The sequence below is a fragment of the Amblyomma mixtum genome, chromosome 1 (genome assembly GCF_055824585.1).
Source record: "Amblyomma mixtum isolate Tamu chromosome 1, ASM5582458v1, whole genome shotgun sequence".
NCBI lineage: Eukaryota > Metazoa > Arthropoda > Arachnida > Ixodida > Ixodidae > Amblyomma > Amblyomma mixtum.
In genome coordinates, this window is record NC_143012.1 from 164,188,953 (window position 1) to 164,310,848 (window position 121,896).

The following is a 121,896-nucleotide window of genomic DNA, read 5'->3' on the forward strand; positions in this document are numbered from 1 at the left end:
TTGAAAACGCCAATGAACACAATGAACGCCGACGGCCTATGGGTTCAGCGCCGCGTTTCTGGCACAACCTTCTCAATGCCTGCAGCCCACATCTCTCTCTTATCGCCCCGTGTAGCTATAAGCCCGATTAAGGCGCCCACTGACCCAGGGAACCATTATGCGCGCTTCCTGTCCTTAAAATGATCGGAGTGTAAAACGTTGTCAACGCCAACGCCAATTAACACAAAGAACGCCGACGGCCTATAGCTTCAGCGCCGCGTTTCTGGCACAACGTTGTCAATGCCCACGCATGCAGCGCACTCCTCTCACTACCACCACTTAGCTTAAAGCACGGTTGAGGTGTCCATTGTTCCAAAGGGACAGTTATGCGCCTTCTCTTTGGTTCAGGTGTCCACCGAAATGTGGACACCTCGCCCTCACCTCAGGCTATGTATATCCTGGCATAGCAGAGCTAAGCCATTGGCAATTTTTTGGCTCACAGTATAGCTCGAGGTTATGTCAGCCGAGCAGTGAGCCGGGTTGAGTCCCCAAATTTCACGAGAGATGCATTCATATCATTTCACGAATACACCAATCAGTTTAAACTGGAAAGGAGGATCTATCCGCCACCAGACAAAAAGCTCGACAAAAGCCAGGAGGTAACGTGGCGTCGGCTCCAGACGCGAGCCTTCTTTAGCCCGTCGAGACTAGCACACATGTATCCAACACAATACAACGCTACTTGCAAACAATGCGGCGAGATAGCCGGATATGACCACGTTTTATGGAGCTGCAAAAAGGCGCCGCCACCGGCGGACCTACTACCAGTCCCTTCTCTAGAGCGGTGGGAGGCTATACTGGCCAGCTCAGACCCGTTGACGCAAGTCCGGGCCACTGAATGGGCTCACAAGGTCGCCAAGAGCCATGGGCTCGAAGCCACCTAGTATAATGCCCACTAGGGCTCAGTGCTGACAATAAACGTTTTCCAATCCAAATTGTCAAACACTGATAATTAAAGCGGCACCGGGATTCTATCCGTGTAATTTCTGTGCAACGGGAGGCTACTGTAACTCTACAGTAAGGACGCCACTTCACAAATACCCTCCAGTAATTTTTTTTAAATGCCTCTTCTAGAAGCTGTTATCTGTATTCGAAATTTTAATATCACCGTCTTCGAGCCTTTCTCTCCTCTAGCCCCTTTTTTCACGCCGAAAGGTCGACGCTCCTCCACCGGCCTCACCGCCGACGCGCGCAGGAATTCCCCAGTGGGCATAACTTTATCACCCGCAGTAGCGACGCGGCTGACTGGCCGGAAGTCATTGGCAGCTACGTCCGAAAGAATCTAACCAATACTCATCGCTTAACAGCCATAGGCAGGAGGCTGAAACAGGGGACAGCAAGAGTACGGAAAAGTAATCGGTGTGCGCATTCAAACACACGTGCTTCAGCACAACATTCCGTGCTTATCATTGCAAAAACCGCTGCCTAAATTTTTTCTCTAGGGCCTTGAATATCAAGCACACCAGTCCAAAACTGTTCCTCAGAGGCTGCATCCACTTTAGCATTCGTCCCCTGAAAACAACGCACAGAGCAATTAAGTTCACAGGAGGCGAAAAGCACAAGACAAGGAGCTGATGGTGGATCACTCCAAGAGATGAGATCGGATACAGTCTGCAATTATCTCTTTGCACATGTGATAGTGTAGGCTCCTCGAAGCCATGTGCGATATGTCCTGATGCGTCTTCTGATTAGCGACATTGCGATAAGCGAACAGCCTTGCTTTTTACGCTTTTTAGACGTCACTCACTTGTGTGTGGACGGTAGGGCCGAAGAGGGCGTTGAGGCGACCTGTCCCTAGTCGTCGACAGGGCGCTGAAGTCTCGACGTCGCTAAAGGAGGGACCAGAATTGCCGAGACGTCCGTCCGCACCAAGACAGCTTCTTCTTCTGCCGCTTCTTCTTCTCCAAAAGCACGTGCTCAAAATTTCAGTTTTCGTCGTCGTCTCACATATGTTCACACATCAGTGTTTGCAAGGGAGAAACCAAGTTTTGTTTAATGAGATGAAAGGTGTAGAGGAAGGTACACAAGTTTTTCTTTAGAAGAGACAAGAGGTCGGCCGGAAAGATATCTGCCCTGCTACTCCACATTGGGGAAGGGAAACATGATAAGAAAGAAGGTCATGATGGGCGACGACGCGGTGAGAAGAATGATGAAAGTATATACGTCACATTTGTTGGCATCACTCTCGAGTCGAGGCCCGTCGTTTTATTTTAAAATGATTCACATGTGCAATAAGGCTTTGGTGAGAGTCAAAAATAACTCCTAATAATTTACTGCTCGGTTCACACTTGGGACTGTAAGTGTCTAGACGAACAGTTGGCTTACGTTTCGGGAACGCCGGGACTCCATTAAAAAAAAAAACATAAGAACACTGCTGAGTTTAACTCAGCGCGATACGTGGTACACCAGTTTTTGATTAGTTAAAACATGTGAATCCAGTGTTGACAACTCGCGCTACTCTTACCAGGGACAAGTATAATGGTGTCATCTGCATATGCCTGAGTGTAGATAGGTGAGGGGACAGGAAGATTTAAGAGACCATAAAGGAAAATGTTGCTTAGTAATAGAAAACATGATGAGGGGCACCTCATCTCCTAAAGTGCGGAAATGCGAAAGCTATGCGCGGTCCGCCATCTGAATTAACGTCTCGGACCATAGCTGTGGGCATGGCTAAGTGACCGAGCTAGCGTCCGCTGTAGTAGTACTACGCGCGCGCCACCTGCTGGACCAGCGTCGTATATTTCGGGGGGGGAGAATATCAGTGGGTGCCGTATGATGGCGCTACAACACGCCAAGCAAGAAGCAAATTTACCGGAACCGTACGTTTGTACTCAGTTAACTGTGGCATCTGTAATTTATCTGCACATACTTACTCATGAGCTCCTCAGTACATATCTCGGAGATACGTTTCGAAGACAACTTCGAATTCACTAGACCCGCCTTTATCCAGATGCAAACGTCGAACCGTCGTGGCGTTTCACTATGCTCTCTGCTGGAAAGAGCGCATCGGCCCTTGGCCAAAGACTTGCAGCCTCTGAAAGCATCATGGACATCTACAGGATTGTGCTACCTCGTCTGCCGTCCGGTCATTTAGTACACAACACCATATTTGTTTGCATGGTGACTTAAATGGCCGTCCGCACCGAGATCCTAACTTCAGGAATTCCTCTCTCATCCCCCCCCCCTTTTATGAACCTTCGTGATATTGTTTGAATCTGACAATACCAAATGACCCATATTTGGATGGCGACTTGTGAGAATAGCGTTTCAAAGCAGAAGCTCATGGACTAGGTGGAGCTGCGCGTGAAAGCGCTGGAATGCATTATATTTGATCCGGAAACAAGAAACATTAAGTTGAAGCTGGTTTAGGCTCCGCGCCACATGGAACATCGCCGGATTGAGGAAGCTTTCGAACCGTATGGCATGATTCACTCAGCGGAGCGTGAAAAGTGACACTGCCCTTAAATGGAGCACATGGAAGCAGCAAACCGTGAGGTGTCTATCACGCTGAAAGATGCGGTTTCATCTTCCAGCATTCCCCACACCCTTAGTGTATTTGGTATTCAGTTCTTGATAGTCATACCAGGCAGGCCTCCACTGTGTGTTCGGTCCAGGAGAGTTGTACGCGTCCGGCGGCAGTGTCCTACGCCGCTATACACCCACTGTCGTTTTGGTCACATAGCGGATACCTGTGTCATGACGTATGGCGATAGGTACGTCGGGGCTCCTGGTCCAAAGAAGACAAGCACATCATGGAAATTTCGGATGGTGTGGACACTTCCGGAGAGCTCAGCACTGAGGTTCCACGTGAATATTGTCTATTATTACCTCCTAAGGCACGAAGCCGCCACCTACTGAACCTCCTGACCCCAAGCCTCCGGTCTCTGGGATGTTCCAGCATGGCGCACTTCATCTTGAGCTGGCTAAAGAGCAACGTTCTGCCGCAGAAGTATTTCAAGACCTTCCACTGGAGGCGGCCGAGGAGCCTGAGGATGCGCGTCCAGGCTGCTCCCTCGGTGGTGCGTCTGTGGGGTGTAGTGCGGCGCGTGTGGAGTAAACCACCGGCGGCTGCAAAGAGCTGCCGGATGGGCCTTTGAGCTGCGAGGGATGTGATACTTCACATCTCATGGGCGGAAGTCTCAGACACATCAGAGGTCTCAATGAAAAGCAGCGAGCCTCTGAAGCGTCCCGCGGATGAGGAGCTCGTTGCCAACGGAGATCTGAGTAAGATATTACTCATCATCATCATGATCCGCCTTAATACGCCTACTGCAGGGAAAAGACCTCTCCCAGGTCTCTCCCATTAACCGCCTCCTTTGCCAGAAGCGGTCACCGTATCACCACAAACTTCTTAATCTCATCCGGCCATCTGCACCCCCGCCACCTGCATCACCTTCGGCCTGCACCATCCGCAACTTGTACCTCTTAATAAGCCTTATAATGAAAGCTGCCACCCTCTCGTTATTATTATCGAACTCCTCTATGTTGCCACCTATATCCTGCTTGATGAGGAATCCCACACCTAGTTATCGTCTGTCCGCTAATCAACGATTGCACATTAAGTGCCCGCCCTTCAGCACTGTATCGGCCTCCTCTGTCCTCCTAACCTCACTAAGCCCTATGACATCCCATTTGACACCCACTATTTCCTCGAACAGCACTGCTAGGCTAGCCTCACTGGATAAGGTTCTAGCGTTAAACGTTGCCAGGTTCAGTTTCCAATGGCGGCATGTCCAGAGGCAGAGATTCTTAGCACCCTCCGCTGCGTCACAGGCCTGACCGCCTTCTTGGTAGCCGCTCCGCACCTGCTGAGGACTGAGGACCGAGGGTTAATTTGTTTTAATTTGCCGAGGGTTTGTTCATAGAAGTTTGTGGCCAAGTACTACTCCACGGTGGCCAAATCCTGCTGTAGTGAGGGAGTGCATCATCGGTTCTGGTCACCGTGCTCAGGCCACACCCCAGGCCTGGTATGCATTCCATCGACGCGCAGATTTTTTCTTTCTGAATCCGGTGGAGGACTGCACGACACAGCGACTCTATCCCTGGTCCTTTTGCACGCAACGCGGATGCCCCACCTCTACACCAACCTGCTACCGCTATCACTTGCGGAGCCCAAAGGAAGGTGGGCTTGTAAAAAGGGCAATGACAGCCCAAAAGGCCGCCAATTCGCCGCCGGCACTCCCTGCCTCGGCTGACGCAGTTCAGTAATGTGCATACAAAAAATTTCGGGAGTCACAGCTATTGAGGCCGCTCCCTTAGCATTAGAGGCTTGCTAAATCGACGGTGGTAGTGCCAGTTAAAGTATGCATTTGAAAACTGTAGCGTGAATGAAGTCGCAATTCAAGAACTTCAGCTGGCTACGGATGAGGATACAGAAACTGGTCTTTTAGGGATTTGTACCGCGATATATTATTGCCACATTCCTGGGCATTCTCGTGGCGCCGTCTCCCGGCCGAACTGCCTTAAAGCGAAGCTGAAGAGTTTTTCGAATTCGTTAAAATGCTCTCGTGTGGATGTGGGAACTTTATAAATCATGCGGGTGAAATTTTTGTGCAGATTCATAACTTAGGAGCGACGTAGTCGCCGTTTAAAATTACGCGGTAGCTCCGCCCCCCGCGGTCCGCCGAGCGCTGCTGATGACGCTGACGATGCGAGCCAAAACCGGAAACCGCGGAGTGGTGACGTAAACACCGATGATCCGTCGCTTCAGAGCCTCCGCGGCCGTGCTTGTTTCTGCGTGCGTGCCATCATAAGCTGCTTCGAGCTGCCGTGTGTTTCTTTATTTGTGCGTTTTTGTTTGTGGTGAAGTACAGAAAGGTGTGCAGCATCGAATGAAGCGGTGGACCCATCATGCCGGCGTTCTGCGCAGCCCTCGGCTGCACGAACATCTGTGATGTGGTCTTTCATTATTCCCTCAAAAAAAAGAAGCTCTCCGCGAAGTGAGTCGCTGCAGTGAAGCGAAGGGATTTCAAGCCGTCAAAGGCAACAGTGCTATGCTCTGGCAATTTTCGTGATTAGGACTATCACCACAGCCTGTCGACAATGCATTCACGGGGCCTGTCAACAGTCAGCTCGACTGAAACCCGGTGCAATACCGTCGGTTTTCTGGTAATTTCATTAATTTCTTGGCAGCACTAGCAGTCTTCTTCATTCTACACTGGAATGCAGCGGACGGAGGAACACCTGTTTTGGAAGTAGAGTGTTTACAATGACATCACCCAACTGCCAGGAATACATTTCTAATAACGCATGTAGTCGTAAAGAATTGCGGAATGCCGCATGGCTTCGTACATTAATAATCGGTGATCGAAGATCGTCGTCTTCCTCGCTCGAGCTGCCTGCTGGCTGGCACGCCCACCTCGTCTAATTAGAACTTGGGCTATTTCTTCACCCGTTTGTCGGTGACATATTTGGTGGAGCCGCTGGGTAACGTCCCATGTACTCGGATTGCGAGGACACTCTCGACACCTGTTCTCCACGCGTGGACACAACACCCGTCCACAAAGCAAGCCGCCGTCTGCGAGGCCTACAACCGGAGTTCAGCCAACTGACCGCGCCGGTAAGGGCGGTAAGAGCAATGACCTCATGCGTGGCTAGCCAGACGACTCAGCATTCCGGGAATGCCCCGCCATTCGTCCATCACGCACCTCGGACGCCGCCGCCGTTCCACGGGGACAGGTTCGAGGACGTAGAAGACTGGTTGGCCAGCTTTGACCGAGTGGCGGGCTTCAACGAATGGGACGGCGAGCGCAAATTGCGCAATGTCTACTTTGCGCTGCAGGACTCAGCCAAAACATGCTATGAAAATCACGAAGCCTCCTTTACCACCTGGGAAGTGTTTCGTCGAGAACTCCTAGCGACGTTTACCACCAGCGAACGAAAAGAAAAGGCTGAACGCGCTCTGCACTCGAGGTCCCAGCAGTCCAACGAGAGCGTCGCGATGTTCGTCGAGGACATGACGCGTCTATTCAATCGGGCCGACCCTGCTATGCCAGAGGCGAAGAAGGTGCGCCACTTAATGCGCGGCGTAAAAGAACAGCTATTTGCCGGACTTGTCCGTGGCCCGCCAACAACAGTGGCCGACTTCACAAGGGAGGCAACGAGTATTGAGCGCTCTCTGCAGGAACGGGGCGCGCACTACGGACGTGAGGCTACTATAGCAGCCGCTTCCCAGTACACGCCTACGTCGCTGCCCGCCGAGGAGCTTCGGGAGCTTGTAAGAAGCGTTGTGCGCGAGGAATTGGCGAACCTTCGCTTGGAAGCTCCACAGGCCAGTGTCGCTGCCGTAACGGACGTAGTCCGTGACGAAATCCGACGAGCTGTGCAGCCGCCCCCAGCTCCACACCCGGCGCCCTCTGTTATGACGTACAGCGAGGCACTACGAAGTCCTGGGCCAGCGATGCAAGCCTTTTCCCCCGTCGTTCCCATGCCAGTGCCATCACTGCAGTACCCGAGCGCAGCAGTACCATATGTGCCGCAGGAGTACAGGCCCCGCATGAGCAAAGCGCACGTGTGGCGTACGCCAAACAATCGGCCGCTCTGTTACCACTGCGGGGAGCCCGGGCACATCCTCCGCCACTGCCCCTACCGCAGAATGGGTTTAAGAGGGTTTTCATCTGACGCACCTCGACCGCGCTACGGTGAAAGGCCACGGGATATCGAGCTGTACCTGGCTGATAACGTGCAGTCCTCGACCCCGCAGCGGCGCCAGTCCAGATCGCCATCCCCAAGGCGGTTCTCTTCGCCCGGCCGCCCATCGACCTCTGGCCAGTTCAGAGGTGCGTCCCCTCGTCGGGAAAACTGAAGACGGCGTCCTCCGGGGGTAGGGCCGCCGCTACTGGACCGTGTCAAGAGCCTCCATTCGAAGATTCGCCGCGACGCTCCGACCGACGACGACCTGACCCGACGACCTCAACGACGCGCTGCGACCGACTGGTTTCTGCCGAAATTCCGGTATCCGCTGACAACCACGACGTTACTGCACTGGTGGATACCGGCGCCGATTTTTCTGTAATGAGCAGTCGGTTAGCCACGGCCCTGAGGAAGGTACTTACCCCTTGGACTGGGCCGCAGATCCGGACAGCTGGTGGCCACGTCGTAACTCCGATCGGTGTCTGCACTTCGCGCATCCAGATCCGCGGAGTTACTTTCCCTGGTTGCTTTGCTGTGTTACCCGATTGCTCCAAGGACCTCATACTCGGTTTGGATTTTCTTCAAGAGTACGGTGCCGTTATTAATCTACAGGAGCTCATCGTGTCGTTTTCCACCCAAGGCCCTGTCGACGACGATACCGAGCCACGCAGGGCTAAGCTATGCGTCTGTGCCAACCAGGTAGTAATCCCGTCAAGAGCCAGCATGTTTGTTACCGTAGAGTCTCGGGTCTCTTCGAAGGAACGTGACGCTATTCGCCGACAAGTTCAAGAAATGCTCCAGGACGACGTGATACAGCCGTCGACGAGCCCGTGGGCATCGCCTGTTGTTCTTGTGGCGAAAAAGGATGGCACCCTACGGTTCTGTGTTGATTGTTGTTGTGACTGAGAGAAGGATGAAAAGGAAATTGCACGGGCCTGCTACTGGCTCTAGCCAAGCCACCACCGCTGCCAGCGTGCAGATAGAGGAGAGGTAAGAGATCAGAGGAAAGAGAAAAAAGCAAGAAAAGACGCGCGTCGCAGCAACAACTGCGTCCGCCGGAGCGGACGCTGCTCAAAAAACAGATAAGCGGACGAAGCCGCGCTCGCCGAAGCGAGAACTGTGTTGATTACAGGCGTCTCAACAAAGTTACCAAAAAGGACGTTTATCCTCTGCCGCGGATTGATGACTCCCTGGACAGGCTACGCCACGCCACGTATTTCTCGTCACTAGATTTACGCAGTGGCTATTGGCAGATCGAGGTGGACGAGCGCGACCGGGAAAAGACCGCCTTTATTACACCGGATGGTCTGTACGAATTCCGGGTGCTCCCTTTCGGACTGTGCTCGGCTCCTGCCACCTTTCAGACAATGATGGACACCGTGCTTGCCGACCTAAAATGGCAGTCCTGCCTCGTCTACCTGGATGACGTTGTCATCTTCTCCGCTACGTTCGAAGAGCACCTGAGGCGCCTGCGCACCGTGTTCGCCGCCATTCGTTCAGCCGGTCTTTCCCTCAAGACCGAAAAGTGTCACTTCGCTTTCCAGGAGTTGAAGTTTCTGGGCCACATCGTGAGCGCTAAGGGGGTAAGCCCTGATCCCGATAAGACAGCCGCCGTCGCTGCTTTTCCCATGCCAACCGGTAAGCGAAGTGTGCGCCGCTTTCTGGGCCTCTGCGCCTATTATCGGCGTTTTGTGCGGAACTTCTCCCAGATTGCTGAGCCCCTCATCCGCCTCACAAAAGATGCCGAACCGTTCTTCTGGGGCCGGGAGCAACAACAGGCCTTCGAAGACCTCCGCAGTCGTCTGCAAAGTACGCCCATCCTTGGCCACTTCGACGCGTCAGCCGACACTAAACTGCACACAGACGCCAGCAACATCGGCCTCGGTGCGATCCTTGTGCAGTGGCAGGATGGTCTCGAACGCGTAATCGGATACGCAAGCCGCACCTTGTCACGCTCGGAGGCTAACTATTCCACTACTGAAAAAGAATGCCTGGCAATTGTGTGGGCAGTGACCAAATTTCGTCCATATTTATACGGCCGCCCGTTTCGAGTTGTCAGTGATCACCATTCGCTGTGTTGGCTAGCGAATCTGAAAGATCCCTCGGGGCGGCTTGCACGCTGGAGCCTTCGTCTTCAAGAGTTCGATGTCACCATCGTTTATAAGTCCGGTAGGAAGCACAGTGATGCCGACTGTCTGTCTCGTGCCCCTGTCGAGGACAACCGAGCTGATCCCGACGACGATTCTGTATTTCTTGGCGCCATCTCCACGTCCGTCCTCACTCAACACCAAAGAGACGACAGTGAACTCCGGCCTCTCACTGAGTATCTTGAAGGAAGCGCAGAGTCGCCCCCGCGACTCTTCTCACGTGGTCTGTCGTCATTCTGTTTGCGCGATGGCGTTCTGTATAAGAAAAACTACCGCCCGACGGAAGCTGTCTATCTTCTCGTCGTACCTGCGGCTTTGCTCGAAGAAGTCCTGCAGGCGTACCATGATGACCCATCTTCTGGTCACCTGGGTTTTTCTCGCACTTTGGCGCGGATACGCCAAAAGTACTACTGGCCCAGGGTTGCGGCAGTTGTACAGCGTTACGTCCGAACTTGCCGCGAGTGCCAACGTCGCAAGACGCCACCGACTAAGCCTGCCGGACTACTACAGCCCATTGATCCGCCACAAGCCCCCTTCCACCAAGTCGGCATGGACTTACTCGGCCCCTTTCCGCAGTCCTCGCTGGGTAACCGCTACATTGTGGTGGCCACCGACTACCTCAGCCGGTACTGTGAAACTAAAGCTCTTCCCCGTGGTACCGCTGACGAAATTGCGAACTTTTTCGTTCAAAACATTGTGCTTCGTCATGGTGCCCCCCTCTTCGTTATAACTGACAGGGGAACGGCGTTCACCTCGGCCCTCACACAGGAGGTTATGCGCCTTAGCGGCACGAGTCACCGAAAAACAACCGCTTACCACCCGCAAACGAACGGACTCACCGAACGGCTCAACAAGACGATCGCCGACATGATCTCCATGTATGTTGACGCAGACCACCGGAACTAGTACTACCTCAACTGTTGTGGGTGCTGACCACTTCGTTCGTCACGCCGAGGCCGCCCGCCAACTCGCTCGACAGCGCATCCGGCACCAGCAAGCCCACGACGCTCGCCGCTATAACCTCCGCCACAGAGCTGTTAGTTACCAGCCCGGCGAACAAGTCTGGGTTTGGAGCCCAATCCGCATGCGTGGACGCTCCGAAAAGCTTCTGCGCCGATATTTCGGCCCCTACGAAGTACTCCGCCAAGTAAGTGAGGTGAACTATGAGGTTCTTCCCCAAGGAACAGTTCGCTCCTCCAGACGGCCGACCTCCGAAGTTGTCCATGTCGCACGGATGAAGCCATACCACGCCCGCTAGCGCTACAGGCATGTCTACACCTGCCGCCGGACACATGCAGCGTCCCTTCTCTTGGTGCTGTCCATTGCTGCGGCACCGAGTCGGTGCCCTTCAGAGAGGGGGAGCAATGCCACCGTCCGACCAATCAGTGGCGCCGTACCGCGGCCGAACTGTTTAAGCAGGGACTTGCCAAGCCTTGGGCATTCGAGGTGATCGAAGATCGTCGTCTTCCTCGCTCGAGCTGCCTGCTGGCTGGCACGCCCACCTCGTCTAATTAGAACCTGGGCTATTTCTTCACCCGTTTGTCGGTGACAATATTATATAATTGTTCGCCAAGTGTGCTACAGCCAGCCTTGCAATTCGTCCTGCTCGGTTGCAGCACGAGTCCATCTAGTTAGTGAAGAAATCCCTTGCCGCTAGATCTGAGGACAAGCACGATAAAGGCGGCACAAACGGATGAAAGTATTCTCACAAGGACTTGTAGCATGAACCAACTCGACTGAACGAGAATTTTAATTTACTGCTAGCTCCCATCTTGGTACGCATAATGGAAGGCGCACGTTTGTCACCTAGACGAGTTTTGTCGCAAAGCGCTGCGAACTTGTATGTTATGAATCGAGCCGGCATGCAGCTACTATGAAGTGGTGCAAGCGTAAAATTTGCGTGCAAAAAGAGCCTGATAACTTCTTGCGTATGCCAATAATCTTTGTGGATTACAAGCAGATTTGCGGCAGCACTGACAAGCGGCAAGACAAAAATGCCGACGATCGCATCCCGCTTACATTGTATTAGGAAAATTACGTCGGGCAGTGCTATACTGCATTTGCTCGCCTCAAAATTCATCCATTGCATCTCTGAATGTAGTTTGGCAAGAAAAGTACACTTACCAAAGTCATTTCCAACACGTGGATATGCTGACACTTCGCTTTTGTTCGAGTCAAAATCGCGGCTTGCGCCAGCATCGTTTCTTTCTTGGAGAGGTTTGCTATTTGCAATCGGTTCTAACATGTAAGGAGAGGACGCCAAGATACTCCGGGTAATGTTCGATGTGTTCCATCGTCAAATAAGCAAAATAACAACCTCGAACCGCCGAGCGCCGCGGTTCATGTTTAGCGGCGGCGGCCGAGCCGACCGAGCCAGCGCAATTGTTGACGTCACGAGGCGCCCAACCAATCACAGGCGGCAAAGAGGCGCGCGAGCACGCCCGTGGCTGCTTCTGCACTTCTCGCCAAAATAAAATAGGTTTGCGCTTTCCTTTCCCTAATTTCGACGAGAAATTCGAATTCTGAGGGTGGGAAACTGTAAAGTGCATCTCTCCACTCAATTTTTCTCGGAAACCTTTCAGCATCCCTTTAACCGCTATCCTGGCTAGCCTTAGCCATGGTGGCGGGCAGTGCTTCTTCGTCGTCTCTTCTTCGGGTTCCGCTCGGGAGTTCGCTGCTGCCTGGCGCTGCCCCAGTAAAACGTGTCCTTGGCTGTCCGGACTGTCTAGCCGTGACAATACTATCGTCAGCCATTCGAAAGGCTTGTCTGGAGGGCACATGCTTTTTTTTTAGCAATACATTTGATCTGACTTACCTGTCGTATTGCGTTGATGATAAGGGGCGGCGCATATGTTGTGAGCTCACAATTTCGGGTCAGCAGTGGCGAATATGTGTATGCGCCTCTAAAGCAGCAAGACAGAAATGTGTTTTTCTTATCATTGGCAAACCTCCTGCGAACGGATTGTGAAATTTTACTGGTTTGAGGTTTGAGTTGTGTATGTGACCATGAGGATCGATCAGTATATCACGGACGTTGTTGCGTAGCAAGACACTGCTGGTCTGTGGGCCAGCGAGCTCCGGAAACTTTGTGCCGCGAGCGTTCCGGCCTACCCTCAACGCCGCAGGGTGCGTGCCTCGTCGCGGACGCGGGGCTCATGTTCAGCCGAAGACGCACCCTTCTCGAACCTGGCATGTTTATGAGGGTCGCGAAGAGCGGCTGTCCCTTCTCCTCTCGCATCGGAACTAAAGGTGGTCTGGATTCGGCCCCCAAGGGCGCTTCCTTCCGAGAAAGCCGCAGCTTGGTCACGTGGCGTTCGAAAACGTAACCGTCAACGGAAAGGGAGTCTTCCTCCAGCAGCGGAAGAGAGCGGCTGCTCGGGGAGCCAGTGTGTACTTTCTAATTACCTGGGCACTAATTTCTTTTTTGGGTCGAATTCTCTGAATAAAAACCCAATTCCTAACCTTCACCGAGTCCGCGGCCCGTACTTCGCAACAACGTGATGACCCATGTTCTGCTGTTCTCACCAATTTAGTTTGTTAGCAGAACCTTGTTGACATTGGCCGACTAAAAAGCAATAGTATACACTTCACGCATTTCCAATCCTCTTCGAATGCTCGACTTTACAGAACCGATGCAAGGCGTGGTATGCAAAAACCCTGCTTCGAGTGCTTTGCGTCCAGAGCGGCGTTTACATGACGGGGTTGAGTTTAGGAGTTGGGTTGAAAACCGGTTACTGGGTTCATGTAAACACCGCAGAGTCGGTTCCGGGAGTCGACGGAGCGAGTCCAGTCAACTCCGGTGCAGGGGGTGGGTTGACTCGCTCGACCCCAACGGCAGGTTGCACGTAAACCTGATCGAGCCGAAGAGTGCGGTTAGTAAAGCATAATTCAGTAAAGCAGAAAGTTGGGCTAGTTAGTATCGATCCATCTAAAAACGGCGCATAGAAAAACACGCAAAACACAGGGAGAACGGACAGGACAAGAGCGCAAGACAAGAGTCCGGTTAGCGGGAGGGGAGAGAATAAATGCGAACCTGTTTTTAGCTTGCACCGTCGCGCCTGCGAGACAGCGGTGCCGTGCCGCAATCTTGGAGGCTGCCACTGCCCTCACCCGCTGCGCTGCTCGACGCTTGGTGTCGCTGCACTTCAACCGGTCTCGACTCACAAAAATCTTGTTCATGTAAACACGCAGACGTCGAGTCGGGCTGACCTTACAAAAACTCGACCCACTGACTCGATCCACCGCAGTCGCGTTCATGTAAATGAGGTTTAGGCTGGGGACACCAACAATATGACGGAAAGGTTGAAGCAGCACAAAGCGTATGTCAAGCAAATCAACAGGAGCGCAGTGGCCGTACTTCACACGCATGTCACCGCAGGGGTGACTTCGACGGAACCATTTTGCTGGAAACAGAACCAAACTGCGCAGAAGTCTTCTACTTGAGTCATGACGCAGGAGAATGTTAATTGGTCTCTGAGAACCACTCCCTTTTCCTATATCCACGGTTTAAGCTCCGTGACCCTGCGGTCGACCTTAAGTGGGCTTAAAAAAGCCTCTGGAACGCACCCGCGGTCACACCTTGAAGAAGTAGTAGTAATGGTTTACTGACAAAAATACAAAAAGGAAGCACGAGAGCTGCAGCCGGAGGAATTACTCACAGGGAGAGGTAAGCGACCGACAGAAAAGACGGGGTAGCTTTGTACATAATTTACAAAATACAAAAAGCAAGCCTAGGCATTGTTGTACACATTTACAACACGAGTAAATTCACTGCATATTCAAGGCCGCGTGCACGTAGCGTCCTGTCGCTAATGTACAGTGCCAGCGGCGCATTACAAGTGGCTAGGATGGAGCGCCGAACTGCCGCCTTAAAGCAGAAACACAGCCAGTTTTGCAACGTCATGCTATCCTACAAGAAATTATTTGGCTCACGTTTACTTCTCACTTAAATGGCAATCATAATCAATAACATTTAACTAGGATTTGCCTCTGGGTTGCAGCTTTGGGAAAAGGCGTAGCTTCCTGCTGAGCAGGTGGCAAAACTGTCAGAATAGTCCACAGCATGACGTTCTTTATCGCTTCATAGTTTACATGCACCTTTGACATGAATGCGGAAATTAGCAGCGATTACGGCAAGGGCAAAGCGCTTAGCGACGGCGAACGATCGAATAATTGGAGGCACTTTAGGAACCTAGAAGAAATGCTGTGAATTATCCAACTACGTATTGTTACACTGAACAAATCACGTAATGCGCGCAATGAGTTAGTGGAAAAGGCACGAAACGCAGCACTAGGTTCGCCGCATAGAATCCTGCAGTACTTGCAACATTCAATTCAAGTTTACTAACATCTATATATGTACAGATGACAGGATTACAGCAAGAAGCCAAAGGAATTCGGCTTCATTGGGCTTGTAGCCCTACAGAAATGGCATTATATTCAATAAAGAGACTACAGAGGTGCACTGACTTCAACGCATCCATGCTGCATTTTGACCACATCGCCGAAACTTTGGAAGAGCTGACTGCAATTGAACGTTAAAATGTAGCGATTAATGCGCGATTTGAATATCTGCAATGCACGGCGCAAGTAACAAAAAGTAGTAAGTATATACAATTATTACAAGTATCTTTGAGTGAGCTCTAAGTATGAGCGTCCTCGAATTACGCGTTGCACTACTTGAACAGAAATGCCTGAGTTTCGTGGCTTTGTATTGTTCCTGCGCACGCGATTCCACTGTCACTCATCCTCAAGTATGCGTATGCGCTTGCAATAGTAAATGTTCCTGTCAAGCCACAGAGTTTCCTTATAATCCTCTCTAATACCCATACATGGCGAGCGCTTTCTTGTAGCGGCCCATGTTGGTGTGCCTACTTCCGATGGGGGCACTTATGATAAAAGCGCGCATTCATACGGCATGATTTAATCTCCCTAAAGCAACCAACCAAAGCCTAGACGTGCGCCTAGCCAGGCACACCGAGGGAGGGCGCCACGCATTTCTTGCCAATGCTGAGGATGCATGATGAATAGAAAAATAGCCAGGGAAAAAATCTGCCTCTTTCAAATATAAAATACTTTATATATATGAAAAGATGTTACACTTCGCTACCTAAAACTCTGAGACCTAGCCGATGTATTGTAAATCAGGGCAGCGGTGAGTGAAGTGAGGACAAATGCGGTTTTTTTTTTCGTTAATACAGGCTTCATCGTGTGTCATCGCTCAGGGTAGACGCAATATTTCAGCCACACTGATGAAACTTCATTAAAAGAAACGTTAAGCGGCATTTAACACCTCAGCGTGAATGCTCGCTTGTAACTGTCATGCCTGGCGAAATATTGACTTTTATTCTTCACCGCCATTCAGTTACGCACCGCCGCGCCGCCGGCTGTCGCGAGATGGCGCGACCGGTTTTCCGAGGCGCATGGCCTGGAATCCTGGAAAGACTTGCTTTGTATGATGCGCTTTATCTTTCTAGGAAAACGTTGCTATTGTAGGCTATTTTGTTCTTTCTCTTGTTAATTATCGTTAATGAACACGTGCCCGAACGCGTACAGACGTGGAAAAGGGCACCAAGTCTTCATAACGTGGCATCGTGTTTCTTTCACTACTCATGGCTCCGCTTACTGGGGCTGTCCAGCCCCTTTCGGTGAGGTCTCCTTGGTTTTGGGGGCATGCTTGATCAAGGGCTTGCGCTCCGAGTGCGACCCCCTGATGAAGCTTTGCACGGCAAGCGGGCTGACGGATTCCTTGTGGCCTGCCTTCGCGGGGGACAAAGATGCGTGGGCCTTGGAAGAGGCGCCAGTGGCGGCTGGCTCGTGGGTCGTCGACTTCCGGTTGTGGTGAGCCTCTTTCTTCGCCGGCGGCGACGCTTTTGAAGCCTCGTCATAGACGCTCCTCGTAATCATGTTCAGTGCCTGCAAAGCAAGAAAAAAGAGAAACATCCTGGTCTCTGGCACTTTGGCGCAAACGAAGAGTGGCGGCACTCGAGGTATTGCAGGCTCTGTTGCACAGACCACAAAATTGCATCACCAGAAGACATCCGCCCAGCACTATTTGAAATAACTTATTGCCGCGTAACACGCTCATGATAACGGAAGCCACTAAATTCAGACGATGGACGATACAAAGGGCTGTCCCAGATTACATGTCCAACACTGTGCGATTACTTGGGACTGGTTTTGTGTCACCGCTACGCTGCATAGAGATGTGAAGGCGTGAAAAAAATACTGCTATTTTGGAAAAAAAAAAGGGTTTTTTTTCGTTTTTTTTTCAGACGATAAAAAATGGAAAGAAACATCGAAACTTTCACAGTGCAATTTAAAGGTTTTATGAAAGGTTGCTTTTAGTTTAGGTTTTTGTTTTTGCTTTGAAAACCATTACAGCGTGCATCGTTGAACGATTGGAGAGCAGTCGTCATCGCCGGTGCCAAGTAAAGCTTTTAAAACGTTTGTGCTGGCCTTCAACGCGGGTTGAAGGCCAGGTCACATATAAGACCCAGGCTTGACTTAAAAACACACTAATACTTCAACTCACGCCTGAAGTAGAACAAAATGGCTGCAAATTCTACAGCCCGACACACACGTTATAAATCACATAGGCTGCTGTACACGTAAGCGTAAGCATGTGAACCCATCTACCTGGTGGCAAGGCCTTTGCACCAACCAGTCGCTAACTTCTCTGGCTTGCCGAGTGCTGCACATATCACCATCATCCGCCAGCTGCGAAAGAAACTGGTCACGTTTCGGAAGCGTCCATACAAGGATTCGCAACAAGCTTTCAGGGGAACGCGTTCGGAAGCTTGTGTACGTGCAGTCGAACCTAGCTGTGGGCACAGCTTCAATCCAAGCTGCTGCGCGTAGTGCCGCATCCAGCGACAGTGACTCTGACTCCGATATGGAGTGACTTATAGATCAGTTTTCATGCTTCCTTTCTCGGTGCAATAAAAAAAGAAGTTTGTTCCACAAAGGAAGTTAAAAGCAGCGCAAATAAACGGGGAAAGAAGAGAGACACAACCAACAGGACTGTCCCCGTTTATTTGCGCTGCTTTTACCTTCCTTAAGATGAACCACCGACTAGCCCATACAAAAATTTTGATCGTTCCACAAATATCATATTTATATCTCCATATTCGCCTGAAGTGCAAATCATTATTTGTATTCTCGGAGCAATAGAACAAGAAGTTTATTTCACAATATGGCATCTATAACAGCATATTCGACTGAACTTGGGAGCATTATTATTGACCGTTGTGCTGTTGCAAATAAATCTGTTTTTGTCACGTTTTGCAAAATTTCCAATTTTTCATGAAAAAAATTCTGAAAAAACGGTTTTTTTCATGCCATTCAAAATTCCTTGAAATTTTACATCTCTAGCTACGCATGTGCAGACTCGCTACCACCGATGCGGCGTCCTCTAGATCCAAGAAGAACAGCGCAAAATAGACAAGGACTAAAGGAAGGTACACACAGACAGGCGCTGACTTGCAACTAAATTTTTATTGCTCGAAACATGGAAATAAATAGACCAGGTTCCAAACAACAAAAAAGAAAACATAGGCGTGATACAAACTTGTCCATGCATACAAAAAAACCAAAATGAACAGCAGCATTAATTCCCTGGAGATAGAAATTCTAATTCTTTTGTTGACAACGCTTAGGAGGGGCTACTGACACATGCGTCCTTTAGCCAGGCGATTTCAGCGGCTTCAATCATTTCTCGGGTGAGCGTGTTGGGGTGTCTACTCAGCACTTTTCTTTGTTGGAAGTATAGGGAATCCACGCTGAAGTTTGCCGTGTCGATTGCAGCACCGTAACACACAGCATAGCGAGAGGAGCAAGCAGTTTTGGGGGCGCTCTTGGTGCTATTCCACGCCACCTTCCTGAGCTTGGTGCTATTCCACGCCACCTTCCTGAGCTTATTGGCATGAGCTTCTGCGCGCTGTCGAAGCCACACGTGGTGCATGTAAATTATCTATAGGTTATGTCGACAGAAGCGAGGCAGATAGTGCTATCAATCAAACGCGGGTTTTTAATCGTTCAGAATGTGCCCTCGCGTTTGTAGCGGCCCAAGCGACAGACGGCAGCAGTTTTAGTCGCCGAGTGGAATAACTGCAGTGCCACCTGGGCAGCGCAGGTTCTATATGGCTGGCAAGTTTTGCTTGCACAACCTCGGCAGTGGATGCCCAGATGCCCTTTAACTGTATTAAGAACATTGTTTATTGCGTTCTTTCAGGCGCTCGTTCAGGCATCTGGCCGTCTGGCCAACGTACTGTTTTCCGCACGAATGTGGAATGGAGCAGATGACACCTTCTTGGCATGCAACAAAATGACTTTCATGCTTTATGGAGCACTTTTGTGGTGCGAATTCGTCATTTACTTGTTTGCACAGTTTTCCAAGCTTTTCGGTAGCCGGAAAAACCACTCTTACGTGAGCTCGGTTGCCTACCTTCTTCAGTTTATGAGAAAATTTATGAATGTAAGGAACAACTGTTGTCTTCTCTTTTGCCTTGGCGGACTCTGTCAGTTCGTTCTTTTGTTTTTGCTTTAACTTGTGAGCACCGATTCAGATAAGAACACGAGCAGTTGTTTGTGATATCCCGCCTCCACAAGGCGATAAGTTTGACGGTTGAAACTATCTTGTTGAAAGTGAATGCATGATTTATTTAGAGCGCTTTTATAGCATGACTTAGCCACGGCGCGTTTAACCAGCTTGGAATGCGACAATGCGAATGGAAGTAGAGGCCTTTTGCCTCGGTTCAAACCACCAGCAGGTATGATTTGGCGTAAAGCTGAGTCTAAGGCCTAGAAATCTAAGGTCTAAATTTCTGTACCTTAGACTCAGCTTAGACCCTGACTACGCCCACTGCAGAACAAAGGTCTCTCACATATCCCTTTAATTAACCCTCTCTTTTGCCAGCTGTGACCACCTATCCTCGCAAGCCTCACAATCTCAGCCGTCCACTTAACTTCCTGTCGCCCCTTTCTACGCTTTCCTTCCCTAGGAATACAGTCTGTTACTTATAAAGGCCATCGGTTATCTTGAGTTCGCAATACCTGCCATGTCCAAGCCCATTTCTACCTCTTGATTTTGACTAAGGTGTCATTAAGCTATTATGTTTGATCCCTGGACCGATCTGCCCTTTTCCTGTCTCTTAATGTTACTATCATTTTCCTTTCCATACGTAGCTGTATTGTCCTTAAGTTGAACCCTTTTCGTTAGATACTTTTCTTTACATACTTACTTTTCTTAGATACTTTTCGACAGATACTCTTCTCTTCAGGGATATTGGTTTACTGCCTTTCATGATGCGAGAGAACCTGCCAAATGCACTCCGTCTCATTCTTCTCGTTATTTTGCTTTACTGATAAGGGTCCGCGCTCACTAACTTTCCTAAGCAGACGTATTTCTTTGCCACTTCCAGCACCTCGCTACCAATTGTAAACTGCGCTTCCCTTCTGAGACTGTTCAACGTTACTATGGTTTTCTACATATTATTTTAGACCAACAGCACTGCTCTGCCTGTCTAACTCATTGATCATGTATTGCAGGTCATTTCCTAAGTGGACTTAGCAATAAAATATGATCAGCGAATCATAGATTACTAAGGTATTCTCCATTGACTCCTACCCCGAACTCTCATAAATCCAGACCTTTGAATATCTCCTGAACACAGGCAGCGAATAGCATTGGCGAGATCGTGTCTCCCTGCCTGGCACGATTCCTAACAGTATTTTATTGCTGACTTCATGGATGACTGTGGTAGCTGTACACCAGCTATATATATATATATATATATATATATATATATATATATATATATATATATATATATATATATATATATATATATATATATGTTGTGTGCGCACGAAACCAAGCACGCGTGTTATCGCGTACTGCCTGCGCATGCTCACTGCCGGGCTATCTCTTATCGGGTAGCCCGTGCTGGCTTTAAAAGACCGCTCGCACGGGCCCACCGCGCTCAGTATGTAACGTGTTGGCTTCCTGCCAAGTAGCAGAAATAAACGCCCCTTCGATGCTACGTCTACGCTGCCCAGTTCTTTTATGCCAGACATGACTTTTTGGCGACGAGGATGGGATGACCGCCGTACGGAATTCGCAGTGTGAAGAACCTGGCCTCTTGTAAAAGCTTCCCGCCACGAAGATTTCTCTGCGGTGAAATTCCTGAAACTGGCATCACGGCAGCCGAAACTTCCAAGTGAGTCATGAGTCACATCGGCCACATTGAACCTTTCGACGAGACCACGAGTGACTGGCGCTCGTACGAGGAAAGGTTGAAAGCCTATCTTTTGGTCAACGATGTTCCAGTAGCAAAGAAGGTTCCTGCTTTCCTAAGTCTCATCGGCGCGAAGACCTACGCGCTGCTCAAGTCGCTGACGGCACCGGACGCACCGTCGTCACGAGAGTTTGACAGTCTTCTGAAACTCCTGAGCGATCACCTGGCGCCGCAGTCGTCCGTCATCGCAGAGCGTGCTAAATTTTACAAGCGGTCACAGCGAAGCGGTGAGTCCATTACCGAATTTGTCGCGGAACTTCCAAGGCTGGTGCAGAGTTGCGAATCTGGAAGTTTCTTGGATGATCATGGAAGACAGTTGGGCTAGTTGGTGTGAATTCGTTAATGACTGCGACATTGCAACTAGCGTGGAAACACAAGGACAGCGACACAGGAAACCGACAGGACAGCACGCTAGACTTCAACTGACGTTTTAATGCACACATAACAGATTTTTACACTTCTATTCGGCGCATGCTCAGGACACTGTACCCCCGCCCCCTTCACTTTATCACGAAGCAGGTTGTCAAGCAAACAGTTAAGATTTAAACCAAATTGACGCGCAAGTTTTTCGACAGATAGATTAACTCTTTTCTCGTGAGGGCTACTGAGGGTGTGCTCACGCACTTGTCCCCTGCCTTATCAATGCAAAATGCTTCAAATATCTCCCTATCACCCTGCCTATGAAGCCGCCTCAGCACTCTCGTGTGGCTAAAGAGTGGAACGCATTTTTCTTCATTTCCGCCTGTTGTTTTGACTTTGCATTTGCGGCAGTGTGCGGCCAAATGGCCACCCGCCATCAGAGCTGCGACTGTAGTCCGGTGTTTTCGTAGCCTTTCGTTCAGGCACTGGCCTGTTTGGCCAATATAACATTTACCGCAGGTCAGTGGGATGAGATACACCACACCGATGGCGCAGTTCACAAACCGCCTGGCGTGTTTTGTTGCGCAGGTTTTTGCCTGGTAAGCATTGTTGACCATTCGGCACATCCTGGACAGCTTTTGTGGGGCAGTCAAAACGACACGGATGCCGCACTTTCCCGCGGCCTTTTTGAGGCGATGGGACAAGTTGTGCATGTAGGGCACAGGCACCGGACGTCCCCCCGGGCCGTCATTGCAGCAGCCTGCTGTCTTGCGTCCCTGTCGGAGCTCTTTAATAAGGCTCTCAGCGACAGACGCCAGTATGCTGTCAGGGAAGCCAGCGCTACGCAGACGGAGCACTTGCTGCTCAACACTCACGTTCACTTTGTGCTCACAAGACTTCTGAAGAGCGGCTCTTAGGCAGTTCAGTGCTATCCCTCTCTTTACGGTTCTCGAATGGGCCGAAATATAGCTAAGAACAGGCTTTTTTGAACGAGGGAAGTATGTCCAGCATATTGAGCTACTACTAAAGCTAATGCTGAGGTCAAGGTAACGTAAGCAACCCTCATCAGGAACCTCACGAGTAAAACTCAGACCCTTACCACATTTTTGGAAAACACTAAAAACACTCTGCACAATGTCATCTCTTCCATCAGGCGTCACACTTTTTAAAACAACAAGATAATCATCAACATATCTAAAAATTTTTGCAACAAAAGTCTTGTCCAGACGCGAAAAAATTTCTTTGTCAATAGACGCTAAAAACAAGTCGCTTAAAACCGGTGCAATACGCGAACCAATACATATGCCTTGCTTCTGCAAGTAAGAAGCATTGTCAAACTCAACAAGTGTAGAAGAAAGGTAAAAGCTAAGCAATTCTAAAAAGTTATCTACTGAGATTCCAGATGAATTTTGGAAGACAGTCACACCCAGCGCTTCAATTCGCTCTCTGACAGCTGTGCAGAGTTGTGTCTGTGGTATAGAGTAAAAAAGATCTACTACGTCAACGGAAAAGGCATAAAACGCATCACAGGTTTTTTCCTGTCTCGAAAGGAAGTCTATTACCTGATTGGAGTTCCGAATTAAAAACGGGTCCTCCGGAGTCAACAAGTTAAGGTGTTTTTGTAGAAACTTGGAAAGCTCTCCCTGCCAGCAGTGTTTTTCAGTAACTATTGCCCTAAGAGGAATCCCTTCCTTATGGGTCTTAGCCGAAAAAAACAAGCTCAACCTATCCCTTTCCGAGCCCCCAATACTTTTTCCGAGTTTTTCAAGGTTCATATCTTGGCATAGGGCTGACGCTCTTTTCTTCACTTTAGAAGGATGGCTCATAACGCGGACGAAATTCTTGCTTATAGCTGCGGCTGCTTTCTCACCAAACACTGACCTAGGCATAACAACAAAACCGCCCTCTTTATCAGAAACAAGCAAAGTGAGTGAATTACTCTTTAAGAACTCTACCGTATTTTTGACCGCTAATTTTTTTGAAGATTTTAAGGGACCTGAGGGAAGACAGTCGACGGCATCTGACACACACCTACACTTTTCTTCACTGCTAGCACGGTTCGCTATGTTCCTTACAATACCTATAAGAGAGGCAGGGTTCTCTTCGGGCTCAATGCAAAATTTTGGACCAAGTTTTAACACTTCTTCGACCTTATTAGGTAGCTTCTCCAAACCAATACATGTTACCGGTGCAGCCCTAGCAGGCAATTTTTTGCTACAGTTCCTCCAAGTAGTTAAGCTCGGCAAGCACTGCTTCCACAAAAATTCGCAAACATTTGAAGCCTCACGAGTTCTCGTCCTAAGCACAGCCTCACAGTCTCGATGTACACTCACTTGAGACGAGGTGACGACACGTAGGCACACATGCAAGTGCCTCACTTGTCGCCATAGTTCTGACCGCATAATTTTGACGATGCGTCTTGCATGTTGAACGGAAGGGGCGCATGGAGCAAACAGGGCTTGGACCTCCAAGGGAACCAGACGGTTGTTGAGCGCAAAATCTGCAAAAAAATTAGCGGTCAAAAATACGGTAGAGTTCTTAAAGAGTAATTCACTCACTTTGATAGTTTCTGATAAAGAGGGCGGTTTTGTTGTTATGCCTAGGTCAGTGTTTGGTGAGAAAGCAGCCGCAGCTATAAGCAAGAATTTCGTCCGCGTTATGAGCCATCCTTCTAAAGTGAAGAAAAGAGCGTCAGCCCTATGCCAAGATATGAACCTTGAAAAACTCGGAAAAAGTATTGGGGGCTCGGAAAGGGATAGGTTGAGCTTGTTTTTTTCGGCTAAGACCCATAAGGAAGGGATTCCTCTTAGGGCAATAGTTACTGAAAAACACTGCTGGCAGGGAGAGCTTTCCAAGTTTCTACAAAAACACCTTAACTTGTTGACTCCGGAGGACCCGTTTTTAATTCGGAACTCCAATCAGGTAATAGACTTCCTTTCGAGACAGGAAAAAACCTGTGATGCGTTTTATGCCTTTTCCGTTGACGTAGTAGATCTTTTTTACTCTATACCACAGACACAACTCTGCACAGCTGTCAGAGAGCGAATTGAAGCGCTGGGTGTGACTGTCTTCCAAAATTCATCTGGAATCTCAGTAGATAACTTTTTAGAATTGCTTAGCTTTTACCTTTCTTCTACACTTGTTGAGTTTGACAATGCTTCTTACTTGCAGAAGCAAGGCATATGTATTGGTTCGCGTATTGCACCGGTTTTAAGCGACTTGTTTTTAGCGTCTATTGACAAAGAAATTTTTTCGCGTCTGGACAAGACTTTTGTTGCAAAAATTTTTAGATATGTTGATGATTATCTTGTTGTTTTAAAAAGTGTGACGCCTGATGGAAGAGATGACATTGTGCAGAGTGTTTTTAGTGTTTTCCAAAAATGTGGTAAGGGTCTGAGTTTTACTCGTGAGGTTCCTGATGAGGGTTGCTTACGTTACCTTGACCTCAGCATTAGCTTTAGTAGTAGCTCAATATGCTGGACATACTTCCCTCGTTCAAAAAAGCCTGTTCTTAGCTATAATTCGGCCCATTCGAGAACCGTAAAGAGAGGGATAGCACTGAACTGCCTAAGAGCCGCTCTTCAGAAGTCTTGTGAGCACAAAGTGAACGTGAGTGTTGAGCAGCAAGTGCTCCGTCTGCGTAGCGCTGGCTTCCCTGACAGCATACTGGCGTCTGTCGCTGAGAGCCTTATTAAAGAGCTCCGACAGGGACGCAAGACAGCAGGCTGCTGCAATGACGGCCCGGGGGGACGTCCGGTGCCTGTGCCCTACATGCACAACTTGTCCCATCGCCTCAAAAAGGCCGCGGGAAAGTGCGGCATCCGTGTCGTTTTGACTGCCCCACAAAAGCTGTCCAGGATGTGCCGAATGGTCAACAATGCTTACCAGGCAAAAACCTGCGCAACAAAACACGCCAGGCGGTTTGTGAACTGCGCCATCGGTGTGGTGTATCTCATCCCACTGACCTGTGGTAAATGTTATATTGGCCAAACAGGCCAGTGCCTGAACGAAAGGCTACGAAAACACCGGACTACAGTCGCAGCTCTGATGGCGGGTGGCCATTTGGCCGCACATTGCCGCAAATGCAAAGTCAAAACAACAGGCGGAAATGAAGAAAAATGCGTTCCACTCTTTAGCCACACGAGAGTGCTGAGGCGGCTTCATAGGCAGGGTGATAGGGAGATATTTGAAGCATTTTGCATTGATAAGGCAGGGGACAAGTGCGTGAGCACACCCTCAGTAGCCCTCACGAGAAAAGAGTTAATCTATCTGTCGAAAAACTTGCGCGTCAATTTGGTTTAAATCTTTACTGTTTGCTTGACAACCTGCTTCGTGATAAAGTGAAGGGGGCGGGGGTACAGTGTCCTGAGCATGCGCCGAATAGAAGTGTAAAAATCTGTTATGTGTGCATTAAAACGTCAGTTGAAGTCTAGCGTGCTGTCCTGTCGGTTTCCTGTGTCGTTGTCCTTGTGTTTCCACGCTAGTTGCAATGTCGCAGTCATTAACGAATTCACACCAACTAGCCCAACTGTCTTCCATGATCATACTCCTTTCTAGTACATTGGGCCCTGTCCTTCCCAACTTCCTTCTTCGTGACCCGTCAACGACCTATGTGAACCTGATCGCCATCGCAACGTGCCGTGCCAGGATTCTTACCTTTGCGCTCAACAACCGTCTGGTTCCCTTGGAGGTCCAAGCCCTGTTTGCTCCATGCGCCCCTTCCGTTCAACATGCAAGACGAATCGTCAAAATTATGCGGTCAGAACTATGGCGACAAGTGAGGCACTTGCATGTGTGCCTACGTGTCGTCACCTCGTCTCAAGTGAGTGTACATCGAGACTGTGAGGCTGTGCTTAGGACGAGAACTCGTGAGGCTTCAAATGTTTGCGAATTTTTGTGGAAGCAGTGCTTGCCGAGCTTAACTACTTGGAGGAACTGTAGCAAAAAATTGCCTGCTAGGGCTGCACCGGTAACATGTATTGGTTTGGAGAAGCTACCTAATAAGGTCGAAGAAGTGTTAAAACTTGGTCCAAAATTTTGCATTGAGCCCGAAGAGAACCCTGCCTCTCTTATAGGTATTGTAAGGAACATAGCGAACCGTGCTAGCAGTGAAGAAAAGTGTAGGTGTGTGTCAGATGCCGTCGACTGTCTTCCCTCAGGTCCCTTAAAATCTGCAAAAAAATTAGCGGTCAAAAATACGGTAGAGTTCTTAAAGAGTAATTCACTCACTTTGCTTGTTTCTGATAAAGAGGGCGGTTTTGTTGTTATGCCTAGGTCAGTGTTTGGTGAGAAAGCAGCCGCAGCTATAAGCAAGAATTTCGTCCGCGTTATGAGCCATCCTTCTAAAGTGAAGAAAAGAGCGTCAGCCCTATGCCAAGATATGAACCTTGAAAAACTCGGAAAAAGTATTGGGGGCTCGGAAAGGGATAGGTTGAGCTTGTTTTTTTCGGCTAAGACCCATAAGGAAGGGATTCCTCTTAGGGCAATAGTTACTGAAAAACACTGCTGGCAGGGAGAGCTTTCCAAGTTTCTACAAAAACACCTTAACTTGTTGACTCCGGAGGACCCGTTTTTAATTCGGAACTCCAATCAGGTAATAGACTTCCTTTCGAGACAGGAAAAAACCTGTGATGCGTTTTATGCCTTTTCCGTTGACGTAGTAGATCTTTTTTACTCTATACCACAGACACAACTCTGCACAGCTGTCAGAGAGCGAATTGAAGCGCTGGGTGTGACTGTCTTCCAAAATTCATCTGGAATCTCAGTAGATAACTTTTTAGAATTGCTTAGCTTTTACCTTTCTTCTACACTTGTTGAGTTTGACAATGCTTCTTACTTGCAGAAGCAAGGCATATGTATTGGTTCGCGTATTGCACCGGTTTTAAGCGACTTGTTTTTAGCGTCTATTGACAAAGAAATTTTTTCGCGTCTGGACAAGACTTTTGTTGCAAAAATTTTTAGATATGTTGATGATTATCTTGTTGTTTTAAAAAGTGTGACGCCTGATGGAAGAGATGACATTGTGCAGAGTGTTTTTAGTGTTTTCCAAAAATGTGGTAAGGGTCTGAGTTTTACTCGTGAGGTTCCTGATGAGGGTTGCTTACGTTACCTTGACCTCAGCATTAGCTTTAGTAGTAGCTCAATATGCTGGACATACTTCCCTCGTTCAAAAAAGCCTGTTCTTAGCTATAATTCGGCCCATTCGAGAACCGTAAAGAGAGGGATAGCACTGAACTGCCTAAGAGCCGCTCTTCAGAAGTCTTGTGAGCACAAAGTGAACGTGAGTGTTGAGCAGCAAGTGCTCCGTCTGCGTAGCGCTGGCTTCCCTGACAGCATACTGGCGTCTGTCGCTGAGAGCCTTATTAAAGAGCTCCGACAGGGACGCAAGACAGCAGGCTGCTGCAATGACGGCCCGGGGGGACGTCCGGTGCCTGTGCCCTACATGCACAACTTGTCCCATCGCCTCAAAAAGGCCGCGGGAAAGTGCGGCATCCGTGTCGTTTTGACTGCCCCACAAAAGCTGTCCAGGATGTGCCGAATGGTCAACAATGCTTACCAGGCAAAAACCTGCGCAACAAAACACGCCAGGCGGTTTGTGAACTGCGCCATCGGTGTGGTGTATCTCATCCCACTGACCTGTGGTAAATGTTATATTGGCCAAACAGGCCAGTGCCTGAACGAAAGGCTACGAAAACACCGGACTACAGTCGCAGCTCTGATGGCGGGTGGCCATTTGGCCGCACATTGCCGCAAATGCAAAGTCAAAACAACAGGCGGAAATGAAGAAAAATGCGTTCCACTCTTTAGCCACACGAGAGTGCTGAGGCGGCTTCATAGGCAGGGTGATAGGGAGATATTTGAAGCATTTTGCATTGATAAGGCAGGGGACAAGTGCGTGAGCACACCCTCAGTAGCCCTCACGAGAAAAGAGTTAATCTATCTGTCGAAAAACTTGCGCGTCAATTTGGTTTAAATCTTTACTGTTTGCTTGACAACCTGCTTCGTGATAAAGTGAAGGGGGCGGGGGTACAGTGTCCTGAGCATGCGCCGAATAGAAGTGTAAAAATCTGTTATGTGTGCATTAAAACGTCAGTTGAAGTCTAGCGTGCTGTCCTGTCGGTTTCCTGTGTCGCTGTCCTTGTGTTTCCACGCTAGTTGCAATGTCGCAGTCATTAACGAATTTCTTGGATGAAGCGCTCCGGGACTGTTTCGTTTGCGGCCTGCTCCGCGAGGACATTCAGCGTGTATTATTCACAGAAGACAAGAAGCTAACCTTCCATAAAGCCGTAGATAGAGCTCTTGCCATGGAAACTGCAACTAAAAGCGCGGCGTTCACGCATAACAGCGCATCCCCGGCGTACGAAGTGAATAAGGTTCGAGGCGAAAAGCAGTCTGTGATGTCGCCAAGCTGCTTCCGTTGCGGGTCATCCAATCATTCTAGCGAAGCATGCCCTCACATCGGCGATACATGTTATAATTGTAACCGAAAAGGGCATATTCAACGCGCCTGCAGGAAAGGAAAGAAAGCTAGGGAGGCAAAGCCCCGGAAACGTGTGAAGATGTTCACGTCCGTCCGAAACGAGTCGTCTGTCCCACTTAAATCAGTCAACGCAGACCCATTTACTGTACCCGTGAACGTTGACGGTGTCCTACTGACGATGGAGCTTGACACCGGCGCAGCCGTATCCGTCATATCATGGCGCGAATTCCAGAGGCTGTTTGCACGTAAGCGACTTCAGCCAGCATCGTTAAAGCTGCGCACGTATACTGGGGCTATGGTAAAACCGAAGGGTCTGGCGAAAGTCGTCGTGCGCCACAACGACCAGAGCGTGGAGCTTCCCCTGTACGTCGTGGACACTACAGGACCGGCACTCCTCGGCAGAGAATGGTTGCAAGATATTCGTTTGGATTGGAAGAACCTAGTTATTTTAATCACCGTGGTCTCTCTCGAGAAATGTCAAAGCACTGGCAAGAAAAGCTGGAAGCCATGCTAGACAGCCATTCCGAACTTTTCAAGGATGAGCTAGGTACCATCACGGAAGAGCAGGCCGAGCTTGTCCTTCGCGAAGGGTCACAGCCGAAGTTTGTAAAGGCAAGAAGCGTTCCCTTTGCTCTGCAAGGTGCAGAAGAAGCTGAACTTGTGAAAATGGAGAAGCTTGGCATCATAACGCCTGTTGCTACAAGCGAATACGCAACGCCCTTGGTACCGGTAGTGAAGAGGGATGGAAGCCTCCGACTGTGTGGCGATTATAAAACCACCGTCAAACCCTGTCTGGAAGTAGACCGCTACCCGCTACCTCGGATAGATGACCTTCTAGCAGCGCTTGCAGGAGAGGAATTTTCGAAGATCGACCTGAGTAGGGCCTCCCAGCAGGTAGTTATGGCGGAAAGCTCCCGGAAACTACTGACGATAAACACGCATAAGAGCTTGTATACTATGAACCGTCTGGCTTTCGGCATTTCGTCCGCCCCAAGCATATTTCAAAGAATTATGGACAACATGCTGAAAGGGTTGGAAGGAGTCAGTTGTTACCTTGACGACATCCTGGCCACACGCAAGACCAAGCAAGAGCATTTCCATAACTTGGAAGCCGTCTTGTCAAGGTTGCAGGAACGCGGTGTGCGCATCCGGCGCGATAAGTGCTCGTTCTTTCAACGAGAGCTCCGTTATCTGGGCCACGTCATCAACGCCGAGGGTGTTTGCGCATCGCCTGAAAAGGTATTGGCACTGCTAAATGCGCCTGCTCCAAAAGACAAGCAGCAACTGCAGTCATTCCTTGGGATGGTCAATTATTACGGCAAGTTTGTTCACCGTCTGTCGACTTTGGCACAGCCGTTCTACAGGCTGCTAAAGCAAACAAGAGTGGACGTGGGATGCGTCATGCCAGCTTGCTTTCACGGAGATAAAAGCAGCTATGGCTTCCCCTCCAGTTCTTGCCCATTATGATCCGAAGCGACCGCTTCAACTTGCCTGCGACGCATCTCAGTACGGCATAGGCGCAGTTCTTTCGCAGAAAATGATAAATGGATCAGTTCGATCGGTTGCCTACGCATCCCGCACATTGTCAAGTGCCGAAAAGAACTACAGTCAGATCGAGAAAGAAGCCCTTGCCCTCGTATTCGGCGTAAAGAAGTTTCACTTCTACGTCTACGGAAGGTTCTTCACGGTTGTGACTGACCATAAACCACTACAAACAATTTTCGGCCCGAAAACAGGCATTCCCGCGATGGCAGCTGCCCGCATGCAGCGTTGGGCGCTGACGCTGTCAGCCTACAACTATGCTCTTGAATTCAAGAAATCTACCGATAATGCGGATAATGTTTATCGCGCTTGCCGCTCGACAGCAGCGAAAAGCAATCGGCAGAAGAAAGCGAAACTTTTTATTCGCTTCGTTTGGAAACGCTGCCTGTCACAGGCCAAGACATCGCTCGTGACACGAGGCGTGATCCTTTACTAAGCAAGGTACTGAACTTCACAAGTGCTGGCTGGCCGTCGCATGTCGCTGATAAGGAGTTGAAACTTTTCTTCGACAAGCGTTTGCAGCTCACAGTTCATCAAGGGTGTTTAATGTACGGCATGAGAGTAGTTGTGCCTCCAAAACACCGAGCCTTCTTGCTTGAGGAACTTCATCAGGGTCATCCCGGTATCGTAAGATGCAAAGAACTCGCGAGGAGCTACGTCTGGTGGCCTGGTATCAACGCGGACCTAGAGCAACACGTGAAGAAATGTGAAGAGTGTCAACAGCAACGGAACGAACCAGCACCGGCTCCGCTTCATCCATGGTCATGGCCGACTTCGCCGTGGCAAAGAGTTCACTTGGACTTTGCTGGACCCATGACAGACAAAATGTTCCTTGTTGCTGTGGACGCACACTCAAAATGGCCGGAAGTTTATGTCATGCAGAAGACTACGGCGTACCACACAATTCAGTGTCTCCAAGACCTGTTCTCGCGTTTTGGCGTACCCGAAACCATCGTGACCGACAACGGACCACAGTTCGTTTCCGAAGAATTCAAGAGCTTCGTCAAAGGCTTCGGTGGTCGTCATATCGTGAGTGCAGCGTACCATCCAAGCACGAATGGCCTTGCGGAGAGATTTGTACAGACAATGAAATCTGCGTTGCGGAAAGGGCGACCCCAAGACTCCTTGCAGGCAACCTTACAGACGTTCCTGATGACGTACCGCAACACGCCGCATGCGACTACAAGAGAAACTCCAGCAAACCTTTTCATAGGTAGACGACTGCGCACGAGACTCGACGCAGTCAAGCCTTCTGTCGGGGGAAGAGTGGCTCAGCAACAGCTCTCCGATATGGTGCGACGCAAGGCACGTGAGCGACTTTTCAACATCAACGATGAGGTCCTCGTGAGGAATTACAGAGGTCCTGAGAAATGGGTCCCTGGCACTATCATTCAGCAGTCTGGCCCCGTTTCATTCAAGGTTCGAGTTAAGACGAATCGTGGGGTGCTCATTTGGCGTCGTCATCAAGACCAGCTACTGCTCAGCATCGACAGCTCAAAGCAGAGCATCATGAAAGATTTTATTCCAGATTTCGGGGATCCTGAGAGCGCCAACGAGCCACTTCCAGCTGCGGCCCCTGCGGCAACAAACGACCCTCCAGGGGAGCGACGCTATCCACAGAGGGACCGGCGACCTCCTGATAGATATCAGCCATAGCATTAGTTGCATTGTATAATGTAGCAAAAGGACTTTGCGCTCGTTAGGAGGAAGGAGATGTTGTGTGCGCGCGAAACCAAGCACGCGTGTTATCGCGGACTGCCTGCGCATGCTCACTGCCCGGCTATCTCTTATCGGGTAGCCCGTGCTGGCTTTAAAAGACCGCTCGCACGGGCCCACCGCGCTCAGTATGTAACGTGTTGGCTTCCTGCCAAGTAGCAGGAATAAACGTCCCTTCGATGCTACGTCTACGCTGCCCAGTTCTTGGATGCCAGACATGACAATATATATACACAGGATATATACACAGGGGATTTTTAATTTATTTATTTTGTGGTGTTGATCAATTTAGAATATTACTGAATATGTTATCGCTTACAGCTAATTGAATAGAAAAGCAGAAGAAAAAACAACCACATGCCGCCGGTGGAATCCGAACCCACGACCTCCGAATTACGCGTCCGGTGCTCTACCTCTGAGCTACGGCGACGGCTGTCAAACGTTCTGCTTTTGGGGGTATTTATGTATACAAGCAACCTAGCCTTGAGAGTGTTCATCACCGCCACCCACGTTCACAAGCGACGGACGTAATACAGTCTTTGTAAAAAGTTTAGAGCCCAGGGGGTTCACTTCGAAGCTTTATATTGGGAGTCCAGGAGCATTCATGGAAGTCCTACCAACTGCAGAAGGCAGTACCAGAAATCTTCTTATGTCCAGAAAATTTGGAGCACTAGAGATCCATTAAGAACGGCACAGTGCGGCTCAAAAGAAAACCCCCTGGGCTCCAAACTTTTGACAAAGGCTGTACGTCCTGAGTTACCGCAGGTGTGACGTGTAACGTCATCGAACGGAGAGGGTGGAAGCTGTGTGAGAACCCTCTTATGCTTCCTATGGCGTGAAGGCTGCCAGAACCGAGGCCCTCGCTAAGCAATTAAGCAAACAAGGGAAGGGGAAGCCCCTCATTCTCCTTCCCTCGATGCCTGCATAAATGCTGAACTGTTGACTGAGTGCTGAGTGAGATGCTTTCTCATTATATACGAGGGTTGGTTATACTTTGTGCATTTTGCATTTCTCTATCACCTGATTAATAGCGTGAACATGGTCTATTATCGAGTACCGTTGAAAGAAGTCTGCCTGGTAATTTGGTTGGTTGAAGTCTAAGGTTGCCTGCCTCTATTAGCGATTCCCTTAGTCAACGTACACTAAGCTGATCGGTTTGCAATTTTTCAAGTGCTTGATGTCTCCTTTACTGCGTATTAAGATGATCTAAGAGCTCCTGCAAGCTTCTGGTACGCTCGAAAGCCATAAGGCATTGCGTATGTAGGGTGGCTGGTTTTTCTAGCACAATCTTCTCTCCGTCCTTCAACAAATCTGTTAGCAGATCCTCACCAGCTGATTTCCCCCATTGCATTATTCCTACGGCTTTCTTTACTTCCTCTGTAGTTAGTGTCGGGCCATCCCATTGCTGAGCGCTACTGCTTCTCTTATTAAAGTTCTGATTACATTGGCTACTGCACAGATTTGCGTAGAAGGCTTCGGATACTTTGACCATCTTTTCCATGTTGTTATTGACATCGCCGTTCGGATAGGCGGAGGAGAAATCCGCGCCACCTACCTCGAAGAGCTTGTCCCAGGCACTTACGGTGGCCGGCGTCATGACGGATTTGTTGGCGGCTACCATCTCCTGCATGGTCGCCGAGAAGAAGCTCTCGAAGTTGTGGGGTTGCACGCCGGGAAACCTCAGGTGATTGACGGCGTTCTTGCGCACCAAGTCGATGAGCACGGCGGTGTCGTCGAGAGCGTCAATGAAAGCCGTCATGTGACGGCCTACCTCGCCGCCGAGCGCCCGGAACTTGGCATTGTTGACCAGGCCGTGCACGGGCACGTTATGGAAGCTGGGGAAGAGCACCAGGTACTCGGGGTGGCTAGAGAACATGGCCATAAGAAGGGCCAGGCCGTAATCCGGGTCCTGTTCACAGAATCGTCGCCAGCTGTCGCGCACCAGTTTGTTCTCATGCTTCGACATGCCGGTCCGGTTGTCGACGGGGTCGTTGCTGCCCGCGTTGCCCATAGCTGAGTGGCCTCTGCTTTTCGTCTTCCTCTTCTTCTAATAGGTTGCGTGTGCTCCACCGGCTACGAGGTGGCACGTTATGCTTCCGGCGCCAGAGAGCAGCAGGGACGAGTCGGTTTGATTTGGTTTATAAAGATTTAGCTTCCCAAAGCGACTCAGGCTATGAGGGGCGCCGTAGTGAAGGGCTCCGGAAATTTCGACCACTTGGGGTTCTTTAACGTGCACTGACATCGCACAGTACATGGGCCTGTAGAATTTCGCCTCCGTCGAAATTCAACCGCCGCGGCCGGGATCGAACCCGCGTCTTTCGGGTCAGAAGCCGAGCGTCATAACTACTGAGCCACCGCTCCGGCCAGTCATCAAACTGGTTGCTTTAGCCAGCAGCGGTGCCGGCTCAGCATCGGGTGTTTGGTCCTGGACCACCGCACGCGGTGAGACCGAAAGACCGGTGAGATCGAAAGACCGAAAAGCTAGTCTCTAGAAATGGACACAGCACAGCGCTGAACTAACAAATGGCATTTATTTGGCGCGATGCGCATATGATACACGTAATGCAACCAAAAATATGAATGACAACCACCGTAATGAGCATACTCATGATGTACCAGGAACACCGCAAGACAACTGCTAAGTATTCCGTTTAAGAAAAGAAATTCTTTTCCTAATGATATCGACGCAGCACTTACAGAGCAATCGCCCTCCTTCTTAATCTCTGTGGACTGAATTATTAATGCGAAAGCATTTCTAGGCTATCTCGGCGGGGTCGTGTCACCAAAACATGTCCGCAAAAAGTGTCCGCAGCATTTGTGACGTTCAGAGAAGAGGTAGCATCAAATGAATGACTGTGATCGATTAAGGACGGTGTGAGGATGATGCCCAAAAAATATTGTTACGTGACGGCAAGCGATGAGGAAAGGACTGCATGACCGATGGCGATGATATGATTTAATGTCTGCGAGCCTAGCACGAGCGCTCCTGCCCATGCCACTGCCCGCTTCGTCGTCTTCTAGTCCGTCACATGACTCGGGGCCACGAAGCGATCGTCCCGATCGCGCGAACTAGAAGAATGCCACAGACGATGACAAGCAGGACGTGACGATGGGCGTGGCAGAACATATGAACAGAGAAGAGAAGATGTAGGGCTTGCCGTCACGATGAAAGATGAGCGGGTGAAGCCAGGTCCACGAAGACTGAGGAGCCACCGGTTTCTGGAAGTCAACGTCGAGGCCCGTGGACACACCCAACGGCAGGGGCTGGGGTACTTGTTTCTCGTGTGAGTGTCGGTGGTCAATGGGTTCTCTGGTCAGTGGCGGCGGTCTCGGTTCAGTGGGGTCGTAGGTCGTTGGGTCTTCTAGGTTCTCAGGTGGGCGGTGAGTGGGGTCACAGGTCAGTTGCGGCGGTCGTTGTGTGGTCGTTGTGTCGTCGTGTCTTCTGGTCGGGGCATGGGGCGGGGCGGTGAAGAGCGGCGGCGTCGGGGCCTACCTGGCAGGCTGGGGAAGCGCCGGGAGGCGCGAAGCCGTGAGCTCTCCACAGAAGACCTCGGTGTACACCAGGCTCCTAAGCTCCGGGACCGGGATGAAGAAGGTACCCAGCACCTTGCACCAAATGTTACGTGACGGCAAGCGATGAAGAAAGGACTGCATGACCGATGGCGATGATATGATTTATAGTCTGCAAGCCTAGCACGAGCGCTCCTGCCCATGCCACTGCCCGCTTCGTCGTCTTCTAGTCCGTCACAATATTATGTAGATAAGGTGATTATTTAATTAATCAGATCCAAAATGTCGAGAAAGAACGTCGAAATAACGCTCCCGTCGATATAGTGAGTGGACCGGAAAACATCTGTGGACGGCAAAATAGTGCAAAAATAGGCAAAGAAGTAAAAATAAAGTTTGAAATGAATGGACATGTATTTGCTAAGTGATAATTAATCGAACAAGAAGTTTCATTGACATAATTTAATTAGTTAATTAATTATCGGCAAAAACATTAGACGGTTGAGTAGGTTGGACGGGGATATAGTAAGTGGACGAGAAAGCAACCACGGCGCCATATTTGAAAACGAAAATGGTTTATTGAAATAAAAAAAAGTAAAACCAGAGTAAATAAATAATTCTTTAATTAAAGCATACAATAATTACGCTAATTCAGCAGTTAAATTAGTCAACAAACAAAAAGAAAATGATAAATAGAGGCAACGAGTGCCGATGAGGCTAAAATGCTTTCGCATTCTCCTAATGTGGGTCGCCGCAGTGATCTCTAATTTTTTCTCGACACAGCTCATCTTTGTTTAGTGCAACAACTCGGCACTTTCCGAACTGCAGGATGCTCTTGCAGCCGCGATAATGGATACTTAAAGTTACAAGAATCTGTATGGGTGCTGCCTGAGCTTGCTGTGCTGCCTGAGTCCGTGTAAGAGTTTTTATATTGGCCAGAGGAAGCAGTGCTTAAATGATAGGCTCATGCAGGACCGCAACAATGTCGCTAATACAGATTCTGGCAACTTTAGTATCCATTGTCGTGATTGAAATTGCACGCCGCAGTTCGAAAAGGACCGAGTTGTTGCACGAAACAAAGATCAGCTGCGTCGAGAAATAATTGACGCCACAGACATCAAGAAGCAGGATGATTGCTGTGAATGTGCTCCGTCGATATCTTTATCGGGAAAGAGTTCTGTTTCTTGAACTGTTTGACTTAGCCGTTGTTGTCTTGCGGGGTTCCTGGTGCATGATTGTGCTCATTGCGGTGGTTGTCATTAATTTTTAATTTCCTTGTTTGCATTTATATGCGCATCACGCCAAATAAATGTGATTTGTTCTGCGCTGTGCTGTGTTCTTTTCTGCTTTTCTATCTGTTCTCTGCGTAGGCCTTGTGCCGTTGTGCTGCTTAAAGAGCAACTCCGGCGATTTTTCGATGTTCATCGATCGAAATGAAATTTTAAGTCTGTATTCTTTATGCTAGTCTGGTGTCTCATGTAAAATTTCGCACCTGTAAGCGGCGTAGTTTTTCCGCAAACGAATTTTGAAGACAAGCGCTCCGACGCGAGCTGACGCGAGCGGCACCCATTGATCGAGCAACTTCTGCAGGCCACCCTGTACTGTGACGTCACTGCCCTGTCGGCGTGTCAAGCTGGTCGGGCGCGCGCTGGCGTTGGCAATGCAGGGGAAAACAGAAAATTGGTTTTGAGGAAAGTAAATGACGCAGTAACGGACACCCAAACCGCGACGTAAGGGAGGAGTGAAAGAAGAAAGGAAGAAGTAGGTGCCGTAGTGGAGGTCTCCGGTATTATTTCGACCACCTGTGCAATTTCGCGCCATCTCAACGTGCCTGATGTGATGTGTACGCAAGAGTGATGGGTCACGGCAACTTCTGTTGTGCTGTGCGGTGCACAAATTCATCTGTGACAATGGGCGTGATCTACCATAGGTTTCCTATCGATAAGAACCTTCGCAGCGAGTGGGTGAGATCTGTCCACCGTGTCAACTGGTCGCCGAGAAAGCATTCACTCCCCCTTGGGCTCGGAACATTCCACGCCAGATTGCTACGAAGACAGCGTGCACCTCAGAGACAGCTTTGGACTCGCTAAGGCTTCGTTCAACCGGCTCTTGAAGGCGAATTCTGTGCCAACGTTATTCGAGTACAACTGCCCATCGCAGCGGCCAGCTGAATGAAGCGCGGCCGTCAAGAGGAAGCGGACCACGGTAAGCGTGCTCAAAGTATATTGGATTGTAGAACTGTAGCTGGCGTGAATTCACTTCTAAAAGCTCGCAGTCCAGACAAAGCTTCGCAAAGAGAGGACTGTTCGTGATGCATTCCCCTGCAAGGACGTTTTGCACCACGGCAACGTTCCGGCAGCAGATTCTTTCTTCAGGCTGGGTCGGCCGGCACTCGCCACCCGAACAGCTGTCGGCGGGAGCATCTCATTAACTTCTGTTCAGACGACTCTGTCATAAATGCATGCACGATAAATGACTCAAGTACATAATTCTACGAGTTCAGACCGTCTCCATGCTGCAGGTGACGCGGCCTGTGGTGCGACTCGGCTAGCTCGCGCGGCGATGGATCACACCTGAAAGGCGACTCGTCCAGTCCAAAACCGTCGAATGAGTCGTCTTCTAAAGACTTGCTGGTCTAGGAAAAGCCGCTCTCCGCGCTTCAGTCATGTCGACAGCGCGGCTCCGAACTTCGCAGCGCTACGAACACGCCTGTGACGTCACAGTCAATACCGCACGAAGGCACCTCCTCGGTTTCGGTTTTGCTGTTTCGGTTTCGAGTTTTGCGTTTTTTGCTGTTTAAAAATTATTTTAGGGCTGCTTTTGAAAACTTTGTATCGTACACATTACAGGAGGTTCTTAGGAACACAAAACAGCCATTCACTTAAAGTGGCTGAAAAATCGCCGGAGTTGCCCTTTAACGTTCATCGACCTTCGTCTGTTTACTCAGAACAGGAAATTAGTGTCTACATCGGCGCCGGCCCCTTGTACAGCCATGCAAGATGCTACGTACTACACCCTCCAGAGCCGACGAGTATATCCACGGCACTCAGAGGATGTGGAGACCGGCTCGTTAAGTTTGAACGCGTCGCTTCGTTTAGTCAGTGGGATGACTCCGCGAGGCTAAGAAACGTCTTCTTCAGTCTGGAAGACGGCGCTCCTACATGGTACGAGAACCATGAGGACTTTTTGACATCATGGCGTGAGTTCCGCCGTTTCCTGCTCGAGGCTTACACCAACGCCGCCGGGAAACACGCATGCAGATGCTACCCGATTCTAACGCGCACCCAATTTCATTGACCAAAAAAAAAATAAACCTCCAAGCCTCGCTTCAAACGCCCATGCAATTTCAGTGCAAGAAAAAAAGTGAAACGCTTTTATATTTTCAGGTGGAAATTGTCGTTCACCTAAACTTCATTCACGGTCGCTCCCAGACAGCTCCTTATCACTCTCCGACCACAACATCCTTCAGTGTAGTCCTTAGCATTAGAAATTCCGCATCACTTCAATTCCTTCCGAACCATACCACAAAAAATCCCAAGCGAAGCTTCGGCCACAGACTTCGTCATTTCCTCGATTGAGGTACACTTTAGCCTACTGCTGACTGTGAACGTTTAGCAGCCATTCGTTGGACACTCATTGTACAGTCCCCGCTCCTTCGTGGATTTGTTGATGCACGCATCCTGTGGCTGTAGCTGCGAGGTCATTCCACTGGGTATCACCACAAGGTCCGCGTTGCGAGCGGCAAACTTGTCTTTGACACGCTGGTCTAGGTGGCACTGGAGAGCATGGAGAGGAACCCCAAGCTAGCGTTTGGTCTCTTGCGCAATACACAGTCTATCCAGACAATAAAGAGGTCCGTGTCCACCAAACCCTTCTCGTTGGCGCGCACTATAACGACTCGCGATAAGTCCACAGACTTGGAGAGCATCTACCGCTTTAATACAAGAAAAAGAGCCAAGTTGCCACAGTCTGCTGTACATGCCAGCAGAGCGGTTACCAGGTCTTCTCGTTGCCCGACGTAAGCACGCGAACTTGTTCCGTCCCTGTCAACTCTTCAGTGGTAATGGCGGGCATATCGAAATAGACAGGAGTTTAGTCGGCGTTGCCAGCCTGCCCAAGTTGGTATATACGTTGCTGTGTCGCATCGATAGAACGTATGGCTGAAACGAAATCAGCTTCTGCTTGAAAGCCTCTAGTAGCTCATAGCATACACCAGTCCGCCTACGAAGCGAAAATGCTTTGCGCTTCAAGAATCTTGTGATCCAATTCCTGCTTGCTTTGCATCGGCTTCCTCAGAGGCCTCGATTGCTCAAAGGCCCAAGAGCCTTCACCTTGAGCACCTCGGTGGTCACGGGCACGTGATCCACCCGCAGCTGCCTCTTGAAGTCAGCCAGCTTGACCATCTTCAAGGTCTAGAAACCTCCCCGTTCAAGGACCGTGGCTGCCTGTGCTTGATGTTTTGCACTCGAAGATTGACTTTTTTCAGTTTTCGCCAGTCGCGGACACATGTCTATGGCACTCCAAAATGAGCTGCATCCTCATCGCCACTCTATTTCGCACGCAGAATAACTTTACGCTTAAAGCTGTTCTCCTGGCCACTGCATTCATTCTCGGACAAGATAGCCCACGAATGGAACAACGAGAGCACCGCACCGATTGCAAATGGCTCCTGCGACGCAGAGAATGACGATGCTGATGGTGATGATGCCACACCGCATAATGGCGATGACGATGGGCAGCTACGGGGCAGTGTCAGTCTGTACCTGATTCTAATGCGCATGCAATTTTAAGCCTGAAAAAAAGGTGTGCGTTGGAATTGGGTATATGCGGTACCCTTCCCTGAAATCTCACGTATTTGCTGTAATAAACTGCATCGCCTCGGAAACCATCGGAAGAAGTCGGCATTGATCTTCTGGGCCTGTATCCTGCATCATCGGCCGGCAAGAGGCGGATTATAGTCGCGACTGAGAGTCTTGCACGCTATAAGCAAATCAAGGCTGCGCCAAATGGGGCTAAGTCTACAACCACGCAGTTCTGAAGGCACTACATTCTTTCACAACACGGCACCCCGTCCAACGTAACCGCTGTTCGAGGCACGGCGTTCACAGAGCAGCTCATGCATGAGGGGCTTCAACTGGGGGGAAGCCCTGATAGCACTGCAGGGCGGCGCAGTGCTGTCACGAAATAATTGCAGCCCAAGCTCGCTTCGCAGCCACTGGGCATGGCAGCATCGACAGTACGCGGAACACTGGTTCATTTGTCTACCTCGTGCAGGTTAGCAAAAAATATGGAAAACACTTCCAGTCTAATGACTTGTTCCTGGTGATGCCGCCGTGCCCGCGGCTTTGTTGCCCCGACACGACTCGAGTTTTAAAAACTGAAGAATTTCGCAGTTGATATAGAAGGTATAAAAGATAGGACATTATACAACATTTCTATCTTACCGGTGCTCACTTAATGGTCAGAAACGTGAGGGCTAACGAAGAGCGTCCCGCTTAATTTAAGGACTACGCAGCGAGCCATGGAAACAAAATTGATAGATGTAACGTTAAGAGACCGGAAGCGGGTGGGGTGGGTGAGGGAACAAACGCGGATTAATTGCATCCTAGTCAAAATCCAGAGGAAGAAATGGGCTTGGGCAGGGCATGTAATGCGAAGGCACGATAACCGCTGGTTTTTAGGGGTAACTGAGTGGATTCCAAGAGAAGGCAAGCGTAGCAGGGGACGGCAGGAAGTTAGGTGGTCGGATGAGATTAAGAAGCTTGCGGGAATACGGTGGCCGCAGCTGGCAAAAGACAGGATTAATTGGATAGCCATGGGAGAGGCCTTTGCCCTGCAATGAGTGTTGGCAGGCTGATGATGATGACGGTAAAAGATATAGGAGAGGACCGACTGCTGAATACAGACGACAATGAAATGCTTTGTCGAAACTTGAAACCCAAGTAACGTCCTGCCAAGAACCAATTGATTGTAAGTATAGTGACTGAAATGCTTGAAGAAAGAATAGACCACCTTGAAAATTATAGCACGAAATCAAATCTGATTGTTTGTGGCGTACCAGAAACGGCGGAGGAAACAAATAAATCGCTTATAAAAATCGTGAACACAGATATTTTTCACAATATTTTAGAACTCAACCCTATACCAATTGAGCGAATACATAGATTAGGTAATCCGGCAGATGACAAAACGCGTCCTGTAGTCATAAACCGCACGCCGGAAGCGTGACCGATCCATTTGGTTCATCTTCTTTGAACACTCATAGAGTTAGCCTGTTATGCCACTGTAACGGGATGAAATTTAGTAAAAAAAATTTTCAGAATAGTTAATATCAATGCACTAAGCGTTGCAAACAAGAAAGAAAGAGTCACTTGAAATTAAACTGCTTGAGTATGACCCACTCATAACAGTTCTCAAGGAAACATCTGCACCAATACTATTTCCATCTCATTACAGGGTTATTCGTAAGGGCAAGACCTCAGAGGGTGGCGTAGCCGTTCCTTTAAAAAAACTCAGCAGAATGCGTCCTCGTACATGACGTTCCTCACCTGGAATGTTTTCGCAGGAAAATTTCTTTCTGGACTCATTGCATTGTCCTGTATGCGTGCTACAGACCACCCGATGAAACACCCGACTATCAAATTAAACTACAGGACCATATATCTCATTTGAAAGGAAAAAGGAATACCGTTAGTAGGCGACTTCAATCAGCGAGGTGTACGCTGGGGTCGCTTCCAAGGATGCGGTAAATCTGGGAGTAGCACGGGCATTATACTTGACATTATGCTCCCTCATGACCTGGATCAAATTGTAAATGAACCTACTCGTGTACAAGGTTCATCTTCTATACTGGACAAAGTTTTTGTTAACCGGCACTATTCCATGCACACTGTGTTCGTTGAAACAGGCCTTTCAGATCATCACCTGGTAAGCGTCATATTATATACAGTGATGAATTCGATTGCCATTGCGTGGAATTTCATTGCTTCTTTTCACAGCATGTTCTCCAAAATAGATTTAAAATGCTTGCATAACGCGTTATACTTTCCAGTGTCAGAAGTATATTTAATAGCCTCCCAATTGGTCCGGACAAATTGCAGCTGGACAAATTGGTCTGGCTGCATTGTTCCCAGTCCGCAGCCCACACAAAAACGGAAAAGATCCGGTTCAGTCTCTGTACGTTCATCTTTGCCCAATGGAACACTCGCATCACGTTCTACTGCATAGACATAAAAAATTCGCTGTGGCTTAGCTTGGTTAAGCCCGGTAATTGCGAAAGCAATATCCGTACCTACGCCATGGTTCAGCTGGTAGTGTAGCTGGTGGTGGTGCTTGTGGTTAGACTTGTGGTGATGCACCGGTTATACAATCCAATACAATACAATGTAATGTAATCTAATCTAATCTAATGTAATCTAATCTCATCTAATCTAATATAATCTAATGTAATCTAATATAATCTAATGCAATCTAATGTAACCTAATCTAATCTAATCCAATCTAGCCCAATTTAATCCAATATAATCTAATGTAATCTAATCTAATGCAATCTAATCCAAACTAATCTAAGGCCGCCGGTGGTGGCACCGCCACTACTCGCAGACGGCGCGAGATGGTCGCCCAGCTCTTCGGCGTGGCGTCACACAGAGGTCATGCGAAAGGTCATTTCATGTGCACCGCCATCGCACGGCAAAGGCTTGAAAGAGCAAGTAGTAAAGTTTTCGCTTTAAAAACAGAATACACACTGTGGCCCTGGCGAAAAGTGACTGATCTCTCCCTTCCCACCTCTCCGCTTTCACGCGTGGCTTGCATCGGCGCTATCCAGCACGATTCGCTATCGCGATAGCCGTCTAGTGGGACGTCCAAGCACTTCACTGGGGTTCTCATCCAGGACACGTTTGCGAAATTGTCGGGTTTCGTTGGCCATTCTACGTGTCAAAGCCCCAGGGACTTTGACCAATTCACTTCACTGCCGGTGACTTTGGTGAATTCTTTAACGCATGTCACGGCCTCGGTTACACCTTTCCGATTCACTGTGAATACCGGGACATCATCCGCATAGGACAGTAGCTTAACTTCTCCCACTTGCAAATGAAAGCCACGATTTTTTTCATTTTCCATGATATTCAAACACAACGATTCGAAGTAAATGCAGAATAGAAGAGGATTGAGGGGACAACCCTGGCACACCGAACGCTGCTGGCTAATGGGGCCCCCCCAAACTCACGTACAATTTTGCTCGTTCCGGAGTGTGTTTCACAAAAGTAAACACCGCGCACAAGTCCTCCTCACCCTGTAATTCCGTCCAAAGAAGTGGTTTGGTTTAACTGAGCCAGGCATGCGCGCTCAAGAAGTCCGGCTCGTTGGTCTAGGAGTATGATTCTCGCTTCGGGTGCGAGAGGTCCCGGGTTCAAATCCCGGACGAGCCCACTCAATTTTTTGCTGCCACAAATGAAACTCGCAAAATTTTGCATAACAGTGCCCATTTTTTGGCCTTCCTTCGACGAAGGAGGCGTGGCTGACACGTGCAATTTTACTCGTCCGGGAGTGTGTTTCACAAAAGTAAACACCATGCACAAGTCCTCCTCACCCTGTAATTCCGTCCAAAGAAGTGGTTTGGTTTAACTGAGCCAGGCATGCGCGCTCAAGAAGTCCGGCTCGTTGGTCTAGGAGTATGATTCTCGCTTCGGGTGCGAGAGGTCCCGGGTTCAAATCCCGGACGAGCCCACTCAATTTTTTGCTGCCACAAATGAAACTCGCAAAATTTTGCATAACAGTGCCCATTTTTTGGCCTTCCTTCGACGAAGGAGGCGTGGCTGACACGTGCAATTTTACTCGTCCGGGAGTGTGTTTCACAAAAGTAAACACCATGCACAAGTCCTCCTCACCCTGTAATTCCGTCCAAGGAAGTGGTTTGTTTTAACTGAGCCAGGCATGCGCGCTCAAGAAGTCCGGCTCGTTGGTCTAGGGGTATGATTCTCGCTTCGGGTGCGAGAGGTCCCGGGTTCAAATCCCGGACGAGCCCACTCAATTTTTTGCTGCCACAAATGAAACTCGCAAAATTTTGCATAACAGTGCCCATTTTTTGGCCTTCCTTCGACGAAGGAGGCGTGGCTGACACGTGCAATTTTACTCGTCCTGGAGTGTGTTTCACAAAAGTAAACACCACGCACAAGTCCTCCTCACCCTGTAATTCCGTCGAAGGAAGTGGTTTGTTTTACTTGAGCCAGGCATACGCGCTCTAGAAGCCCGGCTCGTTGGTCTAGGGGTATTGTAGAGACAAAGAAAGCGTTCAAGAAACTGTTAGAGTGGCGGCTGATTTCTGCGCTAAAACGGGCTGCCGTGTTAACTGGGAGAAATCATTGGATTCTGGCACGGGGAGTGGAATCAAAAGCCTGAAGTGTTTGCCAATGTGCGATGGACAGCGTTGCCCTCAAAGTACTTGGGTGTACCACTTGATCAATACAATGACACTGAGGAATACTGGAATAGGGAAATAGAGAATCTCAGAAGGAAAACGCAAGCATGGAACGGCCGGAACCTATCTATGTTCACACGAGCAACTGTCTGCAACCTTTTCTTGGTAGCAAAAGTGTGGAATGTCTTGCAGGTATTGTTCATGTCGCCCGTAAACATACAAAAAATACATCGAATCTTTGCTGTTTTCATGTGGGAAAGCACATGGGAACGTACGAGTCGGACAAATCTGTTTCTTTCGGTTCGAAAAGGGGGAGTGGGGCTTGTGCATTTGTTTATCAGACAGATTGCGTCGCGTTTTATTTTTCTGCGAGACCAGAATGATCCCTTTTTGTGTACTTTTGTGCAAGTGCGCCTGCGCAGTGCTTTGCCTGAGTTTTTGGCATCCTGTTCTGATAAAAGAACGACAGCCGTAAGAGGATTTTGGCGCGAAGTTGTCACGGCTTTTAAAATGCTGAAAGTGCGCTTTTCTTTAGAATATTTAAGTTATGTGTCGAGAAAGAAACTGTGTAAAGATTTGTTGGATGTCATGCTGCCTGCACCAGTGTATCGACAGCTTGGTTGCGGAGGCCCAGGGCAAGATGTTCTGAAAAGGGTGAAACGTATGCCAGTAAATCCTAACGTGAAAAGTTTTTTCTTCAAACTCCATACTAACACTCTGCCAGTTAAAACCTGGCTAGAACAAAAGGGCAGTTTTGTGCATGGACGGTTGACTGTATGCTCTGCAAAAAGCCTGAGACAGTCGAGCATGTGTTTATAGAATGTTGGGATCCGGTATTCCATTGGGACATTCTACAAAGAACAATAAAGAAAGACCTGTCAATCACACCGTATGGAATCCGGTTCTTAGCGGTAGAAGATGACCGAGATGTTCCTTATGATCTCATCATGCTACTGGGCCTCCACAGCATATGGAAAACCAGGATGTCAGTGAGAAATGCCGATGTGAACATTCTACCTGTGAGAGAAAATTTCATTGAAAGTGTTGTGCGTGTGCGGGAATGTTACCGAGCACAATCGGAGCTACACGAATGGCTTGGCGTTCTGGATGAACTTTCAGCCCTCAAGAAGTTTTAAACAACCACGTTGACCGTAGGCCGGTTCACGTGTTTTAGCGGTTTGTTTGTGTGTTTGTTATCGTTGTCAAAACAGGCAATAAGTGAAAAAAAAAGCTCGTTGGTCTAGGGGTATGATTCTCGCTTAGGGTGCGAGAGGTCCCGGGTTCAAATCCCGGACGAGCCCTCTTCCTTTTTGCTTCGCCCAGTACATTCAATACTCAAGCCTCCGTACTTCGTTTGAGCACATTGACTCGCAGTAATTCTTATTTGCTCACGCAGCATGACATGCAGCGTGACAATTTCTGTTCCTTTTCGTAGACCCTTGTAAGGGATCGTTAGTGTACGCGGGGTCATCAGAACGCGGCTGGGAGCGCTCAAAGCGAAGTGTCGTCTACCTTGTAAAAGCCGGAGGGCTGGCCATGCCCTTGAAGAGCCAATCATGTTAATAGTGCAACATGATTGGAAGTTACCGAATGTGGGCTGGGCCTTTAGGGCTTTAAAACCGGGCCCCGGAGCTGGAAGCGGGGTTCTGCGCTAAGGTGAGATGCTACGCATCTTCGGCTACGCCGAGTAGGGGCCTCCCCTAGTATTAGCCAGTTCCACCTTTTTGGTTGTTTGTCTTTTTGCCGTTGTATCTAACTTGTATATTCTCTAAATATTTGTATATAAATCTTCAGTTATTCCCTTTCTTATCCCTGCGTCTCGAATGATCGAGAGACCGTCTCTGACGGGGCACCCCTGGTGCGAAGAAATAAGCTTCAGTCTTCGAGTTACCAACCGTCTCTGGGGGGGCACCTGTGGTGCGAGGAAGGAAGAAGAACCTTTTGAAATTTACTACCCTCAATAGATAGAAAATCATTTAGCTACTGCCGCTTCAGCACCTGGCTCGTTGGTCGGGGGATTCTACTTCCGGACGCAGAAGCGAACGGACATGTCTCGATGGGCTCCGTCGGAGCGGGTTCAGCGGCCCAGTCGGGCCGCGGTAACAGGATTTTGGACACTGCTGACCAGAATTATCAAGTGATACTGCCGCAACTGCCATCAGGTCAGATTGTTTTGAACACAGTTTTTTTGCACGGCGATGTGAAAGCGCGGCCTTTCCGCGTCGAAGATTTCAGAGACGCCCTTGCTAATCTGGGAGCACTCCCAGATGTTATCGCCCTGGGGGCGTACCAAATGAACCATGTATGGGCGGTAACTTTCAAGACAGCGGAAGCGGTGAAGAGCATGCTCGCTAAAGGCGACATGCTGGTGAAGGAGCGTCGGTGTCTGGTTATAAACCCGAACAACCAAGACGTCAGGCTCAAGCTTCACTGGCTCCTTCATGGAGTCAGCGACGATGATGTGCGGGCTGCGGGCTGCGCTGGCAATTTATGGCAAGGTAACTGAAGTGACCAGGGAGAAGTGGCGTATCTACGGCATTACCGACAGGTCGTCGACGACGCGCCTCGTCGCCCTGAAGTTGAAGGCCGGTGTCAGTGTGGAAGACCTGCCCCATCAGGTGCGTGTGGGTGGTGAGCTGGCCTTAGTTGTGGTACCGAACCGGGCACCCTTGTGTATGCGCTGCAACAGTAAGGGCCATATACGGCGTGATTGCAAAGTCCCACGCTGTTCTCGATGCCGGCGCTTTTTTCACAACGATACGGACTGCGTTAAAACCTACGCAACCATCACCGGTCAGCCGAAAAAGAACGATGTGACCGAGCTCGTTATGGATGACGAAGACGCTGAAGAGGCTTCCAGAGGGGCTGGGAATGTGCCCGTGCAGTCTCCAACGGGCGACAAGGCTGAAGCCACCGAGGACACTCAAGGCGCCGTCAGCAAAGGCGACCAACAAGATCAAGGCAACACCACCCCCTCGGGGGCGGGGACTGCGAAAGACGACTCCGGCAAGGAGTTGGAAGTAGTGTCGACGGGGGGCTGGTGGGATGGTGAGCAAACCATGGACACCACAAGTGCAGTGCCAGGAAAAAGAGTGCACAAGGAAACAGTCGTCGCGGGCGACAACGCCGACGTGGAACCGCCTCCAAAGACGTCTGCTACTCGGCGGCCGAGTTTCAAGCCCAAGCCGAACATTCCGCCCGACCGCAGAGGGGGCGGCACGGAGCCCTCGTAGAAGCGTGGGCCAGTCTTGTTCCTGCCCACGAAACTGCAATTAGCGTGCATCATGGAGCTGTATCAAGGGCCAAAACAACGACGAGGACTACTATCTTGCTGCGGGGGCGGCAAAGTCAGGTGCCGCGATTTTCAACGCCAGCGGCGTACCTCAGATTGTCGAGGTAAGCCCCGTGCGGTCCTTGTGTCCTAGCGTAAATATGGCAGCAAACTTTAAAAAAATTACCGACGATTACGTTACTTCCTAATGCGAAATTTGAGCGCAGCAAATAAGCTGTTTCACCTTTTCGATAGATTGAGGCAAAGAAATCGAGCAACACATGTATGCGCTATCACAGAATTTTTTTTTTATTTTTCGCAGGAAGAGGGGGGAGGGTGGCGGCGTGTACACCCAGCGGCAAACGATGGGGGCAGAAGCGCGCGCAGCAAGCGGACAACACGATAAAGGGAGGAGGGAAGAGATAGCAGCGACTGACTGAAGCCGCTGACGCCGATAGTGAGTCAACCCCAGCTGCGGAGTTGGTTTCAGGGACAACGCCGCCGATGCCGACACAAACAATATGATACCCTCGCTTCCGCAGCGCTAAGAACCAGGTCTAGCCGTGGGAAGGTGGTCACGTATTCGTCGACGTGCCGGGGCCTACGTGAAATAACCGGCGCGTCGGCAACTGAAGAGCACCCTATCCGCCACACAAGAACAAGGGGGGGGGGGGACCCTTTCCTCCTCTTTCTGCATGGCGGCGACGGTGTTCTATGCAGTCACGTTATCTTGACTCTCTAGCAGCGTCAGCGGCATCCAGCGGTATCAGTCGGTCGCTGCTAGCGCTGGGGGGATGAAAGGGGGGCGGAGCTGGTTACGAGGCCGACGACAACGCCGACGACGACGCGAAACCCAGGAACGGACGCCAAAGAGCTGCGCTCTAGAATCCCTCCGTGTAGCAACATTGAATGTTCGGGGCTTGGCAAGTAGGCGAAGGCAGTGCCAGGTTAGTAGGCTACTTATCGAAAACGAGCTGGACATCGTTGCTGTCCAAGAAACGAAGGTCAGCAGCGAGGACCAAACGGACCGCAGGTGCAGCCCTTTAGAACTCATTTCAATGTTTGTATAGCTCATGCGGTTGGAACATCGGCGGGATGCGCGCTCTTTGTACGTAATAGTATTGGGATTTTGGAGGAACAAGTCACTGTTTGCGAAAGTGGCCGTTTTGTTATCCTGGATTTTTCATTCTGTGATTTATTGTGGCGTGTTGTGTGTCTTTATGCGCCTAACAAAGAAACCGACCGCAGAATTTTTTTTTGAAAACCTCGAGCAGTATTTGAAAACAGAGCGACATGTTATATTTATGGGAGACTTCAATTGTGTTTGCAGGCCAGAGGACCGAGCTAAAGTCCGTACTCTAAAGGATCAAAGTGTGCAGGTTCTGGATGAGCTCGTAGAGGAGTACGACTTAATAGATGTTGGCTGCATGTTATCACCCGGCAGTCAGGCACAGTTTACTCATTTCCAGGGTGAAAGCCATGCCAGGCTCGATCGCATATACATATCGGTGCATCTGGCGCCGCTCTGCGAAAACTACAAAGTCATTCCAGTATCCTTCTCTGACCACTGCATGGTTTCCTTCACCTTAGGATCAAAATTAAAGGAGGTGAGATTTAAATGGGATTTATGGAAATTTAATGCCAAACTTCTGGACGACAACAGCTTCGTATGCGAGGTAAATAATTTACTGAAGTCATTGCATGTGTCTGGAGCCGAAAGCTGGTTGGAAAGGTGGGAAGGTTTCAAAAATGACGTAAAAATGAGAGCTATTGAGAGAGCAAGCATACTAAGACGCGAAGAAAAACAGAAAGAAAAGGAATTGCACAGCCTGTTGAAACTATTGCTGAACATAGAATCTGCGCAGCCTGGTTTATGCATGAAACAGATAAAGGAAGTTAAAAGAAAGCTAGAGCAGGCCAATGAAGATAAGTACCGAGGGGCCGTTGTGCGGGCACGCACTGAGCGATTATGGATGGGTGAGGCGCCCACTAAGCGGTCACTGAGCGATGAAAAGAGCTATGCCTCGAAAAAAGAAATACAAAAACTAATGTACAGAAATGAAGAAACCACTGATCCAGACAAGATAAAACGCGCCTTTATTGAGCAATATCAAGCTTTGCTAGGACAGGAGCAAGTGAAAAAGGACGGCTTTGAACGTGACTATTTGCGATTAATGCCCAAATTAGATGAGAGTGAGACGGAAAGACTTGAAGCTCCAATCAGTATAACAGAAATAGAGAAAGCAATTGACCAGTTAAATGCCGGGAAGTCCCTTGGGCCCGACGGCCTGGGTGCAGCTTTCTATAAAGCCTTTAAAGATGAACTTAGTCAGGGTCTGCATAGAGTAATCGAAGAAGCCTATGAAACAAAACGATTCCCGCCATCTTTCAAAGCTGCCCACGTTGTATTGATTCCGAAGTATGAGGACTCAGCAAAGCTGCATTTGGTGGGGTCTTATCGGCCGATAAGCCTCACCAATGTAGATTACAAAATCCTTATGAAAGTTTTAGCGAGAAGGACACAGAGCGTCATTAAAGACCTAGTGGGACCACACCAAACTTGTGGAATACAAGGACGAAGTATTACGACCAATATACATGTGGCGAGAAGTGTTTTGGAGTGTTGCGATACTTTTGATGGACGAGTTGCGATGATGCAGCTTGACCTAGCAAAAGCTTTTGATCGAGTGTGCCATGAAGTGCTTTTTAATCTCCTAGAATTTGTGAACATAGGAAGTGTTATTACAGAGCGAGTCAAAATGGCTTACTCTGATTGTGCAGTGCGAATTATTATAAATAGGAATCTCACCGAAAGAGTGCCAGTGAAATCGTCTGTGAGGCAGGGCTGTCCATTATCCCCGTTGCTTTTTGCTTTGTACCTAGAGCCGTTATGCTTGAGCATGATACAGAACGAAAGGATACGCGGTTTCGCGCTGGAAGCAACTGAGGTAAAAATGCTTGCGTACGCAGATGATGTCGCTATTTTTTGTAGAGACAAAGAAAGCGTTGAAGAAGCTGTTAGAGTGGCGGCTGATTTCTGCGCTAAAACGGGCTGCCGTGTTAACTGGGAGAAATCATCTGGATTCTGGCACAGGGATTGGGATCAAAAGCCTGAAGTATTTGCCAATGTGCGATGGACAGCGCTGCCCTCAAAGTACTTGGGTGTACCACTTGACCAATACAATGACACTGAGGGATACTGGAATAGGGAAATAGAGAATCTCAGAAGGAAAACGCAAGCATGGAACGGCCGGAACCTATCTATGTCCACACGAGCACTGTTTGCAACCTTTTCTTGGTTGCAAAAGTGTGGTATGTCTTGCAGGTATTGTTCATGTCGCGCGTAATCATACAAAAAATACATCGAATCTTCGCTGTTTTCGTGTGGGGAAGCACATGGGAACGTACGAGTCGGACAAATCTGTTTCTTTCGGTTCGAAAAGGGGGAGTGGGGCTTGTGCATTTGTTTATCAGACAGATTGTGTCGCGTTTTATTTTTCTGCGAGACCAGAATGATCCATTTTTGTGTACTTTTGTGCAAGTGCGCCTGCGCAATGCTTTGCCTGAGTTTTTGGTGTCCTGTTCTGATAAAAGAACGACAGCCGTGAGAGGATTTTGGCGCGAAGTTGTCACGGCTTTTAACATGCTGAAAGTGCGCTTTTCTTTAGAATATTTAAGTTATGTGTCAAGAAAGAAACTGTGTAAAGAATTGTTGGATGTCATGCTGCCTGCACCAGTGTATCGACAGCTTGGTTGCGGAGGCCCAGGGCAAGATGTTCTGAAAAGGGTGAAACGTATGCCAGTAAATCCTAACGTGAAAAGTTTTTTCTTCAAACTCCATACTAACACTCTGCCAGTTAAAACCTGGTTAGAACAAAAGGGCATTTTTGTGCCATGGACGGTTAACTGTATGCTCTGCAAAAAGCCTGAGACAGTCGAGCATGTGTTTATAGAATGTTGGGATCCGGTATTCCATTCGGACATTCTACAAAGAACAATAAAGAAAGACCTGTCAATCACACCGTATGGAATCCGGTTCTTAGCGGTAGAAGATGACCGAGATGTTCCTTATGACCTCATCATGCTACTGGGCCTCCACAACATATGGAAAACCAGGATGTCAGTGAGAAATGCCGATGTGAACATTCGACCTGTCAGAGAAAATTTCATTGAAAGTGTTGTGCGTGTGCGGGAATGTTACCGAGCCCAATCGGAACTACCCGAATGGCTTGGCGTGCTGGATGAACTTGCAGCCCTCAAGAAGTTTTAAACAACCACGTTGACCGTAGGCCGGTTCACGTGTTTTAGCGGTTTGTTTGTGTTTTGTTTGCTTTCGTTGTCAAAACAGGCAATAAAGAAAAAAAAAAGCTCGTTGGTCGGGGGGTATGATTCTCGCTTAGGGTGCGAGAGGTCCCGGGTTCAAATCCCGGACGAGCCCTCTTCCTTTTTTCTTCGCCCAGCACATTCAATACTCAAGCCTCCGTCCTTCGTTTCAGCAGATTCACTCGCAGTAATTCATATTTGCTCACGCAGCATGACATGCAGCGTGACAATTTCTGTGCCTTTTCGTAGCCCCTCAGTAGATAGAAAATCTTTTAGCTACTGCCGCTTCAGCACCTGGCTCGTTGGTCTAGGTAGCTCTGATTCAAATTGACTTGGCGAAGGCGTTTGATAAAGTTGGACACGATTTCTTGTTCGCGGTCTTGGAGAATGCAAATATTCGTGACGTCTTGCTCAAAGGCATAAGGCTGTGCTATAAAAACTCCTATACAAGGGTTATTGTTAATCAGGAGCTAACGAAACCAATACCACTAGAAGCATCTGTTCGTCAAGGATGTCCACTGGCTCCATTGTTGTTTGCCCTATATCTGGAACCCCTCTGTCTCAGTATAATTAACAGCGCAGCTATCCGCGGTTTCTCTCTGGCTCAATGTGAAGTTAAAGTTTTAGCCTACGCTGATGATGTCGCCCTCTTTTGTTCTGACAAAAAGAGTGTACTTGAAGCTCTAAACTTGACTAAACAGTTCTGCGATGTATCAGGCGCGGCTCTTAATTTAGAGAAATCGAAAGGCTTTTGGTTGGGTTATTGGGGAACTAAGCCAAGCCAGTTCGGTGGCATATGCTGGGACTGTACCCCTCTTGAGTACCTAGGCGTTCCGCTGCATCAAGTTCGCTACAGTACAGCCTACTGGGATTCACAAATTGTAACTCTACGGCGGCAAACGCAGGCTTGGATGGGTAGGGAACTCTCAGTGTTTGCGAGGGCACAGGTCTGTAACATATTTTTGTTTGCAAAGCTCGCGTATGTCCTTCAAGTCCTGCATTGTGCGAGGAGGAAGGTGCAAGCAATACACAGAATATTTGCAACATTCGTTTGGCGCTCTCAATGGGAGCCCATGAGGCGTGACAACTTGTTCCTTCCCTTAGAGGGTGGTGGAGTGGGCCTTGTTCACCTGTTCGTGCATCAACTTGTTTCCCGTTTTTTCTTTTTCAAATCGGCAAACCACCCGTTTCTGGTAGCTGTCCTCATTAGGCGGCTTAGTTTTCATTTGCCTTACTTATTCGCACCGACTGTGCAGGCTCGTGAGGGGACTTTATGGGGATTCCTTAAGGAGGTTGCTGACACTTTCAATTTCCTCACTGTGCGCTTCTCTTTAGATTACCTGTATAGCCTCTCGAGAAAACAGATGACCCTGGCTCTCACTGAGTCTTTGTTCCCTACACCATTGTATCGGCAGCCTTATCTGGGGTCTTTGGACATCTCTGTTCTAAAGCGTGTTAGGCGGATGTGCATTTAGGCAGCCGCTAAAACGTTCTTTTTTAAACTACATACAGCGACGCTGCCTGTCAAGACATTTCTTAATGACAAGAGGATGTTTGTACCCTGGAATGTGAATTGCCGTCTGTGTAACGTGCCTGAGACAATTGATCATTGCTTCATCCTGTGCCGTGATGCCATGTTCTTTTGGGACATACTACAACGAACTCTTAAGAAGGACATTTAAATTACACCATACACTATTAGATTTCTGCCTGTTGACAAAAACTCTGTTGTGCCTTATGATCTGTTTATGTTGATGGTACTATTCAGTCTTTGGAAAAGCCGTATGATGGACAGACATGCCGAGCCACCAAGATCGTCCAAATCTGTGTTTCGTGAACAGTGTTCCTTGGTGAGGAGTGTATATGCTGCACGCGAAGAACCTCCAAGCTGGCTGCCGTGCCTAGATGCATGTGTGTGCCTCCCTGAATTTTGATGTTTTGATGGGGATACAGTGGTGAGTTAGGGCTATGGCGGGCTCCTATTAAGCAGCCCGGTAACTTGAGACGCGAACCAGTCTGATTGATGTTTTCCTCCTTTCTACGGAAGTTCTTCCATGCAATAAATAAAAAAATGGCTCGTTGGTCTAGGGGTATGATTCTCGCTTAGGGTGCGAGAGGTCCCGGGTTCAAATCCCGGACGAGCCCTCTTCCTTTTTTCTTCGCCCAGTACATTCAATACTCGAGCCTCCGTCCTTCGTTTCAGCAGATTGACTCGCAGTAATTCTTATTTGCTCACGCAGCATGACATGCAGCGTGACAATTTCTGTTCCTGTTCGTAGCCCGTGAGTAGATAGAAAATCTTTTAGCTACTGCCGCTTCAGCACCTGGATCGTTGGTCTAGATTCTACTTCCGGCCACCGAGCGTGACGGACGCAGGATCATGAGCTCCCACGGAGCGGCGACAGCGGCCCTTGCCGGCCGCGGAAACAGGCTAGATGTAAAAGATGATAACGACTACCAGATTATTTTGCCGCAGCTGCCCACCGGGCGTGTCGTGTTAAACACGGTTTTCTTGCATGGTGACGTGCGTGCGAGGCCCTATCGGGTCGAAGATTTTCGTGAAGCCTTGGTCGAGACTGGTACGCTCCCCGACGTGGTGGCTTTGGGGGCGTATCAGGTGAACCACGTCTGGGCGGTGACTCTCAGTAGCGCGGAGGCAACGAAGCGCCTTCTCGCTTTTAAGGAGGTTCAGGTGAAAGACCGCCGGTGCATCATTATCAACCCAGAAGACCAACAGGTGAGACTGCGACTGCATTGGATGTTGCATGGCGTGGCAGACGAAGACATAAGGACGGCCCTCGCTGCATTCGAAACTGTTACCGAAGTCACTCGGGAGCGCTGGCGGGTTCAAGGTTTCGACCAGAAAGGGTCGACTACAAGAGCCGTGCTCATGAAGCTGAAAGCTGGCATGAAAGTGGACGACCTCCCGCACCAAATCCGAGTCGCGGGAGAGCTGGCTCTCGTTGTCGTGCCCGGAAGGCCAATGCAATGTCTGCGCTGTGGAGGCAAGGGCCACGTCCGCAGGGATTGCAAGGTACCGCGATGTACCCAATGTAAACGGTACGGTCATGTTGCGGCGGACTGCGTGCGGACCTACGCAGCGGCGACAGGGTCGACGGCAAGGGACGAGTCGGTAGACCTGCTGATGGATGTAGACGAGGCTGAAGCTGCTGCGAAGGGTGCCGGAGGTGACGAAGGGCTGGCAGCGACGAAGCTTTCATCGGTGTCTACGGGGGAAGAGAGCAAGGTGACCGACAGCGCGGAGACGCAGACTGCGGCATCACCCGAGACAGCTGAAAGAGCGTCAACTGAGGGTGGGAGCCCTCAGCTTGACGAGTCGCTGAAACAAATGGACTGTGAGGCCGCGACGCGAAAGGACAACACTATCGTGGCCAGTGTCTCCTGCCCCGCAAAACGCTCCCACGCACAGACCGACAGTGAAGAAGACCAGGCGGCCGCGACTAACGCAGAGGAGCCGCCTCCAAAAGCACATCCAGTACGACCACCTTTCAAGCCGCGGCCAAATGTCGCGACGGAAAGACGGCCGGCCGATAAGCCGGCACCGCAGCAGAGTGACCCTGGTCCACCCGATGACTCAGGGGCAAAAGACGGCGTCTAGCTTGGTGCTAGGCGTGAAAGGTAAGCACCATGCTTCCGGCCTCTTTTTTCGCTATCAAAATGTATCCGGAGTCGTGCCTTAATTTCGCCACGCTTAACGTAAGGGGCATGAGCGGGAAGCGAAAACAGAGTCAAGTGCTCCGCCTTTTGACGGACAGAAACATAGATGTACTAACCGTACAAGAAACCAAAGTGGAAGGGGAGGTGGAGACTGGAGGCATGGTGCAACGATTCACGTCGAGGTACAGCTGCAACGGAAAAAGATTAGCATAAGTGACTCATGACCGGAGCGGAAAAATTGCGAGACGCGGCGCTATTGTAGCCGTATGCGCAGATAGCGAGAGTGCCTGGCAGATTCCACTTTCCAAAGTGGGGGTGGCCGACAGAAAGCAGTCCATCCGAAAGCAGGCACTGCCACACATTACTTTTGACCGTGCATCCCCAGCACATTTTTAATAGAAAACGGTGATAAAGATAACGTTGCTTGCCACGCCAGCGTAAAAAAAAAATTAAAACGAGAATATGTGCTTAGCCACCTTAGGACATGGTTTGGCTGATAAGACACCTACAGGCATTCGTTTAAGATGTCGCATTTCTGATAGGCGAATATCTAGGTGGGCTGCTTTCTGCCGGCCACCCCCGCTTTAGGAAATGGAATGTTCCTGGCACTCTCGCTATCGGTGTACTCGGCCACAATAGCGCCGCGTGTCGTGATTTTTTCGCTCCGGTGGTGATTCACTTGTGTCATTCTTTTTCCGTTGCAGCTGTACTATGCAATTGTGAGCCATGCAATTGGCAACTCTGCTGGGTGTGCTGTGTTTGTGAAAAAGTTGCCTGGACTCGAAATACAGGCGTATTTTTCTTCTCAATCGGGCCGCTACGTAGTATGCGATTTTTTGTACTGCAACGTTGAGTGGCGTGTGCTGTGCATTTATGCGCCAAACGTAGTGGAAGACAGGGCAACGTTTTTTGAGAACCTGCAACAGTATCTTCTTTCCGACAAACAAATAGTTCTCATGGGTGACTTTAACTGTGTTTTGAGCGCTTGCGATAAGAGTAGCACCTGAGCCTTCAGGGACAGAAGTACTGAGGTTTTAAATGATAGACGAATACGCCTTGGAAGATGTTGCCGAATGCTTAGAGGGCGCACGCGATGTGCAGTACACGCACTTTCAACGTGTCAGTCACGCGCGCCTCGACCGCATATATATGTTACTTGATTTATTGCCGAAATGTCATAAGTACTATCGGGGACAAAAGTGGTATACTCCACGCGACCGGAGCCAGACCAACGGAAAACTGCGTTTCAACGCCATCTGCAGGCGGCATCTCGGACCCAGACAGCCAATCTGTGACCTTTATTATCAGCAGGCATGTTTTTTTTTTACTCGTTTCAATGTTTCGTGCTTTTGCTCGCCAAAATGTCGAGCGGCGCCGCAGCAGTAGCAATCTGGTGGCCGTCTTTTCATTTTGTGTCTTCTTTTTAACAACGCGCGTTCGAGATATGGCTCCTGAGCCGGCGTTCGCACCGTCATGATGCGATCAAACGCCCGCGCGCGCGTGGCTAACTTGCCGTGGAAGCAGCGCATTTTTGAAACAAACGAGCCAAGCGACATGCCTGCTGATAATAAAGGTCACAGATTGGTTATCTGGGTCCGAGATTGCGCCTGTAGGTGGCGTTTCAACGCAGTTTTCCGTTGCTCCGGCTCCCGCCGCGTGGAGTATACCACTTTTGTCCCCGATAGTACAATGTTTTGCCTGTGTCCTACTCTGATCACTGTGTAGTCGAGTGCTCTGTAGGATCGAAGAAGCGAAATAACAGCTTTTCGTGGGACCTATGGAAACTAAACTCTAACCTGCTAAGTGACAAAACTTTCACTGATGCCGTGGTAGAAAAGATTAATAAAATAGAGAGGGAGGGAAAAAACGAAGTCGGGTTGCAGTGGGAACTAGCGAAACAAGACATTAAAATGAATGCTATAGAACGGTCCACCGTTCTAAGGCACGAAGAACGATTACAAGAGAGGCAGCTGAAAGTTATGCTAGAAAAATTGCTAGCTCAAGAATGCAAACAACCGGGCATATTTATGGAAGACATCAAGAAAACAAAGCAAAAGCTGGAAATTATCGAAGAAAAACGGTATCAGGGAGCGCTAGTTCGGGCGCGAGCGGCAGATTTGGTCGCGGGAGAAACGCCCACTAAGCGGGCGCTTGGAATGGAAAAGGCGCACGCTCGACGAAACCAGATTCACGAGGTAGAATGGGCAGGCACTTCAGTCTCTGATAACGATAGCATACAGCTGGCCTTCTTTGAGCACTTTCGGAAAATCTTCGCGCAACATGAAGTCGACTCGAATGCATTTAGAGACGAGTTTTTGAAAGATATGCCACGGCTGGATGACGAGCTTAAAGTAATTTTAGAGCAGCAGATTACGCAGCAAGAAGTCGAACGCGCTATAGAAATCTTAAACCCTGGAAAGTCTCCAGGCCCGGATGGTTTAAGTGCTGTTTTTTATAAAGTGTTTAAGAGTGAATTAACCCCGTTGCTGACTTCTTTATTTAACGAAGCCTACAATCGTAATGCTCTGCCTCCATCCTACGGTACGTCCCATACAGTACTCATTCCTAAAACAGATGACGCGCAAAAACTTAAACTGGTTACAGCATATGGGCCCATCTCGCTGACGAACGTCGATTACAAAATTTTTATGAAGGTGCTAGCTGCCAGACTTCAGATGGTAATTAAAGAAATCGTTGGCCCTCATCAAACGTGTGGCATAAAGGGGCGGTCTATTGCTTATAATATTCACAAAGCAAGAAGTGTGTTGGAGTGCTGTGACGCCATTGGTGCTCGTGTGGCAGTTCTCCAACTAGATTTAGAAAAAGCTTTTGACTGTGTTGCGCATGACATATTGTTTTCTATCCTTCATCATGTTAATTTAGACACTATTATCACTGAGGGTGTGGCCTTGGCGTACAGAAATTGCACTACCAGGTTAATTGTTAATAAATCGCTGGAGGCCCCCATTAACGTTCAGCGTTCTGTTCGCCAGGGTTGCCCCCTCAGTCCTCTTTTGTTTTGTATCTATATAGAAACTTTGTGTAAGCACATTATAAGAAATAATGCTGTTCAAGGATTTCGACTACACACGGCTGAAGTCAAGATCTTAGCATATGCAGATGATGTTGCTGTTTTTGGCGTGAGTCACGATAGCATTCGTAACGCGGTCGACGGGGTCAAGCGTTTCAGCACTGTGACGGGGAGCAGGGTTAACTGGGGGAAGTGTGTGGGGTTCTGGCATGGACAGTGGCCAGTGACCCCAAAGAATTTCGCTAACGTGACCTGGCACACGACCCCTGTGAAATACTTGGGTGTCCCGCTGGAAAATTACCGCGACAGCGAACCGTATTGGACACGGCAGGTGCAAGAAACACGCGATAAGGCTGAAAAGTGGAAAGCGTCCTATTTATCTATATTTGCGAGAGCCACAGTGTGCAATCTGTTTTTCATCAGCAAACTGTGGTATGTGATGCAAGTGATGCATTGTTCGCGAATTAATGTACAAAAGTTTCATCGTATTTTTGCTGTTTTTGTGTGGGCCTCGAAATGGGAGAGGTGTACGCGAACCAATTTGTTCAGAAGAGTGAGGGATGGAGGACTCGGGCTTGGACATTTATTTGCGAAGCAATTGGTCAATAGATTCTTGTTTTTGCGCGATGTTAATGATCCTTTTCCGCGCACAGTGTGCCAAGTAAGGCTCGGTAGGGCTTTGCCAGACTTTGTGATTTCAACTGAGTGTATGACGGGTGGCATGTTTGGGTTTTTCAAGGAGATAGTCGCCAGCGTCCGATTTTTGAATGCTAGATTTTCAAAACAATATTTGAGTGATGTGAGCCGGAAAGATTTGTACAAGGATTTGTGTGACATCCTCTTTCCGGTGCCCTTGTACAGGGCCATGTACTGTGGAGGGCCGGGCTACAACGTATTAAAAAGAGTAAAGAAAATGAAGGTACCACCGGGAGTCAAGAGTTTCTTCTTTAAGTTGCACTCTGGAACTTTACCTGTGAAAACTTTTCTTGAGGCAAAACAGATATTCCTTCCTTGGGGGTCGCACTGTCTCGTATGCAAACAGCCGGAGACAATTGATCACGTCTTTTTGCACTGTTGGGAAGGGGTCTATTTCTGGGACGTGCTGCAGAGGACTTTAAAGAAACAGCTTCCAATCCACTCATACGGAATAAGGTTTTTGCCAACCAAGAACGAGGATGGGGTACCGTTAGACTTAGTCATGCTGGTGGGCCTCCACAGTATATGGCGCTCCCGCATGGCAGGGTATCATTGTGACCCTGACGCACGGCCAGCCCGTATGTATTTTAGAGAAAGTATGCACAAGTTTCTGGAAGAACAAAAGCTAATAGTGGAGGTTCCTGAGTGGTTACCAAGGCTGGAACCCCTCGTAACTTTAAGAGAATTTTAACCTAAGTCAGGCCCACTCTTTGGGATCCTGACTAACTGTGTATACTGTATGTACATATTATTATGTTCTGTTTTGTAATGTCGAAGCCCGGCAATAAAGAAAAAAAAAGGATCGTTGGTCTAGGCGTATGATTCTCGCTTAGGGTGCGAGAGGTCCCGGGTTCAAATCCCAGTCGAGCCCTCTTCCTTTTTGCTTCGCCCAGTACATTCAATACTCAAGCCTCCGTCCTTCGTTTCAGCACATTGACTCGCAGTAATTCTTATTTGCTCACGCAGCATGACATGCAGCGTGACAATTTCTGTTCCTTTTCGTAGCCCCGCAGTAGATACAAAATCTTTTAGCTACTCCCGCTTCAGCACCTGGCTCGTTGGTCTAGGGGTATGATTCTCGCTTAGGGTGCGAGAGGTCCCGGGTTCAAATCCCGGACGAGCCCTCTTCCTTTTTTCTTCGCCCAGTACATTCAATACTCGAGCCTCCGTCCTTCGTTTCAGCAGATTGACTCGCAGTAATTCTTATTTGCTCACGCAGCATGACATGCAGCGTGACAATTTCTGTTCCTTTTCGTAGCCCCTCAGTAGATAGAAAATCTTTTAGCTACTGCCGCTACAGCACCTGGGCTACAGCGCAGGGTCATGGGCTCCAGCGGAGCGGCGATAGCGGCCTTTGACAGCCGCGGAAACAGGATCGATGACTGCGGTGATAATTACCAGATTATTTTGCCGACACTGCCAACAGGACGTGTTGTTTTGAACACCTTTTTTCTTCACGGCGACGTGCGAGCGAGGCCGTTCCGGGTCGAGGACTTCCGTGACGCCCTGGCCGAGACCGGTACGCTCCCCGACGTGGTCGTGTTGGGGGCGTACCAAATCAACCACGTGTGGGCGGTTACCCTGCGGAACACGGAGGCAGCAAAGTTGCTCGCCTTCAACGAGCTGCAAGTTAAGAGACGCCGCTGCCTCATTATCAACCCGGAAGACCAGCAGGTAAAGCTGCGGCTACACTGGATGCTTCACGGTGTGGCTGACGACGACATCCGGACGGCATTCGCGGCGTTTGGCAAAGTGACCGACGTTACACGTGAGCGGTGGCGGATACAAGGCGTCAATGACAAGAGCTCAACGACAAGAACTGTCCTACTGAAGTTGAAGCCGGGCTTGAAAGTGGATGACCTGCCACATCAGGTACGTGTCGCCGGAGAGTTGGCTCTTGTCGTGGCGCCTGGGCGTCCAATGCAGTGCTTGCGCTGACATCGTACAGGCCACGTGCGGCGTGAATGCAAGGTTCCCCGCTGTACGAAATGCCGGCGGTACGGCCACGCGGATAACGAGTGTGTCCGCACTTACGCGGTGGCTACGGGCGGGGCGTCGAAAGACGACTCTGCGGAACTGCTGATGGATGTAGTCGAGGCCGAAAAATCTGCGAAAGGCATAGAGGAACCCGAAAAGCAAGCAGGCTCGACGGGCTCTTCGGGACCCTCCAGCAGCGATGCCGGACGCAAACCTGAAGGGGCAGAACCTTCTAGAAAGGAGACGGAGGCGTCGAGCGGTGAAGTAAGCGTGCCAGCGCTCCAAGAAACCGAGCCAGCGACTCTGACCGAGGAGAACCTTGACCAGAGCGGCGCCCGCATGACCGGCGTCCCTGCCCCAGCGAAGCGGCCACACGCCCAGACCGGAACCGAAGACGACAAGGCGGAAGCCCCCAGCGTCGAGGAGCCGCCGGCAAAAACGACCCAAGGACGGCGGTCGTCCATCCGGCCACGACCAAATGTGTCGACGGAGAGGAGAGCCCTTGACAAGCCGCCTCCGCAGCCAGGCCTGGCACCAGCACCGGATGGCTCCGGTGTCAATGATGTCGTCTAGCCAAGCGCTAGACGCGAAGGGTAAGCAACATGTTCCCGGCCTCTTTCTTCTGCATTAAAATGGTTCATGCGTTCCCCATGAAAGTCGGTACACTTAATGTCAGGGGACTGGCAAGTAAGAAGAAGCAGAGCCAGGTGTACCGCCTTTTAACTGAGCACGACATTGACGTCCTGGCAGTGCAGGAAACGAAAATTGACGGGGAAGAAGAGACCGGGAGCATGGTGCGACGTTTCACGTCTAGGTTTTTTGCAGTTGTCGCCCACTCTGTAGGAACGTCTGCGGATTGTGTCATCTTTGTAAAGAATGTACCGGGACTTGAGGTTCAGGCATATACGGCGTGTCCTTCGGGTCGATTTGTTTTGGTTGACCTCCTGTACGACAAAACATATTGGCGCATCATTTGTGTGTACGCCCCAAATGCGGTGGATGAGAGGACAGCGTTTTTTCAAAGCGTACAAAAGCACTTCAGTTGTGAGAAATCCCTGATCGTCATGGGTGACTTCAATTGCGTCCTGAGAGGCTGTGACAAAACCAGTGCAAGGGCATTTAGGGACAGAAGCACTAAAGTACTCTCAGAAATTACAGACACGTGCAACCTCGATGATGTGGCCGAATGTTTAGAAGGCGAGCGTTGTGTGAGACTCACACATTTTCAACGGTCAAGCCATGCACGGCTAGATAGCATTTATGTGTCACCGAAAGTTATTTCAAAATGCAGTAGCTACAATGTAGTACCGGTATCATTTTCGGATCATTGTTTAGTGCAGTGTGGGATAGGGACAAAGAAACGAGGAAATCAGTTTTCTTGGGAGATGTGGAAATTAAATAATAAGCTCATTACAGACATCTTTAGCAGGAAAGTAAACGAAGAAATCAGTAAATTAAAGCCGAGCGGGGAACTGAAAGTATGGCAGCAGTGGGAACTGTGCAAACAACAAATAAAGATAGCAGCAATCGAAAGGTCAAGCTGCATACGACAAGAGGAGAAGCGTGATGAGGACAATTTAAGATCTTTACTAGCTAGACTTCTCGAAAGAGAAAGCGAAGAGCCTGGAAAATGGATGGATGACATTAGGAAAATAAAACATAAGATTGAACTCTTTGAAGAAGAACGCTATCGTGGCGCACTGGTGCGGCCTAGGGCGCAAGATATAGCTGATGGGGAGACACCTTCAAAACGAGCGCTAGGAATGGAAAAAACGCATGCTCAACGAAACCACATTGAACAGATTTAATGGGGAGGGGCGTTATCTGGAGAAAGCGGGCATATACAGCAGGCATTTCTTGAATATTATCAGGCGCTGTTTGCAAAGCAAGAAGTGGATGTGAGCGCATTCAAGGAAATGTTTCTTGGCGCTTTGCCGCGATTAGAAGACGAACAGAAAGAAAGGCTGGAGCTGTCGATAACTGCGTCGGAGGTCGAGCAAGCGATAGAAAATTTGAACCTGGGAAAATCTCTTGGACCTGATGGGTTAAGCGCCACTTTTTACAAAGCATATAAACACGAAATAGTGCCAGTACTGACAGCAGTTTTTAACGAAGCCTACAAAGAAAATGAATTGCCCCCGTCTTATGGTAAATCCCATACAGTGCTAATCCCTAAATCCGATGACGCAGAAAAGTTAAAGCAGGTCACAGCATATCGTCCTATCGCCCTCACAAACGTAGATTATAAAGTTCTCAAGAAGATTTTAGCCCGTAGACTACAGTCAGTAATTCAAGATATAGTCGGTCCCCACCAGACGTGTGGGATGAAGGAACGCTCTATTGTTTCCAATATTCATAGAGCGAGATGTGTGCTGGAATGTTGTGATAACACAAATAGCTGTGTAGCCATCCTTCAGCTAGATCTTGAGAAGGCATTTGATTGTGTTTCGCACGATATCTTGTTCTGCATACTCGACCATGTGAATGTAGGGTCCATTATTTGCGAGGGAGTGGCCTTGGCGTACCGGAGCTGCACGACAAGATTAATTGTAAATAAGAGTTTGGGGGCCCCCATTAGCCTGCAGCGTTCGGTACGCCAGGGTTGTCCCCTCAGCTCTCTTCTATTCTGCATTTACATTGAAGCGTTATGTTTGAATATCATGGAAAGTGAAAAAATTCGAGGCTTCCAGCTACAGGCGGCAGAAGTTAAGCTGCTGGCTTATGCGGATGATGTCGCGGTGTTCACAGTGAACCGGGAAGGCCGTGGCATGCGTAAAAGAATTCACCAAGGTCACCGGTAATAAAGTGAATTGGTCAAAGTCCCTGGGGCTTTGGCACGGAGAATAGCCAACGAAGCCCGGCAATTTTGCAAACGTGTCCTGGGTAACGACCCCAGTAAAGTACTTAGGCGTCCCACTGGACGGTTATCGCGATAGCGATTCGTACTGGAAAGCACAGACAGAAGCCACGCGTGAAAAGGTGGAAAGGGCGACACCTTTCAATTTTCGCAAGGGCCACAGTGTGCAATCTGTTTTTTATGTCTAGGCTGTGGTACGTGATGCAAGTGTTGCATTGTGCAAGGATGAACGTACAGAGACTGCACCGGATCTTTGCCGTTTTTGTGTGGGCTGCGGACTGGGAACGCTGCAGCCGGACCAATTTGTTTAGGCGGGTGAAGGATGGCGGCCTGAGTCTGGGACACTTATTTCTGCGGCAGATTGTAAGCAGATTTTGTTTTGTGCGCGATGTAAGCGATCCGTTTTTGCGCACTGTGTGCCAATTAAGGCTCGGAAATGCACTGCCGGACTTTGTTGTCTCAACCGAAAGTTTCTCGGGACGTATTTTTGGTTACTTTAGAGAGGTTGTCGCGAGTGTTCGATTCCTGTCTGTTCGATTTTCGTATGAATATTTATCTTCTGTTAGCAGGAAGAAGTTGTATAAAGATTTGTGCGATGTAGTTCTTCCACAACCTATGTACAGGGACTTATACAATGGAGGCCTGGGACGCGACGTACTTAAGCGTGTGAAGGCGATGCAGGTGCCGCCAAGTGCAAAAACTTTTTTCTTTAAATTACATACCGGAACACTACCAGTAAAGGAATTCTTGGAAAGGAAGCATTCATTTCTACCTTGGGGATCACATTGTTTAATTTGTAAACAACCAGAAACAATAGACCAGGTTTTTTTGCACTGTTGGGACGGGGTATACTTTTGGGACATCTTACAAAGGACTTTAAAAAAGGAATTTCCGCTCGACTCTCATGGTATTCGGTACTTGCCTGTAGAGAGTGAGGATGGGACACCATTCGACCTTATTATGCTAATGGACCTCCATTGTATTTGGCGCTCCAGAATGGCAGGATATCATCGCGATCTTGATGCACGGCCAGCACGGATCTATTTTCGGGAGTGCATGAATAAGTATATTGTAGTTCAGAAACTTGCTCCTGAAGCTCCCGAGTGGCTCGAAAGAGTCGAGCCTTTGGTGACGCTTAAGGAGTTTTAACGTGACGAAGCCACGCACCCCCAGGCGGATAGTGTTAATTATTGCTCATTGTGCTCTGTAAGTGTATTTGTGTACTGTTGTTCTTGCCGAAGTCAGGCAATAAAGAAAAAAAAAGGTTCGTTGGTCTAGGGGTATGATTCTCGCTTAGGGTGCGAGAAGCCCCGGGTTCAAATCCCGGACGACCCTCTTCCTTTTTGCTTCGCCCAGTACATTCAATATTCGAGCCTCCGTCCTTCGTTTCACGAGATTGACGCGCAGTAATTCTTATTCGCTCACGCAGCATGACGTGCAGCGTGACAATTTCTGTTCCTTTTTCGTAGCCCCGCAGTAGATACAAAATCTTTTAGCTACTCCCGCTTCAGCACCTGGCTCGTTGGTCTAGGGGTATGATTCTCGCTTAGGGTGCGAGAGGTCCCAGGTTCAAATCCCGGACGAGCCCTCTTCCTTTTTGCTTCGCCCAGTACATTCAATATTCGAGCCTCCGTCCTTCGTTTCACCAGATTGACTCGCAGTAATTCTTATTCGCTCACGCAGCATGACGTGCAGCGTGACAATTTCTGTTCCTTTTCGTAGCCCCGCAGTAGATACAAAATCTTTTAGCTACTCCCGCTTCAGCACCTGGCTCGTTGGTCTAGGGGTATGATTCTCGCTTAGGGTGCGAGAGGTCCCGGGTTCAAATCCCGGACGAGCCCTCTTCCTTTTTGCTTCGCCCAGTACATTCAATATTCGAGCCTCCGTCCTTCGTTTCACCAGATTGACTCGCAGTAATTCTTATTCGCTCACGCAGCATGACGTGCAGCGTGACAATTTCTGTTCCTTTTCGTAGCCCCGCAGTAGATACAAAATCTTTTAGCTACTCCCGCTTCAGCACCTGGCTCGTTGGTCTAGGGGTGTGATTCTCGCTTAGGGTGCGAGAGGTCCCGGGTTCAAATCCCGGACGAGCCCTCTTCCTTTTTGCTTCGCCCAGTACATTCAATATTCGAGCCTCCGTCCTTCGTTTCACCAGATTGACTCGCAGTAATTCTTATTCGCTCACGCAGCATGACGTGCAGCGTGACAATTTCTGTTCCTTTTCGTAGCCCCGCAGTAGATACAAAATCTTTTAGCTACTCCCGCTTCAGCACCTGGCTCGTTGGTCTAGGGGTATGATTCTCGCTTAGGGTGCGAGAGGCCCCGGGTTCAAATCCCGGACGAGCCCTCTTCCTTTTTGCTTCGCCCAGTACATTCAATATTCGAGCCTCCGTTCTTCGTTTCACCAGATTGACTCGCAGTAATTCTTATTCGCTCACGCAGCATGACGTGCAGCGTGACAATTTCTGTTCCTTTTCGTAGCCCCGCAGTAGATACAAAATCTTTTAGCTACTCCCGCTTCAGCACCTGGCTCGTTGGTCTAGGGGTATGATTCTCGCTTAGGGTGCGAGAGGTCCCGGGTTCAAATCCCTGACGAGCCCTCTTCCTTTTTGCTTCGCCCAGTACATTCAATATTCGAGCCTCCGTCCTTCGTTTCACCAGATTGACTCGCAGTAATTCTTATTCGCTCACGCAGCATGACGTGCAGCGTGACAATTTCTGTTCCTTTTCGTAGCCCCGCAGTAGATACAAAATCTTTTAGCTACTCCCGCTTCAGCACCTGGCTCGTTGGTCTAGGATTTCCCTTTCCGGCTTTCGAGCAGGACGGTCACGGAATGTCAGGCTCCTCAGGAGCGGTTTCAGCGGCCCAGCCGGGCCGCGGTACTAGGGGTGTTGCCAACGACGACAAGGAATATCAAGTGCTTCTTCCTCAGCTACCAACAGGTCGTGTTGTTTTAAATACCATTTTTTTGCATGCAGATGTGCGGTATCGACCGTATCGTGTGGAACATTTCCGAGATGCGCTGGCTGGCTTATCGCTGCTGTCCGAGGTAGTCGCCCTGGGGGCGTATCAAATGAGCCATGTGTGGGCAGTGACATTCAAAAGCGGCGACGGTGTGAAGAAGATACTCAGCGAGGGCGACATAAAAGTGAAAGAGCGGCGCTGTGTGGTCATCGACCCCACCAATCAAGACATTCACCTGAAGCTACACTGGATGCTGCATAACGTGCCAGATGAAGACATACGCCATGCCTTTTCATCATATGGAAAGGTCACTGAAGTTGCAAGGGAACGGTGGCGAGTTCAAGGCGTACAGGACAAAGGGTCGTCGACGCGATTGGTGACTCTTAGGCTCAAAACGGGCCTGTCGGTCGACGATTTGCCCCATCAGGTGCGCATTGCTGGGGAGCAGGCACTAGTTGTTGTCCCGGGGAGGGCTCCGCTTTGCCTTCGGTGCCGCAACACAGGCCACGTACGGCGGGAATGTCGTGTACCGCGTTGTGCGCTTTGCCGGCGCTACGGGCATGACGAGTCCGAGTGTGTCAGGACGTACGCCAGTGTCACTGGACTGAGAGGGAAAGAGGATGTTTCCGAACTCCTCATAGACGAGGCTGACGCCGAAGAAGCTTCAGGTGGTAACGACAGCGTGCCGAAGGCTGCACCTGAACTGCCTCCTGAGAGCGCCAATACGGAGAAAAAGCAGGAGGAGGTCGAGCACTGCAAAGAAGGTTCCAGCAACCAAGCAGTCAAAAGCGTAGGTGAGCCGGAAGAGACACCCGAGGTTGAGGAGGGCGTGGTCGATATGGACGGCGTCGAGGCAAGCGGAGCAACTGGTAAAAGATCGAGCAAGGAAATGTTAAACGACGGCGAGCTCCTTTCTCCCAGCAACGATGAACCGCCACCTAAAACGGTGGGGGGACGCCGGGCGTCACTACGCCCGAAACCTAACATCCCGCCGGACAGAAGACCGGCGGCACAACCGCCCCCGTAGACGCCGGGACCTGTGCCTCAGAGGGCTCCTAGGAGCACAACGCCAAGCAATGGACGGTCAAGCAGCGGTGTGCTCGCGCGACGCTACCAAGGTACGAGAGAGGAGACAGTGTTGGGCATGTTGTACTGTATGCTGCGCGCAAAGAGCATTTCTGGCTACTGCTACGCGTCACATGTCTCTCTCCACTGCACGATCTGTCTGTTCCTGCTCTTAAATGATAGCTAAAATGGAGAAAACACTAAGGATTGCCACCATTAATGTTCGAGGTCTTTCAGCAAGGCGGCGACAATACCAGCTCAGCCGCATCTGCCTAGACAATGAGCTTGACATTGTGGCTGTGCAAGAAACGAAAGTTGAGAGCCAGGACCAGACAGATCGTATGGTTGCAGCGTTTACAGCGCATTATAATGTTTCTATTTGCCATGCTGTAGGTACATCTGGTGGTTGTGCCGTCTTAACACGTAAATGCGCTGGCATTTTCGAGGAGTCGCTAACTGTCAGTGAAAATGGGCGTCTGATTGTTTTAAACTTTCTTTTTGCCGGTTCGCAATGGCGACTGATATGTGTGTATGCACCAAATGATATGCAAGACCGAATTATTTTTTTCGAAAACCTTGAACCCTACATCAAATGTAATAGTGCTGTTATTTTACTGGGTGATTTCAACTGTGTCTGTTTTGTGGACGATCGTGCAAATAACCACCACGTTAGAGACAAAAGCGCTGAACTATTGAACACGCTAATCAATGAACATAACCTTGAAGATGTTGGCATGGTTTTATCAAACGCGGGAAAACGACAATACACACATTTCCAGGGGAAAAGTCATGCGAGACTAGACCGAGCGTATCTGTCACTGGATCTGATACCTCTTTGTAACTGTTATTCCGTTACACCTGTATCCTTTAGTGACCACTGTATGGTGTCCTTTACGCTAGGGACGAAAAGAAAGCATTCAAAGTTTAATTGGCAATTGTGGAAGCTTAATGCTAAACTGCTCGAAGATGACACTTTCGTTAATAGCGTAAAAGAAAAGATTGACGATGTGTTGACAAGGGAGCCCGCGCAGAACGCGGTCGCGTGGGAGGAACTAAAAATCCAAGTAAAAATGATGGCGATTGAAAGGGGCACTATCCGACGCTACAACGAAACGTTAAAGGAAAAAGAGCTCAAACGGCAGCTTGAATGGCTAGTAAGGATGGAAGGAGAGGAACCCGGCGCGTACACTACTGAAGTAAGCAAAGTTAAAAGCGAACTGGAAGTTCTTGATGTGGAAAAATACAAAGCAGCAGTGATTCGCGCACGCGCAGAAAGGTTATGGCTGGGGGAAAGCCCAAATAGACGGGCGCTGGGCGATGAAAAACGATACGCGACGAAGAAGGAAATCAAACAGATATCTTATCAAAATGAAATCAGTTCTGATAGCGCGGTAATTGCAAGGGCATTCGTCGAGCACTATAGGTATCTTTTTGGCGGCGCAAAACAAGTGCAAAGTGGATTTGAAGAAGAGTTTCTTGCTCACATGCCGAAGTTAGAAGATGAAACTAAAGAGAGCCTAGAAGGTGCTATAAGCACGGACGAAATTGTGACCGCGATAAAGGAATTACCTGTAGGCAAGTCACCCGGGCCCGATGGCTTAAGTGCAGCCTTTTACAAGGCTTTTACGCCCGAGCTGTCAGTGATTTTACAGCGTGTGTACGCAGAAGCGTACGAGGAAAATAGACTGCCCCCTTCTTTTAGGACAAGTCACATGGTGCTAATACCAAAAACAGAAGACCCAGAGAAGCTGTTGTCGGTTGAGTCATACAGGCCAATTACATTAACAAACACCGATTATAAAATTTTAATGAAAGTTTTGGCGAAGAGAACACAAACAGTAATTAAAAGTCTTGTGGGGCCTCACCAAACATGCGGAATCAAGGGCCGCACGATCACAACTAATACTCATATTGCGAGAAGTGTTTTAGAGTGCTGCGACGCGTTCACAGGCCGAGTTGCTATGCTGCAGCTCGACCTGGCGAAGGCTTTTGACCAGGTCTCGCATGAAATAATGTTTCAGGTACTAAAACATACCAATATCGGCAGCGTGATTATTGAAGGTGTCAGGATGGCTTACAGCGACTGTACAACGCGTATTGTAATAAACAGGTCGCTCAGCGAACTTGTTCCTGTCCAATCATCAGTGAGGCAAGGCTGCCCACTCTCCCCACTGTTGTTCACCTTGTACCTTGAACCCTTTTGTGTTGCTCTGTTGCGCCGTGCAAGCATTCATGGCTTCAAACTGCAGTCATCAGAAGTTAAAGTGTTAGCTTACGCGGATGACATCGCTGTATTTTGCGAGGACAGAAGTAGTGTCCTTGAGGTAGTTCAAGTAGCAGACAAATTTTGCAAACAGACGGGCTCCCAGATTAATTGGGAAAAGAGCGTTGGCTTCTGGCACGGCAACTGGGACATGACTCCGGGCTATTTTGCAAATATGACTTGGACGGCGACACCAGCTAAATACCTGGGTGTCCCACTACAGTATTACAAAGGAAATAACGAATACTGGAAGGGAGAAATGGAGACTTTGAAAGAAAAGACTGCATCATGGCAAGGTCGCGGTTTCTCGATGTTTGCGCGGGCTACAGTGTGCAATGTATTTCTTGTCGCAAAGATTTGGTATGTATTACAAGTTCTCTTCATGTCACGTGCGAATGTGCAAAAAATGCACAGGGTTTTTGCGGTATTCATTTGGGGCTCGAGTTGGGAGAGGGTTAGTCGTTCAAATCTTTTTCGATCCGTTCGCAGTGGAGGACTTGGCTTATCAAACTTGTTTGTTAGACAAATTGTGTCACGTTTCTTTTTCTTACGGGACCAAAGTGATGGTTTTTTGCGGACAATGTTACATGTTCGACTGGCTAGAACTTTACCTGATTTCATTGTTACCACTAGTGATGCTGTGAATCGTGGCGTAACTGGTTATCTGCACGAAATTGTTGTGTCATATCGCGTACTAACAGCTCGGTTTTCTTTGCAGTACTTGTCTTTGGTTAACAAAAAGAAATTGTACAAAGATTTAATTGACGTCATGATGCCAGTCCCACTGTACAGAACGGTGTACTGCGGAGGCCCAGGAGATGATGTTTTGAAAAGAGTGAAAAAGATGCCAATAAGAGGTTCTATTAAAACTTTCTTTTTCAAGCTACACACTAATACTCTTCCAGTAAAGACGTGGCTCGAGGACAAAGGAATTTTTGTGCCCTGGACTGTCTTTTGTGCAAAAAACCAGAAACCATTGAACACGTTTTCATTGAATGCTGGGATCCGATCTTTCTCTGGGACATTTTACAACGCACGCTTAAAAAAGAACTACCAATTACCCCTTCAGGAATCAGGTTTTTAACTGCAGAGACTGATGATGACACACCGTATGACATGTTCATGCTCCTGGGCCTCCACAGTTTGTGGAAGACAAGGATGGCGGTTCGACATGCGGACATCGTTGTTCGTTCTGCCCGTGAAAACTTTATTGAGAGTGTCACATACGTTGCGGAGGTGTATCGCGCACTAGCGGAGCCGCCGCAATGGATGGCTGTTCTTGAGGATTTGGTGAACCTTAAAAAATTTTAACCACGCCAGGTCTGCCTGTACTGGCGTGTTTTATTCGTGTCTGTATTGTTTGAACTGTTGTCTAAGGAGGCAATAAAAAAAAAAAAAAAAAAGCTCGTTGGTATAGGGGTATGATTCTCGCTTAGGGTGCGTGAGGTCCCGGGTTCAAATCCCGGACGAGCCCTCTTCCTTTTTGCTTCGCCCAGTACATTCAATATTCGAGCCTCCGTCCTTCGTTTCACCAGATTGACTCGCAGTAATTCTTATTCGCTCACGCAGCATGACGTGCAGCGTGACAATTTCTGTTCCTTTTCGTAGCCCCGCAGTAGATACAAAATCTTTTAGCTACTCCCGCTTCAGCACCTGGCTCGTTGGTCTAGGGGTATGATTCTCGCTTAGGGTGCGAGAGGTCCCGGGTTCAAATCCCGGACGAGCCCTCTTCCTTTTTGCTTCGCCCAGTACATTCAATATTCGAGCCTCCGTCCTTCGTTTCACCAGATTGACTCGCAGTAATTCTTATTCGCTCACGCAGCATGACGTGCAGCGTGACAATTTCTGTTCCTTTTCGTAGCCCCGCAGTAGATACAAAATCTTTTAGCTACTCCCGCTTCAGCACCTGGCTCGTTGGTCTAGGGCACGGTGTAAGAATAATTTAGGTGCTGACACTCGCCGCTCCCCGTAGAGAGAACGCGCGGGCAGATTGTGTTCGCAGATGACCTTGAATCGGCGGTAGTTTTCGCCGCAAGGGTACAGATGGCGCTGTAGTATGGGAGCCCAGGGGCCCGCGCTGCCCGCTCGCGTGCGTTCAGAAATTTTCACGCCACGCGCGGGGTGAATACACGTGGTATAGGTGCAGAAGTGTACTTGCTGAAACTCGTGTGTGTGTGTGTGTGTGTGAAGGCTTCTCCGGATTCTCGAAAAGAGTTTGGTTGTGCCTGTCAGTCCTGTGAGTGCATTGTTCGGCTGATTGGTATTCTGCTGGGATTCACTCAACGTATACCACGCCTGCGGCATGTGACGCCGAGTGCAATTAGTTGCGCTCAGGCTTGCTGCGCTTCAAAATGGGCAAGAAGTGCTTTGTACCGAATTGCATGTCGGGGTATCGGACATGCACGGAGCGTGTGTCGCTTTTCAAGGCTCCGCGTGAACCCGAGCGTTTAGAAAAGTGGCGACGGGCGATTCCGAGAGCAGACAGAGTTTTGCAGCCTACCGACCACGTGTGCGCGAAGCACTTCCCGAATGAAGTGATCTCTGCAACATATCACGCGGAATACAAGGGGAACGTCCTTCTGCACGCACAAAAAAAGCCGGTGCTCTCACCCGACGCTGTGCCTAGCATTTTCCCGAATTGCCCAGGATACTTGACTGTGCAGCAAAAAACGAGAAAACCTCCGCGGAAACGGCAGGCTCTGCCGCCGACTTCTCAGAAGCCTAAGAAGCAAGGACAGCCAGAAGCGTCGAATGCTTCTGAAGAGCTACACCTGGCCGTTGAAAATACACCAAGTTTATTGCTGGTTGACACAACGAGTTCAAAATATTCTGATGCCGAATCAACAGACGCGCCTTGTAAGAGGCCACGCTTGGATTTCAGCAGCGTCGCGCCCCCTCCACGTGAAGAAAAGGATCCTTTTCAACACGATACTGACACATTGAGTGGCACATGCACTGCCGACGCACCTAGTCACACAGCTGAAAAGGTAATTTCCTGTTTTAAATTCAGGTGGCATTCCTCCAGCCGCCTCACCTAAGCTCACTAGGCGCAACAAATCATGATATTGTTCTACAATACCTACTGAGCGGAAATTATCGTAAATACGATACGGTTGCTGCAGCCGTGTTTTCTTCCCTTCAGTATATTTATTTGATTATAATTAATTAGCCAGGATCTCATTGGACATCTAAGAGCACAGTGTGCTAGTAATCGCATAAGCTTTGCTCACTCTTAGGTGCCATCCGGAAAGTGCACATTCATTTATTTAATTTCAGCGCCGTTCAGGCGTTAAAAAAGAGGTTGGTAACAGGAAAATTTTAGATTAATAAGAAATAATAAAATAGTAAGAAACATATAACACCGACTTGTTAAGAGAAGTAATGACATAATATAGATGACGTAAACGAAACTTTGGCTTAGTTCGGACGGCAGAAACATTCCTAATTCTATCATTTCTTTTCATTCAGCAACAAGTTTCTTCCTCATCTCAAAAAACTACGGAGCAAGAGAGAAGTCATGGACAAACGCAAGAGCAGCGACCCACCGAGTCCCTGTTCCTCCAGGACGGAGGACAGCAAATGACAATTTCCGCTCTGTCAGGCTGTGCTTCCAGCCTTAAACTCCCAAGTGAAGCCTGGGCAGTCCAAGTTTCTGACAGATTTGGGGTTAAATCTGTTGTTTTCAGTGAGCTAGAATTGCCGAAAGAGAGTAACCAGGCGCCTTTTCATAGAAAAGTACTAGAAGTAACCACATCACATAATGACTCCTTGTCAGTGAAATGTTTTGTTTATGGCCGTTTTGTTAACGTACAGACCATAAGTTCTGGTTTGCCCATGAATTCCCTAGCTGATATAGAGTGTGCAGTACGGGTCTTTCATGAAATGCATGTGTGTGCAGGTGGTCCCAGTGGTGAAATGTACAATAATATACGCCCCGAGTGCGCATATATTGACAAATGTGGAACCTGGCGGCACAACCGTTGCCTACTAGTGACAGAGAGTACAAGTTGCAATGCATGTGCTAAGTTAAAAGATGTACTTCGTATTCATGCTGCACGAAAGAAAAAGAATTCTCAACTGAAACACATTCGCATTCCGGCCAGTCCATCGAAAAAAACACGCATTGAAATGTTGCGGCGCGCCAGGATTGCCTGCTACAAGTCAAAAGTGCGGCTTCAAAAACAAAAACATAATCTTGAACAAGAATTGGCTAACTGCAAATCAAAACTACTAGAAATCAGTAATGAAACACTCGAACGCCTTTCCAGAGAAGCAAACCTTCCTGAAGCGCAAAAGCTGGTGTTGAAAGAGTGTGTAGCTGCAGGCAAAGCTCGCTCAAAAAACGGTAGAAGATACTCAGATGACTGGATCTTGCTCTGCCTTCTCCTCCATATTAGGTCACCTGGAGGATACAGATTCTTGATGGAGAGTGAAATTCTCGCCTTGCCTTCAGTACGAACAATACACCGCTACATCTCATTGGTGGGCTTTAAAACAGGCTTTGATAGTAAGTTCTTCATAGCCTTAAAAAAGAAACTTGAAAAGAAAGATGACTTCAAGCGGCACGGTATTATCATCTTTGATGAGATGCAAGTCCGTAAAAGTAAGGCTGTCAACTCAAAGACAATGACCTACGTCGGTCTGGCATCAGAGACGGAAAACAGTACCGAGCTTGCAGACCATGCTCTTGTTTTTATGTTCTGCCCTTTTGGTGAAAGTTATGCTCAGCCAATAGGTGTTTTTGCAGCAAAAGGTGCCACGAGGGGTACTATTCTTGCACAGTTGCTCCTTCAGGCAATTTTACTTATGGAGGAAGCTGGAGCAAAAATTCATGGGTTTGTTTGTGATGGAGCTTCGACAAACAGGACTATGTGGCGACAACTGGGTATAAGTGGGTCACTAGAAGCCTGCCGGAACTCCTTCACACATCCAAGCGACCCCACACGAAAAGTTTTTGCATTTTCTGATGCTCCACACCTCTTTAAATGCATCAGGAACCGTCTTTTGCAACAAAGGTACCTGAAAAAGGAGGGACGTTGGATTAGGTGGGAGGACTATGCAGCAGTTTATAAAGAAGACCAAGCGAATGTTGGAGCTTTGAAGGTGTGTCCAAAAATAACACATTCCCACATTTATCCAAGCAACTGTGAAAAGATGCGGGTAAAGCTTGCCACGCAAGTGTTCAGTCGCTCGATGGCAGCAGGTATTGAATTTTACAGAAACCGTGGTGTGCGCAGTCTGGGAGACACTGAAGCCATGCAAGAATTCACATTGTTTCTTAATAATCTTTTCGATGCCTTGAACCGGCGGTTTCCTCATGAAGGTGTCACAAAGCAGGGCTCTGACCTAGGCATTCTGTCACGTGGGGTAGAATGGTTGGATAACTGGGAAAAAGAGCTGCAGAGTGGAAATATCACGAAAGATATGTTCCTGACAAAAAGCACTTCTGAAGGGCTCCGAGTTACCTTGAGATCGACTAAAGAGCTTTGTGAGGTTCTTTTGCATCAGTACGAGTTCAGATACGTTCTTACAAATAAAATGAATCAAGATCCGATCGAAAGATTCTTTGGCAAGATAAGACTTGCTGGAAGCCAGAATGACCATCCTTCAATGCCAACATTTATGCAACTGTACAATACAATGTCCATTTACAGCCTTCTGAGGCCTCCCAAGTTTGGCAATTGCTGCGTGGTCGATGAGAAGCCATTACTAGACGCATCAGACTTCAGAGCCCTGATCGAACTAGGCAGTGCAAGCAACTCTTCGCCTGGCTTCATTGATCAGCTAAAAGAAAAGCTTGATAAACTGATTCTTGTTGAGGACTGGGAATGTGAGGATGTTATCACAGTAAACGGAAAGGATACAGCGCAAGTCGTTGACTGCATACTTTACTATGTGGTTGGATTCTTGAGCCGAAAGTTGATGAAAGCCACCACGTGCGATTGTTGCCGGTCTGCTTTTACCATTCCGCAAAACAGCTCTGCTGAAGCATCCCTGACCAACAAAAAGAGCAGGGGTGGACTGTTGCACCCCAACGCGAATCTCTTTGAGCTGTTGAGAGTAGCTGAGGAGCACTTTGCAAAAAATGCCGACAGTCAGTCTGTATACTGGGAAACGGTGGAGCATGTGCTTGACACAAAGACCTTGACTTTTCCATGTGCTCAGCACAAAGAAGAGGTCATTGCACAAATTCTGCACTATTTCTTAACCATGAGAATGAGGCAGCACTGCAAAGCTGCAACCATGAACTTGAAAAAACAAGCTCAAGAGAAAAAAAAGCTTGCGAAACTTTGTTCATCCTGAATCGTGTTGCCAAGTTTACAGAATGTACTAATTTTGTTAGATTTTTTGTGAATGTATGTTTTAAACAGTTTGTGCCATGCAATGTATAGTTTTGTAACAGAATAAATTATATGTTCAGCCCCCCTTTCAGCATGCCATTCCTAATATTCTACACAAATGTAAGAGCACTGTACACACCACCAGACCTACTTCAGGTCGGACATTTTTTTTTCTAATATAAGAGCGCGCATTGTTCTCTTGAAATGACAGAGTAGAATAGAAAAATTATGCCCATTCATGGGCAACTAGCGCAAGATATACTGCTTTGAGAGTTGCGATGGATTTAGCCGTGTGACATGCCCTTCATCAAGCTGTACTGCACACGGCTTGCAGTACTGGCGCAAAGTATAACCGCCATCGCCTTAACACTGAGCAGAAGCCTGCGTAGGGGTCGCGTGTCGAGCGAAGTTTGTAACCAAGTACATGTGTAAGCTAGAGGTGCAATGGTTCAAGGTGCTTTGAGGACGTTTATTTTGTAAAGAGGAAGATGAGCAGCGGCGGCAGCCGCACCGCCAGCGCACAGCGCGAGATTGCTGGGTTGACGACCGAAGCTCGGAACGGCATTTTGGCTAGCTGTCCTTACGCTATTTCCCCGAAAATCCGGCTACAATTTATTTATTTTTGCTTTAATTAGCTAACATTGGCGGGCGCAACTAGAAAATACGATTGATACACTGGCTTCAACGTATGCTAGCTACCAGAGCTATAATAAAAACGTCGTCGAGAAATCAGTTGCACATTCATTTAGATAATCAGTCTTATTACTGCAGAATCCCGGTGTATTCATGCCTGTGCATACTTTTCTATATACCCCGATATCGAGCTCGACAAACGAGCAACGCTTAGCATCGATAACCTACGCAGCGCAAATCCGAGAGCCTCCACCTACTAGCGCCACCTGTCGCCGGGAAACGGAAACAGCGCCGGCGGCGAACACAACCAGGACGGTGCGCCGGCCGCAGTGTCAACACCTAAAGTATTCTTACACCGTGGTCTAGGGGTATGATTCTCGCTTACGGTGCGTGAGCTCCCGGGTTCAAATCCCGGACGAGCCCTCTTCCTTTTTGCTTCGCCCAGTACATTCAATATTCGAGCCTCCGTCCTTCGTTTCACCAGATTGACTCGCAGTAATTCTTATTCGCTCACGCAGCATGACAATTTCTGTTCCTTTTCGTAGCCCCGCAGTAGATACAAAATCTTTTAGCTACTCCCGCTTCAGCCCCTGGCTCGTTGGTCTAGGGGTATGATTCTCGCTTAGGGTGCGAGAGGTCCCGGGTTCAAATCCCGGACGAGCCCTCTTCCTTTTTGCTTCGCCCAGTACATTCAATATTCGAGCCTCCGTCCTTCGTTTCACCAGATTGACTCGCAGTAATTCTTATTCGCTCACGCAGCATGACGTGCAGCGTGACAATTTCTGTTCCTTTTCGTAGCCCCGCAGTAGATACAAAATCTTTTAGCTACTCCCGCTTCAGCACCTGGCTCGTTGGTCTAGGGGTATGATTCTCGCTTAGGGTGCGAGAGGTCCCGGGTTCAAATCCCGGACGAGCCCTCTTCCTTTTTGCTTCGCCCAGTACATTCAATATTCGAGCCTCCGTCCTTCGTTTCACCAGATTGACTCGCAGTAATTCTTATTCGCTCACGCAGCATGACGTGCAGCGTGACAATTTCTGTTCCTTTTCGTAGCCCCGCAGTAGATACAAAATCTTTTAGCTACTCCCGCTTCAGCACCTGGCTCGTTGGTCTAGGGGTATGATTCTCGCTTAGGGTGCGAGAGGTCCCGGGTTCAAATCCCGGACGAGCCCTCTTCCTTTTTGCTTCGCCCAGTACATTCAATATTCGAGCCTCCGTCCTTCGTTTCACCAGATTGACTCGCAGTAATTCTTATTCGCTCACGCAGCATGACGTGCAGCGTGACAATTTCTGTTCCTTTTCGTAGCCCCGCAGTAGATACAAAATCTTTTAGCTACTCCCGCTTCAGCACCTGGCTCGTTGGTCTAGGGGTATGATTCTCGCTTAGGGTGCGAGAGGTCCCGGGTTCAAATCCCGGACGAGCCCTCTTCCTTTTTGCTTCGCCCAGTACATTCAATATTCGAGCCTCCGTCCTTCGTTTCACCAGATTGACTCGCAGTAATTCTTATTCGCTCACGCAGCATGACGTGCAGCGTGACAATTTCTGTTCCTTTTCGTAGCCCCGCAGTAGATACAAAATCTTTTAGCTACTCCCGCTTCAGCACCTGGCTCGTTGGTCTAGGGGTATGATTCTCGCTTAGGGTGCGAGAGGTCCCGGGTTCAAATCCCGGACGAGCCCTCTTCCTTTTTGCTTCGCCCAGTACATTCAATATTCGAGCCTCCGTCCTTCGTTTCACCAGATTGACTCGCAGTAATTCTTATTCGCTCACGCAGCATGACGTGCAGCGTGACAATTTCTGTTCCTTTTCGTAGCCCCGCAGTAGATACAAAATCTTTTAGCTACTCCCGCTTCAGCACCTGGCTCGTTGGTCTAGGGGTATGATTCTCGCTTAGGGTGCGAGAAGTAAAAAAAACATCTAAATAATAGATGAGACAGGTACATTTTGCCTCAAACTTTGAACCTTTTTCTTTCTGGAATTTAAGGAATGTTCAATGCCAGACATCTGTTAAACATAGTGCTAGGGAAATGGAAGTTGACCTTTACCAACTGCACAGTTTTCACCTTCTAGCCCATGGCAAAGTACATACTGCAGGAACCAATGACTAGCATAAGAAACAGTTCCATGTTTTTTTTTTTCATTAAGCAGTGAAGTGATCAGAGGCTTGTTTACATTAAGAACATCAGGTTTAAGAAAAATAGATTTTGGAAGTTATTTCAATGTTACAATGGCTTCATTCCAATGCTAACTTCAGAACAACTAGCTGCACCGAGAGTGGAGCTTAAACCAGTCCATGTGGGCCGATTCGTTTAAACTCTTTCAAATACAGCGCGCTATAACAAATGCACTCCGAATTCCTGAAACGAAAATTCCGGAAACCACACAAATCAACTTCGCAAATCATACACCATGCATCGGAAATCACTTTTGGTTCCCTACCTTGAATCAGAACTACCTTTGAGGGTATAGAATATCGGTATCGAAGATACTTGTTTCAAGCATCATGCCCAGTCCCGTTTAGCTCGCAGCTGGAAAGGGAAGGAGTCATCTGCTGAGATATCTTACAAATGAAGACTTGGCATGTACACATTATGGAGCTGCATCAGCTACCTGTCTGACCAGCTTCTGCGCACCCTTTCGGATACCTTTCCCCTCTTTGAAAAAACAATACAGGATCCTCTGCTTAGTGCAAGCACAGCTGCTTCACCCACATACACCATACACCACGTCAACACAGGTGCCGACCGGAGTACGACATCCACGGCGCTTTGCGGCACCACGGTATTACTACTTGTGACATAAGCCTATTAGCGAAGTTCCTACTGTAGAGTACTTAAAATTTTATTTGTTTATTACCAAGACTACATTTTCCAAAGATAACCAGAGGCTGACTCCTTAGAAGCTGTGGGCATAAATTCAATTGTGCTGGTGGCTTGATTGATCCGGAAAGCCACGGAATTCCAACAAAGCATCCTGCAGTGACCGCATCAAATGGTGGCATACAGTGTGCTGAACTAAGCTGCGAATAAAGGCCGGGATATCCACAACTGGTGCAATGTGACCACGCCACACCGAGCATGGTTCTAACATCAAATGTGCCGCTTTATTGGTCAGCAAGGATTTGACGCAACAGCTGGCCGAGTGACAGGTGTTTATTAGGCACTTATGACTTGGCCATACCAAGAGATGAAACAGAGTACAACACAACTAAAACTGAGGAATGACTGGTGAACAAACAATACGGTCCGGCAGTGTTCTCAGACAGACACATCACAGTACCTAGTGGCACCGCATCAATAAGCAGCAGCTGGGGCACACGGACGCAACAACTTCTCGCTCCAAATTGATTCCTGTGACGGCTGCAGAAACACTGAAGGACTTGCAATGCTTGGACACATAACCCTGAATGACGTGAACAACCTGTGCACTAAACTTCATAAAATCAACTTTTTCAACGCTGGCTGCCTTGCTGTGAGCACTGCATTGCTTTAACCTCACTTCAGCCTGCCCGGCACGCCCTTGTCACAGCTGCTGATGTGGGCAACTTGAAGCCTGCAAAAGAAAACACAGCCACATGATATACAGCTGAACCTCATTACAATGAACAGGTATAAAATTAAATAATATAGTAGATTCCAAGATGAACCCTTTAAGTTGATTGCAACAGAAGCGCCCCTAAAAAGAAATGTGCAAGCATGATCTGTGTGTCCAAATACTCTATATACTCGCGTAATGAACCCACTCTCATAACGAACCCCCCCCCCCCCCCCTTTTCGCCTCTAAAAATGATTTTTTTTTCTCACGTAAAAGCTGCGTGCCGAGCTTCAGGGCCATATTGGAGCATGCTCGCATATCTCGGAGCGATTGGCCGGCACTGCTGACGATAACAAAGTCGACAGATCGCAACGTGATGCAGACAGCTTCTTTTAATGCGAGATACGCGGTGGGGTAGCCCTTCACTACGGCTCTTCTTCCCTTCGCTCACAGCGCAGCTCGGGTGACCTCCTAGTGAGAGTGGCAATTGCCACATCTTTCCTTTACCATAACCGCATGATTATTATTGTCTAATGCGAGAGAAACCCCAGAGACACGAGCGCAGGTGACGCGGAAAGGAAACTTGCCGACCGCGCGCTTTTGCCGATGATGATGATGACCTTAAATGATCTGGTTGCTTAGCGCCATCTGTCAAACGCAAAACAAAACCTTGCTCATAGCGTTCTTTGTGCGCAGCGGCAGCAAAACGAAGTAAAGACAACGCATTTGGACGTCAGCCACCCGCCATATTGCTGGAGCTGCGTGTGAGTGGTCTGTGTGTCTTGACTTGTGCGTTGTGGTGCTGGGTCTTTACGCCAGCTACACAGAGGGTTTCAAGGTAAAAGTCGTGGAGCATGCCTTGGAGTCCGGGCGACTCTTTAATGTCGACCCGGTGCGTGTGCGCTACTGGCGTAAACAAGAGGACGAACTGAGGGCTACCGGAAAAGATCGGCATGCATTTCGAGGGCCCAAAGAAGGGAAGTTCCCTCATGTGGAGAAAGAAGTGCTGAACTACGTGAAGAGGCTGTGCAATGAAGGGTGTGCTGTATCTCACGAGCTCATTCAGAACCACGTGCGGGCCACTGCACGTGGTTCTCGAATTCCTGTTCTCGAATTTAAAGCCAGCAGTAGTTGGACAACTCGTTTTATGCGTCGGAAGGGGCTATGCCTGAGAAGGCGTACGACGTTATGTCAGCGGCTACCGGTGGACTGTGAGGACAAAGTGCGCAACTTTAATCTGATACGTATCTGGGAGAAGAAGAAGTTCCTGCTCTCACAGATTGGGAATGCCGACCAAACGGCGATAAACTTTGATATGCCGCGGAACAGCACTGTGGACCTGAAAGGTGCAAAAAGCGTGCATGTGAAGACAACGGGCGCCGAGAAACAGCGGTGCACCGTAATGCTCGCTGTAACGGCGGGCGATGGCAGGAAACTGCCACCGTTCGTTTTATTTAAGAGGAAAACTCTTCCAAAAGGCTCCTTTCCGGCTGGGATTCATATTCGTGCCCAAGAGAAAGAGTGGATGTCGGCACAACTGATGGTCGACTGGCTCAAGACAGTCTGGGGACAGCGACCAGGGGCCTTTCTTCTGCCGTCGCTCCTTGTCTTAGATAGTTTTGGTGGCCACCTAGACAAAGACGTCCAGCGCCGAATGAGCGAGCTGCGAACAGACATCGCCGTAATTCCGGGTGGCCTAACCTCAGTGCTGCAGCCACTTGACATCTCTGCCAACAAACCATTTAAGGACACCGTGCGGAGGCTGTACGCTGAGTGGATGGCAGCGGGCAACCACGACCTGACACCGACTGGCAAGATACGAAGGCCAACCATCGACATGCTTTGCCGATGGATTTTGGAAGCGTGGAATTTAACTACCCCCGAGGTGATCGTCCAACTTCAAGAAAACTGGAATCTCAAACTGCTTGGACGGCACAGAAGACGACGCGCTGTGGGACAATGACGACGACGATGACGATGTTGCGAGCGACGCGAGCGAAAGCCTCAACTCGGAGAGCGAGGCCGAGTGATAACGCGAGACCGAGCCAAGCAGTGTGTGAAATAAATTTTTTTTATTCACATCGCATCCGTGGTTTTTCCATAGAGGCTGCGATTGCATTTTTTATTGATGGTGTGATATAAAATTTAATCGCCCGAAAAATTTCGAAAAAATTTTCCCACATAATGACCCCCCCCCAACTTGAAGTCAATTTTTCAGGAAAAAAGTGGGTTCATTACGCGAGTACATACGGTATACGTTAGAAGCAAACAATCCATAAAATGGACTTGCACTGAAAGGACAATACAGTAAAACCTGGATGTAACGAACGTCCATATACCGAATTCCTCGATATTATGAAGTTTCTCAATACCCCAACACCGCCCCCATTGAAGCGCATGTATTTGAGACCTCCATGTAACGAAGGTGTTGCGGCGGTTGACCTTGATATTAAGAAGTGGCTATGCCACCTATATGTTAGCTAGTGCAGAGCTACTCGACATTTGGCAGAACCACGCGGAAGTTTTGCGACGATAAAGCACAAACTGACACGAGAGAAATGACGTTCGCAATGAGCGACCTAGCTATCACAACTCGCAGCGCTCCAGCGCCGTCGGCGTATCTCCGGCGCTTTCTCTTTTGGAACATCATACCACGTGGCATCACAACTGTTCATGCACAACAGGGCACAGCAAAAAAAGAAAAAAAAAAAGAAACAAAGCCAGCACTGCACGGCCAGTGCCGCCGCGCGGCTGCTCGCATGATTCCAGTGCCAATAGCTACCGCGTGTCGGCAGCGGGGATGGCGGTGAACACTGGTGATGCAATGTGAGGAGTCCGTTTCCTGGGCCAACAGTGAAGGGAAGACCGAGAGAGAGAACACGCAGGTAGAAGCACATGCCTCCGCAGTCGGTCTACGGCAGCGCTGCGGCATCGCGTTCTGTAGCTCAGTCACGGCCAAACAAAAAAATTTTCGGCCAAAATCGACAGTTCCAGTTCCATTGTTATCAAGCGCTGTTACCATCACTCTTGGAAGAAGGAAAGAACACCATGCCACCACACTTTGAGCGAGAGGAGGCCCCTATCCAGTGGTGGTGTAGGCCGATAGTTTCGATTTCAACGCCAGGAGACTGCGCTGAACGCTAACCTGACCTCATGATGCCCTGAAGTACAGTCGCCGACTGTTTATTCGGACCTCACGGGGACCGCGGAAATGTCCGAATAAACAGGTGTCCGAAAAAACAAATTCAGAAAAAAAAGAGAAAGAAATCGTTTATTTACAGTAAAAACTCGTTAATTCGACACTGACGGGACCGCGAAAAATTGTCGAATTATCCGAATGTCGAATGAACAACAAAAAAAAAAACAATGTTTGCCGCAACAGGACGTATACCTTTATTTGGCAAGGAAATCTGTAATCACCGTCTGCTTTTTCGAGCGAATTTGAGCGACTACGATAGCTCTAACAGCTGCCAGGTGCTCCGCGGCACACGCGCCGTCAGGGATTTGTTCACAGAAGTCCTCCCGCACGGACAAGGCTTCTGCGGCTTCTTTCACCGTGCACTTCGGCATTTGGGACAACTGCTCACAATCGTAAATCGTCGTCGTTGTCAGCGCCTGTCACTTTAATTATTTCATCCTCGGTCAGCTGACAGGACACAAAGGCGAGGCGCGCAGGCCCTGCGCGCTATCCACCCGAAAGCAGCGCGGGGAGGAGGTGGGGAGGAGGTGAAGAGAGCGCGGCTCCCCGCTTATCTGTTTTTTCAGCCAGCGGCCGCGGGGACGGCGTTGTTGCTGGGACGCGCGTCTTATCTTTTCTCTTTATCTTTCCTCTGATCTTTTAACTCTCCTCTATCTGCACATGGCAGCGGTGGTGGCTCGGCTGAGCCAGTAGGCAATCCCTTGCAATTTCCTTTCACCCTTCTCTCAGTCGCAACAAAACAGCAACAACAAGCAGCGCAGTAAACACGCTGACAAAGCGCGCATTTACCAAAAAGGCGCCGTAAATAACCGCGATCGTAGCGACTGCTGCGACACAACAAAGCACAAAAAAAAAGACGCCAGCCGCTTCGGCCGCCGCTAACTCGCTTCCTCGGATGGATGGATGATAACGGATGGCCTATCAGCAGTACAGTAGCGCCGCTCATGGCAGTGTTTTTTTCTTTTTGCTCGCGGCAAACCGGCTTGGCGGGCTGCGGAGTGAAGTCGAATTAACCGACGCACGGCAAAATTTGTTCGAATTAACGAGAGTTTCGCCCCATAGACTCCTATGTATAATTGTAGGGACCTCGCGCGCGCGTCGAATTATCCGATTTTCCGAATTAACGGGGGTCGAATTAACGAGCTTACATGCACTGGCTGATCCCGGGCTGGCGTTGCATATGTCTCCTCGCCCAACGCCGCCTCTCCTCCTCCTCCTCTTCTCCGTTCCTTCTTTCACCACCTCCTCTACTTGCCTCCTCCCCCACATCGTTTCGAGAGCCGTCGGGCCTCATCGCATCTGCACCGGTGCGTGCTACCACGGCGCTCTCGCGGGCTTGCTGCCGCCGGCCTGGTGTTGCATAAGTCAATGCTCACGCGCGCTTCAACGAAACATCTTGATACTGCTACTCGGGGTTCAACAGACCCCTTTCGATGACAAAACACCGGCTGTAAGCCGCCCTAGGCTAATATCGCATCTCCAGCGCTGCGTCGTGCTACCACGGCGCTCTCGCGGGCTTGCTGCCGGAATTCAGTGATGCCAACTCAGGTCAACGTTTTGTCCCTAGATTGAACCTCCAAAAATCCCTAGATTGAAGAAAAATCCCTAGCCTATAATTGTTTAATTGCTAATGCTACCATTTGAGCTTTAACAAAGTCTCAGCGCAGTTCACTGTTTCGGCCATTGGTTATACATATTGTCAGACATAAAAGCGCGTTAGCCACAATTGCACCTTTTTTGTTTTTTTGTAGATTTACCTTATATAGAGGGCCCACAGATGGCGCCAGCTTTTACAGAGACGTGTGATCACTGGAGAGAAAGATAGTGAGCAACGACGCTCACGCGCAGACGACTTCCGTTTCACCGCACCGGCTTTTGAGCTGCTCCTTCAGCCGGCTTATCTTTACGCGCAAAGAACCTATGCAGCCCTTTGAAAAATAAATGCAGTTGATACCAAGTTGAAAGAGCTGGCATTTTCTGCTAAGCCCCGTCAACACATGAAAGTATTTCATTCAGACACCATTAAGGGTTGTTTTATTTATTTATTTACAATACCCCTAAGGGCCCTCGTGCGAGGGTATTACATAGGGGGGGGGGGTATTACATTGTTTCAAGAGGTACACAGAAAGACGAAAATACAGAAAGACGAAAATGTTTGAATTAATGAAAGACCCCTTCTCGCCTCATAGAGAACATTCAGAAGCAGTGAAATGGCGTATCTCACCGCACAGTTATTTATTAATCATAGTCGCAATCAAAGACCGTCAAATAGTTTTGGAGCTACTAAGGATTGATGTCCCGAGAAACTGACATAACCAAAAATGCAATCTTGTTATAGTTACACAGCAATGATACAGACGTAAGATTGGTAACTACAAAATCAGAAAGTGATTCCTTACAACTTTGAATGTGTTTTTTGGTTGAACAGCACGTTTCATTCAAGTGGTCTAGCATACGTGGAGAATGCGAACAATTGTGGCACTTTTTGGTAAAGGTAAGCGGTGAGCGTAAACGTAGCGCGTTGATCCAGGCACTTCAAGTGAAAATTCAACTTCGTCTTTCGTAGAGGAGCAGTCACTCGAAGCGCCAGAGATGGCACGCACGTTAAACAGTTTGAAATTCACATGGTTTCGTTTTTCCTCCCTGTGCAGCAGTCGATAATTTCGCTTGCAGAACTGCTTTCACCCTCTCTCGGCTCGGCAGAATACTAAAAATAAAGGAGTAGTAATTAGCATTTTTTATAGTTCTTTTCTGTTCCAAGCGCAGAATAATCAGATACACCTGCCATTAAGCCGCTCAGAGTAGCAATTCTACGGCCTCTCAAAATCCCTAGATTTCGCAAAAAAGACGCTAGATCCCTGAAGCAAAGAAAAAACCCCTAGATCTAGGGATAAATCCCTAGGGTTGGCATCACTGTGCCGGATAGACAAACAAAGCGGCTCCTGGATTGCCTTGAGATGGCTTACTAAGCTGCAGCCGGAACTGGTGTGGCACGCCACCATGCGGCGCGCTACCGAACCACGCGGAAACGATGATGATGAGCGAGAATTTGCAGTAGCGCCACCTCGCGGGCCAGCAAGGAGGCTCAGTTCAAAACAAAAATGGCGTTGAGCGAAGTGAACCGCACGTCGGTGAGCGTCGGTGCGGCAAGTGCTGCCGGTCGAGTTGGCTCAAGGAGTGTCCGAAAAATCAAACGAGAGGCTGCAAGATGTCCGAACTTTCGGCAGTTGTTATACATTACGGTCTATGGGGAGAGTGGCGGTGCCACGAAGCAGTCTGAATAATCGAGCATGTCCGAATTTTTGGAGTCCGAAAAATCAGTCGGCGACTGTATAGGGAGAGCCTGCAGTTAATGCCACGGGCGTCAAGCCAGGCTGTGTAGTTGTATGGCGGAAGCTCAGGCCTAGGAGCCACCCAATGACGACAATCACTAAAGCACCGACCTCGGACACTTTTGAAGCATGCGCGGCCACTCGTATGCTGGAACAGGTCTGCGCATGTTCACGCACAGGACGCAAGGAGGCACGAATACGGCATCTGATCTGTCGCTGCCAGATATTTGGTGCCCGTGCTACACGCGTCATATCAGGTGCGCCGGCGTGCACGCGTAATTAGAGGACGCTCAGCTTTCACGACTTACGGAACATCTTCGAGCTGTTTGCCTTACTAGCATTGTATGCGGATGAACTTTTTTTTCCATTTTTGCTACACCCAAATTGCACCTCGTATTATACGCAGGTTTTTACGGTGTTCTCAGGTTTAAACTCTCAACTTCAAATAGATATGTATCTTGCCGCTGAACGAATCCCAACAAAACTTGGATCAAGATGTCCTCATTCAGCGAATGCCAACAGAGAGCCACAAACAGCCAAGCAATCGATATTTCATAACGAAGAGCAAAAATTGGATGGAGATGCCCTCAACACCACTGCAAAGGAACTGAGCAGTCTATGCAGGCAACACAAGCAGCATGCAGCAGACTCCCTTTAAGATGGACTCAAAGAGGCGACATGGCACTCTCTTCGTTAACATCAGAGGTCCCCCAAAAGAGATGCACTTGCAGGCCAGGTGCACCAAAACATCTTTTACACGAACGCAATAAATTAAGTGGCATTTAAAAGAAGCACTTTTCGCGCAGTGCATGATGAATATCAATGCAGTAAGTTCATGACACACACTCATGTGATGTCGCTCAAGAATAAGTACAGGTCTTTTTGTTTTCTCTTTCCATCTCTTTCTCTCCCACAGCAACTGCCAATTCTATCCCTTTATTTCTTTTTTGTTCCTTCTGACTCCAATAGTGCCCTGGTAGTGCACGGCAAGCACCGACATCCCACTATTTTTTTTTCTCTCCCTCTGAAAGTGCTGACACAGGATCTGACACAGTTTTGAATTTCTTAAAAAACTCCAGCCTGCTGCTCCCACCCTCAATGGAAGATGTTCGCTCATCCTGTGGATCTTCTCAGCTCTTCCCACAAGCACCTTCAGATCAGGGTGGCCAAACCTCAAGTCACCCAGACAAAAAAATTGAATTCACCAGGCAAGTGTCCATGCTGCCGTCCATCACTGCCCTCACCTCTCAGTTGCGGGGCAGTGGATGGCCCCGGCCCAGGCCCGAGAACGGCATGCGGGAGTGAGCCCCTTTGTCCTCTTCATCCGAGTAAGCTGGTGCAGAGAACAGAGCGGGGGGGGGAAGGGGGGGGGGGGGGGGGGGACGTGGTCACAGAGAACCCTCATCAAGTGCACAACATACACTGGCACTGCTAGTGTCTGCGTGACACATGCACAAGGAGCAATTCGTCCTGCCAACTATGACGTGTGGGTGGGCCAGTTCCTATCCTGGTGGCACAGTAAGCCCCATGTGGCTGCAATAAGCCCCATGTGGCTGCAAGTACAGTGAACTAGACAGGGTTAGTGGCGCAAGGGACGCCGAGATCAGCCGCACTGGCAAGGCGAAAACCACGGAAATCCTGAGCCGCCGTGTGGTGGTGGTGCTAGTGCGCCTTTCACCTGAAAGCCGTGCGCCACGCTGCGAGCAGTGGCATGTTCACCGGTTGCATGCGTGATGATGACCTTTATGGCACAACAGTGTTCACAGCAAAATAGCACAACGGCACACGGTAGCCGTTCCAGCCGAGCATCTGCAGCTGCGAGAGGCTCCGCACAGTGAAGCAGCGGAGAGAGAGAAAAGAGGTCCGCCGGACTCACCAGCAACCCTGGGGGCCGCCACACATCCGCGGCCCACTCCCATGCGGTACGTCTGGTTCGGGCTCGGGTCCTCCAGTTCATCACTGTCATCATCCGTGCCACTTTCATCCTTGGCAGCAGCTGCATGCGCACACACACCACAGGCCGAGCCAGCTGTAGGAGCCTTCCCTCTTGCTCTACTCATCATCATCAGCCTGACTAGGTCCACTGCAGGGCAAAGGCCACTCCCATGTCCCTCCAATTAACCCTGTCCTTCGTCAGTTGCAGCCACCGTATCCCCGCAAACGTCTTAATCTCATCCGCCCACCTAACTTTCTGCCGCCCCCTGCTACGCTTGCCTTCCCTTGGAATCCACTCCGTTACCCTTAAGGACCAGCGGTTATCCTGCCTTCGCATTACATGCCCTGCCCAAGCCCACTTCTTCGTCTTGATTTCAACTAGGATATCATTAACGCGTGTTTGTTCTCTACTACCTCTTTCCAAAAATGCACTGAAGCAAGCAAGAGTGCGTTCAGACGTGCACTAACTATTTAGCTCAATACTAGCCCGTTTCTCACAGAGAATGCCTTACACTTTGTCTGCTGTGCTCATGACAAAGTGGCGTGGCATGCACAGTTTGACATCACAAAGCTAGCTGGCTCATGGGCAATGAAAGGCACCGAGTCCAGGTTAATCACAACAACCTGTGATTTTGGATGTGTACCAACACTGCATAGCCCATGGGTGTAGCTGCATTGTGCCTCCATTGAAATGCAGCCACTGCACGCTCCCTTAACTATTTGAGGTGCTCTGTACACGACTATGTATATTGCCAACACGAACCTTTAATCAGACTGCTCTAGCTAGCACTTCTTTTCAAGCAAATTTAGCACCCTTCACCTTGCAAACAGGGTGCTTTTTTATGCCAACTACCAAACGTAGCAGAACATTTTACAAAACAGTAAACTCTGTAGAATGCATTGAAGGAGGGCACAAAGTTGGGCAAGTTGGTAAACTTCCATGATGGGTTCCGTAGAATGCCTTCCGAAATTTTCTTGAGTCATGTGCACCAATGGTTTCGAAGATTGCTAGTAAATGGGTTCAATGCGTAGAACAAATGCTTTTGAACAGGGCCCTTGATTTGCTATAAATTAAAAAAAAAAAAAACAGGCCTTTAAAACTTGTGGGCCAGTTGATCATCGCACAGTGGCGGTTTTGAAGCTTGCTAATAATTTCTTGCGGTAGGACGGCGAGCAATGCAATACATATCGCTCATCCGTTTTTCTTCACCCCAGTAAACACTGTTTCACGGTCCCTTTTAAGTGCAACTTATTAACCCTCGTTATTTTCCTAGAGCGTCCCTTAAAGGTGCAGTGAAGAGGAATCTGAACTCGTCTTTTTGCCGCGGGAACTGAAATCTATACACATTCCGAGCATTCTTAGGAACGTCAACTTATTGCCCCGTGTGGCTGATTTCCCTAATTGAATCGAATTAACGTCCGGCTCCCGCCTTTAATTTTTTTCAATCTCCCCTGGTACGGTGGGCGGAGTCGACCAACGCGTGGAGTGCCTTTCACCCACTCCAGTGGCGGCTTGCCGCTCTGTCACCGGCGGAATTTGGTAATACGTAGTAATCCGTACAAGCAAATAGTCTGCACGTATTATTATTTCTGCAGGCTTATTTTGCGGCTATATTATCTGCGAATGAAACTATTTATTCACGGAAACCTAAAAAACAAAATAAAGCGAAAGCAAAGCCTCCACGGAGCTGGCTGAAAGGCACTCCACGCGTTGGTCGACTCCGCCCGCCGTACGGGGAGAATTCAGAAAATAAAGGCGAGAGCCAGACGTTAACTCAATTTAATTAGGGAAATGGGCCGCACAGGGCAATAAGTTGAAGTTTCTAAGAGCGCTCGGAACGTGTAGATCGTGTTCCCGCGGCAAAAAGACGAGTTCAGATTCCTCTTCAGTGCACCTTCAAAGATTGCTAGGTGCCAGCAACTTTGATGGGGCTGCTGCGCAAGATGTAGCAGCTGTTCTCAGTCAGAAGAGAGGACTCACCGAACTGGGCCTTGGCAGCCCTCTGGACCAGCGTCAGGCCATGGAGAACCTACCAAGAAAAAGAAGAAGAAAAACCCTTCTCAAGACTGCACCCACTTCTGAACATTTCACCCATTTACGAAGAGGCACCCACGATAAGACACAGGGCACAACACTCCTGTACTACCAATACCACTGCTTGTACCCACGGAACACACTGGTCATATCGCTACTTAACTCCTTCCCTACCGTGCCCATTGAGCATCGTTAGCCCGCTAACAATCATTTCATGCCCCGATTTCAGAACCTTCTGCGTTGCTAATAACCACGCTGCAGATATAGCTGGCAGGCAAGGAACCAAAGTTTTGTTTCCGATGTAGATTTCGTTTGTCCTGCGAGGGGGCACTTTCTAACGCGCTGCGAAGAAATGAAGACGCGGACCTGCGCTCATTGCCCGCCATGTTGCCCACAGATGACGCCTTCACCACTCGACTGCGGAGCCTTCCGCATTGCTTACAGGCACAATGCGGATCTGGCTTGTAGCCCGAGAACTGAAGTTTTGATTCTGATGTAGTTTTTTTTTTTCCCTACAAAATGGCATTTTTTTAACGCGCTCCGAAGATGCAGTACCATCAAAGTCGCTTGGCAGCCTCCACATGCGCGCCATGCGCTCTAAAACAGCAAATCTCAGGACTCCGTTTCGTCTGCGAGTGATTTAACTCTTTCCTTACCACGGGAAAAACGACCATTTTTCATATGTCTCAGACAACATTTTTTTTTAGAAAAAGTGTGATAGATAAAATTATATAAAATGCATAACAATAATTCAGATAGAATGCGCTTTATACTGAAATTTATTTGAACACATATTCTGCTTGAAATGCTGTGAAAAAAAATCAGTAAACAACAAAAAGTAAAAAAGAAGAAAAGTTTTGTGTTTATATGACAATAACTTTCCAAACACTTGTACTAAAAAAATTCTAGAATATACAAAACAATTCAAGTTCTTTCTAAAACATGGCATTAAAGTTTGAAAATTATAACTTGAATAGTTTTCGAGCTAGAATTTTTTTCTTCATGCCTCTTGAAAAGGCTCGTTTGAGAGTGCCCTTTATATGATTTTTACAGTCCAAGAAAAAGAAAATTGGAAGTGTAATGTTATGCGCGAAACGAAAGCTTGGTAAGCGTGGTTTAAAAAATACAAATCAAAACTTATTTATTTACGTCAAAAAATAAAAAAAAAATATAAAACACAACAAGTATAGGTGTGATATTGCGATATATAGTATGCGATAAGTATAGCTGTGATGTAGCTGCAGAATCGAAATCCGACGTTACAACATCTTCGTCCGAGTCACTGCTGCTCGGAGGATCTTGAAAATCAGCTGCAGAGGCTGGAGAATCACGTGCAGCGGGACTCTTCCGAGCGCGCGAAGCGCCCGACCTCGACGCGACGCCATCCTCACCGCGTATTATGTTGCAATAAGCCTATGCTCCAAGGGCACTTCAAAAATGCACGACTGGCGGGGAAATTACGAACTAGGCCGAAAATGGAACTAACCGTCTGAACAACAAACCAGATGCGCCCGCACAAGCGGACAGGAAAAAGAAAGCGAAACTATCAGGCCAACGTTCCGGGATCGGTTTGCGCAGTTACAGCGTCTGAACCAAAATCCGACAATGCAACATCGTCACTAGAGGCTCTACTACTCGTAGCATAGATAATAATTGCAGTCAATGCAGTAGAATTGCGCGCAGCAAGGTTTTTCCGAGCGCGCGCCGTCTGCGCGCCCGACGCCATGCACGGAGCGTCCGCGCCGTACCCTCCGCTTCAAGGGCGCTTCAAAAATTCGCGCGTCGTGGGAAAATTGCTCTCCACGCAGAAACCGAAACTGTAGTCTCTGGAGAACAACTTAGATGGCGCCACATCACCGTAACGGCTACAATGAGGAGCTTCGGTTCGCACAAACAGACCGGAACGAGGAATCTGAACGCACAGGCGAGCGTTCTGGGCTCTCGTTGCCCAGTTTGGGCTTCGAAACAATACCTGACGATACAGCATCGTCGTCAGGGTCCGTGCTAATCGATACATCAAAAATATGTGGTGCAAACGCAGCGGAATTGAGTGGAACGGGGTTTTTTCGAGCGAGCGCCATTCCCGATGATGACGGCATGTTCGGAGCGCCCGACGCTGCACACCCAACTTCAAGCGCGTCTCAAAAATTGCCGCTTCTTGGCAAAAATATAAACTAAACAGGAAGTTGAAGTTTAATGTGTGAACAACAAACCGAATGACTCAGCAAGACCGTAGCGGCCGCGGTCGCGCTGCCGTAGCGCTTCGAATTTTTCGATCACCGGTGATTGAAGCACAGTGGCGTGGTAACTAAAGAGTTAATCGGCGGCCTGTGCAACAACGAGCCTGAAAATGTTGCAAGGCGCTGAAGATGATTCACTTTTCACATCGGTGATGATGGAAACCAGCCTGAAACACAGGCGGCCGCGCTCCAATGCACAACTATAGGGTTTCCAGTTATTGTTTTGTAGCAAGAATACTATTCAAGATAGAAACAATTTTTTTTTGCAGATAGTGGCCAATAGAGTAACAAAAGTTTTGCATATTTCAGAAAATTTTTAACATTTTTTTCTTTTTAAATCAAAGCATGTCTTTGCAAGTTTTGTTCAATTTTTTCCCAAAATCTCGTTTTTAGTAAATAAAATTTTTTGTTGCAACATGCAATTTGTTTTTGAAACTTATATGAATAGAAACCACCTTTGTTCAGCTCTGTTTCTGGGTGTTGCAACAAATATTGAATGCAATAGTTTTAACAGAAAAAAAAAATGTACTGGAACCTTCAGAAAATGGTCATTTTCCCCATGGTAGGGAAAGAGTTAAGTTCGTCTGCAAGGACTTGTTTCACATAAAATTAAAAGTCACATTGGAATCGGCGCACGCGAATACTTATTCCCTGAAGATGTTCCCTGATACAGAACTCTTTTGTAAGACTCTCTTCCTGCCTCAGGTCAGAATACGCACGCCATAACGACACGTTCATGTATTCGCACTTTCCCCTCGTGATCAGAGAATGGAATCGCCTTGATCCCTCAATCATAACTGCAACCACATTATCTCAGTTCACGTCACGGATATAATCCTTATCAATTAACGAATAATGCAGTTTCACTGACATACCCAACCGCCTCTCATCACTTCATTAGTTTGTTAATTAATCGTGAAGAAAGTCTCTCTTATTTTTTTCCGCTGCTGTGTTCCCATGTGCTCTAATTGAATTCCTTATGGTAATGCTCCACGCGACTCCTAGACATGTATTTTTCTTTTTCCTTGCTAATGTTTACCTTTTCTTTTATTTTGCTTGTTCCTTTCTGTTCACCTGTGTTTGATTTGTATTCACTTTTATTTTTTTGAATTCGAGAGTGCACTGCTGAAATTTTTATCATGTTTGTCATTTTTGTTCGCCCACCTGCTATGGTCCCTGATGGGACTGGCAGTATTGTAAATGAATGAATGAATGAATGAATGAATGAATGAATGAATGAATGAATGAATGAATGAATGAAGTGCCTGCGGCTGCTGCCCAGCTGCTAACAGCGTGTGGACCAGATGCCAGCACCGTGGCCTGCAGAGTTGGAAGCTCCACAATTTGGCACTTGAATGCGGTGACAAATTGGCAACAACAGACAGACAAGGAAAGCAGAGGAGCTGCAGGAGCCCTTGACCAACAACAACAAAGTACAACAAAGTCTGCTGATTTCTTCTGTCCTGCCATTTTGTGATGCAGTGCCATAGCACAAAGTGAGGTAGCGCTTTACAGAAAAAAAAAAAAAAATCCTCCACGGGTGTTCCTCTGAAAACAATTTGTCAGAAAAAAAAAAGAAAAAGGTAGAATGGTACTAGGAAAAAAAAATAAAGGGGAGACTTACTTATAGAAGACCCCTCGAATATCTTGAGTTTCGAGTGATCTTTCTTTTTGTTCAGTACTGTTCTTTACTTTTTTTTGTAATGCCTCAGCTTTGAAAACGGGACGCAGGAGGATGCAAAACAACTCAAAAGACAAATTCTGGCTACTACTTAAAGGCAGCTTGTTGAGGAGACACAAAAAAAAATAAACAAGCACCCTCTGCTTCAATGAGCACAGCCCAGCTTAAACCCAGCTCTGGTCCAATGTTTCAGGGGAATCCCCCCAAGAGTGGATTTGTAATAAGGGAGTAAGTACCCGGCCGTATGGCTGCGCTCGGGTGGACGCCAATGAGTAATTACTCCCTTATTACAAATCTGCTCCACCTTGGGGGATTCCCCTAAAACATTTGACCAGCACTGTTCCGGAACACACTTTGAGTTATTGATCAACTCGCTCTCGCGCAACCATAAGGTTGCCGTCCCGGTTAGCTCTGTTGGTAGATCGACTACTCCAATGAAACGGTGGTCCCGGGTTCGAACCCCGGACCAGGACGAATTTTTCTTTAGCTACGAAGTTTCTGAGAAAGCTGTATAGCTTCCCTTTGTAGCCATGTGGCTGCGCTCGGGTGGATGTCAATGAGTAATTACCCCCTTATTACAAATTACTCTACCTAGGGGGATTCCCCTAAAACATTTGACCAGCACTGTTCCCACTTTGAGTTATTGATCAACTCGCTCTCGCGCAACCATAAGGTTGCCGTCCCGGTTAGCTCAGTTGGTAGAGCGACTGCTCCGGTGAAGCGGTGGTCCCGGGTTCGAACCGCGGACCAGGACGAATTTTTCTTTAGCTACGAAGTTTCTGAGAAAGCTGTATAGCTTTCCTTTGTAGCCGTATGGCTGCGCTCGGGTGGATGCAAATGAGTAATTACACCCTTATTACAAATCTACTCTACCTTGGGGGATTCCCCTAAAACATTTGACCAGCACTGTTCCCTCTTCGAGTTACTGATCAATTCGCTCTCGCCCTACCATAAGCTTGCTGCCCCGGTTAGCTCAGTTCCACTTTGAGTTATTGATCAATTCGCTCACGCGCAACCATAAGGTTGCCGTCCCGGTTAGCTCAGTTGGTAGAGCGACTGCTCCGGTGAAGCGGTGGTCCCGGTTTCGAACCCTGGACCAGGACGAATTTTTCTATAACAGCGAAGTTTCTGAGAAAGCTGTATAGCTTCCCTTTGTAGCCGTATGGCTGCGCTCGGGTGGATGTCAATGCGTAATGACTCCCTTATTTTATAAACACTGTGCTGCGTATACGGGGCACGCACCTTGGGGACGGTGGTCGGGGGGCGTAGTATCTTCAAGCAGCCGTTGGCATCCTGCAGTGGGGGGCTGGGTGCTCGTATGCGCCGCACTGGGTAGGGCCGCATGTCCGCAGGCACCTGCTCATCCCTGCACACACACAAAGCACCCCAGGCACGAGGGGAACCACTGATTTACATTCAATCGTTTTTCGGCTCCTGCGATGGCTACCGAGGCCCCAGCGAAGGACTTGGCAGAGAAAGTCGAAATACTGAAGGCTGTCAAGGAGGGAATTCCGCGACAAGCCATCATGGCAAGATTTAACACGAAGAGGAGCACGCTGAGCTCGTACGTCAAGAATGAAGCTCAAATTTTGCGAGCTGACAATGGGCAACAGTTCTCAGACAAGCTGAAGAGACTCCGAACGGCAGCACACCCGAAGCTGGAAGAAGCACTGCTTCGATGAGCTGCCGTTGAGCGGACCTCTCATCTTTGCACAAGCAGAGAAGTACGCCCTAATGATGGCCACTGGAGGTTTCAGCGCGTCAGAAGGGTGGTTTGACCGCTCCAAGAAGAGGCGTAATTTGGTCCGCCGCAGTGTCTGCGGCGAGAAAGGTGCTGCAGATGCAAGCGTGGAGAACGATTGGAGGAGTGAGCTTCCAAGGCGCCTCGCTGCTTATGAGCCCTGCAACGGATTTTATGCCGATGCAACGGCACTTTTCTACAAGGCCCTGCCAGATAAGACACTCACTTTTAAAGGAGACCCTTGCGTAGGCAGCATGTGAAGGAAGGAGAGGGTGACAGTTTTGTTCGCTGCGAATATGACCGGCACATAGCAGCTTCCACTGCTGGTTACTGGAAAATCGCAGAGACCGCGGTGCTTCAAGAATAAAAAAAAACAACTACCCGTAGACTACCAATCCAACAAAAAGGCTTGGATGACATCCGAAATATTTCAAACCCGGCTATGCCAACTAGACCACAGCTTTTGTGCAAAGAAATGCAAGGTACTGCTTGTCCTCGACAACTGCATTGAACACAACAATGTGTCAGGGCTGGAAAATATCAAGCTGCTCTTTCTGCCTCCTCACACCACTGCTTCCCTCCAAGCAAGTAATTCAGCACGCGAAAACCCGGTACCACAAGCAGGTGCTTGAACGCATGTTATGTTTGGAAGCAGGCCGAAAGCCTGACATCACCCTGCTCAGTGCAATGCATATATCAGTGCATGCGTGGCACAACACACCACCTGCAGTAATTGCAAACTGCATCAAACAGAGTGGTTTCACTGAGAGCACTGACACCACCGATGTGGATGAACCGGACGCCAACCACGAGGAAGAGAGTGACCACAAAAGCGTTCTGCCACTGAACATTCAGCTATGCGATTATGTCGCAATCGACAGTAACGTTGCCGGCCACCTCAATGACAGCAAAATCGTGGAAGAAGCTCAAGGGAGTGAGCAGCCGAGTTCCGAAGATGATGATGGCGCATGATTCAGTGGAAACCTCAGCTGTCATGCAGGCATTGCGGAATCAGGGTGTAGAAGAGTTATGTGAAAATATTGGAAGATATTTATAACGATTGCACAGCTACCATAGTTCTCCATAAAGTCAGCAATAAAATTCCAATGAGGAAAGGTGTTCGGCAGGGAGACACGATCTCGCCTATGCTATTCACTGCCTGTTTACAGGAGGTATTCCGGGGCCTGAAATGGGAACAGTTAATGGGGGAGTTAACGGAGAAAACCTAAGTAATCTGCGATTCGCTGATGACATTGTCTTGCTAAGCCACTCAGGACAAGAACTGCAAAGCATGATCAATCAGTTAGAAGGGCAGAGCAGAACGGTGGGGCTAAAAATTAACATGCAGAAAACCAGAGTAATTTTCAAGTCTAGCAAGAGAACAGCAGTTCGCAATTGGTAGCGAGGTGCTGGAAGTAGTAAGAGAATATGTCTACTTAGGGCAGGTAGTGACAGCTGATCGGTATCATGAGAGGGAAATAACTAGAAGAATAAGAATGGGGTGGAGCGCATATGGCAGGTTCTCTCAGATCACGAATGGCAGTTTACAAATATCCCACAAGAGAAAAGTATAGTATAACAGCGGTATCGTACCGGTACTCACCTACAGGGCAGAAACGTGGAGGCGAACGATAAGCGTTCATCTTAAAGGGTCAGTCTACTGAATTTTATCGGCCATATTTTCTTTGCGGCAACTGATAGCTCTTTACTCAAATTACCGTTTAGCCAGGTGTGGAGCCAAGAAGTGCGGTAGAACATTTTAAAATAGAATTTATTGATGTGGGAACACATCTGTATGAGATGGTAGTCTTATCTCGCAACCATCTGGATTTCCACCGTGCGGCGACAAACATGGCGGCGCCCGTCGAAGCTGGACCTCTCGCTTCGGACTGAATTCTCGTTGTTGCTGCCTCTTTCAGTGCGTTCACTGGCCATAAATGCCACCATGCATTTTTACGAGACTTTTAACGCCGAAATAAAATATAAATTCCTGCCTAAACCGGGAGCAGTTCCCTCGTTATTGGTGTTAGAGGGTGCCAACTACCAGAATATGCCATTATTTATACACTCATATCGGTGAGTAGACTGACCCTTTAAAGGTAACGGAGTGGATTGCAAGAGAAGGCAAGCGTAGCAGGGAGCGGCAGAAAGTTAGGTGGGTGGATGAGATTAAGAAGTTTGCGGGGATACGGTGGCCGCAACTGGCGAAGGACAGGGTCAATTGGAGAGATGTGGGAGAGGACTTTGCCCTGCAGTGGGCGCAGTCAGGCTGACAATGAAGCAGCTGTCCCGCATTTCTTCTTGCTACATGAACCAAAGCAGCTCCCTGCCAGCATGTCCAGCGCCCCTTGGCCAACCAGACTTACGCCGCGCTGTGGAGCGATGCGTAGAAGTGGCGCCTCTGAGCCGGAGCCAAGGCCTGCACGTTGGAGAAGATGGGAGCCACGGCTGGCGGCGGAATCTTGTCCTCCAGGGAGGGCGCACGGGTGGCCTCTGCGGTGCGTCAAAGGTGGGAAGAAGAAGAAAAGAGAGGCATGCTCAGAGTGCAAACACCTTTTCGTTCACTGTACCCCATCTGGAAACAGTCCAAGACACACCCACAAATTTTGTCGCCAACTCCCGCCTGTTTCTAGACGCGTTACCCTCCATTGCTCTTTTGTGATCAAAGGTCGGGTGGCCCCATACGCCCCTGGAAAGAAATCATGGCACAGTACAGACATGCCAGTCAGACACGCCCATGCCATTCTGAAAAACAAAAACTGCAAACGAAATCGCATATAAAAAAAAATCAAAATTTGGGATACATTGAAGAAGCGTAGCTTGTTGGGCCAGTTGGTGCATGTTACAAAAGGAATAGAAAAACCAGCAAAACAGGACACGTTCACACAGCGAAGAAATACACCTGGACAGTGCCACGTATATTTCTTCGCCGTGTGAACGCATCCCGTGTTGCTGTTTTTTCTATTCCTTTGGGATACATTTAAGCTCCACCTGAAAGGTGTGGAGACTCCAAATTTTGGGTTGGAGTGTTCTTTGTTTCAAGCATTGCGTATTGCCCCTGGATGCGTGACACATGCTTCGCAATTCATATATGCATAGTAAATAATTTATTATTACATTACTTACACCGAGCGATTTCGGTTTCTGACCGCCGGGGTGTGCTATGACGTCGCAACTAGGGAAGAGCAGCAACCCTGGTCACGTTGGCCCCAGAAGTGTGACACACAGACTGCTGCTGCGTCTACTCTGGTAAACATGCTGTGCGTACCAGTGCCTTTCAAAACTCCACCAAACTGTTAGTACTAAGATATGCTGGGAAAAGCCAAGCAAGCGACGGACAACACCGAGTTCACAAACCAAGTGGCACGCTTGGGCCGGTGTCAGTCTGCATACCAAATATGCCAAGATTTCTACATTGTATTTAGCTTTGCCACACTACACCAATGCTCCACAGACGTCCGTGTCAGCGGCCCATGGCCAACAGTGCGTCAGTCAGTCCATTCCCTGGTCACATTACAACAAGATGCCTCACAGTCTATGCACAAATTTAGAGGACGCCGACGCAAATCGCCGGTGAGGACTCGCCGAACGGCAAGTGCAACCGTGGCCAACAAGGGCCAACGACAGCGACGCAGATTCCTGCTGCGAGTTTGATGCGGCGCTGGAGTAATACCCCTGCCACACGGCAAATTTAATGTCATTCCCATCGAATGACATTCGTTTAAAACGACATTAGTTTGCTGCCACACGAGAAAATCTAATGTCATTCGATGAAAACGACATTAGGTATCGAATGAGTTCCCTGAACACATTCGCCTGCGACGTCCGAGCTAATGTGTTCCCTCGACAACAGAGACTTGGTGAGAATATACACCGAAAAACACGATTACAAAAACGTCACAAGCACTGTAATATTTCCGCGTCCCTATGATTGTGCTGTCGTTCATTTATGTATAAAAAAATGCCAAATAGAATTGGAAAAAAATAAAACTCACTCTCGCTACCAGCCTTGCGTGGTTAACATTCACAACATGGCGACGCCCAGCTCGCCCGCTTCGGACCGAATACTGCGTCGCCGCTGCATTTTTCGACGCGATAGCTTGCTCTAAACAGTTGTATTCGCTTTTATTTTGTGCATTCTCATCCCTCCGTAACAATATAGGTTTGAAATATCAGTCGCTTTTTAGATAAAATTTCAGAATTTCTTGATGCTAGGCTTAACTATGTATGGCGTACACTGTCGTCATAGCAACGACCCCGAGCGAAGTATTTCTCCAACTTTGCACTAGAATCTACATTTTCATTTCATCCAATTGATTTACATTAAAAAAAAACAAAGCCTTCGAATGCATTCATTACTGCCGTTAATAAAAGAGAAAAACGTTTTTTCGGCACTCAGTTCAGGAGGTTTGACTTGCTATCGTCTAGATGGCGCCACAGTATGTTATGCTTCTCGCGCGCTACGCTAGTCACACCCAACCACCGTGCTCCCTACCAAAACTGTTGTGAGGACGGGCGGCAGTGCGCGCAAGGTGCGCCCGTAGCATGCGCAAAGCTTTTGCGGACGCCCAGCTAATACAGTGGAACCTCGATTATACGACGTTCAGGGGACCGCGCGAAACCGTCGTATAATCCGGGTGTCGTATAATCTAAAATCAAAGAATGCGGCCAGTGGCGCTCGGCCTTGCGCCGAAAACTGTTGACCGGCTTCAAGCCCGCGGCAAGTACGCCAATCAGATTAAAAAAGACAAAACCCAGCATTTGTTTGAAACAGATTTGCAAAAAAATCTTTATTACCGTTTAAAAAAAATCGGTATTTTTTTTTTTTGCACCTTTGCCCAACCTCGGCGCATCAACTTTCTTTCAAGGGCTGCCACGTCGGGCAGTAGGTCGCCAACATCGTCGCGCGCGCAAGTAAAGCGCCGGATGTTGTCGACGCTCTGCAGCACGTCCGCGTAACTAGGAATGGGAGCGCAAACCTCTGCATCGTTGTCCACTTCCTCTTCGTCGGAAGTTTTATGGTGGGGCACAAGCATCCATTACTTCCGTTACAAAAAGCGCCGTGGACGCCGCTGTCCTCGCTTGGGCGGACGCGGCCTCGCCCGCTTATCTGTTTTTTCATCAGCGTCGGCTCCCGCGGACCCATCTGTTGCTGCGACCGACGCGCGTCTTATCTTTTCTCTTTATCTTTCCTCTGATCTTTTAACTCTCCTCGGCAGCGGTGGTGGCTTGGCTCACGCCAGTAGGCGGGCCCGTGCGCTTTCCTTTTCATCCTTCTCTCAGTCGCAACAACAACAGGCAGGCCGCGCCTCCTTGGGACTCGGACTGCACAGGCTCGACGAAAAAGAGAGCAAGTGCACTTGGCGGCCTCGGCAACGCTCTCTTCCGCGCAAAAACGGGGGTGCTTAGATTCGCATGCAAAGTTTTTTTTTTTTTCAGAAAATAGGGGGGGGGGGGGGGGGGGTGCTTAGAATCGCGAAAATACGGCACATCCCGGCCTGCGTTTGCTGACGACCTTTTTTGACGGACGGTACGAGCCAGCCGTCGTACGAAGCGGGGTCCTTCTAAAATTTGCGTCGTATAACCGAGGTTTTTAATGCATTGTCTCTATGGGGGTTTTGCCGGGACCGCACAAATTCGTCGTAAAATGCGGGTCGTCGCATGACTGGGGGACGTATAATCGAGGTTCCACTGTACTGTCTAATTTCACCATAGAGAGCATTTCACAATATGACGTCCGCCATTTGCCTGCCGCCGCTGGCTGAGGTTTGGCTTGGTTTGGACTTGTGGTGGATAGCAGTGATCAACACGTTATTGAAATCAACGTTTTTAGATCCCTCGCACAGCGCGCCTATCTAAATACGTTAATTAAAATGAGGATGAAGATTTTAGAATCGGTTTCTATTAGCAAAGCAATACTTTTTGCAACGTATTGAAGCATACATCGAAATTTTTGTATGCTGTACTCTCTTTCCATCGCAATCGCCATCACTTGCAAATGACATTAGTTTTTGCCGTGTAGCAGCGCGCAGAAAAAATGACATTAAGTCGAACAAATGTCATTCGATGAGAATGACATTAAATTTGCCGTGTGGCAGGGGTATAAGTCAGTGCCTTTTCGCCAGATCGGACTTTTTGACGACGAAGAAAAAGCGCGAGATGAGGAGTCGTCTGCGATCACGGACCTGACAGCACTGAACTTTCTCGTGCGCAGTGCGATTAGTCCAACGTGTCGACGTTCGGAAATGCGCGTCCGCGAACCGGCCGACAGTGTTTCGAAGTGCCGTAAGGGAGAAACTTATGGTGCTGGCTCATTTTAGTGGCAGCTGAACGGATAGTTTGACTTTTCTTGTGCCATTTTAGTCACATTTCAGGCCTTCTTTTGTAAATAAACTTTAATTCTAACCTTCAAATTCGTTTTTCTCAAAATGGAATTTCTGATATGTTTCTGACTTTGCCCACCTTGTTTTTGGGACTTCTTGTGCTCGGATCTGGATGAAATATTACCCACATTTTCTCTAAGGTGTGAGGAACGTCATTACCTCATTTAAATGTCAATATTATTCATATATATATATGCGACAAATTTCAAAATAAACGCCTACTGGGGCCTGGGTATTGAAAACTTCCCACATACCAATTTTTCACATGTATATGATATTTTGTGCACTCTTCTTACTTAGTTTTTGGCATTCTACAGTTCAAAAGGAGTAATATGAACCATGAACGGTTCATAATTGTGGAAGTTTAATGACAGAAGAAAGGGGCGGACAAGCCTATACTCTGCACTTTGGCGGAGTACAGAACAAAAAATATGCAACTCGCAATAAAACTAAATGCATATTTGAAATCAGCATAAAGAACTATATATAAGGAGCCAGAATTTCATTGTTCTAGGGTATGGATTTAAGAAGAAGTGCCTTCGAGTAGCAGCTCCAGCCTAGGCATCGAATCCCCCACCTTCGTCCCAGTTTTCTTCGGGCGTGTCCAGATGCTCGGCGCTGGTCGGCGGAGGCATGGTGGTGTCACCTGACTGAATATCTCGCTCGGAGGCTGAAAAGCACAAAGCACGCCCCGTCACACACTCACGCTGCAATCTCTCCCCAAAGGGAAGCAAGCACACCAACAGAGCGCACACTCCAAGTGCTTATACTCCGCCCACTACGCAGAACCTCAACGAGTAACAGGCAGGCATAACAGGCAGGTATAACAGGCAGGTATAACAGGCAGTAAAGCACTCACAGAGTTCAGTGTTTACGAACAAAGGCGGGGCATGAAAAAGTTCCAAGCAGTAAAAAATTTGCTTGCTAAGACAGCAGAGTCTCAATGATACACAATCTCAATCTCAGATAACAGGAATTTGTAAAATTCCCAGGCCAGGGTGCACAGTGTACAGCGTGCACAAATCCAAGTGCTCCGAACATTCTCTCACCCCACTACGGATGACACAAAGGCGACCACACCTACGACCACTATACTTCGTCTCGCAAGTTGTTTACAACACCGATGGCTGCAGCGATCTGAGTCAATCAGAATGGCGTGTGCTGCAAAATTCTATTCCGGGGGTGGAACAAGCAGCAGCAGTTGGACACTGGTTGGCTTGGCTGATCTGGCGGACGCCGTGTTTACAAACGGTGGCACACCACTTTGTAGCGGGCCTCAGCTGCACTGTGTTCCTGCGGACTTTCCCTGCCAATTTAACCGGTGAACGAAATGCTCGCTACACTTTCAAACCATCGTCCTCAGCTACCTTTTCAACTACTGCAGTAGTTGTTTCAAAAATACAGGACACACCTGTTAAGACGAACTCCGTTAAGAAGAGCTTTCGGGTAAGATGAACAGTGCGAGGCTACTTGGTCGGTTCCCCATAGGGGTTAACATAAAAAAAATTGCGAGAACACTTTGGCAACTAATGTGTTGAGAGGCGAAAGCCGCGGACACTATGCCGTGACGACCTCCGGTGGATGTGACGTCACACCGTTCCCGTGGCTATGACGATATCCAAATTATACATCTTTCGGGGATCTTAAGTGTCAATTACGCTTAATTACACATTTTTACCATCTAATTTGACACAAATCCGACGTTTTCTGACCATTCTGTGGCAACTTTCACTATGCTGTGACGACTTCACGCCGTTCCCGTGGCTATATCGACGGCCGCGCAATTTTGGCGCAATTCCGACATTTTTGCCTATAATTAATTAATTAATCTACAGTCATTGAACTTGGCTTCTAGGTCAATTTTTTCTTCCTCTGTCTGAAGCAATCATTAGTTGTCTTCCATCTTTTCTAGTTCCCGAGTTAAACGCATGAACCACGCTTTGTTAACGGACGACAGTATGAGCCCTTAAAGGCTTTCGCCTTAAAAAATGCGCTAGAGACGAACTTTCACAGTGACCGCGAACCCCGGTGACCTCGTGCAATGGTACTCATCGGACGTCTCCTGGATGCAATCGACCAAAGGAGAAAAAAAAAAAATTTATTCGCTGCCACAGGTTGAATTACCCGAATTTAACAGGAATTGCAATACAAATTAAGCGGCTTTAAGATACATCGAAAATATGGCCAGCCAACCAAAATTTTGAAATTTGTTGGAACTACGCGGAAATACGAATTATTCGAATTTGAATTATCATGAGTGTACTGTACTAATAATAGAGACAGACCTCGATATAATGAACACTGATGTTACAAACTGTTGGTTATGCCTAACTGTTGGTTATATCGCGGAAGCCAGCCTAGCTGGCATTTGGCTGGACTGGAGTTTTCAAGATTTTATTGCAGCCTCCGCAGACACTGCGAGCGGCTTCGAAACTGTGCTAAGACTTTATAAATAGTTTCACCGACTAAATTGAGCTTCTGCTGTGAAAGTTTTTAAAGAAATTCCATATTACAATTTTTCACCTACTATATCAAACTATTATAAGATTTTTTTATCTGTTTCCTGTAACGAGGTTTCATTGTAGCAACAGCATTTCAGTGAAAATAAATACCGAAGTAAAAACAGGGGAGGAGGATGGCTTCCAGTTTCAAAACCTGCCACATGTTCAGTGGACTGCTGATCTTCAGCTCGCAGAAATAAAAGTGATGGGTTAGGGGAAGAAAAGGCAAGAAGGGGGGGGGGGGGGAAATTAACCTTTCCTTTTCAAGAAACTTTGTACATGCTCATCCTGGAGAAATGCAGTTTTTTTAATGTTGTGCACTCTCAATTCAATTCCTACCTTTGTAGAACAGGTTGCTACTCTCCCCACTTAGAGCACTGCAGTGTCCAACGAGTTGGAGAGGACAGACAAATGAACAGTTTTACAGCATCCCAACATTTTGGCTTAGCCGAAACCAACTTTTCAGTTTTCTTGTCAGACTCCTTTTCCCTTTGCTAACAGAGCTTTTTACATCTATGTGGCCTACAATCTTCATATGGTACCATCAGTCTCTGTCAAAAGTAACCAGGCTGCACGGTTTGCTTCTCAGTCATATATTAAAGCTATCATGCCAACCCTCAAGCTCTACATCTCTGTATGGTAAGAAAAACCCCTGTTCTCACCTCCAAAGAACTTTTTGATCTTTAGGGAAGCCGTGAGGGCTCTGCTATACAAATGAAAAGCAAACCACGGAGCCTGGTTACTTTTGGCAAAGACTACATCCCCCAACAGCACCACCTCAATGGTCCACATTCCGAGCTACCAAAGTGTCAAACCATTTCTGGCCCTGCCACATGTGAGGGACAGCAGAGCTTGCCAGTATGGTGTCACACTGTTGCCCTGCCGTGATGGCTAACGTAAGAAAAAAATAAATGTTGAAAAAAAAAAAAGAGCACAGAAGCATTCATACAGGTCAGGAAGCGCTCCACAGTGGTATTCAGAGGGCATTTGTAGATGTGGTGCATCAGGTCGCTGGCAGGCACAACATGCTCCGCAGAGAACGGGCAGTGTCGCATGTCCTTCTCAGGATAGGCCTGCAGAAAGAAATAGGGACCACAGTCATGCTTTCGTCACGTCCGCACCAACCTCACGATACCACACAGTGCGGTGAGGGGCACCAAGTCATACCACGAGCGAAAGCACGCACTGCGCGAAGCAAGAACAGTCAGTTCGCATGGGCAGTGACACTCACGAAGACCGAGAGGTAACCAACGGGAAGATGGAATCGGAAGCACGTGACCCCAAATGCACCCCCAACCCTCCTGTATCTGCTGCCCGGCACCACGGCTGGCATCATCCAAGCAGCAGCGGATGCTGCAGTTGTCCCGTTATCCCGTTTTCAATGCTATCGTTGACTCTTCGCAGGCCATCTCCATGGCAACGGAGAGCATGCAGTTATCTGGAGTGGCAATGATGACAAGTAAATAGTCAAGCCCACTGAAGCCAGTCCGTCCAATTCGCTCCGTCAGCACCCGCTGACTCCGTTTAAGTCCATCCTTTCGTGGTGGCAGAGAACAGGCTGGTTGCGGCAGCAATGCCTGTTTGCGTCTATATCAGGCCGAAATAACAGACCTTCAGCTGAGAAACCGCCTCCACAGTACTGTTGGTGTCCATTTCAGTCTGAAAAACCCAATTTTTAAACTCCACAAAGTCCGAAATATTGGTCGTGAAAATGTAGACACTCCTATGAGGTGCATGACGGATCCTCAGCGACTAAGTGACTATCCCAAAAGGGAAGGGGGCAGCAGGTGAAGAGGAGGTCCTAGGCTGGATAGGCCTCCACTAGCCTCTGAGCCCAATCTGTTTAGCCCACTGCTGCTAAATAACGGCACAAAAAGTGACTATGTACTGCATGCCTCAGGGGGGGGGAAAAAACCCCTTGAACTACTCCAGCTCCATACACAACAGCAGCAGTGGTAGTTCCTGCATTCAATGCACCCTTTCAATAATACTCATGACATTTTGAGCTGAAGAACAGGGATATGAGGTTCAGGCAAAACACTCCACCATATCTCTAAGGCATTCCCATAACAGCGCATGACAACACTACTGAACCTCGACGTGTACTGCCAGCTATGAAAGTGACATTAACAAACTTTGGACAATGCAGCTATGTAGCCTGGGCATAGGAGTGCCACATGTGCAGGGACACACAGGTGTACGGCACTTACATGGGGAACACCGTTCACGGAAGAAGAGGCAAGAGGGGGTCCGGAGCCCTGCTGCTGTTGTGTGGGAGAGCTAGGCTGCTCTAGCGTCGCATCATAGTCATGTTCATGCCACTAAGAGAGAGCAAAACTAGCTTTGAAGCGCCAAGTTTGGATCCCACAAGGCAAGCAAGCTTCACTCATCGACTTGATATAACCTTTGCACGGCCTTTGCACATGCCTGAATTTTTTTTGCTACGAACAAAGCTAGCTTCCCTTGTGCAATTATATGGAGATTACATCAAACTTTTTAAACCGCTAACCCAAGAGGCCACAGGTAAAAGCGTGCCACGAAACTGAATTCAGAGATTACCTGTATTACACTGTCTTGCACTGCTAATGATTTCTGCATGCAAAGAATTCGTACAGGAGGTTCAAGACCTTACATCACCAATGTTAAAGTCATGACCATAATTTAACAACTCAACAACATTTAAAAGACACTTTCATGTCCTGCTTCACTTTGCTAGAGGCAGCAGGCACGTACGTCAGCTACAGTCATCAAGCCTGACAGAGCACCACTCCAACTTACAAGACTTTGGAAGATGCTTCAGAGCTCAATGTTCCAAATGCCTAACGGTGAATTTTACAGCCTAGGCAAAACCATGCCTATTTTTAAAATACACACAATTGATCTGAGCTTATGTGGAGACGGTGGCAACTTCCCGTGGACCAAACAGTCATTTGTTGCTCAGTGGCATAAAGGAATAAACAAGAGAGAAGGGAGAAAGCACCACTGTCTAGAGTTTTAAGACGTCCAGCATGTAGACGTTCAGGAGAGAAGCTAAAATTAAAGTAGCCTTAACAGTAGAACTTGGGTGGATGTTAATGAATAATTCAGCCTTATTAAGGCGGAAGCCTTTAATGCCTCACTGTTGTAAGCAGAAGTTGTTGACAGAAATGTCGCGCTTTTCAATTGGTCTAAACGGTCGTGACGTCACAGCGCGCGAATTTCAAACGGGGCCAATTGTACTTTGGCTAGTAACCATGCAACCAATTACAGGGATTGTATAGTGATGCTCCAAACAAGAGGGATGAGTTGAGTTAATTGCTTAATTAGCCTAATTAACCTTTCCAGTCAGGTCAGATAAGTAAATAAAACCGAGTGGGAAACTGGTCGACCGCGGGAATCGAACCCCGGTCTCCGGAGTGCGAGACGAGCACGCTACCACTCCGCCATGCCACCTCGATGGTTTGGAATGAACAAAGGCGCGTCTGATGAATACGGTGTCTTCATTCCCATCTCCCTCCCTTCCCGTTACGGCGAGGCTCAGGTGTCCACCAAGGTATGCGAGACAGATACATTCCCTTTCCTCAAAACCCAATTTACCGACTAGCAAGGCGTAGAGCCGAACGTCCGATGGCGTTCTGTGGACTCCCTGGCAGCGTTGCAAGACGGTGTCGCATTCCACTCTTAGAGGCGAAGCTGAACATCTTAACCACACATCAGTGACACAAGCAGCAACACTGCGCTTAAGGCTTTCGCCTCACCACACTTTAGGTCAACAAAGTGCCCTCTGAATTATTTCAAATCAACTATATATTAAGCTTACAACATAATTATTGTATGATGCTTTACATTAGGTACCGTATATTGCCGATTATAAGTTGACCCCCCTGGCAAAAAAAAAAAAGACTCCAAATATATTCTTTTTACAGCTCTTTACAGCATCTGGTTCTAGACCAGATGGCGCCACAGGTGCGCTCTGAACATGCCGCCATTACGGGCCGCGTAAATTGCCGGCGTGAACACAGCAGTGGAAATAATGCAAGTGGCTGTCGAATGTGTACTTTCTACGAAGATGTCAAAAGGCAGAGGACATACGTGTTGTGAATTGCAAGAATTTTGACACAAAGTTAAAGGTGTGGGATGAGACTGTCTGTGTGCTTCACAGAACTGAACTGCACAAGGAAGTATTGCCACTATACGCGGCCATTTGCTGAGCATCCTTTCCGAACGGGCGAACGCAACAAACACATTCGCCAGCGCTAGATAGCCAATACAGAAAGAAACGTTTCGATCTTGCAAAGTCTGCGGGGGTAGGTGCACAACTTAGCCGCATGAACAAGCTGCTCCGCCTCCTAAACCGTGGCGGCATGCTTTCAGTTGCTATCAGTATACCATCTGCATGTGTAGTGTGACTGCACTGCTCTTAAGTTAAGGTGTGTGACCATTAGTAGCAGGAGTGCCCGAGGTCAAATTAGGAACGCAAAAGACCTACACTCCTATACACCGCTACTGTAGATTACGCGTTGCACAGCCATGAGAGTGGACAACGCTTGCTGTCAGTATGTGTTTTACATGTAGTCTTGGTGCTACAGTTGAACTTCGCCCTGAGAAGCACTTTTTTCACGGACCATAATCGGAATAAAGCATTTGCGTTACCACTGCTGTGCCAAATGGTTGTCCCCACTTCCTCGTGCTCCATGCGAGACAGTCACTCGAGGTGACCTAGCAGGCCAGCGCTCACAGTGAAGCTGATGACTTACCACCGAGACCTCGAGCATTTTCATGTCCACACATTGAGCCTGGAGCGAACCATAATTTTGTGTGTGAGGCTGAGATAATTGTAGACATTATGTAGCATGAACACATAGCCATGCGTGCATTATAACAACTGTAACGGGGAATCCTTCGAAACGATTGCATGCCAGCTCGTGAAGGCTGCTTGATGCATGGTACTGCTACCATGATGGTTAACATTTGTGTGCATATTTATTTCTGTCGCCTTTCTGTTTTTAACAAACCAGTAAAAAATATTTTCGGTTTCCTAGGCACCATTAACAGGTTGTAAACAAATGCGTACGATGTGCATGTGAACGTCTTACAGTGTCGTCTGCATGCATGTACAAAATAAGACGACCTGCGACGTTTTAGGTATTAAGGAGAGATGCTAGTCGAAGACACTTTTTTTTAATAATTGGTTTAGAGCAATGAAACTTTCTAGGCCTACAGAGTTTCTTCTGCTCTTTTCATAGTTCTTCTTCAGTATCCCTGAGAAGTGGGAAACAATGGGTTTTTTGTGCACACTTTTTTACATATTAATTTTTGCTAAGGAACATTGAAAGTTAGCTTATTCTACTCTGTAATAACTGTAGAGCACCGAAAGCTAGCCAGAATTTTGTTATGGGAGCAGGTGGTATTGAAAATAAAATGGCGAAGTTACAGAGCTTCTAATTTCTACGCTTATAATTAGTTATGTCCAATTACCATAATGATATCTCAAGTATATTGTGATTACAAATAGATAACGGTGTGCAGTATGTTCCAAAGAACAAGTGCGCCAAGTTTCGTTGCAATAACTCTTATAGAACTGTGGAAAAATGTGTGCACAAACTATGAAAATTTCCAAAAAATGCAAAAAGAGAAAACTGCAAGTGAATGTTTGAAACATGTGCATTTACTGAAGAAGAGCTGAATGCGCATGGAGCTTTCCCATGATGGGAAATGGCCTGTCCTGCAAATGTCCAACACCACTAGAACTGGCCGGCACTGTAAGGCCCTCGCGCTCCTTGCGAGTTGAGTCTTCAACACGAGCCCTTTTTGCCATACTGCGACGGTTGGCTCGTGCCTCAGCAGTCTGGCTGGCAGACATCTTTTTGATGCGCCTCTCATTTCGAGAGTTGGTGAGCAACAGAAGCTGGTCACTTGGGAGCAAACCAAGCTGCTCTAACACACGCTCAAAACTTGCGTGCCCTTCACTGAACCACAGCACTGCAAGTGCTGTGGCCATCTCGACAACCGTCCGCGATGCAAACTTGGTTTTGGGGCACAGCAGCCAGATTCTGCTATTCAGGGATTCTGCCGCATTCTGTGTCTTGCCTTGGATGCAGCGGGCCAAGAGTTTTTCATCCGTCAGCCGCTTGTATATTGGCAGCACTGCCTTTCCCTGGGCTTTTGTGAGGAGAGGTGTGTGCTTGGGTGCTGGTTGGCTGAGGGCTTCAGCTCGCCTGTGTTTGCACCATGACTCGGGTCCTTCAGGGCAAAACTTATGGCTGCTAGCTCCATCACTGGAGCAAGAGTGGCAATAACTTGCCCATATGGCAGAATACATCTTTAGAACGCTGCCTCGGTTAATAGTTACAGCTATCTGGTAGTAAGTCTGTAACTTGACCACAGAAGACTCCTTCAGCTTCTCCCCTCGTGGTAGTGGTGTTTTCAGCTGGCGGAGGGCACTTCCTAGACGTTTGGCAACATGGTTCGTGCAGTCCTCCTTTTCAATGCTTAGGGGACCATATACTTGTGCATCACAAACGGCAGTGTAAGCTTTGCTGTCTCCATCGCTTAGAAACTTAGTGAAGCGGAGGGGCGTCTCATAGGCAAGAGTTCGCTGCCATATCCTACGTGCCGCCTCTGCTTCCATGGCATGTGAGGAACAGTCAACGTTTTTTTCACACACGGGGCCATGGAAAGCCTGCAGATTTCCTCCTCGCTAGGCAGCTCCTTGTGTCGGCTACACCCAAGGCAATAATTAGATAACACTTCAAAATCAAGGCAAAGTCCTGTGTCCAGAGAGACCATGGTGCCCACTCCATTGTGGCTTTTATGCCCTCTCTTTTGCCATGTGCCGCCATACATGACTGCAACCTCCGTGCCACCAACTTCGTTTCTTGTTATTTCTCTGGCCTTCCCCAGGTTTCTTACGACAGCACTCATGGCAGCTGCATGAACCTTCTTTGTTATGGCATTAAAGGTTTTGTGGTGCATCGGTTTCGGGAAGCCCAAGATCGCGCAAAAACGCACGAGCTGCTCATATCCAACCCCTATCGCGCGAGCAGCCACTACTGCTTTCACATTTGAGGCGAAACTGTCGCACGAGCTCCCGCCGTCGAAGCCTTGCTTCGCACTGGTATCATCGCTTGCTGTAACTCGCCTTGACATATACGATGACGAGAGAACAGTCACAGGGCACACAGCGTTCTCGAAGTGAAGTTCGAGGAAGGACGACAGTCCCTTGCGTTTGCGCACTGGTTCCCGCACAACGAGTCTGCATTCGCGACATGTTGGGCATGCTGCACCGCTAACTAGTGTCAGCAAAGCAGTGACGCACATCACAACGCTTGCAGAGCCGTGGTCGCTTGATCTTTCATCCTTCTCGAAGAATGAAATCTTTTTTTCGGAAGCGCTGATGAAAGTGAACGCTGCGTCAATCTCCTTGGTGTTGTTGTCATCGTTAGGCCTAGCGGGCGGGGGGTCGGGGACGCTTCCCGCAGAAGTCTTTCTCCGCTTCGCCTTGCGCCTACCTTTGAACTTGTGCTTAGTGCTGTACTTCCGGTCGCGAAAACTGCGCTTCTTGGTACTGGCCATTTCGCTAAAAAACTAGAGATGACAGATGCAACGGCGAGCGATGGGTTCGCGGTCTCGCGCGGTGCTGAGCAGTCTGCAGGCTTCACCACACAAACACCGCTCCGCTGCCCGCGGCGACCAATGGCGGCCAAGATATCGCCCCACGTGACAGTAGAGACGCTTGGAAGGGCCTGCGAAACTCTCGTTTTTTTTTTTTTTCTCCCCTGGCAGATACGAAACTGATGGCCGTTGCAGAAGTGAGACTAAAGGCTAGGCTTACCTCCACAAGCGATTGCAGTGGCGTGCGGTGAAGCATCCCCGAGATCTCAAGGCTCAAAGATGGGCAACTTTCGCAAATTTCTGCGGATTTTCGAGCTACTGCGACTGATTTGGAAGCATTTTTTACTAACTTCTAGTGCAGACTTCTCTTTGATTTTTCTAGACAAGGAAGCAGAATGTTCAAATTTTACGAAACAATGAAAATAAAAAAATTGAAAATTTTTGGGAAAAACGCAATTTTTCGACCCGCATCTCCCCTTAACAAACAAAACATTCTGCGGAAGCAAAGCAAAGACAAGCATTCAGGCGATCCATACATTGGTTTGAAGAGAAGGTGAGCTGAGCGGCTCACCGTGAAATGAAGCCCGATCAAGCTTTCACGCCTAAAGTGATCAAATTAGGGTTCTCACATCTCCTTTGAAGCTTTGGCCAAACCCTAGTGTCATCTTCCCACTCCTTTACAACTGTAGCAGTCGAAACAATGGCTGTCGGAACTGAACCACCAGACACAGCAGCCATCGCGACGAGGCACGCGGTGAGCACTCAAGGTGTGTAATGGTGGCGTAATCACGTGATCAAAGATGACAGCCCCCAGGACAGGGAACTGTAAACCGTCGATAGGTCGACACTGCCTCACCCAGTGGCCCTAGCTCGCCAATAAGTTTTTCATAAGACTTTAGCAGTGCACCTGGATGGGTGCACCACATGGGACGGTACCATTTGAGAAAAGTTTCACCATTAAAAAAAAACCTTTTCATTAACCAGAACGATAACTTTAGGTGGGAACTTTTCCTTGGTTGGCATTGTTTTATGCGAAGCATATTAACGTAGGTTTCAGGCCTTCGCGTGACGCCCGGCGGTGGCCACCATTGACCTTCAAGTAGGTCACATGACATGAAGTCACGTGATGACGTCACACCGGCTGCAGATGGGGCCTCCTATCGCGCCGTCGGACGTCGCCCGGCAGAGGCCTCCACGCTACGGTTCGCGCAGTCGCGCGCGACGCGGTGGCGGCGCCACCATCGCTGCATTCCGTGATATGTGACGTCACGCCAGGGATAAGGCGGCGCGCGCCCGCCGTCGCGTCAGTCTCTGTGCCCGCAACCGCGCCAGCGTCTTTGCGCCGGGCGTGTATGCGGTCAAGATGCCTCCAAACGCTAAGGACATGCTTCACATCCACTGGGCTTAACCTTGATAAGCCTCCAATTTTTTTCTCTTGAACAGAAGAAAGGGTGGTAGCTTGTGCCTATCTGCAGCGCAGCACAATATGACCATGAAATAGTTGTGCATGCTGCTCGTGTAAGCGGAAAAACCTGACGCTCCCCTTTCCCGGACTGTCCTCTTACTGAGGCATGTCAAACCAGAACGCAGTCTGGTCAGCGTTGCCAATTTGACCAAGCAGGAACAAATGCTTTGCCCTCAGGTCACTCACGTAGTGCAAAAACGTGCGCTGTTTCTTTTCGTACGTTTTGTGCAACCTTTGTCATACAGTCGTGCGTCACTTCAGGCTCACGCCATTCCGTTTCGTGAAACCTGTCGCCCATTTCTTTGACACCTTAAAACTCAGTGCATGGGATGCACATCTCTTCCGAGACAGTGCATGCCTTCACTTCAATGATGTAGGAAAGACTAAGGCTCCTAGTTATTTGGTCGCGAACCCAATTTTGAACAGCCTCCTCAACAGCAGGCTATCGTAAGCAAAACGGCGTGCAGCAGCACACTCAAAGATCTTGCTTCTCTGTTTTCTCCATTCCCTACCGCACTTTTCTGGCCCATCAAACTTCCACCCTGCGGCGATGTCGTTTTCCGACTCGGTGTAGAGGATTGCTTGTCGCTTGAAAGCCGTATTGTACTCTTGCAACGTTGCGGTGGCATCTTGGCGTCTGTCGTGCAGATAGACAAACCGCATACACTACTGCTACTGACTGTCAACCCGGCTATGTGAAATGCCGAAATGGCAAAAACGTGCAAAAAACGCTTCTGCGTGCATGTGGCTGGTCACTTGGCCTATCGTATTTACTCGTGTAATCTGTGCCCTCGTGTAATTTGCGCACCTCTAATTTACTGACCGGATTTATAAAAAAAAAAAAAAACTATTTCACACTCCATACTGCACCAGACCACCAGCATAGAGACAGATGCACTCGAGGCAGGATTAGGAATACTGGCGCGACCGCGTCACCGTTTGTACTTCCGGTAACCTCCACCGCCGGAATCCGAACCTACTGAACCGTTGGCTGTTCTACTTGGTACTAGTCAGCCAGCCCATACACGACGGTGCCGTTTTATCACCTATTACCTCCATTTCTCCGACTGCTAGCTTTGCGGGTTTATTGCTTTAAGCTGCGCATTCAAATTTATGCTTATTAAGCAGACTTGCTTCTGCACATTGGTCAACTATTACATGATTACACGTGTACGGGGCGTGATATTGCCCGCCGCTAGGCCGAAACCACTTTCAACCCCACACATAGATTACTTTACGAGTACACGTGTAGGTCGACTCCGATTATTTGTACCCCCCCTACACCTTTGGAAGGTCATTTTTCGGTAAAAGACGTCTACTTATAAATTGTTTCTTACTGGCTCGCACTGCAAACAAGAGAAGTCGTGCGGTGCCACAGTTTCTGTGCCGTTTTATCACCTATTACCTCCATTTCTCCGACTGCTAGCTTTGCGGGTTTATTGCTTTAAGCTGCGCATTCAAATTTATGCTTATTAAGCAGACTTGCTTCTGCACATTGGTCAACTATTACATGATTACACGTATACGGGGCGTGATATTGCCCGCCGCTAGGCCGAAACCACTTTCAACCCCACACATAGATTACTTTACGAGTACACGTGTAGGTCGACTCCGAGAGACAATATAGACGGAACACCCTTCAATAAATTCCCAAATTCAATCACTACTCACGGGCTGTAGAGTGAAACAGTCTACACTAACAATATAATTAGCCCCAAGAAAAAGCCGTTAAAGACTTTATAGGTAACCGAACAGTCATCCCAAGGAACTCCAGCGATCTACAGTACAAAGTTTGAGAACTCCTGCTTTTGAACAGTAAGGCAACTGAACATCCCTACTCGAGCAACAAGCAAACCAGAACTGAGACATGACAGCTGCTACACTTTGGCTCGTAGACAACCCTGCAATGCCTCCTTTTATTTCAGGACGAATGACCAGCGCAAGGATTTTTTAGCGGCTGCTTCTGCGTTCCATGAACTTTTGATGCCAGGTGTATGCCATGCAGATAACCAAGGTCAGCACTCACCTTTCGACACTTGGTGATGTGTATCTGGAATCTTCCCTTTTTCACTCGGTGTGCTGGATTGAATGGGCAGGTAACCAGAGGGTCACGCCGTTCCTTGTACGTTGCCATGGTTTCGTGTAGCACACTGCAAACCGAATGAACGACCTCTACTTCAGGCTCCAGTGCAAGCACATGATGGCCAGTAAACTAACCGCAAGGTGCGATGCAATTCAAACTAACTGGTTTAGTTTGGTTTGGTTAATCAGGCTTAACGTCCCAAAGCGACTCGGGCTATGAGGGACACTGCAGTGGAGGGCTCCGGATAATTTTCACCATCTGGGGTTCTTCAACGTGCACCGACATCACACAGTACGCAGGGCCTCTAGCATTTTAAGGCGAAAGCCTTTAACGCCTCATCATTGTCGACAGAAGGTTGTCAGCAGAGGTGTCATGCTTTTTCTAGACAGACCAGAAAACAATCTTTCTGCACGATGGAATTCCAACCATCATCCTTCCGTTCCCCAGCTGGGCATGCTAATGGCTACGCTACTTCCTGCCAACGCATATGTAGTTCTACTTGCCTAGGACGCTGGAGAGTGTTTGCAGAAAAGCGTCGAATCAGACGCATGCCTCCCAAACGCAAAGGCTTTTACCTCACCGCACTTTCCGTCAACAAAGTGCCCCCCTAATTTTTGCCTCCATCAAAATGCGACGTGGCAGCCGGGATTAAACCCACGTCCTGCAGGTCGCCAGCCAAGCCCCAAGCCACCACGGTGGCTTAATTCAAGCTAACTTTAGCTTCACAAAGCTTTAGCACTGAAGATATCTGTGGATCTTTTTTTTTTATGATCGATACACACATCAGTTCCAATACTACGATCACTGCAAGCTTGCCAGAAAAAAAGCAATTGTCTATCTTGTCATCAAGAGCCAATGCAAGTGTGAAATGCTTACACCTACCATGCTCATGGAAAAAGCTTACAACATAAAAATGCTTACACATCAAAGCTTAACAACTGTAGTCACTCTGGCCAGTGACTTCACGCAGTCGTTCGTTTAGGTGAAGTCTGACATTGTCGGAAGCTGAAAGCGCTAGTATGTTAACGACAGCATTATCACACCCTTGCTAAATTCTAGAGGCCCGTGTACTGTGCGATGTCAGTGCACGTTAAAGAACCCCAGGTGGTCGAAATTTCCGGAGCCCTTCACTACGGCGTCCCCCACAGCCTGAGTTGCTTTGGGACGATAAACCCCAATAAACCAACGAATGGCATGAGGAATGACGGCTAGAATTAATAACTGCCTGGATAACCGGAAAAAGAAATACCATTAACCAGTAACAAAACCTTGGTTTGGACTAGTTGGTTCAAAGTTCTTGTATAGCGCCTGTCCTGTGTATTCTGTGCAGTTTTTGTCTGTCTAGCGCAATGTATACAAGACCTTAATCGGACACTGAGGAGAAATTAAGTTGGCTTGTATCCATAGAATACCAGCTCCTGATCACAAAAACGTCGCTCTTTCTGAAAAGAAAGCTCTTGCAAGGTAGAAAAGAGCAAGAACTAAAATACAGGTATCGCCCCCACAGGCCCACCTTGAGAGTACACACACGATGACGAAATAGAAAAGAAACCACAGATCTCTGAAGGCGACAACAGTGCATGAAGGATACTGAAGTACAGAAGTTTTGTTTTGAAACCACTAGTGCACTGCTATCACAAGGGGGTAGACTGAAAAAAGACAATCTGAATGTTGGAAGTCAAAGAAAACCTGCAATTGGCAGTGCAACAGGCAGCCAGCTGAGTTTTGGGGTGCTTCGCGGCTATGCGTTGTGCGCGCCCGCATAGTTTCGTTATGCGACTCAATCTACGAGGAAAGAGCAGCAGAGACCTCCAAGTGCCTCTCTAAGTGCTCCTCGGAGGAAGTTCGTCTCCTTAGATCGAACCCGCGTCTTTCGGATCAACAGCCGAGCGCCATAACCTCTGAGCCACCGCGGCGGCCTGAATATCATATCATGCATCAGGTAAAATAACTCTCTACTGCTGTGTCAGCGGCAAACACATGCATTGGGCAACTAAAACAGTAAAGTGCAAACAGCAATGCCAAAGTGCTTAAATAATTTGAGCAACACCAAACAAGCAGCAAAAGTATATCACATACAGGCATGCTAAACACATTCTAAATTGCAAATTGCTCTTGTGTATCAGCAGCATGAGAACTAGCAGTGGCAAGCTTAGCACAAGAGAACCATGAATCATGCCAACAGATTTACTACGACTCACTTATAAATAACAAGGAAAACAACTACTAGTGCTGGCATGGTTAACCATTCTGTCACCACTGAGAAGCGCGCAAACACCTCAGCCACGCCGCGCAACTCGAACCTGACGCGTCATTCCGTGTTGGTCGTGCATACTTCAGGCCTAGAGCGAGCAAAACAGCCCGCTGGACGCGTTCAATTAATTAGCGTCGTGGTTACGGGAAACCATGCAAGCGAGAACACAAATACCGAGACATATTGCGCAACGGAAAGCAAGTTCAGTCAGCCCTGCTACCGTTGACGGTTCAATGCAAGCTACTTATTAGAGGAACATCAAACCTCTCAATAAGGCTTTTCGCTAACGAACAGCGCATGAGGATAAACGCGGGAACATGACAGACGAGCAGAAGACATGCGCTTCGCCTGTCCGCCTTTCACGTCCATGTTTTTTTCTTCTGCTTTTCTTCATTACCAAAGTGTTCAACCAACAAGCCCAAACTGCGGCACTACAGAAACCCAAAACGGGCCATTCAAACCTTCAACTCTACTTCCCTGACAACGCGGCAACCGGGACATTACGCATAAAGGATTCCATCACCGGCTCCAGTTCTGACAGCTGAAATGGGACACCGCTAGCGTGACAAGCGGCAAGAACGTCGGCAAAAAGAAAAGCGGAAACTACCACTCACGGTGACACCGACTTTCCGCTGCAAGAAAAGACCAGCTTGAATGGAAAACCACGGATACCAAAGCCTCCGCTCCTCCCGCCTCGCCTGATGCGAAGTGCCGCCTGCCTGCGTCTTCGTTGCGTTCCCTGCTCCCGCAGTACAGTTAGGGCCGTTAGGGCGTCTAGATGTCCTAGCAAGTGTTCTAGTAATGATAATGATGATGTCCTCAGGCTTACTGCACATACCCACAACAAAAAAATGACATTTTTTTTTTTTTTTTACGAAGGCGATAGATGGATGGATGGATTTTCGTCAGAGAGCATGTGTGGACGATTCCGTGTTAGATGGTGGTGGCGGTGCCTGGGAGAAGAGGGTAAACGCATGGATTGCTCAAAACTCCCCGAGTCAAGCTCAAACAAGTCAATCCAGATATCCAATATGGCGGCGCGCGTTTAGGCCATAGAGCTAATCAAGACCTACTGAACTACAGACCTGCACATTTGGCACTGCTCCAGCGCGCATGTTCTAGTTCATGCCTTTCGCCGCTAGGAAAAGGCACCTACGGGAAGCGTGGCGCTACATTATACCTGTTGAACAAGATGGCCTCCTCCATTATTTGATTTCAAGCAAGGCAGTTTTGTCGTTTGTCCACGTAATCATTAACATCCATTTATCTATGCTAGGCACGGTGGTGCTGACGAAAAGAAAGCGGATAAAAAGAAAGACGTTTTTTATACTCATCCAGAGCGAAAAAAGTCGTCATTGTGGATATTTTTATCGTTGATGTTAAGATAGCAGAAGAAGACGAAACAAATGTATTAAATATCTTGCTCAAATTGGCAAACGATGATGATGATGACAGCAGACGAAAAGGTCAACCGAGCGCCCTCAACGGCCATTAAGCTAACGAAAGTTGGAGCACGCTGCTCCATAGGACCCCGCCAAATGTGCAGGTCTGTAGTTCAGTAGGTCTTGGAGCTAATATACCGTTCAGGCCAAGAAGATTGCTTAGGTTCATGGACACTTCATGGATAAATTTTCCTTCCTCTAAGTTCAGGTTGCTTGTTGCCGCCGGTTGCTCGCCCGTTCCTT

The 121,896-nt window shown here is 48.5% G+C and overlaps 4 protein-coding genes, 18 non-coding genes and 2 pseudogenes across 24 annotated transcripts; 21 read left to right on the forward strand and 3 right to left on the reverse strand.

The window, feature by feature from the left end:
* Positions 1-15,932: 15,932 nt before the first annotated feature.
* LOC149369626 (globin-like) lies at positions 15,933-34,224 on the reverse strand. The gene is made up of 2 exons (XM_089575521.1): positions 33,769-34,224; positions 15,933-16,733 (listed from the first exon to the last, which is right to left on the reverse strand). Exons 1-2 carry the CDS (start codon positions 34,222-34,224, stop codon positions 16,440-16,442), a joined length of 750 nt encoding a protein of 249 aa, XP_089431647.1. The 3' UTR covers positions 15,933-16,439.
* A 9,853-nt stretch (positions 34,225-44,077) lies between these two features.
* On the forward strand, positions 44,078-44,149 carry TRNAP-CGG (transfer RNA proline (anticodon CGG)). The gene has a single exon. It is a non-coding gene; the product is annotated as a tRNA-Pro (tRNA).
* A 226-nt stretch (positions 44,150-44,375) lies between these two features.
* Positions 44,376-44,447, forward strand: TRNAP-CGG (transfer RNA proline (anticodon CGG)). The gene has a single exon. It is a non-coding gene; the product is annotated as a tRNA-Pro (tRNA).
* A 226-nt stretch (positions 44,448-44,673) lies between these two features.
* TRNAP-CGG (transfer RNA proline (anticodon CGG)) lies at positions 44,674-44,745 on the forward strand. The gene has a single exon. It is a non-coding gene; the product is annotated as a tRNA-Pro (tRNA).
* A 1,622-nt stretch (positions 44,746-46,367) lies between these two features.
* Positions 46,368-46,439, forward strand: TRNAP-AGG (transfer RNA proline (anticodon AGG)). The gene has a single exon. It is a non-coding gene; the product is annotated as a tRNA-Pro (tRNA).
* A 755-nt stretch (positions 46,440-47,194) lies between these two features.
* LOC149369631 (uncharacterized) lies at positions 47,195-48,371 on the forward strand (annotated as a pseudogene).
* Positions 48,372-52,461: 4,090 nt separating this feature from the next.
* LOC149369632 (uncharacterized) lies at positions 52,462-56,351 on the forward strand (annotated as a pseudogene).
* TRNAP-AGG (transfer RNA proline (anticodon AGG)) lies at positions 54,806-54,877 on the forward strand. The gene has a single exon. It is a non-coding gene; the product is annotated as a tRNA-Pro (tRNA).
* A 4,838-nt stretch (positions 56,352-61,189) lies between the features above and the next one.
* On the forward strand, positions 61,190-61,261 carry TRNAP-AGG (transfer RNA proline (anticodon AGG)). The gene has a single exon. It is a non-coding gene; the product is annotated as a tRNA-Pro (tRNA).
* Positions 61,262-66,234: 4,973 nt separating this feature from the next.
* TRNAP-AGG (transfer RNA proline (anticodon AGG)) lies at positions 66,235-66,306 on the forward strand. Its single transcript has one exon. It is a non-coding gene; the product is annotated as a tRNA-Pro (tRNA).
* Positions 66,307-66,487: 181 nt separating this feature from the next.
* TRNAP-AGG (transfer RNA proline (anticodon AGG)) lies at positions 66,488-66,559 on the forward strand. Its single transcript has one exon. It is a non-coding gene; the product is annotated as a tRNA-Pro (tRNA).
* A 181-nt stretch (positions 66,560-66,740) lies between these two features.
* TRNAP-AGG (transfer RNA proline (anticodon AGG)) lies at positions 66,741-66,812 on the forward strand. Its single transcript has one exon. It is a non-coding gene; the product is annotated as a tRNA-Pro (tRNA).
* A 181-nt stretch (positions 66,813-66,993) lies between these two features.
* On the forward strand, positions 66,994-67,065 carry TRNAP-AGG (transfer RNA proline (anticodon AGG)). The gene has a single exon. It is a non-coding gene; the product is annotated as a tRNA-Pro (tRNA).
* Positions 67,066-67,246: 181 nt separating this feature from the next.
* On the forward strand, positions 67,247-67,318 carry TRNAP-AGG (transfer RNA proline (anticodon AGG)). Its single transcript has one exon. It is a non-coding gene; the product is annotated as a tRNA-Pro (tRNA).
* Positions 67,319-67,499: 181 nt separating this feature from the next.
* Positions 67,500-67,571, forward strand: TRNAP-AGG (transfer RNA proline (anticodon AGG)). The gene has a single exon. It is a non-coding gene; the product is annotated as a tRNA-Pro (tRNA).
* Positions 67,572-67,777: 206 nt separating this feature from the next.
* On the forward strand, positions 67,778-68,963 carry LOC149369641 (uncharacterized). The gene has a single exon (XM_089576049.1). It carries the CDS (start codon positions 67,806-67,808, stop codon positions 68,961-68,963), a length of 1,158 nt encoding a protein of 385 aa, XP_089432175.1. The 5' UTR covers positions 67,778-67,805.
* Positions 68,964-72,919: 3,956 nt separating this feature from the next.
* TRNAP-AGG (transfer RNA proline (anticodon AGG)) lies at positions 72,920-72,991 on the forward strand. Its single transcript has one exon. It is a non-coding gene; the product is annotated as a tRNA-Pro (tRNA).
* A 5,839-nt stretch (positions 72,992-78,830) lies between these two features.
* On the forward strand, positions 78,831-78,902 carry TRNAP-AGG (transfer RNA proline (anticodon AGG)). The gene has a single exon. It is a non-coding gene; the product is annotated as a tRNA-Pro (tRNA).
* A 181-nt stretch (positions 78,903-79,083) lies between these two features.
* On the forward strand, positions 79,084-79,155 carry TRNAP-AGG (transfer RNA proline (anticodon AGG)). Its single transcript has one exon. It is a non-coding gene; the product is annotated as a tRNA-Pro (tRNA).
* A 181-nt stretch (positions 79,156-79,336) lies between these two features.
* Positions 79,337-79,408, forward strand: TRNAP-AGG (transfer RNA proline (anticodon AGG)). Its single transcript has one exon. It is a non-coding gene; the product is annotated as a tRNA-Pro (tRNA).
* A 181-nt stretch (positions 79,409-79,589) lies between these two features.
* Positions 79,590-79,661, forward strand: TRNAP-AGG (transfer RNA proline (anticodon AGG)). The gene has a single exon. It is a non-coding gene; the product is annotated as a tRNA-Pro (tRNA).
* Positions 79,662-79,842: 181 nt separating this feature from the next.
* Positions 79,843-79,914, forward strand: TRNAP-AGG (transfer RNA proline (anticodon AGG)). Its single transcript has one exon. It is a non-coding gene; the product is annotated as a tRNA-Pro (tRNA).
* Positions 79,915-81,372: 1,458 nt separating this feature from the next.
* LOC149369648 (gametocyte-specific factor 1 homolog) lies at positions 81,373-120,960 on the reverse strand. Of its 3 annotated transcripts, none has more exons than XM_089559151.1 (10): positions 120,826-120,960; positions 117,901-118,024; positions 107,766-107,889; positions 104,893-104,985; positions 100,299-100,425; positions 97,434-97,557; positions 92,217-92,265; positions 90,177-90,296; positions 89,545-89,633; positions 81,373-81,787 (listed from the first exon to the last, which is right to left on the reverse strand). In XM_089559151.1, exons 2-9 carry the CDS (start codon positions 118,006-118,008, stop codon positions 89,548-89,550), a joined length of 831 nt encoding a protein of 276 aa, XP_089415277.1. In that variant the 5' UTR covers positions 118,009-118,024; positions 120,826-120,960; the 3' UTR covers positions 81,373-81,787; positions 89,545-89,547. The 3 variants fall into 3 exon arrangements, with proteins under 3 accessions (XP_089415277.1, XP_089415282.1, XP_089415285.1); XM_089559156.1 differs by having other exon boundaries at positions 89,506-89,633; XM_089559159.1 differs by lacking the exon at positions 90,177-90,296.
* LOC149369649 (uncharacterized) lies at positions 112,040-114,181 on the reverse strand. The gene has a single exon (XM_089559140.1). It carries the CDS (start codon positions 113,424-113,426, stop codon positions 112,464-112,466), a length of 963 nt encoding a protein of 320 aa, XP_089415266.1. The 5' UTR covers positions 113,427-114,181; the 3' UTR covers positions 112,040-112,463.
* Positions 120,961-121,896: the final 936 nt, after the last annotated feature.

Excerpts from the sequence above, each read along its gene's own strand:
- LOC149369626 (XM_089575521.1), bottom strand. The coding sequence starts at position 34,224 with ATGGGCAACGCGGGCAGCAACGACCCCGTCGACAACCGGACCGGCATG. Across the intron at positions 16,734-33,768 it reads CCTGGGACAAGCTCTTCGAG|GCACTGAACATGATTACGAG; the intron begins GTAGGTGGCGCG and ends CTTGCTTTGCAG.
- LOC149369641 (XM_089576049.1), top strand. The coding sequence starts at position 67,806 with ATGTCAGGCTCCTCAGGAGCGGTTTCAGCGGCCCAGCCGGGCCGCGGT.
- LOC149369649 (XM_089559140.1), bottom strand. The coding sequence starts at position 113,426 with ATGGAAGCAGAGGCGGCACGTAGGATATGGCAGCGAACTCTTGCCTAT.
- LOC149369648 (XM_089559151.1), bottom strand. The coding sequence starts at position 118,008 with ATGGCAACGTACAAGGAACGGCGTGACCCTCTGGTTACCTGCCCATTC. Across the intron at positions 92,266-97,433 it reads CCCCGACCACCGTCCCCAAG|GTTCTCCATGGCCTGACGCT; the intron begins GTGCGTGCCCCG and ends TTTTCTTGGTAG. Across the intron at positions 89,634-90,176 it reads GGCGGCCCCCAGGGTTGCTG|CTTACTCGGATGAAGAGGAC; the intron begins GTGAGTCCGGCG and ends TCTCTGCACCAG.